This window comes from Phocoena sinus, chromosome 15, assembly GCF_008692025.1.
Source record: "Phocoena sinus isolate mPhoSin1 chromosome 15, mPhoSin1.pri, whole genome shotgun sequence".
NCBI classification, from domain to species: Eukaryota; Metazoa; Chordata; class Mammalia; order Artiodactyla; family Phocoenidae; genus Phocoena; species Phocoena sinus.
In genome coordinates, this window is record NC_045777.1 from 45,881,765 (window position 1) to 46,016,116 (window position 134,352).

At 41.1% G+C, this 134,352-nt stretch overlaps 2 protein-coding genes across 4 annotated transcripts; one reads left to right on the forward strand and one right to left on the reverse strand.

Annotated features, from left to right (window-relative positions):
- Positions 1-20,431: 20,431 nt before the first annotated feature.
- NKX2-4 (NK2 homeobox 4) lies at positions 20,432-21,830 on the forward strand. Its single transcript, XM_032604846.1, has 2 exons — positions 20,432-20,897; positions 21,214-21,830. The coding sequence occupies exons 1-2, from the start codon at positions 20,444-20,446 to the stop codon at positions 21,828-21,830; spliced, it is 1,071 nt and encodes a 356-aa protein (XP_032460737.1). The 5' UTR covers positions 20,432-20,443.
- A 6,333-nt stretch (positions 21,831-28,163) lies between these two features.
- XRN2 (5'-3' exoribonuclease 2) lies at positions 28,164-109,081 on the reverse strand. Of its 3 annotated transcripts, none has more exons than XM_032604844.1 (30): positions 108,894-109,081; positions 90,835-90,962; positions 90,641-90,752; positions 88,630-88,741; positions 87,053-87,111; positions 86,887-86,976; positions 85,837-85,909; positions 85,647-85,697; positions 85,007-85,164; positions 83,577-83,651; positions 83,357-83,490; positions 83,200-83,257; positions 83,009-83,116; positions 78,735-78,779; positions 76,604-76,735; positions 70,939-71,057; positions 67,634-67,769; positions 66,274-66,381; positions 66,081-66,170; positions 64,865-64,937; positions 60,728-60,811; positions 59,597-59,694; positions 58,887-58,966; positions 57,591-57,647; positions 49,563-49,631; positions 49,338-49,469; positions 47,372-47,499; positions 36,257-36,320; positions 31,060-31,198; positions 28,164-28,718 (listed from the first exon to the last, which is right to left on the reverse strand). In XM_032604844.1, exons 1-30 carry the CDS (start codon positions 108,966-108,968, stop codon positions 28,653-28,655), a joined length of 2,853 nt encoding a protein of 950 aa, XP_032460735.1. In that variant the 5' UTR covers positions 108,969-109,081; the 3' UTR covers positions 28,164-28,652. The 3 variants fall into 3 exon arrangements, 2 of the variants coding, with proteins under 2 accessions (XP_032460735.1, XP_032460736.1); XM_032604845.1 differs by lacking the exon at positions 108,894-109,081 and adding an exon at positions 104,756-104,872; XR_004345743.1 differs by having other exon boundaries at positions 28,195-28,718; positions 31,060-36,320; positions 49,331-49,469; positions 108,894-109,073.
- Between the last annotated feature and the right edge of the window lie 25,271 nt (positions 109,082-134,352).

Genomic DNA, 134,352 nt, shown 5'->3' on the forward strand with positions numbered 1-134,352 from the left:
TTGAACACTAAAAAGTGTGCATTTTAATGTACGTAAGTTATACCTTAATTTTAAAATTTTTAAAATTATGAGTGTTAAGAAAGGATCACTTTACATAAAACCTATCAACTCTGCCATTAACCATCAAAAATGACCAGCAAAACCCTAAACTTTCTGGGCTCAACTCTTTAGTAAGTATATTGAAGTCAACGTAAGTGGTTCCTGAAACATATAAATATGTTTATAAATATATCTGGGGTTGACTAGAGGAGAAAAGAACATGAATTGTACAGAATTTAGAGACTATGAACTATATAAAATTCAGAAACATCATTACTTCAAAATATTTCCCAGCCCTTGAAAACAACATTTAAAAGATTTGGTTTATTTTTTAACATTTGGGAACATGTTTGTTTCTTCAAAATAAAACAGTAAGATGTAAAACAACCAACCAAGGTCTTTCTTTCTTTTGTCACTAACAAAGCTTTTAGTCAAAAGCAATACAAAGTAGCTATATTGACCATAAGCTTTGTATTTTCAGCAAGGTTGCTACACACAGCAGTTACCCAGCAATGGAGATAAATTTTAAGACATCTGAGCCTGTCTCTTCCCTGCACATAACCTCCTGCAAAAGGAAAAATTCACTTCACAGGAGCTTGGGCACAATGCATATCCTCTGTCCTCTGCCTCACAGGCATATTGTAAGCAATGTCACCACAGCCCAGCACTACACACATATGCAAGCTTGCCCACTGGGGTCTCATTTAGATGCATGGCTCCAGGCTGGGCTGGTACTCATAACAATCTCCTGCTGCACAGAAGCTCCATGCCTAACCCTTAGCTCCAAAGCTGGAATGGGATTTAGGACACTGAACATCAGTTTCCTCTAGGCCATCCTATTAAAAGTGTATAAATGGATTTAAACTCTACTTAGAAAAATTTGGAAGAGAAGTGGACTTTTCCACTTCGGGAGGTTTAAAGGGCACAGTGTCAGAGCATCAAAGAATCTCTACGTTGGAAGTTATATAGTGCCCCCTCTCATCCAAGGTAGTTACTCTTTATTGTAAGTACCTGAAGAGTTGTCACTTAGCTTCTGCTTTTACATACTTACCTAGGGGAATAGGAAAAACTTAGTGGCATTCCCAAATCAATTCACAATTAGGAAAGGATTTTCAAATACATAAACTACCACCTACATGCTCAACATTGTTGAATAATTTTCCCAGAAGTTTCTTATGCTGAATTAAGATCTGCCTACATATACAAAATTTCCACCAATAGATTTTTCAAAAAAATTTTAACTGAAGTATAGTTGATTTACAATGTTGTGTTAACCAACAGATCTTTTGATGCTACTGATAACAAATCGAATCTCCCTTTTATAACTCTAAGTATTTTGAGACAGCTTTAATTTTGCATTAAAAATTTTTTAATGTAAGCTGGCAATTCCCAGAACAGCAAAAAAAAATAAAGTTCTTAAACAAATACATAAAATTCTACTGTCTAATAAACTGCTTATTTAGTGGCTACTAAGTGCTTATTAGCATATTTCACTTCCAAAAGTAAAGAGCTTAGAAGTCATCATTCTCTTCTTTACAGCGAGCAAAAAGCTGAACAAACTGAAATATCAGTGGCTTTTCTTGGACCCATTAGAGAACTGAGGATGCAAGGCTATCTGCCACCTTGAAATCTGGCAAGATGGGAGAACTCTCAGAGTCACAGCTGAGATCTGCTTAACTGGAGCAGAAGTGCTAGAGCCATAAACTGGTAGGGGCACATAAATGGTAAATGTGATGAATCACTGGAGGCTGAGGGTAAACTAACACAAGAGTGAGAATCTCTTGTGGGGTTCAGCCTTAGGGGAGTCCACACTTCTGTGGGTTTTACCTCCAAGAACCCCACCAGGTTCTTGTGATAAAAAGCCAAGAAAGATCCCCTCAGGGCTGTGGCAGGGGGAAGGGAAAAGTAATCACTGTGAAATATACCCAGAGCATTGCCCTACAAATGCCCATTCTTCAAGGGGAAGGACTTTGCTGAAAGGGGGAAGGGCATTTCTCCAACCCCAGCCCTCTCTAGCTTTTCTGCCTCACTGAAGGCTGGGGAGAGCTAAAATACACTTGTGAAGGCCACATCCAGGGACACAGGCCCACTAAAAGACTGAGATTTAATCATAAGATTATAGAGCATTTCCCCTCCCCTATGTTTTACCACTATATCATTAGTATTACAGTATAGTAACAGTGGGATTGCAGCTGAAAGAGCTTTGAGATACAGACTGTATTTAAGGAAGTCCTTAGTGCAGCCCTAAAACAACAAGAGAGACAAAAACAAGGACTTCACTAGAAAAATGTGAAGGCCTCTGGCACCTACAACTACAGAAAACATTAAACACAGCACAACTCCTAAGCAGATTAATATTAAAATGCAAATCCAAAAAAAAGCTGGGGTAGCAATACTTGTATCAGAAAAAATAGACTTTAAGACAAAGACCATTCAAGAGACAAAGACATTACCTAATGATCAAGGGATCAATCTAAGAAGAAGATATAACAATTGTCAATATATATGCACCCAACATAGGAGCACCTAAATACATAAAGCAAATATTAACAGACATAAAGGAAGAAACTGACAGTAGCACAATATTAGTACAGGGCTTTAACATCCCACTTACATCAATGGACAGATCAACCAAACAGAAAATCAATAAGGAAACACTGGCCTTAAATGACACATTAGACCACATGGACTTAATAGATATATACAGAAAATTCCATCCAAAAGCAGCAGAATACGAATTCTTTTCAAGTGCACATGGAACATTCTCTAGGATAGATCACATGCTAAACCACAAAACAAGCCTTGGTAAATTTAAGAAAACTGAAATCATATGAAGAATATCTTCTGAACCACAACACTATGAGACCAGAAATCAAATACAAGAAAAAAAATGTAAAAAACACAAACACGTGGAGGCTAAACAATAGGCTATTAAACAACCAATGGATCACCAAAAAAAATCAAAGAGGAAATTTAAAAAAATACCTGAGACAAATGAAAATGAAAACACAATGATCCAAAATCTATGGTACAGAGAACTTCCCTGGTGGTCCCGCAGTTAAAAATCGACCTTCCAATGCAGGGGACACAGGTTTGATCCCAGGTTGGGGAACTGAAATCCCATATGCCATGGGGCAACTAAGTCCACATGCCACAACTACTGAGCCCATGTGCCACAACTAGAGAGCTCACATGCCACAACTACAGAGCCCATACGCTCTGGAGCCCAGGTGCCACAACTACAGAGCCCATGTGCTCTGGAGCCACAAGCCACAACTAGAAAGCCCACACACCACAACTAGAGAGAAACCCACATGCCACAGCGAAGATCCTGTGCATCGCAATGAAGCCCCCCACAGGCCACAACTAAGACCCAACATAGCCAAATAAATAAAAAAGAAATAAGAATTTTTTAAAATTATAAATATTGGGCTTCCCTGGTGGCGCAGTGGTTGAGAGTCTACCTGCCGACGCAGGGGACACGGGTTTGTGCCTTGGTCCAGGAAGATCCCATGTGCCGCAGAGCGGCTGGGTCCGTGAGCCATGGCCACTGAGCCTGCGCGTCTGGAGCCTGTGCTCCGCAATGGGAGAGGCCACAACAGTGAGAGGCCCGCGTACCACAAAAAAAAAAAAAAAAAAAAAAATTATAAATATTTATTTATTTATTCTTGGCTGCACTGGATCTTAGTTGCAGCACATGGGATCTTTCATTGCAGCATGTGGGCTCTTCGTTGCAGCACATGGGCTTCTCTCTAATTGTGGCGCCTGGGTTCCAGAGCATATGGGCTCAGTAGTTGCGGAGCGCAGGCTCTCTAGTTGTGGTGCACAGGCTCCAGAGCGTGCGGGCTCAGTAGTTGCAGAGCGTGGGCTCTCTAGTTGTGGTGTGTGGGCTCTAGAGCACATGGGCTCAGTAGTTGCAGCATGTGGGCTTAGTTGCCCCATGGCATGTGGGACCTTAGTTCCTCGACCAGGGATCGAACCCACGTCCCCTGCACTGGAGGGCGGATTCTTAACCGCTGGACCACCAGGGAAGTCCCAATAAATATTTAAAAAGAAAAAAAAATCTATGGTACACACCAAAAGAGGTTCTAAGAAATAAGTTTATAGTGACATAAGCCTACCTCAGGAAATAAGAAAAATCTCAAATAAACAACCAAACTTTACACCTAAAGGAACTAGAAAAAGAAGAACAAACAAAATCCAAAGTTAGTAGAAGGAAAGAACTCATAAAGATCAAAGCAGGAATAAATGAAATAGAGACCAAAAAAATAGAAAAGATCAGTAAAACAAAGCTGGGTCTTTGAAAAGATAAACAAAATTGATAAATCTTTAGCCAGATGCATCAAGAAAAAAGACAGAGGGCTCAGATCAATAAAAAAAGAAATGAAAAAGAAGTTACAACCGACACCACAGAAATACAAAGGATCATCAGAGATTACTAAAAACAACATATGCCAATCAAATGGACAACCTAGAAGAAGTAGACAAATTCCTAGAAATGTACAATCTCCCAAGACTGAACCAGGAAGAAACAGAAAATAAGAACAGACTAATTACCAGTAATGAAACTGAATCAGTAATAAAAAAAAAAAGCAAAACAAAACAAAAACCTCCCAACAAACAAAAGTCCAGGATACAATGGCTTCACAGTTGAATTCTACCAAACATTTAGAGAAGAGTTAGCACCTATCCTTCTCAAACTATTCCCAAAAATTGCAGAGGAAAGAATGCTTCTGAACTAATCCTGTGAGGCCAGCATCACCCTGACACCAAAACCAGACAAAGATATCACAAAAAAAGAAATTTACAGGCCAATACCACTGATGAACACAGCTGCAGAAATCTTCAACAAAATTTAACAAACTGAATCCAACAATATATTAAAAAGATAATAAACGATGATTAAGTGGAATTTGTCCCAGGGATGCCAGGATGGTTCAATATATGCAATTCAATCAATGTGATACATCACCTGAACAATCTGAAGACTAAAAACCATATAATCCCCTCAACAGATGCTGAAAAAGCTTTTGACAAAATTCAACATTGGTTTATGATTAAAAGCTCTCCAGAAACTGGGTACAGAGGGAACATACGTAAACATAATAAAGGCGATATATAACAAGCCCACATCTAACATCATACTCAACAGTGAAAAGCTGAAAGCATTTCCTCTATGATCAGGAATGAGAAAGGATGCCCACTCTCATCTTTATTCAACATAGTATTGGAAGTCCCAGCCACAGCAATCAGACAAGAAAAAGAAGAGGAATCCATATTGGAAAGAAAGAAGTAAAACTGTCACTGTTTGTAGACAACATAATACTATACATAGAAAATCCTACCAAAAAAAAAAAAACACAACTACTAGAGCTCATCAATGAATTCAGTAAAGTTGCAGGATACAAAATTAATATACAGAGATCTGTTTCATTTCTATATACTAAAAATGAACTATCAGAAAAAGAAGTTAAGGAAACAATCCCATTTACAATCACATAAAAATAATATACCTAGGAATAAACTTACCTAAGGAGGTTAAAAAAAAAACCCTGTACTTGGAAAACTATAAGACACTGATGAAAGAAACTGAAGACAACACAAACAGAAAGATATATACCATGTCCATAGACTGGAAGAATTAATATTGTTAAAATGTCCTTACTACCTGAAGCAATCTACAGATTCAATGCAATCCCTATCAAAATACCAATGGTATTTTTCACAGAACTAGAACAAATAATTTAAGAATTTGTATGGAAACACAAAAGACACCAAGTAGGCAAAACCACCTTGAGAAAGAATAACAGAGCTGGAGGTATCACGCTCCCTGACTTCAGACTATGCTACAAAGCTACAGTAATCAAAACAGGATGGTACTGGCACAAAAATAGACACATAGATCAATGGAACAGAATAGAGAGCCCATAAGTAAACCCACACACTTATGGTCAATTCATCTATGACAGAGGAGGCAAGAAAATACAATGGAGAAAAGAAAGTCTCTTCAATAAGTGGTGCTGGGAAAATTGGACAGCTACATGTAAAAGAATGAAATTAGAACATTTTCTCACACCACACACAAAAATAAACTCAAAATGGATTAAAGACCTAAACATAAGACCAGATACTATACAACTTCTAGAGGAAAACATAGGCAGAACACTCTTTGACATAAACTGCAGCAATATCTTTATGGATCCATCTGCTAGAATAATGGAAATAAAACAAAAATAAACAAATGGGACCTAATTTAACTTAAAAGCTTTTGCACAGCAAAGGAAACCATAAACAAAACGAAAAGACAACATAGAGAACGGGAGAAAGTATTTGCAAATGATGCAACTGACAAAGGGTTAATCTCCAAAATATACAAACAGCTCATACAGCTCAATATCAATAAAACAAACCACCGAATCAAAAATGGGCAGAAGACCTTAACAGACATTTCTCCAAAGAAGACATACAGATGGCCAGTAGGCACATGAAAAGATGCTCAACATTGCTAATTATTAGAGAAATGCAAATCAAAACTACAATAAGGTATCACCTCACACTGGTCAGAATGGCCATCACCAAAAATTCTACAAATAATAAACGCGGAGTGGGTGTGGAGCAAAAGGAACCCTCCTACACTGCTGGTGGGAATGTAAATTGGTACAGCCACTATGGGTATGGGAAACAGTATGGAGGTTCCTTAGAAAACAGTATGGAGCTCTTAGAAAACAGAGCTGCCATATGATCCTGCAATCCCACTCCTGGGCATGTATCTGGAATAAACATAATTCAAATAGATATGTGCACCCCAATGTTCATTGCAGCAGTACTGACAAGAGCCAAGACATGGAAGCAACATAAATTTCCATTGACAGATGAATGGATAAATAAGATGTGGTATATTTATACAATTGAATATTACTCAGCCATAAAAATGAATGAAATAATACCATTAGCAGCAACATGGATAGACCCAGAGATTACCATGCTAAGTGAAGTAAGCCAGACAAAGACAAACATCATATGATATCACTTATATGCAGAATCTTTAAAAAAATGATACAAATGAATTTATATACAAAACAGAAATAGACCCACCAGCATAGAAAACAAATTTATGGTTACCAAAGGGGAAAGGTGGGGGAGTTTGGGATTAACATACACACTACTATATTTAACACAGATAACCAACAATGACCTGCTGTATAGCACAGGGAACTGTACTCAATATTCTGTAATAACCTATAAGGAAAAAGAATCTGAAAAAAAAAGATATTTATGTATGTATAACTGAATCACTTTGCTGTACTCCTAAAACTAACACGACATTATAAATCAAGTATACTTCAATACAAGAAAATATTATGGTACTTCCTTTATGCCTGAAGAGTCATGTTTTCCCCAAAGGGAGGATAATATTATTCAACATTTTGGCTGTAGAGGGGCCCACCTGGTGGCGCAGTGGTTAAGAATCCGCCTGCCAATGCAGGAGACAGGTTTGAGCCTAGTCCAGGAAGATCCCACGTGCTGCGGAGCAACTAAGCCCGCGCACCAAAACTACTGAGCCTGCGTGCCACAACTACTGAAGTCCATGCGCTTACAGCCCATGCTCCACAAGAGAAGCCACCTCAATGAGAAGCCCATGCACCACAACAAAGAGTAGCCACCCCTCGCAGCAACTAGAGAAAGCCCATGTGCAGTCATGAAGACCCAACGCAGCCAAAAATAAGTAAATAAAAAAATTTTTTTTTAAAGTGGAAGGAATCACTACTCAATATTGAGGTTTAAAAACAAACAAACAAACAAAAATTTTGGCTGTAGAATGTCATGGGACGAGAGAAGATGACCTGAAGGGGCGGTGTCAGGAGATGGTGAGAAGACTCAGTCCTCAAAGGAATAAATCTTTCTCTCCACAAGTCCATATCCATTACTATACTAACGTTACTTCTCAGCTATCTCCTTTGACGTATCATGGGCTGCCAACCTCTGCAATAAAACATGTATTTTAGGAAACGTGTCTTTTTGTTGTTCTCAGAAAGAAAGCAGTGAGAGAAAAAGAAAGGAAGCAATAAATAAAGCAAACACTTTATGCAACAGCTATGATCGGTGACTTCATCTATTATTTAAACCTATTTAATCTAACCTTCACATTTTTACAGATGGGAAAACTGAGTTCAGAAAGATAAAGTAAAATTTGCCACCAAATTTTACAGTTTGATAGAGTAGGAGTCAACTGAAGTCTAATTCTAAAGCATGATTGCTTTTTACTATGCCATATTCCTCTCAAAGAAAACTAATCAGGATGAAAATACAAATATATCAGAGTCCTAAGCTAAATCTTCTAGCTTGAATTCTTATTTAAGAGTGGTTATTTCTGAATGTTATTTCAGAGGACTTGCCCCTCGCACTTTATATATTTCTTGGTTAATTTTCTTTTCTTTTTTGATTTTTTTAAATGAGCAACAGTACTTTAGCAAATAGAAGACTATTAAGGAAATACTAAGTTATGTATGTAAAGCTAAACTAGACTGGTAAAAACAATTTTTTTTTAATGATTATCCACTGTTGGTGAGAGATGTAGGGAGAAAAGGTTACATCACACACCACTGACACGTAAACTGATGCTGGTTTTTTTTGGAGGCTAATTTGGCAACTCCTACCAAAATGTATAATAAACTTACCCTTTGATCCAATTTTACTTCTAGAAATCTATCCTGCAGAAATATTTGTACCAGTACATACAGATCTGCATGAATGTTCACTGCAGCACTGTTTGTAATAGAAAGAGAGAGGGAAAGGGAGAGAGAGAGAGAGAAAGACAGGAGGGGAAGAAAGGAGAGGAAAGAGCCTAAACTCATTAACATGGGACTGAAAAAATAACATATAGTAAACCTGAATCATGGGATATAAATAAGTAGATTCTAGAATGAGAACATCTACGTGCACTGCCATGAAAGCACATATTTGTACTAACAAGGAACATATGTATAAGTACTAATTTGGAGGGACTTCCCCGGCGGTCCAGTGGTTAAGATTCCATGCTCCCAATGCAGGGGGCCCAGGTTCGATCCCTGGTGGATGAACTCAGATCCCACATGCCACACAACGCGGCCAAAAAAAAAAAGTACTCATTTTGAAACTGATATAAAATATCATTAAGTGAAGAAATCAGAATATATATGAAATGATGCCATTATATTTTTTAAGTGTGAATATAAGTTCTAGATACATAAAGAAACAGAACTACAGAATATGTGTAGTCATACAGATCTAGAAAAACTCACACAGAAAACCCTTCATACCTTCATAGTGATTACTTCCGGAGATTGGCGTGGGATTGGGTATTTGTAAAGGTGACTTTCACTTTCACTTTTACCTTGGCTGAGTTTGACCAACATTTTCTGTAAAAGCACCAGCAAGCAAATATTTTAGGCTTGTGGGCCATATGGTCTCTGTTGCAACTACTCAACTCTGCCACTGATAAAGGTGTGTGGGTATATTCAATAAAATGTTATTTATGAGCACTGAACTTTAAATTGCATATAAGTTTTACATGTCACAAAATATTATCATTCATTTTTCAACCATTTCAATGTAGAAACCATTCTTAGCTCCTGGGCTGTAGAAGAACAGGTGCCTGGTTGAATTTGGCCTGGGGGCTATAGTTTTGGAGCTACAGATAAAATTTTAATATATTGGGTTAAATAAAATACATTTTTATTTAATCTCACCTGTTTCTTTTTACTTTGTTTAATGTAGCTACTAGAAATTTTTAAACTATGTGATTCACATTGTATTTGTATTGGACACAACTGTTCTACAATAATATACTTCAACAGTATTTTGAATTGTTTTTCAACAAGATTCTATTACTTCAGTAACTGTAATAATATTGAGCAGATATCAATAATGCCTATAATCTACAAATCAAATATTTACATAATTTTGAGAAATTATGTTGTAAATATTTTTAAGGAGATTGTTTTATTACTGCAGTAACTACAGAAAAAACTCTTTTTATCACTGCTCTATTAACTCTGCTTATAGTCACTAGAAACTTCCAAACTTTCTGCTGTCCTTATAAAGAAAATGTACAGAAAACAAATATCCAGTTGAATAGTAAGTTTTTTTTTGTTTGTTTGTTTGTTTTTTTTTTTTTTTTTAGCGGTACACGGGCCTCTCACTGTTGTGGCCGCTCCCGTTGCGGAGCACAGGCTCTGGACGCGCAAGCTCAGCAGCCATGGCTCACGGGCCCAGCCGCTCCGCGGCATGTGGGATCCTCGCGGACCGGGGCACGAACCCGTGTCCCCCGCATTGGCAGGCGGACTCTCAACCACTGTGCCACCAGGGAAGCTCCTGAATAGTAAGTTTTAAAATTTTATCTAGATAGCCATCAGAATAGTCTGACAATGTAAGAATAGTTTCATTAACAATAGCTACTCAAATATCACATAAATCCTAATCACCCTTGTAGAAATGCAGGAAAGAAGTATCTTTGAGATCTCTTTCCCACTCCTTTTCAGAATATTTTTTCATTAGAAAAGATATATACACCCCTAAGTTCACTGCAGCATTACTTACAATAGCCAAGATATGAAAGCAACCTAGATGTTCATCAATAGATGAATGGATAAAGAAGATGTGATGTATTTATACAGTGGAATATTACTCAGCCATAAAAAAGAATGAAATCTCGGCATTTGTGATAACATGGATGGACCTATTATGCTAAGTGAAACAAGTCATACAAAGAAAGACAAATGCTGTATGAGTTCATTTACATGTGGAATCTAAAAAAAATGAACCAACATAAACAGAATTATAGATACAGAGAACAAACAGGTATTTGCCAGGGTGAAGGGGAGTAATGGGACAAAAATAAATAGGTGAGGAAGATTAAGAGGTACAAACTTCCAGTTGCAAAATAAATGAGTCATGGGTATGAAATGTACAGTGTAGAGAATATAGTCAATAACTATGTAATGTCTTTGTATGGTAACATAACAAAACTAGACTTATCGTGGTGATCAGTTTGAAATGCACAGAAATATCAAATCACTATTTCGTGTAACAGGAACTAACATAGTGTTGTAGGTCAATTATACTTCAAAACCAACCAAACAAACAAACAAAGTCATAGAAAAAGAGATCAGATTTTTGGTTACCAGAGGTGGGGGGCGAGGGGAGGGAGAATTGGATGAAGGTGGTCAAAAGGTACAAACTTCCAGTTATAAAATAAATTAACACTAGGGATGTAATGTACAACATGATAAATACAATTAACACTGATATATGTTATATATGAAAGTTGTTAAGATAGTAAATCCTAAGAGTTCCCATCACAAGAAAAACAGTTATTTCTATTTCTTTATTTCTCATATTTTGTACCTATATGAGATAATGGAACTTCACTAAACTTATAATCACTTCACGATGTATGTAAATAAAATTATTATGCTGTATACCTCAAACTTATACAGTGCTGTATGCCAACTATATCTCAATACACCTGGAAGAAAAAAAAGAATATTTTTTCACTTGAATCACTGTCAATGTCAGTCACACTTTAAGTTGTTCTCTTCTATTGTGACTATCAAATGAGATAAACACCTAAAGTTCACGAACGTACCTAGCACATTAGTAAAGATTACTGTTAGTGGGTTTCAGGATTTTAGCCTTATCTCCACCTTACAAATGGGATATGTTCTAAAAAGTTCATTAGTAAGTCAATTGCTTAGAACCTGGCATTGTGTGTGTGTGTGTGTGTGTGTATATACACACACACATATACACACACACATATATATGTACACACAAGCATACATTCATATGTACATATAATTTAAAATAATGAAGTAATACACACATACGTATATACAATTTAAAAGTACCATTTCAAGAACAGAATATGGATGCCAAGAATATGTTTCCTCTTTCTGGTACCAGAAGGGCTCCCTTCCCAATTTTCTAAAGCACTCAGGACACTCCTGATAATCACCTGATAAATAGTAATCACGTGATAAATTCTTGGTTAATACTTGTGTATGTTCACTACAGACTTTTTTTTGTTTTGGGGCACTTTTTGTATGAAAAGGAGAAAACATAATATGATTAATATAGTATCTTCTTATATTTAGAGGGCTTTATGGGAGACCAGACTTATAATTGGGCATCAAAAGGTTGAATTGGGACTGATATCTGCAAATGAGAGGGACATAGTTAGCCTCAGTATAAGAACTTTCTAATAACCAAAGCGTAACAATGTTGTGGTTCTTATGACGTCTTGTTTGAAAAGTGTGGAGTTCAGTCCTGGAACATCAGAAGGCTACCCATCTGGACCATATCACTTACTTTGCTCCCACCCCTCAGTTACCTTAATTGAGCTGATTTAGTGTTGAGGTCTCAAATTTTTGAGGAATGGCCACTAAAACAAGCTAACTTTATGAAATAACTCTGCTAGAAAACTATTAAGAATGTTACAGTATTCAGTGTTTCCTATATGAAGCCTCCTGTGAGGAATTTCTTTTAGAGCGCTTCTTTTCCTGAAGAATCGAGGCGGGGGTGGGGGTGGTGTTTGTTTTTGGTTTTGTTTTGTTTTTTCCCCTAAAAATAAGGAAAGTGTAATTGGCTTTTCCAGATGACCACCAGGACGCTTACAGCCAAGGTTGAGGTTCAACTACAGGAACTTGGTAGGCTTTATGGCCCATAGATTTGATTTTTTTTCAGCCATATCTTAACTTCTTACTATTTATTACAAGATCCTTATCTACGAGGTCATGATTCTTACTAAATGTTTGAAGTACACAAACATACTTATTTAAAAGCTGCCTCATATCCTTTATGAATCAAGATAGAAGAAGTATATAATTAAGCTTTTCTTTTTTGCATCATATAACTAATTCTCCGAGTCTATGTCAAAACATTTACATGAGAGATACAACTTTCTGCTTGAATATATGGAAACGTGGCAATCTATATATATAGATAGCTAAGGACAATTGTGGTTAGCCTTTCTGGGGTATGAAAAGTGTTTGATTTTCATGAGTATTTACCTATATTCATTTATTGCCTACGTAGTTAAATGCAGGCACATATGGAATACTGAATAGACAGAACATTCTGCATTTCTCCTTTTGAAACGGGTATAGAATAGACACTCTGATTTGATCATTTAAGATCCATGACCAAATCATCTCTTTATGCCACATAATTTTTTTTTTCAAGAGCAGAGCACTTAAACAACACTTGTACCTACTAAACCTGGGTTTTATGTGAAAATGATTTCAGAGGGCACTGGAAACCCCAGGTTTCTTTTCGATCCTCTCGTGTCTTTAGAAAGCAATTCCTAAACCACCATTTCCATCACCCTTTTAATCTCTGCAAATTGTTCATAAGAGCTGCAGCAAGGCAGTCTGTCATCAATTATGTTCATAATGACAGTTCAATCATATATGCACTACCACTGATTATTCTAAAGAAACATTGCATTTAAAAGAATTAACTCTAGAAGAAATCATCACACATACCAGACTATTTATAGAAAACTAAAACTTCGTACGTGAAATAGTTTTCTTTCAGATCTTTCAGAGTATTTTATATGTTTATAACAGTAAGCATACAAAACACAAATCAAAATAATGACTTTGTATTCCATCATCTAACTCCTAGAACAACTTATGCATAACATCCAACCGTAATATACCCTTCACAGTTCAAGATTTATTTATCCTATTAAAAAGTGAACTTTAAACAATTATAAATTCTATTTTAAATTTCTTTTATACTGTGTAATTTTTAAAAAATTTCTCACCCACTTAAGTTTGCCATTTATTCTTACAGTTAAGTTAGTTTTGTTAGCTTTTTAAACTATTTTGCATATACATATATGCTTTTTATTTTAGAATATATGACCTATTCCAAATTTACCTATTTCTTCTGTGAGATAATATTTATTTCTAAAGACATGCTGTATACCAATGATAAACTGCTTTCATTCAAGCTGGTACTGATTTTCTCAAGTAATTCTTACTTGGCATTTTTGGCCAAATTCCAATAGCTAGTAGCTTGTGACACTTGTGAAATTTCCACTAATTCTAAAAGCAAAAAACCGTTTGAGGGCTTCCTTGGTGGCGCAGTGGTTGAGAGTCCGCCTGCCGATGCAGGGGACACAGGTTCGTGCCCCGGTCCGGGAAGATCCCACATGCCACGGAGCAGCTGGGCCCGTGAGCTATGGCCACTGAGCCTGCGTGTCCGGAGCCTGTGCTCCGCAACGGAAGAGGCCACGACAGTGAGAGGCCCACATACCGCAAAAAAAAAAAAAAAAAAGTTTGAATCATCTTTTCAGTATTACCTCATGTAATTCCCTACACAGTTACAAGATCAAATTTAGTACCTAATTTTCAAATACTTAATAAACACTAGGTTTACTGAAGAGTCTTCTCATTATTAGTTCACTTAACTGGGTATTTTGAGGCAATATTCAGTAACCTTCAAGTCCATCTGACAGATATGTTGTGATTTAAGACTCATTTTACTAGGTTTTTATTTTTTGTTTTTTTAAAGGAAACCTTATGAGGAAACTTTCATCAATCAGTTCTCCTCACTGCACTCAGTGTCTGTATAAAGTAAATTAATAAAATTATTTCATATCAAGCTTTGTAAAGCGAATTATTGAACCAAAAATTAAATTGTTTAAAATCTACCAAAACTGACATTGATTTATGAGGTGAACACTAGCCTACTGCATCAAGCACAATTCTCAACGAAGAATGCAGACAGAGACATAACAAATAGCTCCACAACATTCACAGTACACAGAACAAAAAGGGAAACATTGAGCAACATTCTCTAATTATGTTAATTTCATAGTTCTTTCTTCTAAAATGTGTATAGTAAAACTTTATTAATAAATGCAACAAATAATTTATCAAAAATGCCCCAAACTGAAGTTTCTCCTTCAAGTAAATAGCAGGTGTAAAGACTGATACGTTCCTTGATAATCACAAATTAATTTGTAAACGTAAGGTGATACATCTTTAATGTGACGTGTAGGAGAGAAAGAGACTTTAAATTCAATGAAACTTAGATTTGGAAAAATTGAGTGCACTTGAGAAAAAAAGTTATAAAAGTATATATTTTAAAAAGCTACACGCAGGTATGTGTAGAGATATGGTACAACCTTTAGAATGACAAGCTCCTCACACAAAATAATAAATAGAAATACCATTTTGCTTAAAATTCAAAGCATTCTTTTTTTCCTATAAAAGAACCATTTAATTACATTCCAAGACATGTAAAAAATGTCAGATATTGTTCAATGGAAATGCTATTATATTCTAAAAAGTTTAAACTTTCTGTGTAAGCAAGATATACAAGTAAACTTGTTATCACAATAAAGAATATATTTCAATATTGCCCTTGTTTCCCATATCATGTATTTATTTTAATATTTACTCTAAAAATAATTTTTATGGACTTCCCTGGTGGCACAGTGGTTAAGAATCTGCCTGCCAATGCAGGGGACACGGGTTCGAGCCCTGGTCTGGGAAGATCCCACATGCCACGAAGCAACTAAGCCCATGTGCCACAACTACTGCGCCTGCACTCTAGAGCCTGCGAGCCACAACTACTGAGCCTGTGAACCACAACTACTGAAGCCCGCACACCTAGAGCTCGGGCTCCGCAACAAGAGAAGCCACCGCAATGAGAAACCGGCGCACCGCAACAAAGAGTAGCCCCTGCTTGCTGCAACCAGAGAAAGCCTGCCAGCAGCAATGAAGACCCAACACAACCAAAAAATAAATAATTAATTAATTTAAAAAATAAATACATAAAAATAAAAATAATTTTTAAAACATAGAAAAATTTAAATTTCTAGCTTAAGCTCATAATCCTAGGGTGAGAGAGTTGTGCCATACTGGTCAATTTTCATATTTTTACCCCTTTGGTGTAGCTTAACGTTATTATCCCCTAGAAGGGGAGGTTTCTAGTTTTTCTTTTTGTTTTTTAAGAACCATTTAATTGGCCCTCATTATTATGATGATTCCAACAACAATCACTGTCTTAACACCCTCTACTCATTCTCACATTGTACTAAAAATCATTTAAATTTAAAATGTATTCATTGGTCAGAAAACTATTTTCAATCTAAAAATCTGAGTATCAGGAAAGAGTGACTCAAGATTTTTTTAATAGGAGTTAAACTGTAAGGAATTTGCATTTGTGAAGAAATTATGAAAGGATGAGGTGGGGGTTGTCCAGTTCTCTAGTCTCTTCCTCCTGTCCTCCCAAGGAGAGAGAGTCCCACTCCCCTCGGCCCTAGCTGCATTTCAGCACACCAGGGAAAGAGCTGAGGGTTAAGAGACGGAGGCTTGGCGGGGAGGCATGTGGGTATTGTGGAAACCCTCCTCTCTGCCATCCCCCATTGCAGGAGGAGGAGGGAGAAATAACAAAGTCATATAAATACAAGTGTAAAATTATCATAAGAGACTCATAATAATTGAAATGAACATTCAAAACACAGAGTCTTTTAGAAGGACTAAAAAGAAACCAAATTTCAGAAATTGGTAAACATTTTAAAAATAGTTTTTTTAAAACTTTGTGTTTCATCTCTGTAACAGTTTTGTTTCCTCTTTATAATCATAAATTTTGCTACAAAATACTAGTATCCTGACCTGCTTCATTTTATTCCTTCCCAACTGCAAAGACAATATTTTAAAGCTACTTCCCAAAAGTGAGAATTTTACTAATCAAATTATTTCACAACTATTTTAAACTAATCACAAATGTAACAAGTGTCTCATTTCTAAAAGGCACTTATCTTCTTGAGTGTCAAGCAGAAAGTTATATTTTCAAACACAGTTTTCCTTTATAAGGAAATTTAGGATACATTAGAAATCTACTTGCCACCTTAGAAAAAGAACATTTCCCTTTAAGTAACTGACTGGTTTCTCAAAGTCTCTCAGGCCCCTTTCTCTGAGCTCCTGTCTGACAACAGCAAATCCTCTATCTATCTGGGGAAGGCTCCTACTTCAGAGTTGTTTTTGCCAAAGAATTTTGGCCCTAAGGTTAACAAACACATGAGAAATTTTCATTAACTACCACATTTTTGTCAGAAAGCTGAGATTCTACTGAATCTTTTTATCTAGGAAATGTTTCTATATGTCTGCCACAGCCCATTTATTAAGTTTTCAGTGGTGTGATATATAAAATTACATAAACCTAAACTGTGAAAAGAGCAAGGTATCAAACTATATGCTACCCCTCTGTGTGTAAAATGGTAGTATGCTTCAAGATGTACAGACTATGCCAGAAGAAACAGGTAACAGTGCCTCTGAGGAGGGAAAATGGGAGGCTTGAGGGAAAGTGGGAGGATGGGAAGGGGAGGAACATCTCTTTTCACTTTGTTTTCTTTGGTAGTAGTTGGTTTTTGGTTTTTTTTCTGAGTGCCGGCATTGTTTTTAAGGAAAGAAAAAAACCAACAAGAAAACATTTCTCAGAAACGTATTTCCTATGAAATCCAATTTCACAAGTCAATAGTATTTAAGAATCTACTGAGTATAAATTTCCATACATAATTTAAGCAGACAACAATATGATGAAATGAATTTGATAAAGAGCTTTAATGAAGCATCAATTGGATTATTCTAATTTGTATCTGTATATAAATGTAGATACACATCCTCCAGACTACACCTATTTCCAGAATCATCTGCACACATATAAACAGTGTTTCCAGCATGAAGTTATGTAATTTCTGGAATGAAACACAAACAAATGATAGGGAAAAATGTTGAAGATTGTGGATTTTTTTCCCAGAACTGTTCACCTCCAGTAAAGGAGAACTAATTAGGGTATCAAGTTCCCAAGCAGACAGAAAGTGAGTATCTGCAGAGAGCCCCCAGATATGATAAAGTGCTTTTTTATTTAAAGGTGGGAACTTTCCAGATGTAAATGAACTTGTAGCAGGACCCACTACAGCTGAAAAGCAAAATAAGCAACAAATTGTAGTTTAACCACTCAATGTGAACTGCTATCCTAAAGTTCTATAAAAATATTACACAAGATGAAATGTATAGCCTGAAAACAGAATAAATAATAATTGTCTAAAAAAAACTATAACTGTAAACACTCTTGCACTTTGGGTAACTCAACATGAATGAAGACTGTGATAATAGGTTTCACTTCTAAAACATGTTTCGACTTGAAAACTAAAATATAACGGTTCACAAATGACTTTTATATCCATAGATGTTATAAAAACTACTTTTACTTACTCTCTTGTCTCTGAGGAAAGTTTGAAAGGAAAGACTTCTTACTATTTTTAAGAGAATCAAGTAAACAATACAATTTGAATGAAACCAGAACTTAAAAACCAAACTGCACTTTTTAAGATTCTAGCAACTACTTAAATACATACGATACATGAATACTTCTTTGTATTAAATCACTAATTTAAAAAAATTAAGTAGGCAATTCCAGTGCAGGTGAGGATGAAGACCTAGCCCAAGTGTTTCAAGCTGAGGAAAGACCTGTAGAAGTAGTGTGGTGCAAAAACTGTAGCAATACTAATCTTACTAAGTCAGCAACTGACATCTGGAAAGAATCATGATACCTTGTCTTTTGGGTCTTTCAGTATTTTAAAATACTAATACTCTACACACTTGCCTGGTTGACACTTTCTTCCCATAGGTGAATACTGGTCCCTCCCCCCCAACACCCACCCCCAGATTCTTTGCAAAACTCACTGAAATGAACAAAACAATGATTAAAACAATAAGAGCAAAACCATGGAAGACATTTCAACCAAAGCACTGAAACCAAACAAGGAAATGTTAACTGTTCTTCCCTTCAGGACTGTGTACTATTAGGTTTTATGTTCTATCAGGTTAAACTGGAATTGTTTTCATACATCCTGTTCTTCTTTTTCTAAACAATAAAATCTTGCTTAAGAAAGCACTCTCCTTGTTTTTCTTTCTCCTGCCCCAGTCTTCAGGAAAACTTAAAAACTGCATCTTCATTTCCCTGGTTGTTTCATTTTTTTAACTGCAGGGCTGTTTTAAAAATTTAGTCAGTATGCTTCTCACACTTCTTTTGTCTTATTCTTTGTGGTGTTCAGCATTCAGAGGAAAGTTCACAATGTCTAAGTTCTTTGCTATGCAGGTAAATATGCAAATCAAAGGATGACAGAGTTTTTTTAAGAATCAGTTTATCTACAGTATTTTTCAAGAGAAACTACCATTTTCACTTGATCTGTGCATCCATTTCATAATCCTTGAGCAGGTTATATTTTTCATAAAACAATAAAAAGACCCATTTCGAATAGTTAGAAATATTTGGGTTTTCGCGGTGTTTTCTTTCTCTTCTTTTTGATCATTGTAGTGATAGGCCAGTAATCCCTAAGTTGGATATTTGTACTCGGGCGGATGCGGGGGAAAAAAAAGTGGAGGGGGGGAAGAAACCTGTAAAGAACTTTGCAGGTGCAAGCTGAACAGGAAACATTCGAAAGATAAAAATGTACCCTCTTTCCCTTACCCGACCTCCATCCCCACAGAGAAGAAACAGAATACTTACAAGTTAGCATCTGTGTGTTTGTATCTCTATGTGTTTTCTCTCTTCTTTGGATTTGGATACTTTGAGCTAATTTGGAAGTGCCCGTTTGGTTGTCCACAAAATGATGCTTGAGAATCTAAGGATGCATAAATTAGAAGCCCTACAAAGGCACAGAACGGTCATTGTACCTCACTCTCTATGCGCTCTTATGGTGGGACCCAAGAGCCTTTCCTTTTCTCTTTCTTTCTCTCTCTTTTTTTTTTTTTTTTTTTTTAACACTTTAGATGATGGAACGAGTGAGAGGCTGGTAGCTAGAGACGAATAGGCGAGCCCTGCACCATCCCCCCCTCAACTTAGCACCACATCCCCCCTCCCCAGTTACACTGGACTTTGCTACGAAGTCAGTAGTTTTAGGAAAACTGGGGTCTGGATCGGAAGAGGCGCGGAATCCTTCACTTCAAGCCTCGACGCCGGCCTCGGAGTTTCTGTTTCTGGTGCTCCAGGGTTGGGATAACGGCCGGGATGGAGGCGGGAAGCATGGAGAAAGGAAAGGGGAGTGATCTTTTCAAAAAACACCCAACTGCCCCCTTTACCTTTTTTGTCTCCACTATGGGGAGGTGGGGGGCCGAGAGAAAAAGATGTCAATGACCATTGTTTGCTCGTGTGCGATGTTGCTCCGCCCCCCGAGTCTGTCGTAAACCTGGCGCGGGACTAAAATAAACCCCAGATCCCGCAGCTCTGGGGGCTCGCCGCGCCGCCGACTCCTGGTCACAGGCGCTGCCGCCCCGGCCCAGGTGGGTCGCCGCGTCCCGCCCGCGCCCGCCCCGGGCCCCCCTACCTGGCCGTCCGCCGAGCCATGTCGTTGAGCCCCAAACACACGACGCCCTTCTCCGTGTCCGACATCCTGAGCCCCATCGAGGAGACCTACAAGAAGTTCGGCGGTGCCATGGACGGTGCGCCGCCCGGCCTGGGGGCGCCTTTGGGGGCCGCGGCCGCCGCCTACCGCGCGCCGCCGACCGGGCCCTCCTCGCAAGCGGCGGCCGTGGCGGGCATGCAGCCACCGCACGCCATGGCGGGCCACAACGCGGCGGCGGCGGCAGCGGCGGCGGCGGCGGCGGCGGCGGCGGCCGCCACCTACCACATGCCGCCCGGCGTCCCGCAGTTCCCGCACGGCGCTATGGGCGGCTACTGCAACGGCGGCCTGGGCAACATGGGCGAACTGCCCGCCTACACGGACGGCATGCGGAGCGGCGCGGCCGCCGCGGCCACCGGCTGGTACGGCGCCAACCCGGACCCGCGCTTCTCGTCAAGTGAGCGGGGCCGGGAACGCGGGACGGAGGGCAGCGGACCGCGCGACCTTTTCCCGCCACAGTCCGAGGCGCGGGGGGCGCTGGGACCGGGCTCGGAGCGCGCGCGGTGTCCTGGGACCCTGAGCGCGCGGGGGGCGCTGGGACCCGGCCGGGGTCGCGCGGGGCGTCCTGGGACCCTGCGCGCGCGGGGGGTGCTGGGCCCCTGGGCGCGCGGGGCGTCCTGGGACCCGCCGGGGCCACGCCGGCGTCGCGGCCGCAGCGGTGTGAAGAGAGCTGGGCGGCGGCTGACTGGCATTCCCTTTGGGCCCCTCCCCAGTCTCCAGGTTCATGGGGCCGTCAGCGGGAGTGAACGTGGCCAGCATGGGGTCGCTACCGGGCATCGCGGACGCCGCCAAGTCGCTGGCGCCACTGCATACGGTGGCGGCGGCGGCGGCGGCGCCGCGGAGGAAGCGCCGCGTGCTGTTCTCGCAGGCGCAGGTCTACGAGCTGGAGCGGCGCTTCAAGCAGCAGAAGTACTTATCGGCGCCCGAGCGCGAGCACCTGGCCAGCATGATCCACTTGACGCCTACGCAGGTCAAGATCTGGTTCCAGAACCACCGGTACAAGATGAAGCGGCAGGCCAAGGACAAGGCGGCGCAGCAGCTGCAGCAGGAGGTCGGCCTGGGCCCGCCGCCGCCGTCCCCGCGACGCGTGGCCGTGCCCGTGCTGGTCAAGGACGGCAAGCCCTGCCAGAACGGCGCGGCCACGCCGACGCCCGGCCAGGCCGGCCCGCAACCGCCCGCGCCGACGCCCGCGCCCGAGCTGGAGGAGCTGTCGCCCAGCCCGCCCGCGCTGCACGGCCCGGGGGGAGGCCTGGCGGCCCTGGACGCGGCGGCTGGGGACTACGGCGGCGGCGCGCTGGGCGCCAGCCTGCTCTATGGCAGGACGTGGTGACGGCGTGGGCCGGGCGGGGTCCCTCGTGACGCCTGAGGGTCGGCTTGCACCGACGGCGGACGCGGAGCTCGCAAACTGACGGACGGGTCGTGGAGGCGGGCGGGCGCGGAACCTTACTACTGGGTGTGGGGACGCGACAGCCCCAGGATCGAATCGCGAGCATCGCGCCAGGGGGCTTTGAGGTGGTCATTTCCTCCTTCCAGAGGTTCCTAAATTGTGTGAAAAGCCGGCCGAATCCATATCCACCACGTTCCTAACCAAAGCTCTCAGAGTTTTAAACGTTGGAGACTTCGTTGGTGTTTGTTGCTCTAAAAACCAACCCAGCTTTAGCAATGAATTCTTGGAGTGGAACTTACCTTGGGAGATTAATTTTCGAATCCCCCTCCCCTTAAGTGCAATTTCATTAATGTTTGATGGAAAGTAAATTTAATTGTAGCTCAAGGTGGATCATGCACATAGCAACATTATTGCAGAGGAGTTATTGCCATTTACAGAAATGGAATAAACTTAATCAAAATATTGCTTATACGAATTGAGATAGCTTTTTAAATTTAATGCTGTTTTTTAAATGTTTTGATCATTATTTGGCAATGAGTGTTTGTATATTACCCTAAAAGAGGATTTTCCCCCTAATATGCAGTTCATCAAAAGAAAGAAGGGTTGTAAGCTACTTTTTATATGGAAACTGGTCTCCCCAATGAATGGATAAAATAAATGACACCCTGTCTTTCTGTAGACATGTTATTTACTATTTCTAAGGTATTTGCTTATCTTAATTTGAATACCGTGATAAAACATTAGAACAAGTAAGCAAAATTGCTAAGATAGACATCAATTAATTAACCTGTTTGAAAGCATGTCAAGAAGAGAATAAGGTGATTTACTGAATTGTAATCAGTATATAAAGAATAAGTAACTAAAATATTTATAATTTTCTCTTATTTAGAACTTAATAGGGGTTACACACCGATTTTGTTGGTGTTTTCTTGTACAAATAATGTATTTACTCTTTAATATGATGATTTATATTTCCTGTGTTTCAAAAGGATATTTAAATATAACTTAAAAGAACCTTAAGTACTTTTTTTTTGGTAAGAGTCAAATGGTCATTTATTTTTCACTAAGTTGTATAGGGTTTTTTTTTGTTTTTTTTTTTAACACTACTTGGCATGATGTGACAACACAGCTCAGTTGACTCATGATTTAAAGAACTGGTAGCGGAGTAAAAATACTAAAAAGCTGAAGGACGTGAGCTTATGAAATGAAGAAAAATTAAAGACGTTAACATGGATAAAACGTGATTTATAAATGACCAAAACATCTACCAGAGACCTTAACGCTCTTCTACATTTGAAGTTTTAGAATTATAGTTTGAAGCGAAACATTTTATTTAACTTCACTGTTTGGGTGTTTTTCTGAATGTGCAAAGTGCATTCTTTAAGAAAGTGTTTTAAAAGTTGCACTTTCTCTGAATGTATTTTATATAAATAATAATAATAGTAATTAAAAACTCCAGTTCCTTCCACAAAGAGAAAAAAAAACCCCAAAACACTAAAGAAGCAAGTGGATCAGCCTTTATCAAGGGGCTGTGAATGCATTTTTGTAAAATGATAACTGATTTTTAAAACATTTTACATAAAAAAATAAGCAAAAAAATAGTATGACAATGGTGCAATACACCTGAAGGAAATTTTCCCAGTTTGGGTTTTTGCATACTAATAAAATTGACTGTCAAAATATTAGCCAAGCTAGCATAACTATTACTGATGTGCCACATTTCAAAATGCTTGTTTATATCGATCGGATTCCTTCAAATTCTGAAATTTTACTTCTAGAAAACATGTTCTAAAAGTTCACATGGTTTGTAATTTTTTTTTTTTTTTTTTTACAGCCCAATACTTAACAAAAGCAAGAATAGCTTATGGACTAAGGGGTCCAAGTAACATATTTAAAGAAAATAAATCTTCATGGACAGTTTTTTCCTTGCTAATTTCTGGAACAAAAAATCCCTTAGACTAAGTGAACTGTCTATCAAAAAGACCATTAAGAAGAAACAGCCTTCTTTATACAATATTTTCTGAAAGTGTATTTGGTACAGGCATATCTTTTTCCTTTCAATGTTCCTTTAAACAGTAAAGGACCCAAGCCAGAAGTAATTGCTGCAGAGGGCTTAACATTCTATACCCAGAAACTTACTGAGTTTATGTGTGCACATCCTGAAATTAGGACAAGGTTTGATTTTGAAACATTAAAATAGAAAATGTTTTTATTATAGAATTCCACATTCTGATTAATGCAAAACAAGAGCTTTTTTCTTCTTTTGCAATTAATGCTTTGCAGACCTTTTATAAAAACACAAACGGCCAGACTAGGTGAAACTCATTAACTGAAGAGGAGGATAAGTGTCTTCACGACCAAGAGGGAGGGCTGGCGCAGGGTCTAAGTGGAACAAAGCCCCTCCAAAGTTTAGCAGAGGCCACAGTAAAACTCGGGTTTCAGAAATGCTAACTGCAGATGTGACACTTTCCTAAATGTTTTGGAGTTTTACAGCATTCTAACGTATCTTTTCCAATTGAGGCACAGAAACCAAGATCCAGAATCAAAGTTGCAGAGAGGAACGGCAGGGATTGCAGGTACTTTTCTGAAATCTGTGTTGGGATGTAAATTGAAGCGGGGTGTGTGTGTGTATGTGTGTGTGAGCGCAGTGTTGAAGGATACAGGAAGGGTGTTTGGTATATGGAAGGGGGGATGGTGTGTGTAACCCAGTTGTCTTCTATTTAAGGCTTTGCTTAGAACTAAAACCTAATGGTCGGAACAAGTAAGTCAATCAGATTTTTATCAACACAGATGTTGTGTTCAAACTCCATTCTGCTATCGACTGTTTACTTTCAATTTAAAGCAAATCAGAGACTCAATCCTGTTCACTAAATGCAAGCAACTTCCAAAGACTTGCTTTGTTAGCTGCATTGAATACTGATGATTTATAAACTTTTAGAATAAATTGGTGAACCATAGTCACATAAAGACCCATCGATTGGATTTTTAGCTATGAATTTGTGCATCAGATGGTGCACTGTGTAGTGGCAGTATAAATTTCAGATGTAGTTCAAAGCATGCATGATACTGCCCAACTGTTTAATATAACACTAACGTGTGGATAAAACCCTGTATGTTAATTACTAGTCCAGTTTTTAAAAATAACTGCTACTTGCCATGCCCAAATACAATGAGACAGGGCAGTAGGATACATTTTATTAAAACTGAACTAAATAAATAGACTTTTGCTAGTGAGAATTGGTGAGCATCTGGACAAGATTCAAAGAAGACTTGAAGTCAGGAATTCGCTCTCTCCAGTAAGTATTAAGATAACTTTGTGATTTTAAGATCACTTTTATGTCATTACTTTTAAGCCTGGAGGTAAGCTTAAATGGAAGCTTCTGAAAGGCGTGTTTTGGTTTCATTTGTCTTTGCTTTAGAATGTTTACCTGCAGTTGAATGAAATGCCTTTTATTTCAGTTTCTAAATTCCATGTAACCTCTTATTTCAGTAGTTGCTTAAATGATTTCTAATAAAAGTTTAACCACGAATTTGCCCAAGTCTAAGTTGTGCAAGCTATTTTGGAGTAGTGAATAGCTCCATTCCCATTTCACACACACAAATTAAAGCATGTTCCCCTTTGGCCCTCGTGCATGTATACGGTGTCAGACAACAAGCAACGCAGGCATTCACTTCACCCCGAGTGGGGCGTTTGCTACTTCATTAGTTTTACTTTTTTCCCGGTTAGAAGTAGCAGAGCCGTCGCTCGCGGGCACGCGTCCGGTGGGTCGGCTCCAGGCCGCCCTGGGGGCGGGAAGCGGCGCCGACGAGCGGGATGCAGCCGGGGCCGCAAGCCGCCTGTGAACCGGGCGTCCAGGTGACTTCGGAGAATGTCTACATTCTAATTTGGAAGCAAAGCGAAATTCGCTTACGTTCAAGCTTGGAACTTAAATCAGCAGCCTCGGGAGAGGACCCTTTCCGCTCTTTCCTTCCAGGTCCCAGTATTCGAACGCGTGCGGAGCTGAGACGACGCTGGGCTGGCGGGGAAGCTGCGGCGCGGGGTCCGGCCGGGGATCCGGGCCAGGATGCCGGGTCCCCCGAGCCTCGGGGCCGCGGGCGTCCCCGCCCCCGCCGAGCGCCCCCCGAGCCCGCCCGGCCGGCCCTGGCTCGGGCTCTGCCTGCCGGTCATCTCCCCGCCTGCCTCCCCGACGCTGCACGGCGGCCGGACAGCGCTTCCGATGGATGGCCGTGGGCTCTAAGGCTTTGCCTCACTGGACCCTACAGGGAAGACAGCTGCTCACCATGGGCTCTTAGCGCCGCGATGAAGTCGGGCTGTTTCCAGGTTCTAAGATTCTTACAAATCTTTAATGAAACCCTGAAAAAACTTGGCCCTACGTAAACATACTACAGTGGAGTTAATTACATAAAATTGACCCGTTGACTTTACACCCGAATATGGAGGGGATAGTTATAGCTTTAAACATGCCATTTAAAGTTCTAAAAAGCGTGTACTTGTTGAAATAACAGGGCATTTTTCTGGGAGATTCAAACGTGGGGACAAGTTAGAAAGAGATGCAGAGTAAGGAGAGGGAAGGAAGCGAGGTCTCACCACCCGCTAGTGGGACTCTAGCCGGCTTAATTTTTCCATCAGGCATTTTGCTTAGGTGTCTTCAGAACACTTTAAACATTAATTTTCAAACTTGTTTTGATCCCTTACATGTAATGGTGAAAGAGCCAAATCAGAAAGTTATTTTAGACACGCTCATGATAGCTTAAAACGAAAACTAGACCAAAATTAAAGATCTGAGAAAATATAGGTTCTGCAGAAGTGTGGGTATGGTGTACTTACGAAGCTCTGTACACTAAGTAAGACATGTATGTGGACTCCTTTGGAGTATGCAATACTGATTTAGGCGCTATACATTTTCAGTATTTGGAAGATAGAGAAATCAACAGAAGGTATTATTCCCACTTTAATGTATTGTGAAGTAATATATAATGGTTGTGTTAATTCCCAGCAGAGAGACTCTTTACCTCAACAATAAAGGACCCTGCTCTATTCACCCATCATCAGCAATGAACTCAATAGCTTCAAAATACCTTCCTATCCAAGGTTTAAGGTGGGACTTTTTCTGAATAGCTTTAAGATTAACAAGTGTGCCTTTGTAGAATACTAAAGCAAAAATGTCCGAGGTCAGAAAGTCAGACAGAAACCTTACTTTACAATCTGAGGCTACAATGGAAAGGTGGAAACAAGGCAGCAAGTCTTCATACGTGTGTCTGGGTTGGTTGTGGCAAGGAAAATGCATATGGAAGTGCTGCACGTGAACTGCAAGCGTAAATGTAAGGGATTATAGTGTGCTTAGGAGCAAGAAAAAGTTAAGTACAAATTGGAATCTATTGTGAAATAATGCAAAAACCTGCCAAGGAACACAGGCAATTTAGCTAGGAATTAAGCTTTTTAAGTTTTCTTTCTTCTTTCTTTCTTTCTGCCCTCCCATTGGGTTCTGTGTAGTGTTTTTTTCAACCCAAGTACAACTGACCTACACCACTGTGTTACTTCCAGGTGCATATAATGATTCGATATTTCTATACATTACGAAATGATCACCACAATAAGTCATTACCATCTGTCACCACACAAAAATAATATTATTGATTATATTCCCCATGTTGTACATTCCATCCCATGACTCATTTATTTTGTAACTGGAAGTTTGTACCTCAATCCCTCTCACCTATTTCACTCATCACCACTCCCCGGAATTTTTCAACTTTTCTTAGAGATTTAAAACCAGTCCTTAAAACTGCAGTATAAATCTAAATGAAATTTGTAAAATGTAAATAACTTATTCTCATGAAGATTTTATAATTTGCCAAATCAGTAGCAGACACATACATGGGTCGGTTGGGTTGTCTTGCTGACCATATCCTCTTAAAATCTACTTCTTCACTGATTTTCTTTTGATATCTAATTGTAGAAATAAATTGTTTTCTGATATACCGATTAAAAAACAACAAAAAGGGCTTCCCTGGTGGCGCAGTGCCGATGCAGGGGACACGGGTTCGTGCCCCGGTCCGGGAAGATCCCACATGCCACGGAGCGGCTGGGCCCATGAGCCATGGCCGCTGAGCCTGCGCGTCCGGAGCCTGTGCTCCACAACGGGAGAGGCCACAACAGTGAGAGGCCCGTGTACCGCAAAAAAAAAATAAAAAATTAAAAACAACAAAAAAAAACACATGCTTGGCCAAGATTTTCAAAGTTTAAATACTGTAAAAGAAAAACAAGAGACCAGGGTTTTAATTTTTTTTGTTTTTTTTTTTTTTTACTAAAGTCCAGAAATTTCCATATGACAAGTACATTAATGAAATGTTCCCAAAGAAATACTGAACAATATACACTCTAGTTAGCTGAGAGTTCCAGCTCAAGAGTTCATACCTAATTGTGCATTAAAAATCAGCATGGATCTTAGATGATCTAGAATACCACTGTGTTTTGAAATCCACAGCTGGTTTCATTTTTGAACATAATGAAAAACCAGTATTCCTGTTCCATCAAATGTGTTTTACAAGCAATAATAAATTCAGATCCACTGTATTATGCAACACACATCTTTGGAAAGCAACATAAAACAGTGAGATCGGATCAGTAGAAATATACACAGTTAAAAGAAATACACAAAGTACTGTAGTTTTATTAAAAACTACTACTTGAGAAAGAAATCTTTCCACAAATAGCATAAAACTGTAGAATGATGAAAGGATTTGGGAAAGCTTTACAAAAGCCTAATTCCAACTGTATCTTCCTGAAGGTGGTGGCAAAGGGTATTTCCTTCCTTCTCTGGGATATCCCTGAAAAAAGAGCAAAAGAGAGAGTTTATCTTCTGGATTAACACTCCTGCAAAGAAACTAATCTTACTTCTCTGTGGAAAAACACACTATAAAGAAGGTGAATATGTCTTACAGGTATATCACATGGAAGGTCTCCTTAAACGGGTGCTTTTGGTCTGCAGCTTCATAGAAAGCTGCATGCAAAGTGGGACATCAGCATAAATGCTATCACTGATAACTAACCAAACAAGCCTTAACAAGCGCTTGAGAAATTCCTTAAAATGCACACAAACGAAGGATAGTTAAGTGTCCTGTGTAAAACACTTGTCATTCTCAATTCTCCCTACCACCCCCTCCCCAGCTCGTAATTCAAGCCACACTGTGGTAAGGTGCCCACATCATCTTCACACACACATACTATATACTAGGAAAGTCGTTTTGCTTAACAAAGGCAGGCGCTTGCTGCATCAGTTGAGGCCTAATGAACTATTAATTTTAGGGTTTTTTGTTTGTTTAGCTATAAATAATAGTGTACCACATTAGGTTATTACATAATCAATTACTGGCAATATTCATAACAGTTCCTAATATGCTTGCAAATAACATTTCTGTACAACCTGAAGGTAAATGTGACGTGTCTCCCATCACAATTCCCTTTCTACGGAGGATTCTGAAATGGACCCCCTTCCCCATGTTGCCACTCAGAGCGCTTCACTAGTTTAAATTATAACATGAATATGTGTAGTCCTTCAAGGTCATGATGTAGGCTAAGGACTTGTTTAGTCATATGAACTCCACTAAAAGTATAATGAAGTCATAATTTTACTGCTTTTAACAATAAACTTCTACAATTTAATAGCGCTTCAAAATTCTGATTTAATTTAAAAAAAATCTCCACAGAAAAAAGACTTAAGAAAGAAATGTATTTCCAAAAGGTCCTAAAAGAATTATAATGTACAACCAGTTTGCATCTCCTAAGTGAATAAGAATTTTACCTCGTGTAACAGCAGAAAGCTCCTTTAAAGGGACGGGCTCCCCTAAAGGAGGCAGGGGAGGCGCTGAACTGGGGTCTGAAGTCACAGGCGTCCCCAGCTCTGCTGCCCAACCCAGAGGCAGGAGGATTAAGCTTTCGACTCCTGACTTGGAAAAATGAGGTGACTGGACTAAACTTCCTCCAGAACTTCTTCTAGTTGCAAGTGTGCCTTCCTTTCAAAAATATTCATCATTTAGGTGGCCCAGTGTCCCCTCGACACTAGCAGCATGAACAGTCTCAATCTACGGAACCTACCAATAGCATCTGTAGAGATCTCGGGCTGAGAGTATGCAAAGTCATATTCTACAAATTGATTCTAAAGAACTGTAACAAAATTCTCTCAAAAGACAAGATGATTACTTTCTTGTAAAGTGAACTGAGACTTGTAAGAATACACCAAAAAAGCGTGGAAAAAAAAGATTTTTCTTAGCTGGCAGAAGATTTTTCTCAGCTGGCAGAACAAAGGGACACATGGCAAGAACCTGAGTTAGAAAATTAATATTCGAAGCACTGCAAAAGGCTGTAGGCGACACCAGGTAAGCAATTTAAAAACCACTTCACATCACCACAGGTGCCAACTCCAGGAATAGCACACACTCTGAATCACGGCATTCAGATCCTGTTCTCTGGCAAGCGTTTGATTAAAGAGCATGTAAATACTGGCCAGGGTGTCAAATGGCTGGGGGACAAACAGACTGAGGCAAACAGACCTCAGGCTTAAATGTTGCTGAAAGTGGATGCTATAAAGAGAAGGAAATAAAGCTTACATTTACTGAATTTGTCTAGGAATTACTATACTCACTCAATGTATAGCTCTTTAAATTTAGTTTAAAAAAAAAAGTGGGAAATTAGATAGGAAAGATTTCTTTCCATGAAGATAGAGAACAGATGAATCAAGACAGAAAACTCCCAAGAGGAATAAAGATAACAGCTGAAAAGGTGAAATATTACTTTCAGCTTCTAGAACATTACCATTTATTTTGAGAGATCTCGTTTCTATGAAACTAAAAAGCAATACCCTAAGGATAAACATGTTTTGGTGACAGACCATATTTGTGCTAAATATCAGATTGCTGTGATTAAAGGGGCTTTTGGTCTGAAAATTCTTCAGCATCATCAAAGGATAACCTATTTAGTGAGGCAGATACTCGCCCCGTATACATTTTTAATGAGGGATCCAAGTTCGACTGAGCTACTCTATCAGTAACTTATCCACAGATGTTTAAGGAAACCAAAACCAAAACCAAACCAAACCATGGAGTCCCAAGAGGCATGGTTCCATTCAAAGTGAGCAGTAAGCTTTCCATGCCACAGTCCCCGCTGCATCACCTGTCTCCCGCCGCGATCATCACGTCTGGGTGCATACCCGCCCGGCCCGGCAAGCATCTGGTACTGGTTTGGCTGGAAGGCTACGTTTGGGGTTTGGAGCATCCGGTTCCATGGCAGCAGAGGTTCGGCCCCAACGCCTCTGTGGAAAAGCATCATGTTTGCATTAAAAGTCAGAAGCCTAAAATCTGGCAAGTATCATCATCTCCAAATCTGAGGAGAATCCAATCTGCCTGGATTTGTCGTAGGGGATATGTCGTATCAGAGTGGCCTTTATGTCTCTCACAGTGAGTGTTGTTTAACATGTTTCAGGAAGTATCAGCATTTATTTAAAAGGATGTTTAAACTCAATTGAATCAGAAAGGTCTGACTTAAAAAAAATTTTGTTCACCTTCAATTGTCAAGTTTCCTTTTTAGTCACTTAAAAGTTTTGGGCCCAAGATCACCAAGTTGGCTACATTTTAAGATGCTATCCAGGGCTTCCCTGGTGGCGCTGTGGTTGAGAGTCCGCCGGCCAATGCAGGGGACACGGGTTCATGCCCTGGTCCGGGAAGATCCCACATGCCGCCGAGCGGCTGGGCCCATGAGCCATGGCTGCTGAGCCTGCGCGTCCGGAGCCTGTGCTCCGCAACGGGAGAGGCCACAACAGTGGGAGGCCCGTGTACCGCAAAAAAAAAAATAATAATAATAAGATGCTATCCAAAGAGTAAACATGTACAAGCCAGGAGAATGAGGCTTTATTTTAAAAATGTCCAGGCTGGGTCTTGGAGTCCATTCTTTCTAGTTAATTGCACACTGCAAATGAATTCTTACTGCTGAGTATTTTGAATCTAGGTTAGGGGACTTGGCTGTTTTTTCCCATCCATTATTCTGCTCAATATGTCAGAAGGTCTGATCAGGAGGAAACCTTTTCAAGTTCCATTGATGCAGCTTTCAATTGACCACGGTGACCTAGCAACGTGAGCACTAATTGGCATGGGCTGACGGGCATTTGGTGTACAGTTTACATGGGAACACATATTCAACAGCTATTATAACCCAGTTTGCTGGCCCAGATTATGGTCAAAAGAAATGTTTTGTCTTCAAGTGCCTATTTTAACTTTGCAGATACAAAGCAACAGGTATGATGCATTAAATCATAACAATTTAAAACTGTCACATCAACAATGTAGCAAAGATTACCCTCTAAAAGCAATCACCATGTATGACATAACTTTCTTGAGGCATTTTCCTCAACTTCCAGTTTATAGAACAGTCACTACAAAGAATAAACAGTAGCAAAATTCTCCAGTATATTTTAGCATTCGAAGCTTTGGGGCCATTACAGATGTTGGGAGGAATTATAAGCAAACTTTAAATCTGCTAAAGCACTGACTAGCTGGTATTAGCTATAACTGATCAGCTTATGAATTTCACTTCCTAGGTCTTAGGGGGAAAAGCTCAAAGCTGGGCTCACTGGGTAATGCATTCTTCTCACAGCTATTCAAGCTTGAATCCATCCTCTCTACCCCCCACTCTCCTCCCTTCACTTGGAGCTTGCCTGTTTTGTTTTGTTTTGTTTTTCAAACACCAAAGATAATTATTTTTGTGTGATGGCTCTAAGAACAGCTCTTTTAAGAGCTCTAGAAAGGCCAATGCTATTCTTCACAGTTCGTGGTGAAATCAGGGCTCTAGTAATATAATTTTCTGTGAGTCAAAATAAAATGAAAAATCTGTACCTCAGAAAGAATATGCATATATTCAGGGCTTTTAATTATTTTTTGGATTCATTAATACAACTATATTTTAGTGAGAAGGCCTCATCTATTTAGCAAGAACAGCTCCATATGTAGAGAACATATGGTCTCTTCCACTCTCTGCAGGACTGAGGGGTTGAGGTTTGTGCTGTGACCAAGGAGGCTCATCAAAACTGAGCATGCAAAACCCACTTGCGTTAAGTACAACTCACACATTGTATTAACTGTGATCATTTTTTCTTTACAGTTTTATAATGCTAAAACTCACTCAACTGAGTTTCAGGAAAATCTGCTGGTATGGATAAAATACATTATGAATGCAATTTTACATTATTTTATGATTTAAAAATAGGTTAGGAACAAAGCCACAATTGAAAAGCACAAAGTTCTCCTTTTTGTTTGAAATGATTACTTGAACTGTTTTTGACAAAAATAATATTTATAAAAATAATTTAATTAAAATTAAATGGAAAGAGCAAGTAAGAGGGACATGTACTACTCTCTTTTTTGCTTGTAAGTGGCAGAAAGGCCTTTATTTTACACAAGTTTATCATTTTTCTACACTGTGCTAATTATATTAGTTTGCAAATACTTACAAACTGAAATTTACCCTGGAAAATACATTTTAAATCTGGGATGGAAGCGCTGAGGCTGACACATTTTAACTTTTAAAAATCAGTAGCCATCGATTGAGGCAACTTAACTGAGGCATTTGGCATCGTGAATGGCAACAATATTCTTAAGTTTCTAAATTACTGCTCTGCAAAGTAGCTGGTAATGTGACATAACTACATACTACCACTGGGGTATCTTTATGTGTATGTGTATGTGTGTGCCTGTGTGTGTGTGTGTCTGTGTGTTTGTGTGTCTGTGTGTGTGTCTGTGTGTAATGTGGCAAATCAGCTTTGAGCTTAGCACCCATTTAAGTTAAAAACTAAATGGATAAAAAAACCTTGCATACGGCCAGAAAAGAGAATGCTCCGCCGGCAAAGACACAGACAACGGGGCAGAAACTCAGGTGAGGAGGAGGCACATGCTGGACCTCACTCACCATCAACACAACGATCGCTAGGTTGTCTCTGTGTGGGGAGAAGAAGGTGGGGGCAGGGATGCGCCCAGTGTATTTTTAAGTGAAATGAATATATGAATTATATATACTATTTCAAAGTAGGAATTAATTCAAGAAACAGTGTAGTTTATTAAGAAAAAAAAGTACACTCAAAATTTTCTTCTCTAATAGGGTTTTCAACCAAACACTCAAAACTGTGCAGTGGAAAAGTACTGAACTAATGATCAGTAAAACCTGGTTCTAGGAAGAATTCTACTTACCAGTTGTGACATCTCAGCAAAGTCAAAGTGACTATGAGTTTGTATTTTCTCCTCTATGTCTTGTAAGGTCAGAAAGGTTAGACTGACACGTGCTATAGAAACGAGTGATGTACTGTATTTGCTAAGAGGCTGGCTAATAGAGAAGTTTAGGAGGCTGAATTCAAACTTTGTTTTCTTTATGAATAAATGGTGTGTGTCTTAAACGACCATGATTTAAGACATAAGAAAGAATTATATTACGCTCACACGTAACTTCCGCTCTACAGCATGATTTTAGTTTCTGACTAAAACTAAACCAAAAACACCCACAAAATATGTCCCAGATCTGTTGGGTTCACAGAGTCAGTCCAGAAGATACCAACTTGGCTAGGGCAGAACAAAAAAAAATGATGGATGTCAGGACACAAGGTGATAATCTTAGGGAAACAATGTGTAGAGGGAAGGAAAGCTTTAGGACTGAAGAAAGGGTGCCTTGGAAGTGGAAGGGGCTCCTTTTCTTCTATGAAGTCCCTGCGGCATTATGGAATATGATGCTTAGAGTCAGTTTTCTGATGAGTTTCGCTTGAGTGAAAAGTTTCTTAGTAAAGGATGGTGAGGAAGAGAGACCTCAGATAAGCTACTGAATTGTGTGCCTCAGTTTCCTCATCTGTAAAAATAACAACATCCACTTCAAAGGGTCGCTAAGAGGAATAAGTGAATTCACGTTTCTAAAAGCATGTTAGCACAGTGCTGGCACTTCCTAAGCACATGATAATACTGGCGATTATTAATAATACGGGAGAAAGGCAAGCAACAAAGTGGAGAAACCAAATCTTAAGATCAAACTTGACAAACGTAATGGAGAAAGACAGTTATTAAAATGAGATCAGTGTGAATGTGATAATATGTAATTTAGAAAAAATTTACCCCTCACTCATTTAATCTGTTTGACAATGGTGCTACTCTGAGGATGCTGAAGTGGTACATACCATGTGCCTTGAGCACTTATACTGAAAACAAAACATAAACACAGGCGTAGCAGTTATTTTAAATTAAAATGCAGCTTGCACTAAGTAGCTGATACTATTAATAAACAATTGAATAACATAATTTCTTTTATCTTCTTGAAGAAAATAATGAAATGAGGTTTTGGAGTCTCTAAAGAAAGACCTTTCTTAAAGGGGGTAGAGGTTATAACCCTGTTCAAATAACAACACTTCATTCATTTCAGATGTGAACAGCTCAGACTACTAAAACGGCAGAAGAGAGGCAAACAAAACAGATCAGAACTGGGGAAGGCAAAGAAGGAAGCCGTACTACGTGGGGGCTTAAACTCGTCTTAGCATTTACTGGTGCTGGCAAGACCAGCATGAGACGACAGACTTTAAAGCTGCCCTTAAAAAATTATTCTTCAGATGTTAATATAATTATTCATAACACGCCCGGCTGCCTTGTCGTGCAGAGACCACCTGACTTCGGAGAGCACAACTTATCAATGAAAGAACACATGTCAAACATCCCTTGTTATTAAACCATGTCACATTCCTCCTCGTCCGTGGTACTTATTAGACTGCAGATCCCATAATCCTCTTCTGAGTCCCTTCTGCATTTAATTCAGTTCAGTCTTAAGTAGTTAAAGAAACTGTTTTCAGTGGCAACTAATAACAACTGACCTACAGTGACACTGCACTACAATAGGCCTGTCAGCCCTGAAAAAGTTGTACCAAAGAAGCTGATTAGGACTTCAAGAGGTTTGCAGCAAGAATCAATGGTTGGCCTGTGCTGACGCTGCGCCGCCGGCACAGAAATGATGAAAGTGGAACTCCATTAGTTATGCCTCATTAAGCTGCACAACACTTCTCAAAAGAAATTTGTTTAGCCCGACCGAAACCTAATACAGCTTTAAGCTCTCTGTGCTGCATTTTTCAGGGCACCTCAAAAGCATCAATAAAATAAAGGCCAAGAACCAAGAAAAGCAGGAAAGTATACAGGCATGAATCTTTTACCTCAACATGTTAACCATCTATTTTCCTAAAGAAAGGGCACAAGAGAAACTATTTAGAGGGAAGAAAGTATATTTCATACCACAGAGAAAGCCCAAACTTCAAATGCTGATGTGAAAAGTTACTGAAAAGTCATATTTGCTTTAACATTACCTGTCAAATCTTTGCTGCTGGAAAAGGGGAGGAGGACCTCGCCAGGAATCCTGGGGCCTCATATCTGGAAGATAAACAGGAAAGGGTTGAACAGGAGATTTTTTTTTTTTTTTGAAAAGTAATCACTATTCAGCTACCCACATATATTATAATTAAAAATTCTTGAAAAAAGTTGAGACTGAATATAAATTAAATAACTGGCATAATTACACACCCTGGAAATGTAAAAAGATATGAAACCAACAGGGTCAGTAAATCTGTTAAATTATTTCTCCTTTGGTAACAAAACATAGTTTTAGAAGCCTTGGTCATTAAACTCACGTTTCTCTCTCCCTCACTATCTGTGTATATAAAGCTATACATGTGTTTTACATTTATATTTTAAACGCTGTGCAAAACGATGGTATTTTGGTTTTATCCGTAAATACAAACTGAACGAATAGTAACTTTAATAGAAATCCTAAAATTTGCCCCCGAAATGTGTAAACTGGAAAGAACGCTGACTTGCCTAGCTGTGCTAACATGAAGCAGACAGTACACAATCTCTCGAACACAGGTCAGAAGACATGTTCATAAAGGGACTGCCCACTTCCCTATTGTTTTCTGAGAGTCAAACCTCTTCCCCTAACAGAAGCTAAGCTGGGAACATCGAACGAATTACAAGGAATAGTTAAGTGGCTGCTGGTCCTCTGTGTAAATGGGATGAAGGGCACCCCCAGCACAGTCAGCAGGTTGGTGTCAACCAACCACCATTCCAGTCCCCAGTCTCAGTCATCTCAGCCACCTTCCGGCAGGGTCTGAGTGTGACCTAATTAAAACAGCTGTTCCAGGAGTTGTCTAATGAGGTCTCCACGTGAGGACAGTAACCTCCTCCAGACTCCCAAGGCCCAAGGACAACAAGGCTTACCATAATGTATTCAGGCTCACATTTTAATGGAAACACAAACTAGAAACATGCTTTTCGAAATTACTTTCTTAAAGGAAAGAAGAAATGAAAGCTTATCTCTGGTTACCAACCAAAAAAATGCAATCTGGGTTTACTTGGGGGCGGGGGGGGGGGCGGAGAAAAGAAGAAAGAAAAGTAGAATTGTGCTTTAAAACCCCCTGCAAAGGAGAATCTGGAACAAGTAAAGCACCTGGCTGCTCACAAAGGTTCCAGCATGAAACACCCAGCTGTTGCTGCTCTGGAAGCAACACAGTCGAGGTACTGGCCCAAAGAAAGCCTCCTAGATGGACAAACCACCCCAGGGGAGCCACCCCAGCCCCTGGCCAGTGCACGCGCGAGGCCTACACCACCATCACTTCCAAGCAGAATTCCATTCTGAACTGAAAGAAAGGTGGCATCCCTAGTCAATCTGCATTAAGTCTCCCTTTTATCTCTTAAAAACCAAATTAGTAGCGGTCAAACTGAGAACAATGCTGAGGAGGTTTCCCGTTGGTCATTAGATATTCAGAACCTGAATGGAAACTCAGGAAGCTCATTGCCACACAATCCACAGGAAACAGGGCCAGGATCCCTAGTCTAGGCCCAGAACAACTTCTGAATCACTATGCAGACTGTACACCACCAGAAAATCTAAATCGGAGGAGGGAAAACCAGAAATTCTTACAAGACAGCAAACCACCGGTGCAGTTTACTTCTACAGAGAAACTTAAAATACACTATACGATTTTCAATGAGTTACGAGAAAGCAATCTACCGAAAGGAAAACCAACATTTTGGCCACTTTTCCTGATGATTACTTTGTTAAACTTGTAGTCCATAACTATTCAGATACTGCACAAAACTTAGGTCAGTGAAAATTGGTTAAAATGTTCCCAGAAGTATTATATTTTAGTGTCTTATTATACAAAACTAGCTAATATAGCAAAGGTCAAAATAAATACAGTAAATTTCATTTGGACACCTGTCTAGCTCTGTACTTCACATGTCCCAGAATCACTGTGGTCACCCTGGAAACATGCCTCTTTTTAACATAAAAACTTAATTCCATGATTCTGGTTGCATGGTGTCTCTTTATATATGATGTCATCACAGAACACACTCTCCATGGTACTAATAAAAGCTTCCACACAGGATCCCTAATAAATATAAAATTGAATGAAGATAATAAAAAAACACATTTACATTAAGAAAAGCTTTCAGAAATGTTTATCTTAATGTTTTATGAAAAATAAAGTCAGGGAAAAAGCTGGTATATTTCCTCCCAGGAACAGTATTAAGTGGAGGGAAAGTCCTCACCATCAGGAAATACATGTTCACTAGATCCAAATACGCTGCGTGTTAGATTAAGCACACCAGTATTTCTAAGTAGAATTGGAATGTAATGTTCACTAAGTGTAAATGCTTTTGGAGAGGGGGAGCCCTTCTCAGTAGTCTAATTGTATACCTGTAAATGTCTAGAAAAACAGCCAGAGCTCCTACCCCACCAATTCTGGTATGCCAGGTGCTGCCCACTCTGTTTTGCTTTCACTGTTTCTCACCTCCAGGACAACTTTTTTTTTTCCATACAACAAACTCAGCACATGCAAAAACTATAGTTTTTTGTTAAAAACCTAAGCAAATTGTGTTAAGACTTTAAAATATCTCTTGCTTTCAACCCAAGAAGGAAAGGACTGAAGACAAATTTCAAGGCTACCTTTAAACAAATCTCTTCATGTGGCTCTGAGCAATATATATGGCCCTTAAGTGTTCATAAAGCAGAAATATTTCCTGGCTGAGAAGTAGAATGTAAAACAAACTTATTATCATTCATTTGTATGGCTCTAAAAGAAGATCCATTTGAGAGGGAGAAAAAAAAATCTGAGATAGTGAATTGCACTTCACAAAGGTACAAGCAAGAGAGAGAGAAAAAAAATGACAGCTAATTTTTTCCTGTGGTCTTTAAAAACATATCCCTTTTCTAGAGCTCTACAGCCACAGAAACCAAGGCTTCACCCATAGCTCCTCAAGTGACAATTTACCTAATCAGCGTAGCAATCATGGAAAAGATTCCATGTTTACTGATTGCACTAATCAAAAATCACTTTTCAAATGCAGCTAATTGACAAGTTTACCGACTGAAATGAAGAGAAGTGACATGTCATGTTCTCCAGGTTGCAGAAGCGAACGCTTTATCCATGCTGAGCACTTGGGGCTGCACTTGACTCTGACAAGTTCCCAGTACCTGGACAATCACCCGTCAGCCAAAAACTGACACATCAAAGACTGACAGTGAGAAATGCCTGCAGCAGACACTCAACAGAGCTGGAAGTATGACCAATGGCTCTCCTTGATGTAACTCTGCCCCACATGAAAAACCAGCTATGATATTGATACTACAAATATTTTAAAAGACTGACTAAACAGTTTAGATCTCAATTTTACTAAAATTATTTCCAAACAAATTTTTTTTTTTTTTTTTTTTGCGGTACGCGGGCCTCTCACTGTTGTGGCCCTCTCCCGTTGCGGAGCACAGGCTCCGGATGCGCAGGCTCAGCGGCCATGGCTCACGGGCCCAGCCGCTCTGTGGCATGTGGGATCTTCCCGGAACGGGGCACGAACCCGTGTGCCCTGCATCGGCAGGCGGACTCTCAACCACTGCACCACTAGGGAAGCCCTCTAAACAAATTTTGAAGTTCAAAAGTCTATAAAGAGGAATGCTGATCTTTTATCACTGAATACTTTCACAGTATCTACTATGTGCCAGGCACTGTTTCAAGTACTTAATAACTTAAACTCACTTACTGTGAATATTTTGTGAGATGGGTGTTCTCTGTACCATTTTAGACATGAGGAAAGGGAGTACTGACAAAAGCCTGCCTGAGGTCACAAGGCTAATAAGGGTGGAGGGAAAGCCAGGACTACCCCCCCCAACACACTATGCTGCTCCATGGTTCACGTGCACTTGTGCTGTCAGCTGAGGTGACTCTTCATGTTATTTTATGTCAGAAGGACCAGGAGAGCTGCCTCCTCAACCAGGAGGCTCAGAAGCTCAGGGTCTCAAGAAGGCAAGACCGGGGATCTCTGCAAACTACTTTCAATATTTCCAAAGTTTAGAATTCACATGACTACACCCACCCAATTAAGACAGGAACGAAAAATAAACATACTTTATTAACACATGCACTTCAGGAGTAAGCATCTTGACATACAGATTCATGGGGAGAAAATAAAAGATCTTGGGTAAAACATCTGGAATCACTGCTTTTTTTTTAATACAATTTTTCCATTCACTTTATTAGTAATTTAATGTGGAAACAGTTAAACATTATAAAATAATTCTTTTTGACATCTGACATTTTTTTTGAAAATCCATAATTACGTTTTTCTGTTTTGTTAGTTCATTTGTATCCATTTTAATTTTTTAAATTTTTTTGAATTTCATTTTATTTTTTTTAATACAACAGGTTCTTATTAGTTATCTATTTTATACATATTAGTGTATATATGTCAATCCCAATCTCCCAATTCATCCCACCACAACCCCCCGCCCCGGAATCACTGCTCTTCTTAAAAGGGTAATACTACCTTAAAACACTTTGTATTCAAAAAAGATATGTAAATATAAATGTAAACGTAAGGAATCAAATACAAATTAGAAGAGAAAATACACAGAGAGAGATGAATGGATAGACAGATGGCTCAACGGATGGATGGATGGACTGGTTGGCATATACATAAGGGTTAGGTCTGTCTGCATAAATATGAAATCTAGAGGTCACAAGAGACCATGAAATAAATATGCCAGAAAAATATTAATGACAGTAAACTAAAAAAAAAGAAAAGAAAAACCAAATCTTCTGTTGAGCCACATGTAAAGTGTATTGGGGAAAACATCCCAGAACATGGAATTTCCTTTCTTGACAGTTGGCAGCATTTGTCTGTGCTTATCATACAACTGTGACCAGTTTACTACCATGAAACAACTATTCTAGATTAGGCCGATTATTTCTCCAACACATCTCTTACAAAGGTATCAGGGAATACTGTGTCAAATGACATGGTTGCCTTCTAGGAAGTCCAATCTCACAACCCCAGGTTTTTCTAGGTTCTCGTATAACCAAGGGCAATTAGAAATCTTTAACCTATCGCAATCCTGCTTAAACTTTTACACTTCTGGCTTATACGGATATGATTCCCAATTTCCTCTCTCCCGAGCAGGTATCAGATCCTTATCGCCACCTCCAGGCAGATGGCATCAATGTCTTCAGGCATTTCAACTTCCACACAAATCAGAACTATCATGTTCTTCCATCTTCCTCCATCCTCCTGTGCTGCCAAACTCTCTAGTCCCCCAGGTGCCCTCAGTGCACAAGGAGCCTCATCTGGAATCTTCTCTCTCCTGCACTTCGCACGTTCAACTACGCAGCCCTTTAGCGCCTCCATTCCCACCTTCTCCACTTGGAATCCACTTTGCCACAGATCAGTCCAGACTTTCACTGTCTCTCCCTAAACAGAACCACCACCAAGTCTTTCCACAAGCAAGTTGTGGTTCTAGAAATGAGATGTAGCCGCACGTTTTTTTTGCTTTAAAAAGTTTTTAAAAACTCTTGCCAAAAAAGAGATAGAAGAATTCAGTGGTTTGTGTGAGTCTAAGGATTAAGACATGACAACAAGCTCACAGTAACCCTTATTAGAGAACAAAAATGTAGGAAACACTTTCTAACTTGTTTTATGAGGCCAGACATGTGAAGAAAGCTATAAACTAATCTTTCATAACACAGAGATGAAAAAATAACCCACACTATACTGACACACGCACACAAAATTGATATATCACAAACAATTAGGCTTATTCCAGTAATGCCAGGTTAGCTTAACAGTCAAAAATCAATCTGTGTACATTCACCATGTAACAGAAGGAAACAAACAAACAAACATTACCATCTCAAGAAATGGAGGAAAAGCATTTGATAAAATTCAATACCCACTAGAAACAAGGAATAGAAGGAAACTCCTTCTATAAATGAAAAAACTATAGCAAATATCATATTTAATGGTGAAATATTACAAGTTTTCCCCTTAAGACTGGGAATGAAACAAGGATGCCCACCATCACCACTTACACTGACTCACACTGGAGGTCCCAGGCAGTGCAATAAAACAAAAAGACCAAAAGACATCGAGATTAGAAAATGAATATATAGAACTGTCACAACTCACAGAGGACATGACTGAGTAGGGAAAAAATCCAAAAGAACATACAAACTTTCGGAATACACGAATTTTAGTGAAGTTGTCGGATAAAGTCAATATTTAAAAATCAACTCTTTATATATACAAGCAACAGGAAAATGACATTTAGAAGATATTACTTACAAAAACATCAAAATACATGAAATATCTACAAATTTTTTTTGTCCTCGGTTTTTTATTGTGATGATTCAAGACCCAGAGAAAAGCTACAAGAGCACAAGGAGTTCCCACATGCGCCTTACCCACTTTCCCCAAATGCTGGCTCATCAGATGACACTAAAAGGAAAAGGCAAGTTTTCAAGTGGAAAAAGATACTTCCAATACAAAAAACCCCCAAACAAACTCATAACCAGACTATAAAAGAACTCCTACAAAGTAAAAAGAAAAAGGTAGACAACCCTGTAGAAAAATGGACAAAAGACCCAAACAAGCACATCACCAAAAAAGATAATCCAAGCAGTCAATAAACATGAAAAATTGCTCCAAGTCACCAAGAAGAGGCTAATTCAACGTGAGTGAGCTTCCACTACCCGTCCCACAGAGTGGCTAAAAGCGAACAGGCTGACAACACCAGGGGCTGGTTAGAGCAGGGAGCAGCTGGACCTCCCCCACACTGCTGCGGGGATGTAAACCGGGCCGTGTCTGGCACTTCTCACGAAAGGTGACCCTGACCCTGCAGTTCTGGGAACGGACCCACCAGAAGCGTTTACAACACGCACCAGGACGTGAGAGCTTCACAGCGGTCCATTCCAGGCACCCCCAAGCTGGGGACCAACTCCACACTATCCCAACTGGACAGATAAATGACGGTCAGTCACAAAATGGGACACAGGAAGCAATGAGAACAAATGAACTCGCGCTACAGCGACAGGCGGATAAATCTCAGAAGCAAAACATCCAACTAAAAGGGGCAAATTTAAAAAGGGTAACGGTGTTAAGAGACTGTTAGATACTACGTTAAAAAAAATAAAAAGACAAAACTAATCTATGGAAGTCAGGTTGCCTTTAATGGGCAGGGGCAGTGCCTGGGGGAGGACACAATGGGGGGCTTCTTGGGCACCAGTAACTTTTTAATTAATTAATTTATTTGGTTGCATTGGGTCTTAGTCGCGGCAGGCAGGCTCCCTAGTTGAGACAAAGCGGGCTCCTTAGTTGCGGCTCGCCCGCTCCCCGGTTGTGGCATGCAAACTCTTAGTTGAGACACGCATGCGGGATCTAGTTCCCGGGCCACGGATCGAACCCAGGCCCCCTGCATTGGGAGCGTGGAGTCTTAAGCATAGCACCACCAGGGAAGTCCCAACTTTCTGTTTCTTGATCTGAGTGGTGGTTACATGACTGTGATCATTTCATAAAAATTAAACCGTAGGGCTTCCCTGGTGGCGCAGTGGTTGAGAGTCCACCTGCCGATGAGGGGGACACGGGTTCGTGCCCCGGTCCGGGAAGATCCCACATGCTGCGGAGCGGCTGGGCCTGTGAGCCATGGCCGCTGAGCCTGCGCGTCTGGAGCCTGTGCTCCGCAACGGGAGAGGCCACAACAGTGAGAGGCCCGCGTACCGCAAAAAAATAAAAATAAAAAAAATTTAAACTGTACGTTTATGATTTGGCACTTTATGTATGTTACATTTTAATAAAAAGTATATGTGAAAACATGTATAATAACCTAATTTTCAAAAATTGCATATATGAAGAATTAACAGAAGAAACACTGCTTACTTCACGATCATGGATTTATTTGTTTTTAAAATGTTTTACTATTATACACCATATTTTATTTAACTAACATGTATTACAGTTAACATACATTTAAAACATCAGTTAGAAAAAAATCAGCCTCCCTACCTTCATAATTAGTTCCAATGCATACTCTGTGACTAATTTTATATTCTAAGCTTAATACCACCTGACTACTTGCGGTGTACTTCAAGCTCATTATTTTCTCTCAGCCTGGAGTATTCCAAATTCCCCCTTGTTGGCTCAATTTAAATATCGCATCCTGGTTGATTTTTTTCCATAAACTTTTTCACTCCTCCCATCCCCACCCCCTTTGAAAAGATATGTTAAATACAATGAGAGTCCCAGCACTGATCCTCAGGTGACTCAATGTTTACAAGTCACCAGGCAGAGAGGGCCACTTGTTTCTTGCTCAAAGTGAATCCCTACTTCACAAAGCATATTTCCTATTTTTTAATGATGTAATTAAAGAGATTCTAAGTGGAACAGATTCTAATCAAAGTTTCTAATCAAAGCTTCTTTGTAAGTATAAACAAATTTTATCTAATTAAGTGCTATAAAACAGCAAATGACGAGTTAGTCAAAGTAATAAAAGGGAAGAGGGGACCTCACTATTTTAAATAAAATGCCCAGATGCTGACAAGAGTTATCTGTTTCCACAAAAGGCAAACTAAGGACTCTAGAATTGCAGGCCCTGAAGGGTATGAAATTCTTTACCTCTGGTATGACCTTGATAAATAAAAGAACTTTCTGACTTCTTTCTCTTACTGTTGGGGCAGGATCCTGCAGGGTGGAAGGGGACCTCGGATGCAGTACTTGGATTTATATGAATCCCACACTGAGTGATTTTCTGGGAAGGGACTCCATGACTTTTACAGATTCTCATATGGCCTATGATTCCCTGATTAAGCACCACTGATCTAGGCAATATTTCCCCAAGTGTGGTACATGTCACAGGTGGTACAGAAGATGATTTTCTGGGGGTCCATGAACAAGCTTGTTCTCTTCGTGGTTGTATTCATTTTGATGTATATTTGAAAAAATACAGCAAGCACATCAAAACCATAATGTATTGATACACTTTACAAATTAAAAATAAGTCAATTTAAGTTAGTGGGAAAAAAAGACTTCAAAGTTTTAAGTAAGATGTCCAGGTGCCATCTGGATAAACTATGGTGGCAGCAGGCCAGCAACTGGGCCTTAGGAAACAGGAGGTGGAAGGAAGCCACTTAACACAGAGCACGTGTGCTTTCACCTCTGCTACTCAAACCTCTTGCCACACCTCGGAAAGTCTACTCAATGCAACAACCTCAGAAATTCCCCACAACCATGGTCTTGAGAAGTACTGGCTAAACTAATCCACAGAGATTATACCTGGTTCTAGCACTTGCATCTCATTTTGTCCCCGTATTTGGAAGCTGTGATACCAGTAGAGATAGAAATAAATGGCAAAGAGCCACAAGGAAAAAGGAACTGATAAAGAACGTCCGAGTAAACAGCTGGCTTTAACAATTAGCTGGAGATGCTCTCACCGCTCACTGGTGAGATCTCAGGGCACAGATAACTCCTACAAAGTGATTAGACTTTTCTGTTGTATGTGGTACATGTTGATACATATTCCGCATGCATTACAAATGGAAATACTCAGAAATGCTATTTGCTAAATTTTCGGGGGAAAGCAGCTGAGGAACTACTGTAACCAAGCAGATCTCCAAGAAGCCCATTAAACCCTGTGCTCCTTCTGTGCTTCCTTCACTAAATAGAATAAAACCGCTGAAGTCCACAGATTTCATGGTGGAGTCTAACAATGTGCCATTCAGTGTCATTAAGCCACACAGAGAGACACGCAGACAGACAGACAGACAGAACACAGTGAAAACAGGACCCTGAGAGGAGACCATCAGAACTCCTTTCTTACAGGGCTTCAGGTTAAAAATGGTTTTGTAACTAAATCAGCATGAAAACAATACTAAGTACAAAGCATAAATATTTCCCAACAATCCTCACTTTAATCTGGTTCTTTCTTTGACAGGTGTAACCGGTTTAAAAGGAGTTCTAAGGGTTCTCTGCAATAGAGTAGCCCTTCCTGTTTTTTCTAAATTTAATTTTTATCAACTATTTGAAACATTCAGAAAAAAACTTAAATGCTACGACATTTGGATTTAACAAATGTTAGCATCTTGCCGCATTGTCTCCCTCCTCCCCACGCAGGGGCTGACTGGTGGGGCAGCAACCAGACAACCCGGAATGCAGAAGCACAGGCTTCACAAAGGAAGGGCTCTGAGGACTTGGCAAGTGACCTACACTTCCCTGAAAATGAGCCCGGCCACAGAGCTCAGACACAACAGTTAATGGGGATACAGTTTAAAATTAATACAAAGTCCGAAGCCCAACACTCAACTATTTTCTCCGATTTCCACTGCAATCCAAATGCCATATAATCACTTTCACAGTTAACATTTCTGATTCACTTCTGCCCACAAAACAAGTTATAAGGGGTCAAGGAAAGGCCACAGTCTTCACAGAACCACAAGGTTAAAGGCATATTTCTACCTAAAGCAATGCCTGTCTTTATGTTAGGCAGTTACTAAGATACGATTTGAATTAAGAAACAGATACTGTTGTCTTTCAAGTAATTCCAATTCCATGTCTACTGCACCTGATTTTTTTTTTTTTTTGCGGTACGCGGGCCTCTCACTGTTGTGGCCTCTCGCGTTGCGGAGCACAGGCTCCGGACGTGCAGGTTCAGCGGCCATGGCTCACGGGCCCAGCCGCTCCGCGGCATGTGGGATCTTCCCGGACCGGGGCACAAACCCGCGTCCCCTGCATCGGCAGGCGGACTCTCAACCACTGCGCCACCAGGGAAGCCCCTACTGCACCTGATTTAATTGCCCCATTACCTGTATTAATGGAATAAACAGGAGCTTGTTTCGCATACCTTTTCCTGCATATGTTCACCCAGAAGCAGATTTAGAAATGAAAATAAGAAATCCAATTCATATTATTCAATTAACTATATACAGATAAGATAAAAATATCTGAAAGTCTGTATGAAGTATTCTCTTGTAATTCTTCTAAACATTATGTTTTTAAGTCCACTATGTCTGCACTGACATAATAAATCTTTTTAGTAATGAAGATCAGAAGCCACCCTTTGTTGCAGTACTTAATTTAGCAGGTAAAATAATCCATTACTGAAAACTTACTTGACATAAGCTTTGGAATCTGGGCTTGTCCTCTCAACAGTGGCCGGTACAAGTTTCCCTGGTAAGTCGCAGGTGGTGGTGCAGCATTGCTGTAAACGCCAGTTCCAGAGCCTCTGGGCATAACATGGCTATAAAAGGACCCCCCACCCAGCAAAACAATTATATAGACATATATCCAACACATAATAAATAAACGTTAGCAGCCGTCTTTGTACTACTAGATCTGATTAAGACAATGCAAATTTAAAAGATTTATAATGGACAAAGTTCAAAACAATACCCGATAATGGTGACAGCAAATATTCACTTATCACACCAAAGATTTTTAATACTCATGTAAATATTTATTACCTTATGCAAAAAATAATCTGAGTCTATTTCTCTTTTTTTGCATTGTATTTTGTTTTGTCCTCAAAAACCCATGCTGTTGCTATCACTATGCAGTTGACCCTTGAACAACGTGCGTTTGAACTGCGCAGGTCGACTTATAGGTGGATTGTTTGCAATAGTAAATACTAGAGTCCTATACAATCCATGGTTGAGGATTTTCGAATGCTCAGAGGGTCAGTGCCCCTAACCCCAGAGATGTTCAAGGGTCAACTGTATATACTACTACTCTATATCTTACTATTTTCAGTTTACTACTGATATATCAAACATTTCCCTATATCTTTCATAGTCTTCCTAGGTGTTAACATCTATACCTATAGAATATTTACATGTTGATATCTCATATTACTAAACTAGTCCACCATTTAGTACCAGTAGTATAGACAACAATGCCTAGAGAGATCTGGGCATATAACTAGGCTCCTCTAAAATATCTTCTCAGGATAAATTCCAATAAGCAGGAATCTGGGTCAAAAGTTCAGAGTACCTTCAGAACTTAAAACTCTATTTAGAGGTATTTCTATGTTGCTTTCCAAAATGGCTGAAATAATGCAAAAAAGAAATCTTTTAAGAATATTTTAGATTTGCATTTCTTTTACTATTAAGAATGAAGACGACCAAACAACCACAATAGAAACTATGCTAAGCAGTTAACCCCACAACAACTTCATGAGTTAAGTAGGTGTGATTGTGATTCCCATTTTACACACAGGAAATGGAGGCACAGGGCGGTGCAGTAACGTGAACAAACATATCAAGTGGTAGACAAGGCATCTGATCCAGACGTTTAGGATCCAAAGCCCATGACCCCACTGTCCCTTACTAGCCACTGTATAAAGTACACGCTGCTGATGGTAACCTACTGCCTAAATCCCATTTTGAATCTTAAGGTTTTCCTATGAATTGGAAATATCTATTTATGAGTTATCATCATTAATTCATAGATGATAACTCATTAATATTTACCCCAGCACATTGCTCTTTTTATCCCAGCTTTATGTGTTACCGTTTCAAAGCTCCCTCTTTTATATACGGTTGTCTCCCTAACTAGGAAAAAGGCAATTTGATAGCTAATAAGGGCAAAGGATAAAAATCAGAAATTCACAGCAGAGGAGATACAAATGGCCAGCAGACATCTTAAAAGAGACTCAACCTGACTAACAGGCCAGGAAACACATTAAGGCAGCACGGAGACATCAGTGCTTGGGTACAAGCCCCGGAGGTGATGGCTCTGCTCAGAGGTACTGGGGACACCCGGACATGAACTCGGCCAGAACTTTCTTGAGGATAAAGAGCGCGTTTTATTCTTTTGAAATAACGGTCTTCTAGACAGCAAAATCTCTTAAGAGAAAATAACGGAATTCTCAAGCAACACATAAAGCAATATACAGACCAAAGAAACAGAAGTGAATTTTAAAAAATGAAGAAAAGCAGAAAAGTATCAAAGTCATTAAAATATCTGCAAAATTGTTGTATTTAATTAAATATTAAATATTTGTGGCATAAATGCTGACTTAATGCTTTGTGGAAGACCCAGAAAAAGCGAAATACACACACAGAGAAACCTACCACTCACCCCAAAGCCCTGAAGGCCGCTGGATCCAGGTGGACGGGCCGCCGGTCCCGGTTAAAGCCGAGCTGGGGCTTCCACTGCCGCCCATTGCTGGATTTCTCCCAGTCGCCAGGTTTCAGTACCGGTGCAGGTTTTCTAACCATTTGAAAATACAAAATTTAGTTATAGGGATGAACTTCGTTTATACAAAATAAACCTGGAGAGTTTTATAAATGCATTGTTGTTTACCTTGCTCCCGGAAGCATTATGGCTTTAAAAATGTAATCTTCAGCAAACTGTGGGTCTTTAAAATTAATACTAGAAGAGAACAATACACAATTTAGTGACTATACTGGATTAGCCTCGCTTAACTATCATGTAAACTCAGGTACTTTTCACCGTTATTTTATTTAAGTTTTTTTTTTGGCCTCACTGCGTGGCTTGCACGATCTCAGTTCCCCCACCAGGGACTGAACCTGGGCCCCGGCAGTGGAAGCCTGGAGTCATAACCACTAGGCCACCAAGGAACTGGGCACTTTTTTTTTTTTTTTTTTTTTTTTGCGGTACGCGGGCCTCTCACTGTTGTGGCCTCTCCCGTTGCGGAGCACAGGCTCCGGACGCGCAGGCTCAGCAGCCATGGCTCACGGGCCCAGCCGCTCCGCGGCATGTGGGATCTTCCCGGACCGGGGCACGAACCCGTGTCCCCTGCATTGGCAGGCGGACTCTCAACCACTGAACTAGGCACTTTTGACCTTTAAACAGAATAACTAAAATCCAAATGTTCTCCAAAAATGATCTTAGTCACTGGATTTTGCCGAATTGCCAAATGGCTAAACATCTTCCTCACCAAACTGCCACTAATTTCCAGGATGGCCCTTGTGTAACTTTCTGTGCAAGAGTCATGTTCAAGCTAATTGTGAGTGATCACAGAGAAATAACAGACACTGCCTGCCCAACTCTTGAGAAATTCCAGTATAATATCAGAGACAGGTCCAAGAGGTTTCCAACAACAAAAAATAGAAAACACCTTTCACTTTGTTCAGGCCATGGCAAAGACCCTCCCTCTGGCATCTTCGAGAAGATCAGCTCTTGTTACAAGAAAGATGCAAACAACAACAGAAACATTTGCAAAATCAAAAAAGAACACAAACAATCCATAGGGGAAAAAACACAAAACCTCCCAGTTGGAAGCCTATATCCTGCTCTACTAATGCGTGTTTCTGTGATAATGTAACAGCCACCATTTGAACACTACACAAAGGCTGTACATTCAGACTAACAAGCCTGGCCAAACTCCTTTCTGGTGGGGGGGGTGTGTGTGTGTGCAGGCGCCTCCCAAAGCACACAAGTCTTCCTTCTGACACAGCAAGGTCTCTTCTAGGACTCTGGATACACGCCTGGTTTATACTTAAGGATGCTCATAACATCAGTATTCATAATGCTGAAAAACTGTAAAACCTAAGTGTATGGACAATAGTGGACTGGTTAAAGAAACTACGGTTCTTTCTAAAAACGGTATCCTCAATTGATACTTTTTAAAATGTAGTAACAAAATACTTAATGACATGGGAAAATTACACATGCAACAGGCTAGACACACATTCACCAAAAGGTTACTTGTACATTCAACCATTTCCTTTCCTTCTTTTTGCTTTTTTATATTCTCCAAAGATCCTCCAAAGATTACAGATTACAGTTGCAATCAGTGAAAAAAGGTTTTATTGAACTGGTTGACATTTTAGATAGCTAACTTTTTTTCCTCTTCAAATACTGCCACTTAAAATAATTAAGGCCCATCTGTTATAGAGAAATTTTCGTTGCAGTAGGATTTAACTGTATATTTTAAGTACACAAAAATAGTTTCATTTATAATAAAGATGCTATAAGCTCAAGAACAGCTGAACAACACGTCATTTATTCAATCTGTTCCTCTTACAAACTCACTCTTCACCGCAACTGTCTTTATCTCAGATGTTCTCTATTCCAGATGGCTTAGGGCAGGGCCAGGCACAACAGGCAGTATGAAAGGTTTAAGAGCGTGAAAGAGAAAGAGATAGGTATCTGTTAGGGCTTTGCAGATACATAGTAAAGAGAGAAAACTGGGGACTTCACTGGCGGTCCAGTGGTTAGGACTCCAAGCTTCTACTGCAGGGGGGCACAGGTTCGATCCCTGGTCGGGGAACTAAGATCTCACAAGCCACGTGGAGTGGCCAAAAAAAAAAAAAAGAGAGAGAGAGAGAGAGAAATCTGGTGATAAAGCAAGACTTGCAACTAAAGTATCTCAAAATACTTCTCTTAGTGTCAGCAGGCCTTTTCGGCAGTTTACCAAACAGATTTTCAGAGTGCCCACTGCATACACGGTCTCACGGTGGGATCAGGGGCACAAACACTGACCAAGCACGGAGCCTGCCTCCCCTTCTAATAGGGGAAATAGACAGAAAAGGTTTAATAACAGTTTAATAAGGAAGAAAGTGGAAAAGGCAACAACAGGCACAGGAAAGACGCTGAATCAAAGCATGTGAGTGCACATGCCTTCCACACACACGCCCTTGTGAGTGTGGGCTAAATGCATGTATGTATGGTGGAGGGGGGCCTTTCACCTGGGACCAAGGAAGACAGCACCCAACAGGCTATGGTTGAAGGTGGGACAGGACTGGCTGCAGGCTGGAACAGACATGGAAAGGGGTAGCTCCGTTTAATTGGCGCAGCCTTCTCAATGGGGATCTGGGAGAGAAGTAACAAGCCCTACAAAAAATGATTTGAGTGACTACATACATTCTCAGTTCTCCCAAGGAAGATACATAACCAGTGCCATTCTAAAGGCACAGGATACAAACTGGTTCATTACATGCAGTAAATGCTTTAAGTTCTCAAGACTTAATTCTCAGGTGGGATCCCGGTTGAGAAGGGCTGAACTGGAATGAAAAAGTATGTGAACAGAAGTGGGCAGTAAGACGGCCTGGTTGAACTGGAATGTTGTCATGAAGGGCTTGTTCTGACCACAACGTAAGGCCACTTCAAGTTGTCAGAGAGTAAAAGCAATCCAAGATGCAATTCAGAAAGAACCACCCGGCCACACTGCATTAGAAAGATGGGGTGAGAACCAAAAGGAGGTCACAGTCCTAGCCTAGGGAATGCTGGGCGAGCTAAAGAAATGGCAGGGCTGGAGCTGGAAGGAAGATCATGCTTAGGTGAGGGCTCTAGGGGAACACCTGCAAGGCGCACACAGAAAGAGCTGAAACTAAGAAGTGAAAGAAACAGCCAAGTAACAAGCTCCCAGGGAGAAGAGAGAATCCCAGGTCATAGGGATAAATTCTCTCGAAAGACAACGGTTACAAGAGGTTTAATAAGAGAGCTGAAGGTAATGTTTGAGAAAACAAATCCATTTATTCATCAAATATGTGCAGTTTATTATATGTCAATTATTCCTCAATAAAACTGTTTTTAAAATTCCATTATTCATGTTCATGCTCTGAAAGGGAAAACACTTCCAAGCTAATAAGAAAACAATCTCCTGTATCTCTCCCACTTCCCCTCAGAACTACACTCAACAGAGTGATCTTATACTTAATATGGTTCAAGCCACTGGGAGACAGAAAAGGAGTATTTAAAAATAAGTTTGGAGGTCCCCCACTGAAGGGACAAGGGACACAACTTATGATCTGAAAGATTAAAGCATTCATTCCCCTTGGATCTTTGAGAACAATTTGAAGACTTATTGTCTCCTAGAAAGAGTTAAGCTTTTACTGGTTGTGAGCTTTTTTTGTATTTTAATTTGTTCCCCAAAATATATACTAAGAACTATTATGTTTCTAGAAACTAAAGTAACAACAGAAGCTAAAGCACAACTCTACTGCACTTTTTTCCAATGTGATAACATCAGCCACAACTTAAACTTCCTAAAAGTAAAACAGACTTAGGCAGGAACCCATTAGGCAAAGGTCCAAAGGGTAACTTTTTATTTGGATCCAAACTTTCAAAGTGCCTTTGGTTTTTTTCAGGTTAACGTAATTCAAATTTTTATAGGTAGAGCATTAAAAATAATGGAAATAATTCCATTATACTAAAATATATAAATAAAAATAACGGGGGAAAAATATAGATTACTCTGAGAAATTCCCACCATTAGAAACAAGAGGCATTAATTGTGGAGAGTTTACTGGGGAGGGAAAGCAGTAATATGGAGATAAAGTCAGAAGCACCCTCAGGGAGGAGACGAGTTAACAGAACAACCTCTGGACCCAACAGGCTGCCCGGCTAAGGTCAGAGAACGGTGCGTAGATTCATATTGTTTCATCTAACTGGTGAACAGGGGAGGGGGTTTAACCACTCTCTCGAGGTGGAACAGCGCCGACTCAGCCAGCATAAGCTTCTACCCTCCAGACCAGCTCCGACGAGGGCTTGTACAGTAGATCCCCTCCTTGGTAGGTAACCTCCCTATTATTTTAATCAATTGTCTTCATAAACACACTGAGGACAATATAAATTAAAAATTTTAAACCTAAGCATAGTTGTAAAGTAAGGAAACTGAACAGTGCTTTTATTTTTATCACAAGTAGCACTTTAGACACTTTGCAGCAAAGTCTCAATAGAAAAAAACCAGAATGCACAACACCTTTTCCAATTCCATTCACTTTAAGAATTATCCTTAGAAACGCTATTTAAGTACTACTGTTGTTTGAGAGTGCTAGGACACATTACAAAGAAAGCAGAAAACTCCAGAAATCTTTTCATTTTTACCTTTCCCTGATACATTCCATAATTAATGCTCAATCAGCAAACCACTGCAAACTGTTCACGATTCATATACTTGACATTTTAAAGCACTTAAAGAGTTTATAGGACTTAACAATGTCTTTTCTGACATCCTATCAGAAGAGGTTAACCAGTTGTGTCCTATGAAGTATTACAGGAAGTGAAAGTTAAACCCTCCCAAGTGTTCCCAACCATCAACTCTGTTACTGATTCCGTGTGTCCTCCACTTCTTCAGGTTTTGGATCTCAAGTTACCTGCTTGCCAACCGTGAGTCTTACAAACACGGCAGTAATGGTCATTACATTAAAAATCTATCTTCACGGGCTTCCCTGGTGGCGCAGTGGTTGGGAGTCCGCCTGCCGATGCAGGGGACACGGGTTCGTGCCCCGGTCCGGGAGGATCCCACGTGCCGCGGAGCGGCTAGGCCCGTGAGCCATGGCCGCTGAGCCTACGCATCCAGAGCCTGTGCTCTGAAACGGGAGAGGCCACAACAGTGAGAGGCCCGCATACCACAAAAAAAAAAAAAAAAAAATCTATCTTCACGTACATCCACATTTTAAAAACATCTCCTTGAAGACAGAAAACATTCTACCCCTTGCCTGATCCATCCAAAAGTGAACACAGAACGTTTGAGAAGCAGTCCTCTGAAGAAGTAAGTCTGGGCTCTTAGAAGAATCTGGCAAACACAGGTTCCAACACTATGAAAGCCAAGCTTTTACATGGGTTTAGAAGGATGCCAGGTGCCATGAGAGAAAAAGAGAAATCTGACAATGCTACTAATGAAAACATCTCTAAAGATTACATAAACCCAGATTACCTTTGAGAAGAGAAGAAAAGCAATGAAGGGTAGGCAAAGGGAAGAGCATTCCAAGCACTGGGAGGAAGGCACAGAGATGAGTGGGACACGGAAGGGACCAGCCTGGAGAGCAAGGAGGAGGTGTCCCTGAGGAGCTGTGGGCACTCAGGCGCAGAGCACGGCTCCACCAAGTTAGGGCAGGAACCAAAGATCGCCGAGGGGTGGCAGTGTTTAAGAAAGACGAGACAACAGATTCAGTGGGAAGGAAGGTGGCATAAAAAAAAAATCAGCTGGGAGAGCACTACGGTAATCCAGGAGGAGCGAGTACAGAACAGGCTCACTGGGAAAAGCCAGATAGGAAACATAATTGGGAAGAAAAAAATATTCCAGAGCAGTGGTGTAGGTACATGGAGTCCTGTAAAGTGAGAAGCCAAAGCTCCTAAATCTGGGCATCTGGGGGAACAGGAGGTCGAGGGACAGAACGGAGAGATGGGCAAGGAGGCGTGTGAGGGGCGCAGAACAAAGGAGCCAGTGAGGACACAGAGTCCGAGGTGAGACCAAGGGGGTGTGCACGCATCTACTCCCCCAGATGGATAGAAAATTGTGCTGCTACACCAGGAAGATAACTTTTTTGTGATTTAAAAATCATATACAGGTTTTATATGTTTAAATTTGACAAAGAATTATTCTAAAATACTATGCTAAGCAAATTACAATGGTGGAGGAAGAGCAGACTGAGGAAAATTCAGGGAGATAGCTCAGCTCTGTTCAAAGTTAAACTACTACTATGTTGAACGATTTATGGAATCAGAATTGGAAAAAAAAATCCTAGGTAACTGCTGATTGTATTCTTTAAGAATCCTTCTATGAATTTAAGATACTTCAATAACTTCTAAAATACACTTTCTCAATACTACAGATAAGACCTAACACGATGGGAAGAATCTACCTAAAGTCAATGTGAGGAAGCAACTTCTCAAACATGGAATGCAATACCAGATGCAAGCAAACAGAGAAGGGGGAAGATATCAAGAGTCAAAACAGAACTGGCAGCTGACTATGGAAGCTACCTTTTCAGATTTTTTGTTTATAAAGCAAAAATAACACTGGGCTACACAAGAAACCCTGAAACAAACACACGCAAAACTACAGTAAACTGCATCTCAGCCTCAACATGACCCCTCAGAGAAAACACTGAAAATCACCTCATACGGTAAGAGTTAACACTTTGGTCTTTCACGAAATCTCTAGGAAATCAACTCAATTAAGTCAATTTTATTATGAAGTTATATTCAATATATACCTGAATATACAGCTGAATCTCAGGTTTCTTTTATAAATTAATAAATCTTGTAAAAACAGTGGATACCAAACAACACCAAAGGCCATTTCAGGCTCAGAAATCACCACCACCATATCATCATACAAACAAAAACTCCAGGATGTCAAGTTTGTAACTCTTCCCTTGTGCAAGTCTCTATCCTAATTAGATAGTTAAGAAGAATTAACTATTTCTAGAGGGCTGTGAAGGAAGACCCTTGAGAACATGCTGAGAAATTGAGGAGCACAGCAAACAGAGAGGACAGGTGGGAGTTAACTGGCCTGAAGCTCGGCTGGGAGCCAAAGACCCCAGGGGTTAATACACAGAGTCCACACTGGCTCTGCCGCAGCCAGACTGTTTGTGGTGGGCACAGCAGCTTGGCTTACGGTTCTGAATCCCACCCTTAACAAAAGAGCCCACAGACAAAGAGCCAGGACAAATTATGTGCAAAGATAAACAAAAATTGTGGGTAGAGATAAATAAAGGCAACTAGTTTAGGAAGATTTTCCAAATTCACAATGGTTTTCTTTAAGTAAAAGCCTTTCTAGAATGGCAGTTGCTATCTAAATCCATGAAAGACAAGAAAATAAACATGCTTATACGTCACATTGAGAAATTTAAGTAAAATCCAAAATATTCCCTGAGAATGAGAGAAATAATAACGTGTGGGAAAGGAGTATTCAGGAACAGCTTTTACAAAATCCTTGAATTACTAGAATATTTGCCCTACTCTCATCTAAAGACTGAAAACAAAAACATAAACCCTGCCATCAAGATTAGTAACTACATACAACAGTTACATAAATGAGTAGTAAGTTTGATTTTTATCTAAATAGCTATATTTTACATACTCAGTAGAAAATGCTGTCACCATTGAAGAAATGAAGTATACGTTTTCCAGATAGCAGAAATTAGCCCCTTAAGTTTTAAATTGTTGATTAAAAAATTCCACAAATTCGTCTATCTCATCTTAACCAAAATAAAGTATATTAACAGTTTTGTTTTTAAACTCAGCAGGGCCACGACCATAAATGTAATAAACAGTCTTACAATACGGTGAATCTGTGTGGGCCTCTGGGGTGAAGAGGTCTGTTTGCACATACACAGCAAACTACTCCTGGAAACTCCTACTTTCTACCTCCCACTTTTCTAATCCAGGAAGAATCAGAGGTTGTTAGGGGAAACCAGAAAGCAGAGAAGCAAGCTTGTTAAATCAGTAACCTTAACAATATACATAATTTAAAGTCAAGAGGCTCTACTAGGAGGTCTGCAACACAGGGACTCTCCAATCTCAAAGCACTGCTGGAATAACAGCTACCATTTCCTGGTGAACCAGTCTTCTTAAACTTATCTGCAAGTTCAGAGCTGCATTCTGGGCAAATGTCAGCAGTTTGGAGAAACTTACCTGATCGCAGCGTTCTGTGTCAGATCCCTTAACATGGGAACAGGAGAACATACTATTCTAAAAAGAAACAAGAGAAGAACCATCTATTTGTGAATCGTAACCTTTTAGATAAGTGGAAGCAAGATGTTGCTATGTTTCTGAGGAATCGTTAAAATGCACCAGCAAAACAATATAATCGTATATATCTTTAAAAAAGGGCCTTGTCTTCTTTGCTTGTAATCTCACTAACGGAAAACAATGGGCAAAGGGCTTTTATCAGAATTTGTAAAGAATACCTACAAACCAAAAAGGGGGAGGTGGGGGGACAGATAACAGAAAAACACAACAGGTACTTCATAAATGAGGAAAACCAAATAGTTAAGAGATATACCATATGGCATTCAATTTCATTAGTAATCAGAGAAATACAACTGTCAACCACAAGATCCCAACAAGCATCCACCAAATTGACAAAAAGTAAGGTCGTGACAATCCCAAGAGTTTACAAGAACAGAGCAATAGGATCTCTCACAAACTGACAGAGATTATAAAATAGTGTAATCACTTTGGAAAACCCCCTGATATTATCTAGCAAAGATGAAGATACACATATTTTATGACCCGCAATTCTATTCCTGGATCTATACACCCTTGAGCAGCAGTTCTCAAACTCTGATCTCAGAGCCCCTTTACACTCTTATCAATTGAGGACCCCAAAGAACTTCTGTTCGTGTTGGTTATATCTGTCAATATTTACCTATTAAAAATTAAAACTAAGAAATTTTTTAAACACTAATTTAAAGATAATACTAATAAACCTATTATTGAAAACCTAATAAGACAATTTAGTAATAAACCTACCATTAATTTATATAACATTTTGATGAAAAAACACTATATTTTACAAAGCAAAACAAAAACAAATGAGAAGAATGTTACTGTTTTAACTTTCTTTAATACATGTCTTAGTATCTATCTTAATAGCTGGATTCTGTTATCCGCTTCTGATTCAATCTCTTGAGGTATCACACTACATTTAGCCTCTGGAAAACTCCACCATACACTCAAGGGAGGAAAAGAGAAAGGCAAACAGCATCATAACACCTTAGTATTATTATGAAAATAGGTTTGACCTTGTGGATTGCCCCAAGAGCTGGGCTTTGACCCCAAGTCTTTTTTTAGTCCAGGGGTATTCTGTTGTTTTGTTTTCTCACTACTTTCTCATTATTACTAGAAAATAAAACATTTAGGCAACAAAGTAAAAATGCTAACTATACATCCTCCCAATCGCTTCAATTATATACAATGAATACTTACTGATCTGGAAGAATGGCTTCTTCATCCAAAGAAAACTTTCCTTGAATCCCATGGCATAGTTCAGGTGGTACATCCACTGACTGTGGAAAAACACAGCCCTGATTATACACCCAAAAGATTGGAAAGCAGGGACTAAAACATATGCTTGTTCGTCAACGTTCACAGGAGTAACATTCCTAACAGCTAAAAGGTGGAAACCACTGAAGTCCCCATCAACAGATGAGTGGATAAACAAAATGTAGCGTATACACACAATGGAATACTATTCAACCATAAAAGGAAGGAAATTCTGACACAAGATGGCTGAACCTTGAAAAACTATGCTAAGCCAAGTGAGCCAGACACAAGAGGACAAATACTACTATATGATGCGACTTACGTGAGGTATCAAGATTAGACAAATTCATAGAGTCAGAAAGAAGAAGAGAGGTTACCAGAGGCTGGGAGGAGGGGAGGATGGAGAGGCAGTGTTTAATGTTGTTTAATGGGTACAGAGTTTCTGATGGGGAAGATGAAGTTCTGGAAACGGACAGTTGGCGGCAGTTGCACAACTTTGTACATGGTCTTAATGACACAGAATTACACACTTAAAAATGCTTAAAATGGTAAATCATGTTTATATTTTACCAAATTTAAAAAGGGTATTCCTGATTAATTAACCAAATAAATATACTGTTTAAAAACACTTCATGTTGGAAGGGGGACCGTACCTCTGTGGAACCTGTCTTGTACAGCTCTAAAAGGAAGTCGTGCAGTGGGTGATGTTTCCCCACAAATAAGACATCGCCTCCAAGACTGTTTCTTCTAGCTGGGGGGAAAGTAGGAAAAGAATAAGGATCAAACAATTATATCTGCAAGAGCAATTTTTATGACAACAAAATTAAAAGATGCATCTAAATTTTAAAAACTTCAAGTCTGTGAAAAATAATTTAACAATAGGTCTAAATAGGTGGTATGTCTCTGCAGAAGAAAAAAAACTTTGATGATAAGGTTTCAAAAATCAATGACTATCAAAAAAAATTACTAAAATATACCTGAATTATTATGGGATTGCAAGATAAGGGTCAGAGTTTTCTTATTTATACAGAACTCAATTTCTTATTATAAGAAACAAACATTCCCTGAGGAAACACTAATTTTATCATCTGAGAACAAAAATTATCCTAAGGATGGTTGATGGAGATATTATTTCTATAGGTTTGTTACACTGGTATTAAATAAATTTTCCAATTGAGCCCAGCCTTGCAATTTCCCAATATTTTAACTGTCAGTATTAATGACAAAATCCCACTTTTTGTGAAAAATAACATTTCAAGTTAACACTCTGAGAGCAAATGCTTTTGACTCAACTTAACCTTCAAGCAAAGTTATTGTTATTTGGGGGGTAGGGGAGGAGGAAGGGAAGAAGGGAGATGGAGGAAATCTAATACTTATAACTTAAAAGTTTCATTTACTATTCAATTTACAGATAATAAATTTTAAGAAACAAATTTAACTTTTGTTACAAAGAAGTAAAATCAGTGATTTTGCCCCCTTTGTGAAAAATTCACAAATGAAAAAATAAGGTCTAATTTTTTTTTTTTTTTGCGGTACGCGGGCCTCTCCCGCTGCGGAGCACAGGCTCCAGACGCGCAGGCTCAGCGGCCATGGCTCACGGGCCCAGCCGCTCTGCGGCATGTGGGATCTTCCCAGACCGGGGCACGAACCCGTGTCCCCTGCATCGGCAGGCGGACTCTCAACAACTGCGCCACCAGGGAAGCCCAAAAGGTCTAATTTTATAAGGAAACGTGAAGTCTGTGTCCCACAGACTCACTGCTGCCTGAGTGGGGCGTTGGCCTTACTCTCTTCAGGGGTGAGGTCCGGGTACACCTCTTCCAGGGCAGCTCGCAGTCTTCGCTCATCCACGAACGGCAACAGAGCTACACCTGGGGACATAAACGCACACCAACCGCCCAGCTATTAGGGTCACCTAAATTCCAACTGGTCCAAATGAACATTTCTAGTAGAATATCCCTGCTAATATAAAAACATTTGGGAACTGAACTCTAATCTTTAGCCAAAATTCAAACGTAGAAGAAAAAATTCCAAATTTCCCACCCTTAAAATGGCTCATATGGAAAACCATGTTTGATCTTAACTCTGTGATAATAAAAATTTTAAATTAAATGAACAAGTGGCCACCTATACACCAGCCTCTCTCTGTTCTCGCCCTCCTTACTAGATGCCCTCGGGCAAACCAGTCAATCTCCCAAAGGCTTGGGTTCATCCTTTCATCTTTTTAGGACCTTGGTTTCTTCTTTTGTACAGAGATCATTCAACAAAAATACTCAGAAGTTCTGTTTAACTAGAATACTTGAAATGACTCTTGCAGCTCTAAAATTGCATAATATTCTGTTATATTTTAAGACCTAATAATTAACTTATACACACAAAAATTTTAGACACTTGTTTGCTTAAATTTTAGGGGCGGGTAGAACAGATTATTTTCAGGTTGAAAATTGTCCCCTGGAGTGTGCTAGAATTGAGATTTGTGCTTTATCTGGACCCATGTGCATAATCTTCAAAGAAACACACCAGTAATACGATATCTATTACTAGAAAAATATACGAAGTTACTGAAGCATAATAAGTGCTGCTGTATACAGTAAAAATAGTATTTTGGCCAAATAAGAATTTTAAGATAAATAGCAAAGAGAAATGTTAAATAAAGCTAAATAATTTTGAAACTACTGCCACTCAAAACTGCTGTATTTGTGATTTTTTCCCTTTAAAATGATGAGAAATGAAAGGTTTCCAAAGTTGTCATTAATTATTTAGCTACCATATTTTCAAAGTTAGGAAACGTCTTCAATTGTACTACAAGTAAGGAGAATACCTAGACCTAGTTAAGGAGAATACTAACTTCTAGTGTGAATTTTATGGGGCCTAAAAAGCTGGTAAACACTTAGATGGAAAAAACTTACAAAGTTGTTCAAGTGGTAATTAGTCATTCACTTAACAAAAGTTATAACATGAAAAACTACAACACTATCTAGCTTTCGTTTTCTACCTACTAGATTTAGGATCTAAACAAATTATCAGAAAGACTTTCCTACAATATCAACTCCAGAAGCTAATTCCAAACAGTAAGCAACTTGCAGTGCTAATGACAGCCATATGGTTAACAAGTAACGAACGAGCCCTACTGGCCAAGGGAGGAAGGAACGCCTTACACCCAGGTGTGACAGTGGTAGTGCTTGAGAATGAGCTGATAGTAAAAATGACAGCAGCAGCAGCTACTTTTTTCTGAGCACCTATTTCCTATGTTACATGCTTTGGTTCATTTAAACCTCTCAACAGTCCAGAGGCAGCCCAAATGGTGGTAATATTTAGTTAAACACAGTGGTCAGACTCTCTGGGTTCAGATCTTAGTTCTGACACTGTGTGACTCTGATCAAATTACTTAAATTCTCTGTTCATATATAAAATACACAGCATTCGAAATATCTATGCTATATATATTTTTTTTAAAGAAGATGTTGGAGGTAGGAGTTTATTAATTAATCTATTTATTTTTGCTGTGTTGGGTCTTCGTTTCTGTGCGAGGGCTTTCTCTAGTTGTGGCAAGCAGGGGCCACTCTTCATCGCGGTGCGCGGGCCTCTCACTATCGCGGCCTCTCTTGCTGCGGAGCACAGGCTCCAGACACACAGGCTCAGTAGTTGTGGCTCACGGGCCTAGTTGCTCCGCGGCATGTGGGATCCTCCCAGACCAGGGCTCAAACCCATGTCCCCTGCATTAGCAGGCAGATTCTCAACCGCTGAGGAATCAGGAAAGCCCTACGCTATATTATTATATATAATTGTAAGTACGCATGGTCAATAAATATTGGAAAAATACCCAGATACATTTTATCATCTATCACTTTAAGATGTACTCAACTTAGGCAAGAACTTAACTAAGTATCATCATTACTTTCCATACGATTTAAAGATATGTATGGAGAAAAAACTACATCTCCTAACAGTAGTAAATTTTACCTCAAGAAAGGTATGTTCTTGCTACAGAGTCTAATAAATGAAAATATTTATATAAAATATAAAAATATTAAAGGTCTGAGTTTAAACCCATGCTAAAATTCATCTGGAATCTTAAGGGACCCCAGACAGCCAAAAGAATCTTTAAAAAGAAAAATAAAGTTGGAGGACTCACATCTCCTGATTTCAAAACTGACTACAAAGCTACAGTAATTAAAACAGTATGGTGCTGGCATAAGACGGACATTCTGACCAATGGAATAAACAGCCCAGAAATAAACCATCATACGCACTCAAATGATTTTCAACAAGGGTGCCAAGACCACTCAGTGGGGAAAGGGCAGTCTCTCCAACAACCGGTGGTGGGAAAACGGATATCCACATGCAAAAGAATGAAGTTGGACCCTTACATTACACCACATACAAAAATTAACTCAAAATGGCTGAATGTCCTAAATGTAAGAGCCAGAACTATAAAACTCTTAGAAGAAAATGTAGGGAGCAAGCTTCGTGACACTGGATTTGGCAGTGATTTCTTAGACACCAAAAGCAAAGGCAACAACAACAAAATAGTCCAACAAAAATTGGACTTCATCAAAATCAATAATACATAAAGTACACCTATAATAAAACAACAAAAACCCAATTCAAAAACGGGCAAAGGACTGAAAAGACAATTTTCCAAAACAAGATACACAAACAGCTAATAAGCACATGAAAAAAGAAATGACCAACATAATTAATCATTAGGGAAATGAAAAATCAAAACCACAGTGAGATACCACTTCACACCCATCCAGATGGCTACTATCAAAAAACCAAATAAATATTGGCAAGGGTGTGGAGAAACTAACTGATGTGCACTGCCTTACTTTTCCTCTAGACAATTTATACTACAATGATAGGCAGCAAGTCACCTGCATGTTTATATACTTACTTATTCATTTAACGAACACTTACATAAATAACTTTACTTATTTTTACTTTACTACTTCCTGTTCTCCTATGCCTCCTCTCCCTCTATGTGACTCTTCTACAAAGCATCTTCAAAAACAACCTAAGTCCCCAATCTTTTTACCTATAACACAATATGCCCACAGAGTACAACACTTGCACAGCCCCAATCAACGGGTTGCACTTCCCACTATCATTCTGTTAAAGTAATATGAAATTCCTGTTACTACATAAATCAAAAGTCAACCCTAAAATCTCATAATTATTTCAATTGGTAAATTATTATTTATTCCCCTTTTCCTCCACAGTTCTCTTTGAGTTATTTTACTGGTCTCTGTACCCCAGAGAATAATCAGGGAAAAAGAATGAAAGCATGGTATTACCAAACATGCTTATCATTCTAGAAAAATATATGGTGGAAGAAGAGGTTAAAATGATTTGCTGAAAGGGACTTTGGTGTGAAGCAACAATTGGCTTACTGTGTGAGAGGCATTCTTGTGTTTTACTGTCATCACACATTTTTTGAGTGGGAAATATCACCTTACATTTAGTACTAATTTTTACTGCCATTCTTTCTACAAAGTCTGTGAAAAGAATGGAATGAGAAAATAATATACACATAAATAAGAAATAAACTTTAAGTATGATTAATGTTAAGTATGTAAACTAAATTTCTAATACATTTTTCAAAAGTTTCCACTGAATGTAAGTAAATCTCTACATGGATACTCTCATGTTTCTACATTGCTCAGCAATCTCACAAGGCGTCAGTGACTGAAAGGAGCAAGTCCCAAGTCCCGTTAATTAATCACAAAGGAGATAAAAAATATGATTAATGTATTTCAACCCATTTATTGTTTACCACAGTGTGACTATTAAAATATCAATCATTGCTAATCCCAGTTTGGATGGCAAAATATAGAAATTCTTTCGTCCCATAAATCACGTTTGTGCACAGTTTTACCAAGAGAAAATTATTTTAACGAAAAGGAATAATGTCTAAATTTTACCTTGCCATGCATACTTCTTCCCATTCAAATCAACAGCAAAATCTTCTGGGTAGAAGTCAATTATACTAGAATCCTATACCAGGAAGACAAGTAAAGATTCAAAAAGTGAAGTCACATATTTCTGTTACAAAGAATTGGACATAACATTTGATCACGTTATCATGCCTGATAAGAAAATGAGCGTCCTTTCCTTTTAAAAATGGCATTCCTTGGGCTTTCCTGGTGGCGCTGTGGTTGAGAGTCCGCCTGCCGATGCAGGCGACACGGGTTCGTGCCCTGGTCCGGGAAGATCCCACATGCTGTGGAGCGGCTGTGCCCGTGAGCCATGGCTGCTGAGCCTGCGCGTCCGGAGCCTGTGCTCCGCAACGGGAGAGGCCACAACAGTGAGAGGCCCGCGTACCACACACACAAAAAAGTATTCTTTAAATTGCAGGTCTAGTGAAACAAAATTAACTAATACATTTATTTATTTTTGGCTGTGTTGGGTCTTCGTTGCTGCACACGGGCTTTCTCTAGTTGCGGCAAACAGGTACTCTTCTTTGCGGTGCACGGGCTTCTCATTGCGGTGGCTCCTCTTGTTGCAGAGCACGGGCTCTAGAGCACAGGCTCGGTAGTTGTGGCACACGGGCTTCGTTGCTCCACGGCATGTGGGATCTTCCTGGACCAGGGCTCGAACCAATGTACCCTGCATTGGCAGGCAGATTCTTAACCACTGCGCCACCAGGGAAGCCCCAACAATTATATTTTAAAAGAGGGGAAAAAAGGCATAATTATAGAGGAATTTTAAAGCAGACAGCTGTGGACCCGGTGTAGAGTGAAGAGCTTACTTACCCCACCTCCCAGCTGGGTCTCACTCCTCGCCCACAAAACCAGCTGGGAGGGGATTTCAAGCGGGCCAGCCTTAGCTCTAGCAGCCACCACACAGGCTGGCAACAACCAAAAATAATAGCTTACAGGTAGGCTGAGAATAAAAAAACTGTTCTAAGAATTTCTCCCAAACACAAATGATTTTCTTTTTACTAAGTTGGGTCCTGATGGCCAAGGAAAGCAGGAAAAGAATAAAGTGGTGAAAAATATACAGAACTCAAATACTTTTACTTTTTTTCCTGCACTTCACTCTCTTAACTATGAGATGCAAGACGAATTGTGGCTAATGTTGGTAAAATGTACGACAAAAATCCAGTTACCAACACACTCAAAATACTAAAAGACTCACGGGATCACTCATGAGCTTCCGCCATGATGGAGGTAGAAAGTTACCACTTGCAGCTGGAAAAACCCCCATAAGTTGTTCCAGTGGTTTAAACTGTAAAAAAGAAAAAAAAAAAAAAAAACTTTAGCATACAACACACAATTTTTATCTAAGCCAAAATTCTATAAATTTTATGGCTCTAAATAGTTAAGCTTACCGGTTTGGTACCCTTCTCAAAATCAGAAGCCATATCTGCAATACCTTCAAAGTCTGAAGCGAATGGTGCATAATGGAATGGATAATACCACTTCCAGGACGCACAACCCTGCAATCATTAAAAACAGCAAACCCAAAAATCTATGTTAATGATATACACAGAAAAAAACAAATAAAAATTAGACTGTTAACCTATATATTCTATTTATAAAACACAACTTCTAGTATATATTCCATGCATTAAGTTTTTCCATGAGTCGTAAGTTATTTTGATTAAATCTGAACTTTTTACTTCATATCAATGGCCCCTTGATTTAAAAAATACAGCAAAACACCTTTAATAATCAGTAGTTAATACCAAACTTTATATTCACAAACACAATTTGGTGAAGATTTTTATCCTTATAATGTGTTTGGTGGCATTTCTTTCAACTCTAGAGCTGCCATCATCAAATAAAATGAAGAGCAGCTGCAGCTGACACTTACTGAGCCTACAGGTGAGGAAGGGACTTCACTGTGATTGACAGTAAAACAGGCAAAAGCTTCATCTTACTATTCCCTATATTTTCAGGGAAAACTTTATCTTCATTATAAAAATATTTAAGTAAGCCCATCAAAACGGAAACAAGTTATACTCATAGAAAAAAGAAGTCTTCCTGATATATGTTTTCACTCTGTGCCTGGTGAATTAAAATCTTGGTAGGAGTAAAACATGAAATTAAAATATTTTATAGTTGATACTCAGCACATTAAATTACTTTCTACTTACTAATTTCAGATCACACCAAACTGAACTTGCTTCACTCTCCGAGCACAAAACCAGATATTAACTATCTGTGTTACAATCCCCATGTCTACCTAACCTCTCATCAATCTGGCATCCCAATTATCAAAGGCTTTAAGTCAGATACAGATGATTCCAATTAGAAAGCACTTCAAGTAACATCACTACCTTATACGGAGGAAATGGTATCATTCAAATTCCTTTCTAATTCTTAATAGTATTTTCCAGGCTTTGTCCTTTGTTCAGTCATTTAGTGACTATCTATTAGTTCCTCACTTATTTTTTTATTCCAATTAAAAAAACACTACACTTTAGTCATTTGAAAGACAAAGTATACTCAACCATACTCCCTGGTGTTGAAATCTTTTGACACAGCAAAAAAATAGCTTTGTTTATATATTAACACCTAAGGAGCTTTAGAAACAAATATTATTCAAAGTAATGAATTTCTAAATAGGAAGCTTAAAAAGAAGTCTAGGTTTAATCTCAGAATACAGCTCAGTAATACACATTATTATAGAAATTATGTTCCTAAAATGACTAACTAGAGGTTTAGAGGAAAATATTCTCTTTGTACCTGGTAATAATATCGAAGAACCCAGCAGAGTCCTTCAACGTAAGACTGCACAACTTTACGTCGGAATTTCTCATCAGCTGCATCAACATCAAATTTGTTCTTGTAGTACCGCTGTTTCCAACCAGCTTCCCATAACCTACAAACCAGGCAAAGCCAGTGTATGCTGAATTAATATGGTAACTGTCTACCTGTTTATCACCAAGTCAATTTATATTTAATGTCCAGGTGAAATGTAAATGAATTAAACAGTAATGCTAACAAACACGGTTTCATTTAACTATTTCTAAAAAGTCCACTTTCACAGGATTTATTACCAACTTAAAGAGAGTTAAACATCAAAAACTCAAACACGGATTCCAGTAAGAGCATTATAAAACTACATTTAAAAGAAGAATAATTACTTATGCTAAAGTAGATACAGAACACTTGTTTGCTCGAATTTTCATACTGTTTTACATGCTTTTTGATTGCGGAATAATTCTAAAACTACTTTTTTTTTTTTTAAATTAACTTTTTGGCTGCATTGGGTCTTCGGTGCTGCACGCGAACTTTCTCTAGTTGCGACGTGAGCTTCTCATTGCGGTGGCTTCTCTTGTTGCGGAGCACAGGCTCTAGAGCTCGCAGGCTTCAGTAGTTGCGGCACGTGGGCTCAGTAGTTGTGGCTCTTGGGCTCTAGAGCGCAGGCTCAGTAGTTGTGGTGCACAGACTTAGCTGCTCCGCGGCATATGGGATCTTCCCAAGCCAGGGATCGAACCCATGTCCCCTGCATTGGCAGGCGGATTCTTAACCACTGCGCCACCAGGGAAGTCCCTAAAGCTACACTTTAAAATTTGCTGAAGATATTTTTATATAGTTCAAGTTCCTCAGTTTGTTAAAATATATTTAAACTATACAGAGAAAGTCAATTAAATTACTTAAAAGAAAAAAGACTTGCATGGGTAATTCTTTTAAAAGTAAAAAGTGATTTATAAAAGAATAATCTAGAAACCAAGCAGAAATTATATGTATAACTAACCTACTCTCCCTGTGCTTGGGCCTCTTTGAGCTAAGAGTTGAAGGGAAGGACACGCATGCACATGTACACACGTATGTATGTATGTATGTATGTATGTATATTCTGGTAAAACTTAGAAGCAGGTCAATTAATTCACTAAGTTATCATTAATCACTGAAAATACAATGTGAAGAACCACAAAGTACTCATTTCTCATTCTCCAAGAGATGAAAACATCTTCTTAAAGGAACATAAAGAAGCTAAAAAAAAATTTTTTTAATCAGCACAGATCAAGAACACCAAGATGATTCTACAGTAAGGCCATTTTCTACCACGTGCCAGAGCTTACAAATTAACTGCAGTCATGTTTCAGAATACAGGTATGCCCTGCTTTTCAAAAGTTCACTTTATACCACTTTGCTTTTACAAAAGACCCCCATTAATACCTGTTTTCTCTAATAGAAAGAAATGCAGAGATTTCGCTTAAAAAAAAAAAAAGGCAGAAAGTGGGAATCTCGTTTAGCACGTTTGTTTTCAGCGTGCACCCCAGAAGCAGGAGTGGCCCCGCCAGCCCCTTCCCCAAGAATCACACTCAGCGTCTTAGCATCTGCCGCCAGAGCTGTGGGCTGTGTCTGTGAGCATCTGGGCTTTATCTCCATTTATTTTGTGCAGCAAGACGTGACCTAAGGTAACTCCTTCTTTACGCGGTTTCGGCTCTGAAAGGTTTCACAGGCCCCATCCACTTTCGGATACTGGGGGAAACCCGCACACATTACACATTTTAATTTCCCGCATACACAAAGGATTCACAGAACATCAATCAGGAGAACTATCCTCTATCCATGATGTGGATTGTGACCATTTTACAGAAAATATGAACAAAATAAATGCTAAGAATCCCAAGCATTTCTTGAGAAGCATTTCTACCTTGATTATCCCCAGCACCTGAATTAAATAATAAAGTACTAAATAAATCAAGTTTACTATTAAGCTAGTATTGATCATGATGACCTCAGAGTAAAACAAAAAAGATACTCTAAGAGGAAATCCATTGTTATAGAAGCAGAGGATAAAAACTCAGGTCAGGTAAATATTCAATGACCAGTCATCACAGATATTAGAATCTAACATCAAAGAACATTTCTAATTATAAACACACCACCCACATCCTATATAAGAAGCACGAGATATGGACCACCATTGTTTGCTTAACTCTGAACTATATCATGTTTGCTAAATTCTTAATGAGTTACATTTATTAAGACTGTTGGCCTTTAGCACTTGGAGCCCAGGATTCAAACCTAGATTTAATTACAGGAGAGGCTGTTAATCTTATTATATGATGATCTCCAACTTCTGGACAAATTAAAGAATCAAAGTTTCCCATTATAAATATTAAGTATGGGACTTCCCTGGTGGCATAGTGGTTAAGAATCCACCTGCCAATGCAGGGGACTCGGGTTCGAGCCCTGGTCCGGGAAGATCCCACATGCCATGGAGCAACTAAGCCCATGTGCCCCAACTGCTGAGCCTGAGCTCTAGAGCCCACGAGCCACAACTACTGAAGCCTGTGTGCCACAACTACTGAAGCCCATGGGCCTAGAGCCTGTGCTCTGCAACAAAGAGAAGCCACCTCAGTGAGAAGCCTGCACACCACAACGAAGAGTAGCCCCCGCTCACCGCAACTAGAGAAAGCCCACGTGTAGCAACGAAGACCCAACGCAGCCATAAATAAATAAATAAATAAATATACTTTTTAAAAAATAAAATAAATGTTAAGTATACAGCTACAGGGAAACCTCTGTCATGAAATATAACTATGCATATACAAGTCTGTGTTTTTTTAAAAATATACATATTTATTTCTTAACCAAATAAGTTCTACATATTTCATCTTGAGGAAGAAACTTTTCAACTAAGAAGATTAAAGCAAATCATATCAAGTATCCAAGTGTAACTGAACTTTCTGGGTTAAGCAGCTTGAAAATGTAATCTCCACGCAGTGACCTTCAGATCACACAGTCAGAGCTAAACACCTCATGCCTAGCCCATCTAGCGCCTGCTCTCACAGGGAAAAGTGGCTTGGCGGACGAAAACCTGCATACTAATCTAGATACTTAGGTTTAACAGCTATAGCTTACACATCTCACTGGAATTTACTGACTATTCTAACCCTCCACATTAATTACTTGTGGATAAAAAGATCACAGGCAAGCATGTGAAGGCACTGCTGCTCTGAGCTAATAGCATTAATTAGACCGCCTCTATTTCAGCAATTTGCTAACAAAGTGCTACCAAAAAATGGCTTCACCTGACGTTATCCTCTGGCTCAGGTTCACTGTCACTGTCTTCCGCTTTTCGCTTACTTCCTCCTCTCGGAGACGGGGAGCCATCAGAAGTGAAACTCGCGTTAGGAGACACTGAAGGACTCTGCAGACAATTATGACATTAGAGAGGAAGGACTTAATTATTCATTTCACATAAGAAGTTACATCCAACTGCTACTACCACCATGCTTCACGGTAATACATTTTTTAAGGCTGTTAAATAGATATTGGTAAACGTATTTAGAAAGCACAAAGACTGATCTTGGCCTACTGCACTTCCCCAAAAAAGAGTAATACGGTACCAAGCTTCCTATGCTTAAACTCAAAAGAATCTGAACATTCTTAGGGTAAAAACTGCTTCAGAAGAAAAAAGAAAAATTTAATTTTATAAATTTAAAAAATTAATACTTAAATATTTATTTTCTTTGGTGATTCGCTGATCTTATGAATTCACGATCACTGTCCACCAATCAAACAGCAAAACGGTAAAGGGGGAGAAAGATAAATAAATAAATTAGTAATACATAAAATAGTCAAGCTGGCGAAAATGAAGTTAAATGGTATGTGTTCAACCTAGTATAACCACTCTGGAAAGCAACAGTTTAGTAATAAGGCTCTGCCAGATAACTGTTAAATTATTTTACATACACTGTTTTAAAATTCAATGTACAAATAAAAATCTATTGGTCATCTTAGAAAAATGCACATCTTATTAGTATTTCAAAGACTTGGATACCACTTTAAATTCAGTATTATCTCTTCCCTTTGTACTTAACTCAATGAAGATAGGCACACCCTACAGTATTTTAATTTTAACTAAAAAATTAAAGTCTTCTGCAACTTTAGTTTTACGTTAAATGACCAAAAACGTAAGTGGCAAGAAAGGTTTTCATAGTAAAGGTTTTGTTCTATTATTCACAATATATTAGATATTTTGAGTAAATAGAATTTTTTAAATTGAGAGCTCAGGAGGCTATTTTGTTGATACTATAATTAGCATAAAGGCAGTTCACACCACAGGCTAAGAAAGTTTGTTACAACAAAGCAAAATTATATTTCACACAGAGCTTATAACACTTTCCTTTTAAAAACGTATAGTATCAATTTTACTCATGATACCGTATGGCCAATACTGTCCGAAACCCCTCACAAAACCCAGTAAAAAAATAAATCCAGGAAGGCACTGTTGCACTGGGAAAATGAGATGGGTATTTTCAGCCAGACAGACCTGAGTTTGAAATACCAAACCAGCCTTTCTCGGTGTATGGCCTTGGGCAATTTATTTAACCTGTCAGCCTCAACTTGAAATGGGGATGCTACCGTTCTCTATCTTCACAGATCACTGCAGGGATTAAACGAAACACCACATGTGAAAGATCAATAGTACACCTGACTCACTAAGTCATCACTTTTATTTTTAAACCCCACACTAATCCATTTGGATTAAATTATGAAGGGAAGTTGGGTAAAAAGCAAACTTTCCCAAATTGACAAAATATAAATCCCATCTTTAGATAACAAAAATAATATACCTTCAAGGAAAACATGAAAGGCGGGTGTCTGCTCTTTAATGCTAACCCCCTCACTGCTCTTTTCTCCTCTCCCTCTACCAACAAAAGGATTCCTTCTTAAACTTACCAGATTCATAACAAGTCATAAAAATTTTTTTAAATGCTGTTTTGTAATCATATTCTGTTAATTGAGAATGGCTGCAGATATAATGAAATCATACTTCAGAATGCAAAAATTAAAAACACATATTTATGAAGAAACAGAAGCCGTCTGATAAAACACTGACAATGTTCACCGTCAGCAGACATTGGTCAAGTACTGCAGACTAACACGCCCAAACAGCTCAAAAAAATCAATAAACAAATATAAACAAAAACACACCAAAAGAGCAAAGCTCAATAACTTTAAAGGCCATCTTTAACTGAACTGGTAATATGGCTTCATGATTACTTTAAATTCAGAACATTCTAGATGAAAATCCCTCTTTGCAAAGACTCCAAAAGAAATAAATGTGTCGAGGAATTAATACAGGATCAAATAAGCAACATAAACACCAACCTCCCCACTCTCACTCCCATGGGAGACGTTACTAATCAACAGTGGATCTGGTTCTGTGGAGCCTGACTGTAATACTGCAATCCTTCTCAGGGCAATCACAGGTGACAAAGTTTAAACCTACTGCCTCCCTGACATTAAGAAAAAAGCATTCTATCATATCATCAATATGGTGTTTGAGAATGCCAGTCACTTTCAGTTCCACTCTGTGGGGACTGTAGTCACTATGATCTTAAATGATGGACAGCAGCTTTTTCTGTTCTACTCAAGTGTCTCACTGCAATCCCTTTCACTGACCCTCCACATCTCACTCTGTATAAGAAAAAAAAAAATCAAAAATAGATACATGTACATGTATACGTCTGGCCAAAACGTTTGTTGGTCTTTTTCCATTAAGATGGCTCTAGTAGCGCTCAGTTGTCTTTAACTTCATTTGAAACAATTTTCTTTTCTTTTTTATGGCTACGTTGGGTCTTTGTTGCTGCTGCACACAGCTTTCTCTAGTTCCGGTGAGCGGGGGGGGGGGGCTACTCTTCTTTGCGGTGCGTGGGCTTCTCACTGCAGTGGCTTCTCCTGTTGCGGAGCACAGGCTCCAGGCGCGCAGGCTTCAGTAGTTGCAGCACGCGGGCCCCAGAGCATGTGGTCTTCAACGGTTGTGGCACATGAGCTCAGTAGTTGCACCTTGTGGGCTCTAGAGCGTGGGATCAGTAGTTGTGGCGCACAGGCTTAGCTGCCCCGCAGCATGTGGGATCTTCCTGGACCAGGGATCGAACCCGTGTCCCCTGCACTGGCAAGCAGATTCTTAACCACTGGACCACCAGGGAAATCCGAAACAATTTTCTTAGATTGTATTGAGACAGCTGTCACATCAGTGTGCATTTTAAAAAAAACATCAAGATTGGTGAATTTTTGTGTAGCCATTTTAATATTGAAGATGGAAGAAAAAAAGCAACATTTTTGGCATATTACGCTTTATTATTTCAAGAAAGGTAAAAACACAACTGAAACGCAAAAAAAAGATTTGTGCAGCGTATGGAGAAGGTGCCGTGACTGATCGAATGTGTCAAAAGTGGTTTGCGAAGTTTCATGCTGGAGATTTCTCGCTGGACGATGCTCCACAGTCGGGTAGACCAGTTGAAGTTGACAGAGATCAAATCGAGACATTAACTGAGAACAGTCAATGTTATACCATACGGGAGATAGCTGACATACTCAAAATATCCAAATCAAGCGTTGAAAATCATTTGCACCAGCTTGGTTATGTGAATCGCTTTGATGTTTGGGTTCCACATAAATTAAGTGAAAAAAACCTTCTTGACTGTATTTCCACATGTGATTCTCTACTGAAACGTGAGGAAAACGTTCCGTTTTTAAAACAAATCGTGATGGGTGATGAAAAGTGGACACTGTACAATAATGTGGAACAGAAGAGATTGTGGCGCAAGTGAAATGAACCACCACCAACCACACCAAAGGCCAGTCTTCATCCAAAGAAGGTGATGTTGTGTATGTGGTGGGATTGGAAGGGAGTCCTCCATTATGAGCTCCTTCCGGAAAATCAAACGATTAATTCCAACATATACTGCTCCCAATTAGATCAAATGAAAGCAGCACTTGACGAAAAGCATCCGGAAAACAGACAGAAAATGCATAATCTTCCATCAGGATAACGCAAGACCGCATGTTTCTTTGATGACCAGGCAAAAACTATTACAACTTGGCTGGGAAGTTCTGAGTCATCCGCTCTCTTCAGGCATTGCACCTGTGGATTTCCATTTATTTTGGTCTTTACAAAATTCTCTTAATGGAAAAAATTTCAATTCCCTGGAAGGCTGTAAAAGGCACCTGGAACAGTTCTTTGCTCAAAAAGACAAAAAGTTTTGGGAAGATGGAATTATAAAGTTGCCTGAAAAATGGCAGAAGGTAGTGGAACAAAACGGTGAATAACGTTGCTCAATAAAGTTCTTGGTGAAAATTAAAAACGTGCTTTTATTTTTACTTAAAAACCAAAGGAACTTTTTGGCCAACTATATATAAGTGAATCATTTTGCTGTACACCTGAAACTAACAGAACATTGTTTTTTTTGTTTTGTTTTGTTTTTTAACTAATTTATTTTGGCTGCATTGGGTATTCATTGCTGCATGCGGGTTTTCTCTGGTTGCGTCGAGTGGGGGCCACTCTTTGTTGCAGTGAGCAGGCTTCTCATTGCGGTGGCTTCTCTTGTTGTGGAGCACGGGCTCTAGGTGCATGGGCTTCAGTAGTTGCAGCACGTGGGCTCCGTAGTTGTGGCTCAGGGACTCTAGAGCACAGGCTCAGCCATTGTGGCGCACGGGCTTAGTTGCTCCGCGGCATGTGGGATCTTCCCGGACCAGGGCTCGAACCCGTGTCCCCTGCATTGGTAGGTGGATTCTTAACCACTGCGCCACCAGGGAAGTCCCAGAACACTGTTAATCAACTATACTCCAGTATAAAATAAAAATTAAAAAAAGAAAACAAAACTCAAACAGAACAAAAAAAACACAATAGAAAGGCAGGCTTCTTCTCTTGGGAGATGCAAAACCTCATTTCTCAAATTCCAAATCTAAGGTCCTAAAACTTCTAATTGTGAATTTATGGGAATATAAATTCAATCAGTCTCTTGATATGGCAAAAATTCCACATACAGGATTGCCCTATAAAAAGGGATTTTATCATCAATAGGATAACTAATAGAAAAATAAAACTTAAATATCCAAACTTATGCAATTTCCTTGCATCTATCATAGTAAAAGTTTACATAGTACCTTTCCTCCCTTTACAAAACTCTCTCTCTCTCATGCCTACTAGCCTGAAATAAGCAATAGCTTTATCTGCTGTATGTGTGTGTTAGTTCATGGTCTATTCCCTCACCCCTGCTTGCTGTCTTGCCATGTGCTAAGCTCTTGGTCTTCTGTCAATACAACAGGAAGCTAATGGACAGAGTAAAGCCTTGCTGGCTGAAATGATCTGCTCATGCAGCTTGGATTACAAAGTTCAAATAAGGAGGGATACCATGAGGCAAATCCATTCTGAGTTCGGTAGTGAGAACTACCTTAAAACACATGCTCGGATCTATTCTATGACTGAGTTGGAGAGTGAAGCTCAGGCAGTAAGGAGTACCTGTATTTAACAGACTAAGGAATACCATTCTGCAAAATGCCCATAACTGATCCCTGGAAGGAAAGGGGAAATTAGGCAGCAAAACCCTCCCTTGTCTCTCACGCCAGAGACGTGAGACATTTGGATGTCCCCTCATGCTTCTAGCACCATCACCACTGTACCTTTGGGGGAAGAGGGAAGCACTGTGGCCCATGTGCATTACAGAGACACTGCAGCCACTTAGCCAACTGTATTTACATGCATTTTCTTTCTTTCCACATCATTTAGATATTTTCATATTGATAAAGAATTTAATAGAATTAAAAATATCTCTCAAGGCAAAAGAAATTGAGAAAAACTATCAAACAAAACAACCCCAGGCTAAATGATCAAATTCACACACAACTACAGGGGCATCTGATAAGTCACCACCCTTCAAAGCTACATAAAAGTGAGTCACTTACAGAGTTATTCTGCATCCTCATTTCATAGGCTGCTTGTCTCGGATTATGGGCTACTTGAGATCCTGGTGAGTTTCTTGAACCAAGGGCATGAGGGGTTAATATTCCACCAGGAGAGAAAGATGGTTGATCTCTCTAACATACATGGAAATAAATGAATGTAGAAATTAAAATTAAATCACAACACAGTTAGATGACAGGAAGAAAAGAGGGCAATAGAAAGAGTCCCCACCGTAAGCACTTAAAAGACGAAATGGATTTCTGTTAACATGACAGGGTTGTCTACACTTTGATGTAATGGTAACTTACCCTGTAAACAACCGTTTGTAATAGTAACTCTGCTCTAAAAGTACATATAATTCACTGTTCTGGTATATACACGTGGAGTTTGAGAATGCCCGTCACTTGCAGTTCCACTCTGTGGAACTGTTCAAGTCTCATTAGGCTGTTCTACTACATTTACTTACAATTTCTGAACACATTCAAGACGTAATTATAGGCAAATAAAAATAACAAATAATAAATAACTATAACATTTACCTTAACGGTAAAAAAAATAAGTCAAGAGTTTGACTTCTACTCAGGAAATACAGCTTTTATTTACCCTTCACCTTGCTAGAATTTAACTCTTTATTGCCAATTAATTACAGCTATACTATAGCTATAGCTATACTAGGTGACGGTTGTGGCTGACTGATAAACAGATGTTTTAAAAACAGACATTGACTGAAAGGAAATAATAATATATGGTACAAACTATTATATATAAAATAAATAAGCTACAAGGATATAATGTACAACACAGGGAATATGGCCAATATTTTATAATAACTGTAAATAGAATATAACCTTTAAAAAGTGTGAATCACTATTATATATACTATACTGTACATAATATACTCTAATCACCTGATTATATAATATTATACATCAAATATACCTCGATTTTTTTAATTAATTAAAAAAAGGAAAAAAAATAAAGTAGAAACCAAATATGCTCCTCCCAATCTAAGTGGTTTGCAACTACCTGCAACAATAAATTACTCTACTCCCTTCTGGGTTCCTGAAATTGCTCAAATCCAATAAAATATGATAATAAGAGGCAGTCCCGGGGCTTCCCTGGTGGCGCAGTGGTTGAGAATCTGCCTGCCAATGCAGGGGACATGGGTTCGAGCCCTGGTCTGGGAAGATCCCACATGCCGCGGAGCAGCTGGCCCCATGAGCCACAATTACTGAGCCTGCGTGTCTGGAGCCTGTGCTCCGCAACAAGAGAGGCCGCGATAGTGAGAGGCCCACGCACCGCGATGAGGAGTGGCCCCCACTTGCCGCAACTAGAGAAAGCCTTCACACAGAAACGAAGACCCAACACAGTCAAAAATAAATTAAAAAAAATAAATAGAATTTAAAAAAAAAAAAAAAAAAGAGGCAGTCCCTCAACTCCATGAATTTAAAATCCAGGAAGGAAGACAACATTCACCAGAGATAAAGGAAAGGACTGCTCAACCTGGACCACAAGCAGAGGCAGCAAGGGAGGCCGTGGAGAAGGCAAGGTGTGCGGGGCTTGGAGTAGGAATCTTCTGGAGCAGCCAAAGGGGGCCAAGGCTCTGGGTCAGGAGCAACATGGTGTATTTAGAGGACAGCAGGGGAAGGGCTGGCGGCCAGAATTCAACCAGGCCACGGTGCACTCTGCAAGGCAGACTGAGAGAGAACTGGATTCTGAGGGGACTAAGGAGTATGGTGACTTCCGAGCAGAGAAACAACAAAGCTATGGGTATCTTGTTCTAGGAAGATTAACCTGACAAAGATATAGACAGAGTATAGTGACTTGTAAGGGGAAACAAAGGGTTGACTGCTTTTATTACAAAAACAATATCTGATTATTGTAAAAAAAAACCTCTTAAACAGCTAAATGCAACCTGCCCCCTCCTGCCCATCAAGTGTTTCCCTTCAGACTCCAGAGAGCTTAGAAAGGACTTCTTTAAAATCAATACCAGGCAGGAAGGCAGCTGGGTGGGCGCCACGTCCCTAACCAACTCCCAGCCCGTAAGGAATAAAGAGCTATTGTAATGAACATCTTCCTCCCAAATCGTAAACTGATACCATTGCCAGTCTTATGATATTAGCTAAAACTCACCTTCATTCTCTTTCTTTTTTCTTTCTGTCGTCTTCTAAAACTGTCCTAAAAGTATAAAATCCACATATTCTGTCAAATAATTACACAAAAATGTAAGAGTTAAACATTACCAGGAATGATTCGGGAGACAATTAAAGTTTTAAAGGAAGACCCCAGAAACCTAGGTACATAATTAAACCAGGCAATGGACTGTGTGTTCAAAGTGCTGCTTATCAGAACTGCAGATGGATAGAGAGCATTCTAAATTGAGTTTAGATACAATTTAAAATGTTCCTCAAATTTTTTTTCAGGTAGTTTTTAACATCATTTCAGGAAAGAATGCAAGAGTCATGACAAGGACCCTTGGTTTTTCCCTGGAGTGAACAGGCTGCCAATAATGGAGAAGATACACATAAGTAAGAAAACAATTTTTTAAGCTGTAGCTGAAGATAGTTAATAATGAAGATGACAATTTTTAAAAATCAACACGACAATTTAATAATGGGCCTCTATTGCCTAAAAAGGGCTGGACAGTTTCTAGCGCTGTCACATGTGTGGCACAAGTGGGTAAAGAGAGCAGTGGGGCTCTATGCAAACACTACCCACCAAGATTGCAATAAGTCGACCTAATGAAAGAAGGAAGAAAATTCAGATGTCTATACTGTTTATTCTGGGCCAGTTAAATTCACAGGAAAGTGTCCAGTCTGCCTTGATTCTTCCCTCCACTCATTTTCAAAATGTAGCCATAGTTTCAACTAGTGGCTCCCCCAAGTGAGCCACTCAAAGGCCCCCTTTCCCCAGAAAGCACTCCTCCCACGCCTGCATTTCTGTTGAGTGTCCAGGCACTGAAACGACAGCTAAGGTGACCACGGCAGGTACTATACTGTCACCCTACTCGCAGCACTTCCACCCACAACAGGACACCTAACGAGATGTGAGCTTTGTGCTTTCTGCAGGAGGGGCTGAATGCTGGATACATGGGGACCTACTCCTGCAAACCTCCTAAGACGTGAACACCACCCACTTCTCTGATGAAGCTTTGCCCCTGTTGTTAAGGAAACGTCTCTTATCTGACCACGACTCCTCCTTCTGGAATGGTGCCCTCTGCACTGGGCTGCCAGGACACCACACTCACCTGGTTCTTTCACTCCTGCTGCTGCCTTCACTCAACAGCCTCCCAGCCCCCACGCTGTCCCTGTAACGCTGGTGCCCCTCCGGGCCCGATACTTGGACCTCCCCACTTCCCTGCGCTCACAGAAGGAATCCTCTCGTCTCATGACTCTCCAGCCAGAGCCTCTCCCAACTCAACACCCCCACCCTCACGTCTCAAGCTTGACGTGTCCAAAACAGAACCCCACCCCCAGCCCTGCACCTCCCAGTCTTCTCATCACAGCTGCTCAGACCAGACCGTCTTTCATCTGCTCAGAAAAAATGCCTTAGAGTCATTCTTGACACCTTTCCTTCTCTCACACCTAGGATTTCATCCCCCATTGGTTCCTGCTTCAACATACGTTCAGAATCCAGCCACCTATTCTCACCTTCACTGCCACCATGCTGGCTCCCCTGGATTACTGCAAAGGAGCCTCTTAACTGGGCTCACTGCTTCTGCCTTTACCTCCATACAGCAGCCACAGTGACGGCTTTACAGTATGTGTCAGATCTTTGTCACTTTTATGCTTAAATGATGCAGACTGAAAGCTGAAGTCCTGTCAGTGACCTAGAGGGCTCTACCAGATCCATCGTCTTTCTGACCTCTTCTACTCGCTTCCCTTTGCTTCCTCTGCTCCCACCACAGTGGCTCCTGGCTCCTCGCTGTTCTAAACATCCTGCGTATGCTCCTGCCCTAGAGCCTTCGCACGGACTGTTCCCTGTCTGAAATGTTCTTTCCGCACACATCTGCCTGGCTCGCTCCCTCACATCCTTCAGGTCTTTCCTCAAAGCCATCCGTCAGTGAGGCCTTCTCCAGCCACCTTTTCTAGGGTTGCAACCTCCCCAGGCACTTCCTGCCCTGCTTTAGTTTCCTTCATGGCACTTAGCACTCTCTAACACCCTGCACACTACACTTTGTTTTTGTGTTGATCGTCCATTTCCACCGGAAGAATGTTAGCTCCATGAGGTCAGAAATTTCGTCTGCTTTTTTGCTTCATTTTTTGTTGTATCAGTAACGCTCAGAATACTACCTGACACACGGTAAACAAGAAATATTTGCTGAATAAATGAACATTTGCAAGATGAAAGGCAAACATCAAAACTCATTAAATAAAAACTATACATTTCTGACCTAACTGTTCAATTTTAATAACAAATATTGATGTATTCCTATTCTACTATCTATTTTGCTATTTTTAAGGGACGTGGCTGCGTAAGCAGAACAAGTCCACCTGGACGGACCTTACTGATCTTTAATCTTTTTGTGTGCTATGAATTCCTCTGGAAATCTGGCAAAAGCCGTGGACACACTTCCCTAGATACTTTTATATTGAATTCCCCAGATACTTCCCCACCAAGTGAGCCAGACACTTTTATATTGAATTTCCGAGGGTTCATTAATTTCCCCAATGCCCAACCATGCTAACAGACATCATATGATGTCAAGGACACCAAAAAAGATCCAAAGCTGTAAAACGCCCTCTCTGCCAGGCCAGCTGGAAACCACATGACATACTTAAATCTGAAGCACTTTGGAGTCTATCAAATCCTATACATCCAATTCTAATGCCAAATACCATCAATATTTAATAGTACAGAATCTGCTAAAGCCACCTCAAGGGACTTGTCTAACATGAGATTTTTACACCAAGTCGTACACAGTATATATAGTTTATTCCTTAAGCAAAATGGCAGCAGTTCAAGTGGAGCCACTGTAATTGTTGAAGACTTAGTTAAAAACGGCTGTTCTGGTAGACATTTGATATCCCAAAGTTAGTTATCTGAATTTTACATGTGAAGATTATCAAATACCAAAGGCTTTGAAAGAATGCCTACAGTCCACTCACTGTTACACAAAATGGTACCCAAAGTTCTAAAGAAGAGGCCCCTAACTACAGTACACAAAATTGAAGAGAACATAATATCTTGTCAGAGACAATGACATGTTTTAACCTGTTAGGAAATCGTGAAGCAAGGTAGTGATATGTTGCTATTTGCTCACAAGAGCCATGTGACTTGTAGAAAACCAGTTTCTAAGCGTTCTCCTCCACTTGCTCTCTGCTCATTTTACCCACTGCTGGTCTCCCTGGCAACTCCCCACGGTCATCCTCCAGCCCACTCTGCCTCCAGGCTGCTGCCCCTCCAGCCCTCAGCTCCCGAGGGCATCTCAAGCCCTGGCTGAAGACTAGGGGCCTGTCCGTCCCGCTCTGACACCTCAGGCAGCAGGAAGGCTTCTCCTCTCTCTAGGGACCTCCTCCCCCGGCCCCGCCTTCTCCTTAAACGTCCACGCTCCTCAAGGTTCCTGATGGAGGCACTTTCACTCTATATGAGCTTCCAGGGACATCAAGTTCACACTCATGATGGGAGGTATCTCCCACATGCCAATAGTTCTCAAATCTCCTTTCAAAAGACTTATGACCTGCGCTCTACATATATCCATCTAATTGGTTCATGGACTTTTCTCCTCTCAGGTGTCCTGTGGCCCCTCAAACTCAGTACCTCCAAAACGAAATTCACTTCTACCTTATCCCCACCCCATCCTGCTCTACCCCTGGGGCTTGCTACCTTGGTGAATGGCACCAGCAAATTCCCAACTACCCCAGCCAGAAACCTGGACTTCTCACCTAAGCACTCACCCTATCACAGGTAACTAATTCCCGGGTGCTTTGTGACTTTATTTCCTTCTTTTATGTCTACGTTTCTTACACAGAGCTGCAACCACCTGCCTTGACTGATGTAATCCCACCCAGACCCCCGATACTCTGCCACCACAGTACAGAGTTCCTAGGTCCAGAGCATAAACAGTGCCTATAAAACACACTAGTTCAATTCCAGCATTCTTCTAGCTTTGGAACCCTCATTTCATGTCCTATTGATTGGACAGGTGTTTGGATTTATACCTTAATTAAGATTAAGAGAGAAGAAATTGCAATGCAACTCACACAGGGTGCAGTACATAGTTCCACACAGCAAGCATCACAGCCTTTATAAAATCATCAAAGCACTGACCACTCGTGATTACATTGGTGTTTGATACACTACAGTGATTTAACAGCGCACTCAAAGAGGTTAAAAGGACAATCACAGGATCATCACAGCCTATTAGAGACAGGAGCAATTTAGCTACTGCAATAGAAACACTTTACCTCATCATCCTTTCTCTTTTTAAAAATGCTATCCTCAACTTCACCAACTGCTAACATGATCATCTGTACTCTCTGCAGATTGACATAACCACTTTCTGTAAGGTAACCCTGTAAGTGATAAAATACATGTAAAATGATCTTCTTATAAAAGCAAATACTTCTGTTTTGAAATTATTCAAGAGTGAACTTACCCCAGTTTTGTGTACCACATTTTTGTATATGTTAACCAAACGGTCAATTGCACCTTCCCTGCCACCAGGAAACAAACATTATGTATTAGGACCAGCGTGCACTGTAAAGGCAAGAAGGCTAAAACAACAGTTTGAAGACCGACACAAACACACATACCTAATCTCTAAGGACGGCAGGTGAGGAAGGAAGTCATTTCCCACAAAGAAGCACATGAAGACCCAGTCATCAATGCTCCTCTCAACATCAAATGTGAATGGCAGGCTGGCCATGGTGAGCTCTCTTTCCAAATACTGCAACCAAGAAGGAACGTTGCCATTAAAGCCATGAAAAGGCACCCTGGTTTAGTGGCCCGATGCCAAGAGTCACTGCTACATACCTCACGAAGAACACTGAGGCGAAGGAAGATAAACTCTCCTTCTGCACAAGGAAGACTGTCCGCCAGTTCATCGTGCTGCAAGAAAGGGGATGAAGACTCAACACATCTACTCTGAACCCTGGAATTTTCTCCACCCACACAAACATTATGGCTTTTTCTAAAGCAAGACTCACTTTAATATTACAAGTATTAAATAAAAAAGAACTCACCAAACCATTTTAAAAATAAAAATTACCCCTAACCTCAATCAGACCTAGACCAGGGATTGGCCAACGTTTTTTGCGAAGGGCCAGACACTAAATATTTTAGCCTGGGGAGCGGGACGTATATGGTCTCTGCTGCATATTCTTTCATGTTTTGTTTTGTTTTTACAAGTCTTGAAAAAACGAAAAAAAACCCTCTTAGCTAATACGTCAAATCTGGAGAGCTGCAGTTTGCCAAACCCTGACCTTCACCCAACCAATATTAACATTTTAATGTATATGCCTCATCCTTCTCTGTGAATACGTATACTTCTTACCTGCTTTTTTCACTCAACATGTCTTTTAAAGAGGTACCATATTCTTAAAACAGAAACCCCTTTAAAGGAGAATGGATATAATCAAGGGAACCCAGAATATGTAGAAACTAGGAGTAACTTAAAAGTACCAAGGGGACTTCCCTGGTGGTCCAGTGGTAAAGAATCTGCCTCCCAATGCGGGGGACGCGGGTTCAATCCCTGGGCGGGAAACTAAGATCCCACATGCCGCAGAGAAACTGAGCCTGCGCGCCTCAACTAGAGAGCCTGCATGCTGCAAACCACAGAGCCCACATGCCACAACTACAGAGAAGCCCAAGTGCTGCAACGAAGAGCCCGCGCCGCAACAGAAAAATCCCGTGTGCCGCAACTAAGACCCGACACAGCCAAAAAATAAATAAATAAAATAATTTTTTTAACTAAATAAATAAAATAAAATACATATGCCGTTAAAAAAATACCAAGAAGTTTAACATACCTGATTTATAGTTCCTTTTAAGAAGAATAACCATTTGAGACAAATAACTTCTACAAACAAATCAAGTGCAATGGGCATTATTACCTATATGACCTCAGCCTCATGTAGATTATAAGCTGTGTTAGGAAAGTGGGGAGTAGAAAGGATGAGTTCATGCGTGGTTGTTAATTTGTGTTTACTTTAAAGAGCTTTGAAAGATACACCTCTATGAGGGGTAACGGAGCAGGTAGGTAAAAATCTAATCAACCACTGTCTTCTCTTTATCCATTTTTAAAATGAGGCAACCTAGATATACTTAATGCCATCGCACTGTACATTTAAACGTGGTTAAAAAGGTGTATTTTCTGTTGTGTTGATATATATCAATATTTTATCACAATAAAAAATAAAATTAAGAAATTTTAAATGAGGCTACTACCACCTCGAAGTTCTTACCTTTCCCTTCTTTTCTCTCGGCAAACCTTCACAGTCTTTGACCTCATGTCCGAACTGATTACAAAGACCACAGGGTTTGGGTTTGTTTGGTTTGAATTCTTCTCTGATAATGGTAAAGTTGGGCTCATGTGTAGCAAGGCCGAGCATAATGAGATCAGCTATCAATCAACAACAACGAAACAGCAAACAGTGAGCACCCTAGAAGACCCTTACCCCATAACCAAAGGCAAGACATTATCATAACACAAGACACCAACGCAAAGAAAAGCCCAAATGAGCACATAGAGGCAGCAAAGCCAAAAAGCCTAAAACTTCCTAGAGGCCAACAAGATCTCCTACAGAAATGTGGGCCTAGAATCTAACTACCACTCAGGAGTCGACACTTGGAAACATTCCATTTTAAAGATATGTGCGGCCATATTAAAAAGTTGAAAAAATGTAACAACAACAACAAAAATTCTAGATAGGTGAATGTTAATCACAGATTGAACAACAACTCTATACTAGTTCCCCCTCACACATAAAATAAGCAAGGCATTTTAGAATTTCCAGGCAACCACAAATAATCCATTACTACACACCAACCCATCAACTTGCTATGTTTAATCCAAGAGACTCAGATCCCAAAGAAGAAACTTACCATCTGCTCCACATAAGCAATGATGAGTGTTTGGGTCGTGGTTAGGCTGGGCTAGAGAGAAGGGAAATATATATTGAAGTAAATATATTTTATACTATAGGAATATCACATTTTACCAAATATTTTCTATACAATGGCTTGTCTTTTTTAAAATGGAACATATAATCAAATATTTAGAAGTGAATTTTACCTCTTTGTCTTCTAATGTAATCCATGATTTTATGTTCCCCTTCACCAGGAGCACTAGCATCAGATAAAATAACCTATAAAAAACAGTTTTTAACATTTGTAGCTCACCCCCAGTTTTCTAGCACAAAAATCAACAGAATTGAATGTCTTAAAATAAACTGGGATAATTCTATTAAGACAGTGTTATTAATTAGAAATTTTTCTTAATTAGGTGTGCATGTGTTAAACATCAAAATTATTTCATTGGTTAACTTACTACTTGGAATAGAAAAAAAATGAAATGTTTGTGTCAAACTTAGCCATTAGAAAAACAGATTCAGTTCACAAGTTTCTACTCTTCTCACTGCTACTCAAGTATACAGCATCGAACGATATAAGCCCTGAGAGTAATCAGTAAGAGATATCCATTAAATATAATGTACCAAATCTAATTAATAGGGAAACAAGCTTATTATAATTTCTATTATATAAAAGTTTTGCTTAAATTCTCAGGAGAATTTTCTTTAGAGGCAGTCCCATGACTTTAATCTTGCTGTATTTTGATTTCTAATAACAGAAATGACTTTCATATATATGTATTTTAAATCATGAGTCCCATCTTATGGCTTCGCAGTGATGGTAAGAGTACAAAATTGGCACTGAGAGAAAATCAGCTGTCTCTAACTAGACCATGCAAGGCACCCCATTTCTAATAACCCTGGAAGCTTCTCCTTCCTCTAACAGCCAACCAGTATTTTATGGGGGGAAAAGGACAAATAGTATCAGTCGTATCAAAGGACAGCCTCAAATCGTCACCCTAATCTTTATTTTTTTTTTTTTTGCGGTACACGGGCCTCTCACTGTCGTGGCCTCTCCCGTTGCGGAGCACAGGCTCCGGACGCGCAGGCTCAGCAGCCATGGCTCACGGGCCCAGCCACTCTGCGCATGTGGGATCTTCCCGGACCGGGGCACGAACCCATGTCCCCTGCATCGGCAGGTGGACTCTCAACCACTGCGCCACCAGGGAAGGCCCCACCCTAATCTTTTTAAAGTACGAAAATATGAAACTTACTGTCAAATTTTTCCACCCTGGGTCATTATTTAAACGATCAGCTATGTAATAGCGAAGGCATTTAGCAAGATTGTCCATGAACTCAGTTCCCTAAAATGATAGAAGGAAATAAATTAACCTATCATTTAAGAGTTAGCAATAACTAGCAAAGTATGAGACTACTTACTGGTGTAATGCAGTTGCTGTCAAATCTTTCCTTTATTTCTTCTGGAGGAAGAAAGCCACCTAGAGAAAAAGGGGCAATGCTTTGTTCTCCCCATAAACAGTGAGGTAACTATTCGATATTAGGCCAGAACAACAAAAACAATAAGTTGAAATACAAAGAAGGAGAAGTATTGTCACCTGAGGAACAATGATCCCCCTTTCCGAAGAAAATAAGATTCCTCCCCTCAATTTAAAGTAAGCTTTAACATGACTGTCAAACAATACATGGTACACAGAAGATACTATTATTGTTACATAAAAATACAAAAATTATGACATTCTTCCTAATGCCCCTGGCAAAAGAACACACACACACACACACACACACACACACACACACACACAGAGGTTAGGGGCTCTGATCCTACTAACAGTTCTGAAGATGAAGGGGCCTTAGAAAAACAAAGTTAAAATGCTGAATTTATCACAGCTTTGTATCACCTAGAGGGATTTAGAAATCCTATTTTTTCCTCTATATCACTGATTAGCTTTTTCTCAAGACACAAATATATTTTATAACATCTTCAAGAAAGAAGACATCTCTAAAAGCAAAGACAGCCTGTTATAAATATAAACAGGTTTTAGAGTATTAATTCCAAGCTGCAGCTAAAATACTCACATACTTGCACACTTCCAGCAAATTAAAATAACATTAAAGGCAGTGTAATTATAAGCCTCGGCCAACTACACTATGTCTCTTTTTCCACTTGCCAAATGCAACATCCTGAACCAATAACCGTGGCTTTCCTGGTCTATCATTTTGCCTCATGGAACAAAACACCAAACAAGCCACCCTGCCAGCACCGCCCTGCACTGCAGCACACCCACAGGCATCTTGGAAGAAGCGGTCCCGGGGCGTCAGGGCCCTGGTCGTCCTCCTCTATGACCCTCAGCCAACTCTCACCTCTGGACCCATCAGGGCTTTGAGGAACTGCCAAGATGACCACATTCCACCCCACAACCCCCTCCCTGAACTGAGGGAGGCCTGGGCACCTCACTACCTCGGTGCCTGCTGCCTCAACCCAAAGTGAGAGTGTTCATGACTCAGGGGAAGCCTGGAAACATGGTCCCATCATCCCAGGCCTCCTCATCCAGACCTGAGTTCTAGGGAGAAGCAGCAAGCATGCCACCAAGACTGACTTGAGGAAAATGCTTACACAACTGTAGCTTCCTAACAGCCCCCAGAGGAAAAGGAAGTAAGAAGCACTCTTCATGTGTTTCTAGTTTACAGATCTATAAAGTGAGCTGAAGGGCTGCACTCGCCCTGACAGAAGTTGACAATTTGCTCTCCCTACCAGAATTCCCTCCTTTTATTCCCAAGTTTCCCGTTTACTATAGAGTTTGGAAATGAACAAGCTTATTAATGGAATAAATGATTCTATTAACTACTTTTCCTCAACGGTGAACGTCAATTTCCCTTGGCTATCCTGGGGTCCTGATTAAATTAAAACCGTACCTATTTGTACGGAGAAGTCTCCACCCCTACACCCCCGTCTGCATACATCTGATAAGTCCAACCTCAAGATGCATGTTCTTTACCTTTTGCCAGTATTTCTTCCTTGACTCGCTGCTTCTCTACTGCTGCTTCCATTCCTTCTTTGGATGCTCGGAACCTCCTTGAACGCTGCTGGTTCATTTTAGCGCGTGGTGCCTGAAAACAGGTATTTCATAGTGACATAATACTGTTCCAAACATTCGTAAGTAAATCTGTACATTATTTTGAATCAGTTAGTCTTACAAAAATAGTACGCTAAAATGGAAAAGTTAAGCAATATGTCCAAACAATCTTTTCATGACAGACAGTAGATCCTGGGAGCTTATATTTGGACCAAGAACCTTGAACGCTGAACTTAGGTGAGTGAGTGACATGTCAAAAAGACAAACATCCTATGAGGCCACAGCACTTAATACTGCAGGGTCCATGCCCCAAGGCCAGTTCCACTGGGTTACGACGCTTTCAGGCACCCCAGACACGGAAAACTCACTTTACTCAAAAGACTCAGCACACAGCAAGTGAGTGGTTTCTACAGAACTAGGATCAGGAAGACCTTCCCTTTGTCCACGACTAAAAGGAAGGATGGTCTCCAAATGGGACTCACAAGACCTTAAAAGCCTTTTTGTATTTCCCACAATAAGGTTCATAATTATCACTCTGTGTCTATAATAAGGCACAGCAGGTAGAAAAGGAGCAAGGTTTTAATCAAAAGTACTCTTAAATCACTCGAACCAAATGTAACTTACAATCACTGGGTAAGCCTGAATGAAGTGAAGTGAACTGCAAGGTTTTGCAGTTACTGAACTGGGTTTGGGGCTGGAAGGGACTCTCAAGTATCCTGCCTACATGAAATAAGTTATTTCATATTCTCTTTAAACAGTTCCCTTTCCTGTAAAATGAGACCACCTAATCTAACTCTTTTAGGTTCTATGATCTACATTTATATTTTAACAAAACATGAGTTATAGACAAGAGCGTGTACATACACATACGCGTGTGCATATAACTTAGACCTGATTCAGCAGAAGCGCACAACGGAGTACAGTGAAAGAGCTTCTTCAAGAAACTTAGCTAATGTGAACTGCAATCTGCTCCAAATAGGACATATTCCTGTTCCCTTTATTCCTCACTACACTTTAACTGCAACTTAAGTTTTCAGGTAGCTTAAGATTTTTCTTTGAGTAAACAGTATCTCACAGAAAAGTTAAGCTTCTTGGACCCAAGTTTTCCAGATTTTCAAAATTATTTCATTAGCCACCAAAATTATTAAATCTAGAAGAAAGGGAATCAATGTGTATATGGCTAAATAAATTTAGGGTTATGATTTACCCTAACTTTCCTTGAACCCTGATATACAGTTTGCTGGTCATTTATAACTGAAACCACTTGGTATTATTATAAGCTAGTCCCCACCGAAGTTATCGTGATGACTACTCACTGCATATAGGATAAAAGCCAAACTGAGTGTGACAAGAAAGGCCTTCTCAAGCCCCTCTCTCTACTTCTCTTTCCAATCTAAACACCTGCAGTTGCCCCAGCATGTCAGTGTGGCCAGAGACACAGAAAGTGTGTGACCTGGCACATTTGAGACATCTGGAAGGTCCTCCTTCCCCACATCTGTCACATCCACCTCCCTCCTCTGCCCCTGCCCTCCCAATCTCCAATTATTCTTAACTCTTCAAAAAATGGGACAAACGCCCCCTCCTCTCTATTTCCTCACTCCCTTGTAGCACTGACTCCCCCTCCTTCAAGGCCCCTGCAAGTGCCGTCTAAGGCCCGAGGAAGGCCCTGGGTAACTAACCTTGCACGTCTACCTCTGCCTCTGTCCCTTAAGTGGCGAGCCCTTCAAAGCAAGGGCAGTCACTGACATCCCCAGCCCCTCACGGGATGCGGCACAAAACAGGCACATACACAAAATACATTTGAATGAATAAACTGAAAGATGAGGCTTTCTTTCTCAAATTCACTATAGCCAACATTTTTCACGATTTAGCTTACTTTCATTCTAGACACTGGGAACACAGCAAAAACAAAAATGGGGGATTTAGCACTTACCACTCCGTCTATTGCCATGTACAGAAGCCGTCTTGGTCTTACAATATTGAAAAGCCTGTCAATGTACTCAAAGATTGCAACCATCATTTCATCCTCGTTTTTCGGTGCTGGTCTACAATGACAAGCAAACGATGTAATATCAAATAGTACTCCTCTGTAATCTGTGACATCAGTAACAAAAATGGGTTACGTACTTGTCTTCAGGATGAGTACAGGGATGGATGATTCCATTCATATCCAAATACAGATTATCAAACTCCACATCATTTGGATTAGGTTTACTGGCATCGACAGGGATCTTTACACCACTGCATTCTTTTGGCTATAAGGAAGTGATAATTAATAGTAGTTTGAACTTTCAAGTCTGAAACTGACACATCATAGGCTCAGTATGAACCTGCTTCATTTCTGAATTGTAAATAAAATACTTTTAGTAATCTTTAAATTATAAGATAGGCTATTTTAGTCCTTAAAGATTCCATCGCAACAAGTTACTCTTGACTACGTGGCGGTTAGTTACCAAATTCCCAAATCACTCAGTTGTCCAAGACAGAGACCATGGGAGTCATCTTAGAATTCTCTCCCTTATCGCCCGTTACCAGTAAGTCCTGTCAATTTAACCTGAAAAATGCCTCTCCACACCATCTCCTCTCATTCCCACTACCAACATCAGGCATCACCTCTCACCAAAAGATTGGAAGAGCCTTCATATGGGCTGCCCCACCGCCAGACTCTACTGTCTCCAGCCCACACTCTATGCTGTCAGTTTTCTTTCTTAAATACAAATGTGGCTGTGCCTTCATCTTCCCTAATTTTTCCAATGATACCACAGCAGGTGCAGACCAATGAGTCCAGCCCTTACCCACACTGTCCTGCCAAACACTGCTCAGGCCGCCAGATCTCCCCAGTTCCTGGAAGACGCCCTTCCATCTCTCAACACCTCTGCTCCTCCTTCTTCCGCCCAACCAACACCCACTTCCGGAAACCTTATTAATTTTCCAAGGTCTAGACTCACATCAAATGCCATTCACTTTATAACACTTTGTACACATCCCTCAAAAAATTAACTTCTCCGCCTGCATTTCCTCCCAATTTTGCTTATTCACTTGTAGCACTTTTATGGTCTTATAATTTGTTTGTCATTCTAACCCCCAGCTACACTGTGAGTTCTTCCAAAGGCAAGGACCACGCCATACTCACTCCTGGAGGCACTCAGCTGTATTTCTGTGGTAAGCATTATCTTTCTCTTTTTCTACCAGAGCTTCAACAAATGATAACAATAAGACTGGTTTTTACTCTTACTAATAGTAAAGTCACTTTAAAAATAACATAAAAAGTATCATTTGTAATAATAAAAAATTGTGAACAACTTAAAAGCCCATCAGGCACATGCTACGTCATGGATGAACCTCAAAAACATTCTGCTAGGGCTTCCCTGGTGGGGCAGTGGTTGAGAGTCCGCCTGCCGATGCAGGAGACACAGGTTTGTGCCCCGGTCCGGGAGGATCCCACATGCCACGGAGCGGCTGGGCCCGTGAGCCATGGCCGCTGGGCCTGCGCGTCCGAAGCCTGTGCTCCACAACGGGAGAGGCCTGCATACCACCAAAAAAAAAAAAAAAAAAAAAAATTCTGCTAAGTAAAAGCCAGTTACAAAAGACCACAAAAGATCCCATTTACAAGCTCCAGAGCAGACAAATCTTTAGACAGAAATAGATTACCTTCAATCTGCAGTGGGGGAAAGGGTGAGGGAAATAGGAAGTGAACTAAAAACGGCTACAAACATTTCCTTCGGGGAATGACGAAAATTTCTAATTAGATAACAGTGATTGCTGTGCCACTGCATATATACTAAAAACCACTGAACTGTATAGTTTTAACAGGTGATTTTTATGGTATATAAATTATATCTCAATGAAGCTATTTAAAAAAGAAATAAAAACAAAAGGTCAACTTAACTAGGAAAAAAAAGAGCCTGTAGAAAGGACTGATGAACTGTAGTACATCCATACACCGGAACGCCAGACAAAAGTAAGATTCAAAGAAATAGGGCTGGAAAGTCATAAATATCTGTCAAAAAGCAAGGTGGGGCTTTCCCTGGTGGCGCAGTGGTTGAGAGTCCGCCTGCCGATGCAGGGGACACGGGGTTCGTGCCCCGGTCTGGGAAGATCCCACATGCCGCGGAGCAGCTGGGCCCGTGAGCCATGGCCACTGAGCCTGCGCGTCCGGAGCCTGTGCTCCGCAAACGGGAGAGGCCACAACAGTGAGAGGCCCACATTACCGCCAAAAAAAACAAAAACAAAAACAAAACAAAACAAAAAAAAGCAAGGTGAAGAAGAAAAAACACAGTATACCACTTATAGGAAGTTATAAAATTACACAAAACAGTATTAGGCATTGTTCAGGGATGAATATGGATGCAGTGAAAGCACAGGAAAAGAGCAGGGGAATGATGGAACACCAATTTCAGGACAAGTGGTGATCTTCGAGAGAGGGAAGGAATGAGGACTGGGCTTCAGTTTGTATATACAATGGGGAGAAACGGATATCAAAACAGGGAAGAAGCTATCAGTGATCTGTGCAGACACCCTGTAAATCAGGAAAGAGGGGGCTTGATCAGAAGCAGTGAAATGGGATAAGTGGGGAGAAAGCAGGAGGTCAATTTAGGAGGTCTATCAAACAAGATAATCTGATGAGTCCAAAACAAAAACAAGCTCAATGAAGGCAGGAGCTCTGTGCCTCTCCACCTCACCTCTACATTCAAAGTCCACATTTTCCTTCTCCTGAGCCAAGCAGACACCACACTCAGGAGACTCCAAAACCCACTTTCTTTATGCTCTCCAAGAAGCCAGACGCTAAGTATTTTTAGACTTGTTGACTGATGATCTCAGTTGCAATGACTCATATCTGCCTTTATAAAGTAAAAGCAGCCCTAAACAAGATGGACGTGAATGAGTATGGTTGCATTCCAATAAAACTTTACAAAACAGGAAACCACTGGTTTGCTATATTGCAGCTCTTCAATGAATGCTGAATGCAGCTGCATGAGAATTCCACTTCCACTACCTAGAAAGTATAGCTTGGGGAAGGAGGTATAGGTGGGTCCTAATTGTTGAGAAAAGAGCTGCAAGCATTGCCAATAAGAAAATGGAACATATTTTTTCTCTCCAGAGTTCTGAGGATATCTTCAACACAATTATATAAATTTAGAGCTTCTTTCTTCAAGGGAGAAGATTCTGATACTCAACAAAGGTACTCACTCTTCAAGAGCCTTGCCATTAAAATACAATGCCAGTTATCTCCTGCTAGGTTCAAGGAGAGATTCTTAATCAATCAAAGAGTAGCTAAAAGGAGAGCTACTCTGAACCCTAAAACCAATTCATTTCAAATAGCTTTTCATTATCTTTCAGGTTTTCCAGATGATAAACTGAGCACATATTGCAGTCTTTCCCTTTCTATCCCCAGACCACATAAAAGACTAAAAACAGGGACTTCCCCTGGTGGTCCAGTCATTAAGACCTCCATGCTCCCAATGCAGGGGACCTGGGTTCGATCCCTGGTCAGGTGAACTAACTGCATCCTGCCAACCAAGAGCCCGTTTGCCGCAACTAAAGATCCCGCACGGCGGCAACGAAGATCCCACGTGCTGCAAACTGAGACCCAGCACAACCAAATACATAAATAATTTTTTTAAAAAAAGACTAAAAACAAACAAATAACCACAATCGCAAAACTGTGCTGAAAAACCAAAAGGAGATCCGTCTCGTGACTGATAAATCACAGGGGATGCCCAAAATGTGGAAAACTAGTAGATCTGATCAGATGGAACACACAGCCCTCAAACATGCAGAAGTGGGAGCACACAAGAGGGCTCTGGGCCAGAGGGGGCTCACAGGACAGCATCTGGATGATCCCGCAGCAGCAGCAGGAACAAGCCCAGTGGGTCAAGCCCTGCACCCTCCTCTCCCCTGGCCCTCTCAGGCCCCATGTGGACCAGTCAACTTGAGACAGTTGTTCCCATAAAACACGAGTGCTTGCGGAGGAAGGGCAGTCAGTACCCTGGCTGAGCAGCAGTTCCCCGCAGGGGCAGGGAGCACACCCACCCAAAGGCTGGCCAGTCAAGGCAGTTCTGCCTGCAGGAAGCCCACTGCATGGAAAAGAGGAAGGGATATATGTATCCCCAAACAAGCAGTTGAGAAAATTACCCTGGTTGTGCACAAACATGCCAAGGAATCAAAATAAAGAAGGTATTTGAAGATGGTACACATACACAAACAGTGAATCTGTATAAAATACACTCCACAGGTTTTGAAGTAAACCCCCAGAATGAGCTTCACATCAACCTACTGTTCCAGTCATACGTTATACGGCTTTCTGCCTCCTCAAATGTAAGGCGGAAACCACTACTATCAGTAATACCTAACTAAATGCATTTCTGTGTAAGTCTGTACAATATTTAACGGCAGCACTAGGAATATCAGGACTCATGCCTGAGGTTCCACTGTAACGAGAGCGCCCACTGTTGGACAGTAGATAACACACTGTAGAACTTGGTTTTAGACTTCCCTTAAAGCAGCTCAGAACTCCAAAAAAGAACTGCAAAAACACAGGTGACATTTTGGGGAGAAAGGTCAAAAGGCTACTGAAAAATTTAGATTACCGTATTTGCATTAAAATTCGGGCTATAAATTTTGATGTAGCTGTCAAACAAAAAAACAGTATTTTTAGTGATTAGTGTTTTTTTCAAGTTGCATGTATATCGGCTCTCCATTTTTATGCAGTGTCAGTCAACAAGGACTACTAATGATCACTAACGTTTACAGAACACTTAAAATGGGATACTGTTCTAAGTGCTTTTACTCATGGATTATTTCCCTCTCTCCTCACAACAACCCTGTGAGATACAGAGTATCCCACTTACAGATGAGAACACAAATGCTTAGAGGGGGGGTAAGTGGCTTTCCAAAGTCACACTTCTGCCAAGTTCACAGACCAGGATTGAACCCAGTCATCTGAATTCAGAGCTGGTATCTTAAGCGGTATGTCAGACTGATTAATTGCAATTTCACTAGATTCAGCATAAACTTATTGAACACCTATAATGTGTGTCAAGGACTACAGCCAGAACTATGGGGGACACAAAATATGCAAGATGTGTGAATCTGATCTTCACTCTCCAAGACAGAGATCATATTGGAGAGCTCGGCTACCAGCATGACTGCATGAGGACTTCTGCCTACCTGCTCCCCAGCTGAACTAGAGAAAATCTTTTAAAAAACCAAAACATTTAAAGCCTTTGGAAACAGTCCAAGAGCAAACAGCAATCTAGTCAAGAAAAGCTTTGAAAATTCAGAAATGACTTCATTTGCAACAGAGCATGGAGAAGTTTACACCCAAGGGCATTCATTCTCAAGAACGGCATAAGGTGTGGTGAAAAGAACTGAGTAGAGAATCAGGGATCTAATGAAGATACAGCCTAGACCACAGACCAGCTGGTCTGCAGGAGAGAACTGGGGAATAAGACAGCTGGGAGGAACCCTCCTGGGGTTAGAACAGATACCAAACATTAATCTCAGAAGCTAATCCTTGGAAGGTGCCACCAATTTCACTGCATTAGGTCTGTAGAGGAATTTATTCCCTGAGCGCTGTTGAAAACAATGGCGCAATGGACAAAAATCCACGGAATTTAACTGCTGGGTGATCACACGCAGCAGTTAAGTGGGTGAGAGTAGGAGACAGCCCTATGTGTGCCACTGTCATCGCAGGGTGACTGTGGGCACATCAAAACCGCACCTCCCTGAGGATACTGAGGCATAACAACACGTTGAGAAAGAAACTCACCTCCTTAAAATAATCCAGCCAGTAGCAACATAAATAACAGTAACGTATCTGGGAAGGGCTTGGGGGGACCAGCACCTAAAATATCCTGTTCGCAGGAAAAAAAAAAAATTCCAGGCATGCAGAAAAACAGAGAAGTATGACCCACATGCTGGAAAAAAGTCAGGCAAAAGAAACTACCTGTGATAGTGTCCAGATGTCAGATTTAACAGAATAGAGTTTAAAGCAGCTATTATAAATATGTTCACAGAATTCAAGAGACATATGGTTAAAGAATTAAAGAAAGGTATGATGACAACTTTTATCAAATAGAAATAGTAACAAAAACAAGAATTATAAAAAACAAACAAATGGATACTCTGGAGTTGAAAAATACAATAACTGAGATCAAAAATTCACTACAGGGGCTCAACAATAGATTTGAACTGGCAAGAAAAAGAAGTCTTGGGACTTCCCAGGTGGCGCAGTGCTTAAGATCTGCCTGCCAATGCAGGAGACACGGGTTCGAGCCCTGGTCCCAGAAGATCCCACATACTGTGGAGCAACTAAGCCCGTGCACCACAACTACTGAAGCCTACACTCTAGAGCCCGCGAGCCACAACTACTGAGCCCATGTGCCACAACTACTGAAGCCCACGAACCTAGAGCCCGTGCTCCACAACATGAGAAGACACCTCAGTGACAAGCCTGCACACAGCAGAGAAGAGTAGCCCCCGCTCGCCACAACTAGATAAAGCTCACATGCAGCAACAAAGACTCAACACAGCCAAAAATAAAAACACCAAAAAATTAAAAAAGAATCCTTGAAACTTCTCTGATGGCTGAATGGTTAAGAATCCGCCTGCCAATGCAGGGGACACGGGTTTGATCCCTGGTCTGGGAAGATTCCACATGCTGCAGAGCAACTAAGTCCACGTGCCACAACCACTGAGCCTGCGTGCTGCCACTACTGAAGCCCTTGCGCCTAGAGCCCGTGCTCCGCAGCAAGAGAAGCCACCACAACGAAAAGCCTGTGCAGCGGAACGGAGAGTAGCCCCCACTCACCACAACTAGAGAAAGCCTGCGTGCAGCAAAAAAAAAAAAAAAAAAAAAAAAAGAATTCTTAAACTTAGATTAATAGAGATTATGCCAAGCTGAGAAGTAGAGAGAAAAAAGGATGAAGAAAAACGAACAGAGCCTGAGAGAAATATGAGACAGAAATAAATACATGAACATACAACTGGAGTACTGGAAGGAAAGGGGAGCAAGGAGCAGAAAAAATATTCAAGGCAACAATAACAAAAAAGTTCCCAAATGTATTGAAAAACAATAACCTACACGTGCAGGCAGCTCTAACAACTCCAAGTAAGATAAGCACAATGAGACCCACAGACAGATACATCAGAGTTAAAATGATGAAGGTATAAGACAAGGAGAAAACCTTCAAAGAACCAATAGGAAAAATGACAAGTCACTTACAAGGGAACCCCAATAAATTTAACAGCTGGCTTCTAGCAGAAATAATGGAGGCCAGGGACTTCCCTGGTGGTGCAGCAGTTAAGAATCCGCCTGCCAGGGCTTCCCTGGTGGCACAGTGGTTGAGAGTCCGCCTGCCGATGCCGGGGACGTGGGTTCATGCCCCGGTCAGGGAGGATCCCACATGCCGCGGAGCGGCTGGGCCTGTGAGCCACGGCCACTGAGTCTGCGTGAACGGAGCGTGTGCTCTGCAACGGGAGAGGCCACAGCAGTGAGAGGGGCCCGTGTACCACAAAAAAAAAAAAAAAAAATCCGCCTTCCAATGCAGGGGACACGTGTTCAAGCCTTGGTCCGGGAAGATCCCACATGCTACAGAGCAACTAAGCCCATGTGCCACATCTACTGAGCCTGCGCTCTAGAGCCTGTGCACCGCAACTACTGAGCCCACGCACTGCAACTACTGAAGCCCACGCACCTAGAGCCCATGCTCTGCAACAAGAGAAGCCACCACAATAAGAAGCCCGTGCACCACAACAAAGAGTAGCCCCTTAAACTGTATTGCAAAATTGTCAGCCTTCCCTCAAGTAATCTATAAATCTGATATTTCAATAAAATCTCCACAGGAAATTTAAAAAAAAAAAAGAAATAATGGAGGCCAGAAAGCAGTGGGATTACATATATAAAGTGTCAAAACAGAAAAAAAAAAAATGTTAACCAAGAATCATATATCCGGGAAGGCCACTGTTCAAAAATGAAGGTGATGGCTTCCCTGGTGGTGCAGTGGTTGAGAGTCCGCCTGCCGATGCAGGGGAAACAGGTTCGTGCCCCAGTCTGGGAAGATCCCACATGCCGCAGAGCGGCTGGGCCCGTGAGCCATGGCCGCTGAGCCTGCGCGTCCGGAGCCTGTGCTCCGCAATGGGAGAGGCCACAACAGTGAGAGGCCCACGTACCGCAAAAAAATAAAAAGAAGGTGAAATAAAGACTTGGCCAGATAAACAAAAATTGCATTTGTTGCTAGCTGACTGGACTTACAAGAAATACTAAAGGAAGTTCTTCAGGCTGAAAGTTAAGTGACCCCACTAAAGATAATAATACATTTTTTTAATCCTTTCTTTTCTTAACTGCTATTGCAAAAAAACAGTTGGATGAAATGATATTTTGTAAAATACTATGGCTTACAACACACACTTTAATATAAATGTAATATATTTCCTAGTAACAGCCCAAAAAGAGGTGGGTAGAAGCAAAATAGCAATATGCTATGGAAGTAACCACAGATGGTAAAGTAATAATTACAGCAATGCACTGTTGGGTTTGTAACATTAACAGATATGATACATATAATGACAATACCATATAAAAAAAGGAAAATGGGGGGACTTCCCTGGTGGTCCAGTGGTAAAGAATCCATCCTGCAATGCAGGGGATGTGGGTTCAAAACCCTGGTTGGGGACCTAAGATCCCACATGCTGCAGGGCAACTAAGCCCGCATGCCACGACTACTGAGCCCTCGTGCCTCAACTAGAGAGCCCCGTGTGCCGCAAACTACAGAGCCCATGTGCCACAACTAGAGAGAAGCCCACACGCCGCAACAAAAGATCCTGCATGCTGTAACTAAAGACCCAATGCAGCCAAAAATAAAATTAAAAACAAAAGGAAAATGGTAATCAAGCCATACAGCAGTAAAGGTTCTATATATTACTGGAATTCAGCTAGTATAAATCTAAAGCTAACTCTGGGCTTCCTCTGCCAGGGGCCTGGGTTCAATCCCTGGTCAGGGAACTAAGATCTGTAAGAGTGGTGCGGCCAAAAGACAAAAAAAAAAAATCTAAAGCTGATTAAGATGTGTATAGTAAGCCCTTAAGATATATTTTTTAAAAAGATCACTAATGAAATCTAAACGCTACATTAAAAATACATATAGAAAACAGAAAGTAAAAGGGCAAATGTAAATTCAGTGATATCAATAACATTAAATGTGAATGGATTAAACAATCCAATCAAAAGACAAAAGTTGTCAGACTGGATTTAAAAAAATATCCAATTATATGCTGTCTACAGGAGACACACTTGAGATTCAAAGATACAGAGTGAAAGTAAATGGATGGGGAAAGAGACTCAAACAACAACCACAAGAAAACTGGAGTGGCTGTACTAGTATCAGACAAAATACCTAGACTTTAAAAAAGACTTACTGGAAATAATGACGTTTGATAATGATAAAAAAGGTCAATCCATCAAGAAGACATAACAACTAGAAACACATGCACCTAGTAACAGCATCAAAATACATGCAACTTTTAATAAATGACAAAAATGAAAGAAACAGACAATTGAACAATAATAGTTGGAGACTTCAATACTCCACTTTCAATAATGGACAGAATTGAACAGAAGATCAACAAGGAAACAGATAACTGCAACAACACTATAAACCAACCAGACCTAAGAGACTTTTACAGAACACTCCACTCAACAGAATATACATTCTCAACTGCATATGGAACATTCTCTGGGAAAGACCAATCGCTGGGCCATAAAACAAACCTCAATAAAAGCATAAAAGTGATGCCAAGTATGTTCTTCAAACACAACAAAGTAATGAGCTCAATAATGGGAGAAAAGTTGGCAAATTCATAAACATGTGGAAATTTAACAACACACTAATGAATAACCAATAAATTGAAGAAGATATCAAAAGTGAATCAGAAAATAATTTGAGTGGAATAAAAATGAAGACACAACATATGAAAACTTACAGTGTAGAGCCCAAAAGCAGTGTTCACAGGGAAATTTATAGCTGTAAGTGTCTATAATACGAAAGATCTCAAATCAACAACCTAACCTTCATTGGAATCATGCTGATTATAACTGATTTGAAGAAGGCCAAGTGAACTGAATAAGATCACTTGAACAGCATGTTTCTTGTAACTATCCTTATATTCTTCTCACAAAACGTCTATAAAATATTTGTTTAAAATTTTTTTGTATCAAAATATTTGGAAAATTAGAAGCTTCTTTTTAACATGTATTGATATGACTTGAATTATTATTTTATGAAATTAAGAGCCCTATATACCCGTAAATATTTTCACATATCGTTTAAGATTTAAAAAAAAAGAAAAAAAAACCTAACCTTCCACTTTAAGACACTAGAAGAGCAAACTTAACCCAAAGCAAGCAGAAAGAAGAAAACAACAAGTATTAGAGAAAAATTTAAAAAGAACAATTTTTAAAAATCCATGAAACCAAAGATCAACAAAATTGACAAACCTCTGGCAAGTCTGACCAAGAAAGAAAAAAAGCAAGGTGGGAAACCTAGATTTCACTACATGCAAACAGCACAATTCTGTATTACGCAACGTTACCAAGAGTTAGACATGAAAATATCCCCACTTTTACTTGGACATATAAACTACCAAAAATTAACTTACCAAATAAAATTCTGAAATATCAGTGCAAGGCACTGTTTCATGCACTTAACTTGGATTAACTGACTTAATCCACACAACCACCTTATGTGGCACATATACAGCTGATCTTCTTTATTCACAAATTCCATATTTGCTAATTCACCCGCTCACTAAAATTTTTTGTAACCTCCCAAATCAATTTTTGCACTCTCAAGATCATTCACAGACACAAGAAGGGTGAAAAATTTGAGTCCACTGACACACACATTCCCAACTGATGTTAAACAAGGCAACATTCTGCCCTATTTCAGCTCTCATACAGAGATGACCAGAGCATAGAGACTGTAGGAACAGGGTGGTGAAATGCAAGAAGCTCCAGTTCTTCACCGTTTAGGAGAGTTTAAGTCATTTTCCCAAGACCAGAAAGCTAATGAGTGGAGGACTGTATAAGCCAAGGACACAAAGTAAAGAAACTGATGGTTGAATGAATTAAGAGTAGTTAAAAAGCCAAGAAGAAATAAAATGGAATCATAAAAAAGGAGAACAATTGTAAAATGGAAACAAAGCACAGATGAGACAGACAGCAAACAGACAGTAAGATTACAAATTTAAATCTAACCATATCAATAATCATATTAAATGTAATTGTTCTAAATGCCCGATTTACAAGGCAGAGATTGGGAAAACAGTTTGGCAATTCCTCAAAAAGGTAAACATGGAATTAACCATAAGACCCAGCAATTCCACTCATAGGTATATATACCCAAAAGAATCAGAAGCAGGGACCACTCATAGGTATATACCCAAAGTACTGATCTATTGTACAAATACCTGTGCACCAATGTTCACAGCAGCATTATTCACAATAGTCAAAAGGTAAAAATAACTCGTGTCGGGATATCATTATACAGACTTAAAAATTAACAGTTATAGAATATATGTATCTTCAGGTTTTACAGATGCTCCCAAACTGTTTTCCAATAAAATTAATTGCATTTTCATACAATGGGCTCCACAGTGAAATACTACATAGTAACGAAACAAATTTAGATAAATCAAAGAAACATGAAATCTCATAAACAGAGATACAAGAGAAAGTAGAGGTTACGGTACCATTTTTAACAAGATAAGCATTACTAAAACTACTCTTTGCTATCAGAAGACAGGATTGTGGGGTGGCCACTGTCTAGAAGGGAGCAAAGGGGAACTTCTGGGGTATGAATACTACGATAATATTCTGTTTCATAATCTGGATACAAGTCATACATTTTTATTTTGTGAAAATTAACAAGCTATACACAGTTATATAACTTCAATATATGAAGAGTTTAAACATTTAAGTGACTATACATGCATATATGTATTTGTGTATATATACTTCAATTACAAGGTTTCCAAAATCCGAAAAAAAAGAGAAAGAAAGAAATTGATACATGCTAAACATGGATGAATCTTGAAAACACTATGCAAAATGAAAAAGTGAAATAAACCAGACAAAAAATGACAAATATTATATAATTCCACTTATATTAGCTCCTAGAATAGACAAATTCATAAGGTAGAAAGTAGGGGAAGAGACCATGTTAACACTAGTCAAAAGATCTGGTTATATTAATACTGGACAAAACAGATTTCAGAGCAAAGAATATTACCAAGGATAAAGGTCATTTTATAATGGTAAAGGAGCACATTCAGTTATTTCCCTGGTGGCGCAATGGTTAGGAATCCACCTGCCAATGCAGGGGACACAGGTTCGACCACTCGTCTGGGAGGATTCCACATGCTGCAGAGCAACTAAGCCCACGAGCCACAACTACTGAGCCTGCATGCCACAGCTGTTCAGCCCGCATGCCACAACTACTGAAGCCCACGCGCCTAGAGCCCATGCTCCACAACAAGAGAAGCCACCACGATGAGAAGCCTGCACACTGCAATGAAGAGTAGCCCCCGCTCACCGCAACTGAAGAAAGCCCGCGCACAGCAACGAAGACCCAATGCAGCCAAAAATAAATAAATTTTTTAAAAAAGAAAAGTATCAAATCTTCAAAAAATAAGAAACACATTCATCAAGACGACCTAACAATCTTAAGCATTTACGCACTAACAAGAGTTTTAAAATGCAAGGAGCAAAAACCAACAAAGCTGAAAGAAGAAACAGACCAATCCAAAAAAATTATAGAAGATTTCCATATATATTGATAGAACAGGAGACAGAAAATCAATGTGCTGTTCAAGTCTTCCATATCCTATCAACCAGCATGATAATATTTACAGAACACTCTACCCAACAATAGCAGAACTTGTGTCTTTTTCAAGTCAAAATGAAACATTTACCAAGACCATATTCTGGGTCATAAAACAAATCAGTTAAGCTTTAAAATACGTAATTCAAATTATGGAAAGTTATGTTCTCTGACAAGGGAACTAAATTAGAAGTCAATAACAGAAAAAGAATGCCTGGAAAATCCCCCAAATATTTGAAAACTAAGGAACACTCTTCTGAATAACCAATGGGCCACAGAAGTCAAGGGGATATGAGAAAGTATTTTTTACTGAATGAAAATGAAAAGACAACATGTCAATGTTTGTGATGTGCCACTGGAACAGCACCTAGCAGGCAGCTTATGGCACTCAACAGAAGCAACTCAAAGAAGCAGCATCAATACAACGACCTCAGCTTCTACCTTAAAAGGACAAAAAAACACAAGATAAACTCAAAATGAGCATAAGAAATAATAAAAATAAGAACAGAAGTCGATGAAGTAGAAAACAGAAAAAATAATATAGAAAAATCAATGAAACCAAAAGCTAGTTCTCTGAGATAAGTCTAGCCAGACTGATAATGGAATAAAAGAGAAAGGACAAAATTAGTAGCAGGAATGAGAGAAGTGACATCACTACATTTTCTATTGATATTAAAAAGATAATAAGGAATACTATGAACAACCTTATAGCAACAAATTGGACAACTTAGAAAAACAAAATCTGTGTAAGATACAAACTACAAAAGCTCATTAAAAAAACAGACAGGGCTTCCCTGGTGGCGGAGTGGTTGAGAATCCGCCTGCTGATGCAGGGGACACGGGTTCGTGCCATGGTCCGGGAAGATCCCACATGCCGCGGAGCAGCTAGGCCCGTGAGCCATGGCCGCTGAGCCTGCGCGTCCGGAGCCTGTACTCTGCAACAGGAGAGGCCACAACAGTGAGAGGCCTGTGTACCCAAAAAAAAAAAAAAAAAAAAAAAGATAATCTTAATACCCCTATGTCTACTAAAAAAATTATATTTTTAGCTTAAACCTTCCCAAAAAACTTCAGGTCCGGATGGCTTCAATGATGAATTCTACCAAATACTGAAGGAAGAAATAATACCAATTCTACACAGACGCTTCCACAAAACTAAAGAGGGTATGTACCTCGCAACTCAATATGAGGCCAAGATTACTCTGATACCAAAACTGGACAAAAACATTATAGGGGCTTCCCTGGTGGCGCAGTGGTTGAGAGTCCGCCTGCCGATGCAGGGGACACGGGTTCGTGCCTCGGTCCGGGAAGATCCCACATGCCGCGGAGCGGCTGGGCCCGCGAGCCATGGCCGCTAAGCCTGCGCGTCCGGAGCCTGTGCTCCGCAACGGGAGAGGCCACAACAGTGAGAGGCCTGCGTAATGCAAAAAAAAAAAAAATTATAAAAACACTATAGACAAACATCGTTTTTGAACATAAATGTAAAAATTCTCAAGAAAATGTTAGCAGACTGACTCCAACAGTATATAAAAATAATACACCATGACCAGGTGGGATTTATCCACCTGAAATGCAAGGTGTGTTTAACATTTAAAAATCAATGTAATTCACCATGAAAAAAACCCCTAAAAAACAGAAAGCACAGTATGAACTAAAAGCATAATAAGACATCTCTAAGAAAACACAAGAAAAAATCTTGGTGACCTTGGCAAAGATTTCTTAAATATAACACAAAAAGCAGGAATACTGAGGAAAAAGAAAGAAAGCAGACTACTAAAATTAAAAACTTTCGCTCTTCTTTGCACTAAGACGACAAGCCACAGATTAAGGGAAAATATTTGCAAAAAAAAAATCAATATGTAAGAAACTCTACAATTCAGTAAGACAAACAACCTAACTTAAAAATGGGCAAAAGATATGAATAGACACCTCACTCAAGAAGACATATGGAAAGCAAATAAGCACCCGAAGATGCTCAACATCATTTCTCATCAGGGAAATGCAAATTAAAACCACACTGAGATAACACTACACTAGAATGGCTAAAACTAGGAAAACTAACCATACTAAGTGTTGACAAGGAAGCGGAACAACCAGACCTCTCATACACCACTGGTGGCAATGAAAAGGTACAACCTCTTTGAAAAAAAGTCTGGCAAGTTTTTCTTTTTAAATAATCAAACACCTACCATACAATGCAACCAACTCACTCCTAGGTATTTTCTCTAAAGAAATGAAAGCATACATTCACACAAAGATTTGTACCCCAATGTTCATAGACTTTTTTTAATAGTCGAATGCTGGAAACAATCCAAACGTTCACCAATCAGGTGAATGAATAAAGGTGATATATGCACAACACTGAATACTATTCAAAAATAATAAGAAATAAACTACTGATATAAGTACCAACATGGATGACTTTCAAAATAATTGTTCTGAATGAAAGTAACCAAGTCAGGTTAAAAAAAAAAGAGTACATATTGTATAATTCTATTTATATAAAATTGTAGGATATGAAAACTTATCTATAGAGTCAGAAATAAGTCAGTGGTTGACTAAAGATGGGCAGTGGGGAGGGGTCATGGGGAGGAACAACAAAGGGGCAGAAGGAATGTTTCAGAGATGATGTTCATTATCTTGATTGTGGTGATGGGTTCATGAACATACACATATGTCAAAATGTATTAAATTGTACACTTTAAATGCGTGCAGTTTGTTCTAGGTCAATTATACCTCGGTGGAGGAGGGAGGAGAGAACAGAGAAAAGAAAAATAAATCAATCTAGGAGGACCAGTATTCAGAGTTCAGAGAAGGCAGAGTAAAAGGAAAACAAGAAAAAAATCAAAGAGCATTCCCTAGAACTAAAGAACACAAGCCTCCAGACTCAGAGTCAGCCAAGCACTGATCAAAATGAATTGAAATTTTTAAAAAAATCTGTACCTAAGTACATAATTACAAAAGCTTATACCACCAAGGATAAGTATCTTTTAAAAATTCAGAAAGAAAAACATCAACTACAAAAGAATGAAAGCAAAAGAACACAGAAACCAAGAGCATGGGCTTCCTGGTTTTGACACTGGCTCTGACATGTATTAGCCACAAGACCTTGAGTACCTTACTTAACCCCTGTGTGCTTCATTTTCTCATCTGTAATAAGAAGGAGAAGGGGGGGAGGAGAAGGAGAAATAGTTATGTAGTTGTTATGAGGATTTAATAAATTCATCTGTGAAGTGCCTAGTACATGTTAAACACTACATAAGTGTTAGCTAAATAAATAAATCACATTAACATTCAACTTCTCATCAACAATTCTGGATGACAGAAGTCAAAAGAACAATGCCTTCAAAGTTTTGAGGGAAAGTAATTTTCAAACTCTGCCTAGCTAATGATTATTCACGTATACAAGGGTAGAATGGACTTAGAAAACTCACATACCACACACCACTTCTTAAGAACTCAAGTAAGAACAAAAACCAAGGAAGGGTTTAAGCCAAGAGAGATAATGATTAGAAAACAGTACCTCCAACTGAAGAAATTTTTTAAAATCTCAGGAAGCGGCTTTCTAGCAAGTCTAAATAACCAGGTGCGACAGCAACAGAAATAAAGACTTCAAGCAGTCTCCAACTAGAAAGAGGACTCGACAGAATAACTGATGAAGGAGAGTCTAGATGGGGAATGATGTATAATGGAAAACAGGCAACACACAGAAAAAGACAAAAGTAGCACAAGAGAAGAAACAGTCACAGTACATAATCTGAATCTACACAGTGACAATCATCACCAACACTATCTGATTTTTCATGTTTTGAAACAAACCTGCATAGCCAAAGCCCTGACAATTTAATTCTGGATGCCAACGAAGCAAGAGCACAGCTGAGAAGCTTGGGATGAAGAGTAAGGAAACAGCAGTAGAAAAGCTAATACCTAACCTCAGAATGTGAAGAATCACGGGATACTTTGTAAAGGAGATGGAATAAAACAATAAAGGAATATTACTTAAATTTATCAAGTTTACCAATAGAAGAAATAAAAATAATGATTAGGAGGATGGGGGGGCATGTGGGGAAGGGCACTGTGTAAGTGACTACATCCTCTTCTATCATAGCTAGAATTCAACAGATACACTCAAAATCAACAAATCAGATGTCAGCAGGACATTTAGAGATAGAACCAAAAATAGTTTAAAGCAGTTATCAGTGGAGAGTAGAAATGGGATAAGATGTAAGTAAACTTTAAATAAAGTTTGATAAAAGTTTTAAAAGCAAAGGACATGAGCATTCAGTTTAACAGTTTCTCTTTGAGAAAAGCACAGAGAGTACTGGAAATTCATCAGAACAAGAGTTTCGGTTCCTCCTAGGATAGAAACTAAGCAAAATCAAGATCTCACATCGAATGAACCCTGGAGATCCATCTACCTGTCCAAAAAACAAACAAACGAACAAACAAATCTCACTAGCCTAAGCAAAAAGTTCCCAGGGTCGACTGGGCACTTCCTTCAAAAACGAAGGGGTGGGGAGCATAATGTGCCCCTGAACTTCCCAATCCGGAAATTCTCATTAAGAGTACAAAATCGAACTGGGACGGAAACAAGGAAACGACAAATACAAAACTCAAGAACGGCCAACAGTCTACGTAACACTAACAAACCAACAGCAAAAAATGTATTGTCCAAGTGCATCCAGGAATTCTGAAAATGTCAAAGGCACGCCCAGCAGTCGGGCACCTAGACAAGGGGGCACTTAAGGGACTTCTGTCCTAACCTAGACATTTCCGAGGTGCTGCTCTCTCCATAGGACCTGACAACAGCAACAAATGGCCTCTCCCCTAGCAGAAAACCTTTCAGGCTAGTACAGGAAACGACAAAAAGCTGCCTCCCCTCCCCCCCCCCCCAACATTACTTCACAAAGTGGTTAGAGGCTGGCAGGAGCACCCGCGCATCCCTAACCAGCTAACTCAGCTGACCAGCCGCGCGCTGCCCTACGGCCGGGGAGCCGCTTTCGAAACCCAAACCGGGCGAGCAAGGAAGAAACAAAGCCGTGGGCGGGGCCTTCCGCCGGGGAATCTGCGGACCGGGGAGGAGCATCCCTCCGCGAGCTCCGCCGCTCGGCCCTCGCCCCGCCCATGCCACCCCCGGAGCCCGAGTCCGAGCGCCCGCCCCCGGCGCCCGGCGGGCCGCGGCTGCCGGGGGCGAACGCAGCGCGGGCCCCCGCACGACGCCCGCCGGGCGGGCGGCGGGCCCCAAGGACCGCGGCCTGGACGCGCCGGGGCTCCTGGCGCTGGCGTGGCGGCCTCCGGGCGCCTCCTCACCTTCTCTTCCACGCAGTTGACAATGATGGACGGGTACTTGCGGCTGAGCCAGCGAAAGAAAGCCGGGACTCCCATAGCGGCGGCGTAGCTGTAGGCGGCTGCCCGGCCCGCGGACGGACGTAACCAGAGAGACAGGCAGCAGCGGGCCACGGCCACTGGCACTTCCTCCCACGTGCACCCGGCGACAGGAAGTGAGGTGATGGCGCCGCCGCCTGGGAAGCCGGGAAGGAAGCTCCGGCCCGGCTGGGCGGAGCGGGCCTGGTCGGGGGCGGGGCTGGCCAATGGAGCGGGTGGCGAGGACAGCAGCCGGCGCGGCTCGGCGTGCGTCCTCGGCGGTACGTGTCCCGGAGCCTCTTCTGCGGATCCCTCGGGCGGGATCCCTGCGCCCCGCAGGCCGCCAGGGAGCCTTGGCCGGTCTGGTCTCCTCCTCTTTCCCACCTATCTTGATTCACGTAGAATCTAAGCATCTACACGCACTCGTTATTTCTGCTTCCTGCTTTCTCCCGGTTTTATGCCACAGTACGTATCTGGACTAGCAACCGTATTTTTAAAAAGTATTTTGCACTAATGATGGCTGGTTTGCATAAGTAACTCACTTTAAATAGTTGTAAAATGGAGTGTACCGTTCAGCATCTAATTCAAGCATCCAGCTACATTTATGGGTATAAAATAATTACTGGTATCACTCTCCAGCATTTAATTGAGCATTTACAATGTGCCAAAGCATTGGCTAAGGGATTCTCAGATTAGATCGTCACTTGGGCGTTCTGAGGGTGCTTTTATCATCTTCACGTAACAGATGAGAAGGCCAGGTTGTAGAGGGGTTAAGTCATTTGCTTATTCACACAGCTTGTGTTTCAGTCCAGGTAAAGATCATTTAATCCTCTGTCCTTGCACTAACAGAATACTTTTGTCCTTTGTTTTCTGATGGCTTCAAATACATTTTTTTTTCAACATATAAAAAGGAAGGTGTGGAAGGGGAGTTATTTATGTCCATTTGCTCAAGCCTGGAAGTCTGTCTCCCTGGAATCCCCTCTTGGCTTGATAAATCACACTCAATCCTAAAGGCTCACCTCAGGAGGCCTCTGTGAAAGCATTTCCCCCTACAACCTGGCATGCAGTATTCATGCCCCCTCCTCTGTGGTCTGATGGCACTTTGTTTAAACTAATGGTGTGGAAATTAGAGAAATGGTGAGGCCATGTTTCACCTAAGGACAGCCAAAACTATTACCGGGAATTCTATCTGTGGTGAAGTCCTTCATTTCTCCTAGAAACAGCCCCTCCTCAATATCTGGCTTCCCTGCGGAAGTATCTTATAGGAACACACGCCGCAAGCATTTTGGTACGGGGATGGGTAGCTGGGCAAGCTTGGCCATTGAGAGCCCTTGCCCAGCATTTTTGAACTTCAAGCCATAAGGATGGTAAGGCAATCCCTCCCAGATGGTTGAAAGCCAAAAGATAAGAATGGGACTTACTGCCAGTCTGCAATGAGAGGAGCAGATTTAGTCCCTGGTTTCAGTGGGTTTTGAGTACAGCTAAATCCCTCTTCCTACAGTTTGGTTGGTAAACCTGTCCTTTAATTCCATGAGCCAACAAATGATCCTTTTGCCCTAAGATGTTTTGGGCTAAGTTCCTATCCTTCGCAAAGGAAAGAGTCTTCTGCCGATTCATATTCTATGTATTCCCTCTTCCCCCTCTTCTCCAGAAATCTCTCCCATCACATGAGCCCAGACTGGCTCCTGCCTGCCCTCACCTTCCATAGCACTCCTTGACTTATAACACATGGTGTTGTGTCTTACATTGTTTCCTATCTCATCTGTGAACATCCTCTTTCCTCTAACATATAAGGATAAGCTAGGCTTTGCTGTGGTAATAAGTAATGCCTGAAATCTCATCAGCTGACCATATGTGCGGTTGAGCTACCCTACAGGGCTGTCCTCCACAGGGTGACTCAGGGATCCAGCTGCTTTCATCCTGTGGTTCTGCCAGCTCAACACATGACCACCACAGCCACTACCAAAGGAAGACAGGGCAGGAGGGCTGCCCTGGATGTTCTGAAGGGCCAGGCTTGATGGTGGCTTACATAATTTCTACTTGCATCCGTTTGACCAAATCCCAGTCACATGGTCCCGACCCAACTGAAGACAAGATTGGGAAATACAGTCTTTTGGAGTGCTCAAGAATAGGAACAGGAAACAGGATTGGTGAACATGCCTTATCTCTGCCACACTTTTTAATTAAGCTGCAAATCAAATTATTAAATATGTATTTAAGGTCCACAGTCCCTGCTGCCTGCCTGTGTTGGGCACCATTAGCAAATAAATCATTGCTTTCAAAGAGCCTACCATCAGTAGCAAGGACAAGATACAACCACAGCATAATAAAGTCGCATTTTGACCTACGGTAAACAAGTCTCATACCACAGTGTATGATTAAAAATCCCAGATGAATTGCACAGACAATAACTGCTACAGACATTTTAAAAAGATAGAGATCTAGTCATCTGATGGGGAAATCAGAGATGATAAGGAGGAAGTAGAATGACAATGAGTCTTGAAATCTCAGTGAGATTGGATTGGGAATAAAGGAGGTGTGTGTGGAAGGAGACACTGTGAGTTCCCTGGAAGCAGGGACATGTCTTTATTAATCTTGTTGTGGGCATCCAGTAGATTGTCAATATTTTTATTGAATTGAATTCTTAGAGCAGTAGTTCTCAAAATGTGATCCAGGGACCCCCTAAGATCCCAGAGACCTGTTCAGGGGGTCCATGAGGTTAAAACTATTTTCATAGTAATATTAAGATGTGATTTTGGGGACTTCCCTGTGGTCCAGTGGTTAGGACTCCGTGCTTCCACTGCAGGGGGCATGGGTTCGATCCCTGGTCCGGGAACTAAGATCCCGCATGCCGAGCGGCGAGGCCAAAAAAAAGATGTGATTTTTCCCCCTTCACTCTTATTCTCCGAGTGTATTGTTCAGAGGCTATGTGATGTGATAGCGCAACAGATGAATATCAGAAGCAGCTGTGGCAACGCAGTTGTCTTCTATTAAGCCAGACACTGAAGAATTTCAAAAAATATAAAAATGCCAATCTTCTCACTAATTTTGGGGCGTTTGGGAAAAATAGTTGTTTTATTAAAATATGTTACTTATGTTAGCATGTTATGGGTTTTTTGTTAAAGTGAATTAATAATTTTCTTTCTTTTTTGGCTGCGTCGGGTCTTAGTTGCGGCATATGGGATCTTTCGTTGCAGCGCCCGGGCTTCTTTCTAGTTGTGGCGTGTGTGTTTTCTCTTTCTCATTGTGGCACGTGGACTCTGTAGTTTGTGGCACGTGGGCTCTCTCCTTGAGGCTGCAAGCTCAGTAGCTGCGGCGCCTGGGCTTAGTTGCCCTGCAGCATATGGGATCTTAGTTCCCTGACCAGGGATCGAACCAGCGTCCTCTGCATTGGAAGGCGGACTCTACCACTGACCACCAGGGAAGTCCCAATTAATAATTATTTATTTTAGTATTCTAAGCATTTTTAAATTTTCTCAGGTTTGATTTCTAACATGGTAAATATTGACAGATATTATTACCTGAACAAAAGCACTTTGGGGTGCTCAATAAGTTTGAAGAGTATAAAGGAGTCCCAAGACCAAAAACTTTGAGAACCTCTGTCTTAGGACACAGAAACAGAAATGGAATCGACAAGTTTCTGCTCTTAGAACCCATCCAAAGCTACTTTTTCAAATTTCTAGGATTTTGATATATTCAGATCTTGTCTTAAATGCTCCTTGCAGCACGAAACAATGTGCAATCATTATCACCGGGTGTAATTCACAGGTACAAATGAACATGACGTTGGTGAAAACATGTTTGTTCCTGTGCAGTCCTGTCCTCACTGAACTTAAGAATGCAGCTCAGAAATGTAGGTACAGAAAGGTAATGCAGAAATGGAGATAACTGAAAGATGCCTTTGTTAAGGCCTCAATCTGTAAGCACTGCTAAATGTATTCAGAAAGGTTATTTCCCTGTAAACTTTCTCAGTCTGTGCTCACACCTTAAATTGACCAAAGACATAAAACAATGAGCATCGCACCCCCAAAGCATGTGAGAAAGGGGATCTGTAGTCACATGACTTTAGGAGCTCTGGGTTAAACTGAGTTAAGCAGACTACATTTCTGTGGCCACGTTAGAGCCTTTTGGCATGCCCCATCTCGCAATTTCTCTAACCACAAAAATCCTTTTTTTTTTTTTGCAAGGCCTTGTATCCCTCAGATACTTTTGGAGTGTATACAGTGTATACAGGCTGCGACTGACGTTTTTGCAAACTTTGGCTGTATGTAGTTCGGTTTCAAAGAACAGGATTTGACCAAAGCCACAAATCTAAATCCATACTTGTTATTACATGGATTTCAATGACAAATCCCGTGCTCTGAGATGTAACCCCAAACAGTCAAAGCCCGCCAGAATGTGATTCGCTTGTAAAGCAGGTATAAGACGTCCTAGGTCAGCACTATGAAAGGGTCCTGCTCCATTTCATTCCATAATATAACATTTGAGAAGATTCTGGCAGATTTCTGTTTAAGGCCACAGGTTGTATTGTCTCCTAAAGCAAAAGACAGGAAGTTGACAGAAGGCATATGTTTCAAGGAGTTGAACAGTAATAATTCCCTTTGGGGGTATAAATGGAGAAACTGGATGGAAAAGGCCTCCTTTAAAGGATAATAAAGTGTGAAGCACTAAGAAGTGTTGAAGGTATGACCTCAACCCTACAAGCTGATAAGCAGGCCCAGACTTTTATTTATAGTGACACGAGTGACATTTATCTGCCTTTCACTAGAACATCTAATCCGCTTGTCAAGGTGTGTCTTATGCGGACACCTGATTTCTGGTCAGAGTTGGCAGGCTTGGAATACAAATGTGACTGCCCTGGCTGAAATTCATGACTGAAAAAGAATCACGGAGATATGAAATCATCAGGGAAATATATCAACTAGATTTCAGTTTGCCACAGAGAGGACATCACCTGAAGAGGGTATTGGCTTTGTGGTAGAAATTATGGTCTGTCAGTTAAAGTAGAAATGGGTCCAAAAGGGAGGGGATATCTGTATGTGTATGGCTGATTCATTTTGTTGTACAGTGGAGGCTAACACAACATTGTAAAGTAACCATACTCCAATAAAAATTAATAAAAATAAATTAATAAAGTAGAAATGGAGATGAATTACTGAGGGGTTCACAAACCTCATTATCTCCCTACATAGTCCTTAAGTTCAGTTATGATAGAGTTGTAGCTGTCTCTTCCTTATGCCAAATTGTTAACGGAGTCCAGTTTTAGGAACTGAAAATCAACATGAATCAAGAACATCCACAAAAACTGCCCAACTTCTCTGTAGGAACTAAGGGGGATCCAGGCTGTGGTTCTCTCTTCAGGGACTTGCAGTAGCAGATGATATAAGGTGTAATCACATTTAAAATTAAGTAGCAATAAGCAATTTCAATAGCAGTACAAGAAAAGAAAAAAAAAAAAGGCCATGGTTACTTCCAAACAAGTTAAACAGAACTTACTCTAAGAGTTGAGAGGAGAGAAAGAAGAAAAGGCTGTTATGGGCACGGAGTCAAGCAAGACTTCATGGAGAAAGTGGGACTGGGAACAAGTCTTGAAGGAAGAGCCAGATAGGTAAGATTTTCACTAGAATGACGTGCATTAATTAACTCCAGGCCACAGGGATCCCATCCCCCCCGCACGCACACACACGCACTCTCCTCTCCGTTCTGTCCACATGCTTCCTGGGCCATGGCACCCACGCTGCTGTCCATGGTGCTGCAGTGCGGGGCCTCTATGTCACAGGCTGCAACTCACCTTCAGTCAAGAGGACAAGCACCTTAGGAAGGTCTGTCTTGTTTCCTCTGCCTTGTATGGCATTTTGCCCAAATACAGTTCTTTTTTTTTAAACCAGCTTCGTGTAGGTATAATTTACATACATTAAAATACTTCCATTTAAGTTCAATGAATTTTGACAAATGGACGTACTTGGGAAACCAACACTACAACAAGGCTATAGAACAATTCCATCACCCCCAAAAGTTCCCTGTGCTCCTGTGCGTGCGGTGGCAACTCCCTCCTCACCCCTGGCTTCAGACAACTCTTAATCTGCATTTTGCCCCTACAGATTAGATTAGTTTTTTTGAGAGTTTCCTATAAATGAAATCTACTGTTTATAGTCTTGTCTGACTTCTTTTCTTCAGTATAATGTTTTTGAAATTCATCCATGTTGTGTGAATCAGTCCTTTGTTTATCACTATGTAGATGTACCACAATTTGTTGGTCCATTCCCCTGTTGATGGATATTTGGGTTGTCTCCAGTGTTTCGGAATAAAGCTTCTGTGAACATCCATGTACAAGTTTTTTTGTGTGTGTTTGCAAATACACTTTCATTTCTTTGGAGCAAGCAAATACTGGGGATAAGGGCTGCTGGTAGGTATATGTTTAATGTTGTAAGAAACTGCCGAACTGTTTTACAAATAGTTGTACCATCTTTACCTAAACAGACATTTGATGATTATGAGGATGGCCTCCATGAGCATTCTTGTCATTGTCAGAAACCTTGGGAGGGGGCTTCCCTGGTGGCGCAGTGGTTGAGAGTCCGCCTGCCGATGCAGGGGACACGAGTGCGTGCCCTGGTCCGGGAGGATCCCACATGCCGCGGAGCGGCTGGGCCCGTGAGCCATGGCCACTGAGCCTGCCCGTCCAGAGCCTATGCTCCGCAATGGGAGCGGCCACAACAGTGAGAGGCCCGCGTAATACAAAAAAAAAAAAAAACCTTGGGAGGATCTCTGATTGCTATAGAATGGAATTGATACTCCTTAGACTAGCATCTTTGGCCCTCTGCCATCTGCCCTTATTTTGCTTCTCTACCACCGTAGTATATGCTTACTTCACTCACTCACACACCATTGAACTACCTGCTCATCCACAACTGAGCCAAACATAAGTGACAGTACTTCCAGCACATGGATTTGCACTAGTCCAGCTCCCCTTTTTACCTCGTTGTCTATGTGACCACATACCTACCAGCCAAATGGTCAGGGTAAGGCACCAACTTATATGTGTGACATCACATTCCTAAGGCAAATTTCACAGACATCATTAATCTCGAAATTTTGTCTGTCTCTAAACCTTCCGAACATGTTTCTAGGAGTTCAGAAATCCTCTTTTTGAAGGGAAGGGAGTACAGAGAGCATTCTCTTGACAGATTCAGTCTGCAAACATTTAGTGAGCATCTACTAGGAACAAAGCATAGTGGGAGATACCATTTGTAGAGTCTCTATAGGATGGATGTGAGTCACTGCAGCAGTCTAAAAGGGGGAAGTAGCAGACGGCTCTAAGGGAGCCTGAAGTAACCACATGGGCTGATGCAATTTTACCTGAAGCACAAATGGGAAAACGAATATACAGTTCATGACAATTACGAAGAGGAAGAAAAAATGAGCAGCCCACCCTGTCTCATTATTCATTCATTGTTTAAGCAAATAAACCTCAAGTGTCCATTTGGTGCTGCTGAATTGCAATGATGTCTATCGCTATTAGAAACATCCTCATGAGGACTTCCCTGGTGGCGCAGTGGTTAAGAATCCGCCTGCCAATGCAGCAGACGTGGGTTCGATCCCTGGTCTGGGAAGATCCCACATGCTGCGGAGCAACTAAGCCCGGGCGCCACAACTGCTGAGCCTGTGCTCTAGAGCCTGCATCCGCAACTGCTGAAGCCCACGCACCTAGAACCCGTGCTCCACAACAAGAGAAGCCACCACAGTGAGCAGCCCGCGCACCACAACGAAGAGTAGCCCCCGCTCGCTGAAACTAGAGAAAGCCTGCGTGCAGCAACAAAGACCCAACACAGCCAAAAATTAATTAATTAATTAATTTTTTTAAAAAAGAAGCATCATCATGAAAAGGATTTGTAATGTCTTCTGGGCTCAGATGCAGTCTCTTCCAGGTAAAGCCAGGTAAACGGGATGGAGGGGAGAAGAATCGTGCATTTACAAAATCTCCAGCGGCCCTTTGTGCTTGTTAAGACAATGTCAATTTGAAGGAGAAAATACATTGGTATAGCAAGTGTACACGTGCCGTTTTTCCTTCTATTTTTTTAAACCTGATTCCCACTGTTCTGCAAATCCTCATGTTCTTTTCTGAAATGAATCTTCCACCTGGACTAGTGCGTTTCTTTGTCCTAACACGTTACTCAAATAGAATCACTCACGAAACTTGAATAAGAACTAAGACATAGAATTGGATGCTTGCGTGGTGCAGAGATGAGGCATGATATGACTTCTGGCTGCACGATGTGGGAGTTAGTCCAGCACCACGGGAGAGCACCTTAAATTAGTGCTCTCAGAAAGTTAACAGAGGGAAGAATCCAAAAGCTTTTCTGTGCGTGAACGGCAGTCACGTGTTTCTATCTTTCTATCATGGGATCATTTGCTTAAGAAGAACTGGCTTAGAAACTTCTGTCTTTTACAGAGAGCACTTTAGCCAATGGCCGGGAAAAACAGAGGCTTTTACGATACGAAAGACCAGTAGTATTTTTCATGCAGCTGATCCCACGACCCAAGGTAAATGAAATAAAACTCCAAAGAATGCATTTCCCTCGGTCTAGTACCCAGAGATCCCGCAGCATGTGAGCCTGACTTTTACTGTCCAATTCATAATCTCTTTCTCAAATCTCATTCATTTCTGCCCAGCCAGCCAGCACTGTCAGGCTAGGGATGCTACGATCCTAAAAGATGCTGCATTGGAGAGAGGGATAGACACCTGGAGCTTTAACTTTACCTAGTGACCCAAGTCACAGACCTGGCTCTAGACCTACTGTTGTGTGGCCTTGAACGATCCTCTCGCCTCTTGGGACCTCACTGCCCTCACCTGTAAAGCGAGCTGCTAAACCAGTCACCTCTGAGGATTCTAACGGCTCTATCCGTCAGCATTAGACGCCACTTTCCTTGTCTGAATGCCTGTGTCATCTGTGGTCAGTATTTAATACGTTGACATACACAGCTTGTTGCCACTTGTTTTCAGCTGTGTGGGGCTTCCCTCCCTGGAGTCACTTGAATGCTTTCAGTAAGTTTGACAAATCTTGACTGTGCATCTGTGTGCCAGCCTCTGTTGCAGGTGCTAGGTGTTCATCAAAAACTGCCCGTCCTCCTAGATTCTACAGTCTTGCTTAGCATGGGGAGTGGGGTGGGAGAGAGATGGCAAATAAGTGAAGAAACAACGTATAATACTGTGTTGGGTTGTGATAAGTGCTCTGGAGTAAAATAAAACAGGGCACAGGGGTGGGGAGTGACAGTGGGGTGGGGCCTCTATTTTAGGGTCAAGGAAAGCCAAGTTTCCATTTTTAAAATTGGAGTATAATTGACGTATATGCTTCTGACACCAATTTCAAAGTGTAATTGCAATTCTCCATCAAGCAATGTTCTGACACCAGCTGGGTGTCCCACAATTCAACTCAATTCTGACACTGTCTACCTGGAGATGGTGTCAGATCCCACAGGCTGAGGGCTCAGTCCCCCAAGACTGCCCCTCCCCCCACTTCAGATGCCCCTCGCAAGTCTGATCGTCACCTGTGCTTCTGACCCACTGGCTGGAGGTCAGGGGTTCCCATGACCTCCTCCTCAGGTTAGACTAATTTGCTAGGGTGGCTCATAGAACACAGAGAAGCATTTTACTTCCTAGCTTACCGGTTTGTTGTAAAAGAACACAACTCAGGAAACGGCCAGATGGAAGTGATGCACAGGGTGGGGAAAGGGCGTGGAGCTCTGGGTGCTACCACCCTCCCCAATTTCAACATATTCATCAACTCGGACGTTCTCTGAACTTGTACTTTTGGGTCTTCTGCAGGCTTCATCTAGTGGGCATGACGGATCATTGACTGCATTTCCAGACCTTATCTCCTCCCCTGAAATCAGAGGGTGGGACTGAAAGTTCCAATCATCTAATCAAGGTTGGTTCTCCATCCTCATTAACATCACAAAAGATACCTCTATCAGCTCTGGGAAATTCCCGGGGTTTCAGGAGCTCTGTGCCAGGAACTGGGACGAAGACCAAATATATGTTTCTTATAGTAAGTCATAATACCACAACCTACCATAAGATGAATGGTTCTCAAATGTTCAGCCAATGAGTTTCGGCAATTGTGCAGATGTGTGGTAAAGTTAAAACGTGTCTGAACATTCCAGAGCACTCTTCTCATCACTTCCTCCCTTTGACTTTGGACCGGCCTCAGTGACTTGATTCCAAGGCACAGAATGTGGCAGAAGGGACAGGATGTGACTTCTGAGGCAATACAGCTTCAACCTGGAGCCCTGTCTCCCCTTCTCTCTCTCTCAACCCATCCACCAGGCTGTGAGGAAGCCAAGCAGCCACATGGAGAGGCCAGGCGTAGCCGTTCTGGCCGACGGCCCCAGCTGAGGTCCCCGCCAGGGGATACTGGTTTTCTCCTTATCACACCTGACGGGTGAGGAGGTGGGGAATCTGAGCACAGAGCTCAGGGAACCCGAGGCAGACAGCCTCATGAGGGAAGGGTCGGCAGAGACCAGGGGAAGAGAGCTGGTGGCTGGGGACAAAGGTACGGGGGCTTCTCCCCGACCTGTGGTCTGCCTCTCTCAGGCCAGGGAGCCTCCCCTCCCCCCACCCCCATGATGGGAACGTGGCCACCCCAGAGCCCCTGTCTGTAACTACCAGGGTGGGGAAAGATGGCCATGACCCCAAACTGCAGCTATTATAATACTTGACATGATTAAAAACCTCAGAATAAAGCTTTCTGCTGCCCTAAAAAAGGAGCCGGTTGTGTTCGGCAAATGGATGCAGTTAGGATGGAGGAGGGGTCAGGAAAGGTCACGGACCAGCTTTGCAACTAAGCCATGCGAATGGGGACCCAGTGTGCTATTCTGTACTCACGGGGGGCCAATGTCATGTCGTCATCTCCCGCTTTCCGACAAGAGAGGCTTGGAGTGACATGAACTTTAGGCTTCTGAAGGAAATGATAGAGCAAGGTGCTGTGATGAATGCTTTTCTGGCCAGGGCAGCAGGGGCAGCATAAAGATTAAAACGCTCCGCGGGCTTCCCTGGTGGTGCAGTGGTTAAGAATCTGCCTGCCACTGCAGGGGACACGGGTTCGAGTCCTGGTCCGGGAAGATCCCACGTGCCGCCCGCGTGCAGCAACGAAGACCCAACGCAGCCAAAAATAATAAAATAAATAAATTAAAAAAAAACAAACGCTCTGCATTTGATGATGAGCTCGGGCCAGGATGGGCCTCCAAGGGGAAAGCTGAGTCTCTTTCTGCTCAGTCTGAGCAGGGCTCGAGTGTCCGCTGGGCTGAGAGGCTCTTCAAAGATCTCAAGTTTGCCCAGCAGGGGTGATATTGACCTTCCGTTTTTCTTTTTTTTTTTTTTTTGCGGTACGCGGGCCTCTCACTGTCGTGGCCTCTCCCGTTGCGGAGCACAGGCTCCGGACGCGCAGGCTCAGCGGCCATGGCTCACGGGCCCAGCCGCTCCGCGGCACGCGGGATCCTCCCGGACCGGGGTACGAACCCGCGTCCCCTGCATCGGCAGGCGGACCCGCAACCACTGCGCCACCAGGGAAGCCCTGACCTTCCGTTTTTAATCAGTTGTTCTTCCCCTGAGGCCACGCAGAAGATGGGAAGCAATCTGTCCTTTCCCAGTTCTTGCAGAGCTGCCTCCGTAGGAAGAAACGGGAAGACATCTGACTTCCCAGGTCCTGGTGTAGCCTGTGGGGGTCCTGCAGCATTCTTTTTTCTGGAGGTTTCCTGGGGAAAGAGGGTCGCAGGCAGGAACTGGCTAAAACAGGGTCATGGTCCCTTTCCCTCTGGGCAGGAAGGGACTCCACCTTAAAGGACTGAGATCACAATAAACCTTTGAAAGTCCTTGTAAAACATTTTTTAAATGTTTAAACATTTATTAGAATAAAATATTGACTCCCCCACATGGTGTGAGGGCAGTGTAAGTGCCCCAGGAAACTTCAGAATCCTTCCTCACAATATCAAGAAGAAACTTGTGAATTTATTTGGCTTTGGGCAAGATAATGTGCAAACCGAGAATTATTACTAAGGATATACCTGTTTCTTCACACAAAAAATCTTGCTTAATGCCAGGACTAGGGTTGGTAGCTCCCCTATATCCTGGACTCCCCTCTGTTTCTGGAGATGTCCTACTAGTAGCCTTGTCCACCAACAGAGGCAGGAAAGCCCTGGGTTTGCTTACTTTCACCCTCTTAACACCATTGCTGCAAAAAAAATGTTACCTTCCTCTCTCTTCCCATGCCCAGGTCTCACTCTTTCTAAGCACCCCCTCCAGAATGATTCATCTCTACCCAAAAAAGACGCAGTGAAGACAGCATGATGGAGCCAGAGGTTCCCACAAGGGAAATGCACAGCTTAGAATTACTATCCAGAGAAATCAATGAGCCACCAAGAAATAAAATAAGAACTGAGAGAAGACCCACGAAGAAGCCAATATACCAAGTAGTGAGCACACTGGGTGTTTATGTGTGAGCATAAATGAAAATGCTATATGTGGAAGCTCTTACTAACCTGGACTAGTTTAGAATAGTGGTCACCACAAATTAGCAATGGCTCTCATTGAAACCTACAACCTGTGAAGGAGGTGGGCCAGGAGAGGAGCAAAGAGTGGTCCAGGTAATAACCACAGCAAGACATCTAGTCACCATCTTTTTCTCCAGTGAAATGCCTTTCGAGAATTCTTCATGTCTATCAAAACCAGGAGCCTTGGTGGCTCCTGGAGTTAAAAAAAACATTATAAGAGAAATTTGGGGGGCACAAATGGTGAAATTAGAATAGGGACTATATTGGAGGGCATTACAGAATTAATGCTAGTTGTCTTAAATATGATAATAGTACTGTGATCAGGTAGGATATGGCCTTATTGTTCAGAGATGCAGGCTGGAGGATTAGATCATCAGGGAAGAAGAGGGGACCACAGGGGAAGGGAGAATGAAGGTAATGAGAAGTCCCAGCTGGGCTGCTCACGACCTCACTCAGCCAGACAGGAAACATGCGGTTTGGAGTATCTATCGCTGCACAAATCCACCAGCCCCAAACATAGAGGCTTAAAACAATTGCTTATTTGCTCCCAACGTGGACTTCGGGCAGGCAACTCATCTTGGCTTCACGCAGACTCACCAGCTCTGGTGCTCACAAGGCTGGAGGCTGAACAGAACAACTTGCTGTTGGCTGGGTTCCTCAGTTCTCGTCCACGTGTCCTGCCCATAAGGCCAGCGTGGGCTCCCTCACGGCTCAGTGTGGACTCAGAGCAGCCAGACTTCTGACACGGGCCCTGGCTTCCCTCAAAGTGCCGAAGTGGAAGCTGCCAGACCTTCCTAGGCTTGAGGCCTGGAACTGGCACCGTGTGGATTCCGCCTCAGGTCACAGGGCCAGGCCAGATTCAAAAGACTTAACTACCAGGGGGAGAGGGTCACTGGGGGCCACTAGATGGACAGTTCACCACACACAGGGATGTGGGGCTGTGGCCAGCAGCAATTTCCTACAGGCCAGCCAGCAACCACAGGAACAGGGCACGTGAGAGATGGCTGTGTTTCAAACACCTTCGGCTCCTTGATTACATCAGGGCTGTTGAAGCGCAGAGATCAAACTGCTCCATGAGAAAAAGGGTAAACAAGGGTTTCCTCATGCAGCACCTCCCCAAGAATTTCAGAAGCTCACATGCGTGGGAGGTTTAACATAAAGTGTTTCCTGAACCTATCTGACCATGGTGCACACTTAAAAAAAAAAAAAAAAAAAAGGGGCTTCCCTGGTGGCGCAGTGGTTGAGAGTCCGCCTGCCGATGCAGGAGACACGGGTTCGTGCCCCGGTCCGGGAGGATCCCGCATGCCGTGGAGCGGCTGGGCCCGTGGGCCATGGCCGCTGGGCCTGCGCGTCCGGAGCCTGTGCTCCGTGACGGGAGGGGCCACCACGGTGAGAGGCCCGCGTACCGCAAAAAAAAAAAAAAGACTATCATTTGGTACATTAGGACTGTAATGACTCCAATTTAGTTGTTTTTTTCTTTTAATTTAATAACACTTTAAAAAATTGTGGTAAAATACACATAACAGAAAATGTACCATCTTCACCATATTTAGGGGTGTTAAGTACATTCATATTGCAATGTAACCATCACCGCTGTCCCATCTCCAGAACTCTTCATCTTGCAAAACTAAAACATTAAACACTAACTCCCCTTTTCCCTCTCCTCCCAACCTCCCAGGAGCCACCATTCTACTTTCCATCTCTATGAATTTGACTACGCTAGGGAACTCGTATGGGTGAAATCATACAGCATCTGTCTTTTTGTGACCAGCTTATTTATAGCCGCCCCTGCTCTCTTTTGATTGCTCTCTGCGTGGAGTATCTTTTTCCATCCTATCACTTTCAACCCATTTGTGTCTTTAAATCTAAATTGAGTCTCTTGTATGCAGCATATAGTTGGATCATGTTTTTTAAAATCCATCCTGCTGATCTCTGTCTTTTGATTGTAGAGTTAAATTTGTTTACATTTAAAATAATTACTGATAAGGAGAGACTTACTTGTATCATTTTAACTTTTTTTTTCTAGATGCCTTATAGCTTTTTTGGTGCCTCATTTCTTGCATTACTGGTTTCTTTTGTGTTGAGTTGATTTTTTGCAGCGAAATGTTTTAATTCCCTTCTCATTTCCTTTTGTGTATATTCTGTAGCTATTTTCTTTGTGGTTACCACAGGGATTACATTTAACATCCTAACATGATAGCACCAGTTGGAATTTATGCAAACTTAACTTCAATAACATAAAACAAAAAAACTCTGCTCCTAAACAATTCTGTCCCCACCCCTTTCAGTTATTGATGTTACAAAAATGTCTTTACACGTTGTGTGTCCAAAACATAAACTAGTAATAATTTTTTATGCATTAATTTCTTACATTGTGTATAAGACAAAATGTGGAATTACAAACAAAAGTTATAATAATAGCTTTTAAGCTAATATTTTTAAAAATGTATTAGTCTCTTCAATCATGTAGAATATAAAAAATTGAGTTATAAACCAAGGTTAAAACAATACTAGTGTTTACAATTGCCCACATCTTTATCTTTACTGAGATCTTGATTTCTTCATATGGCTTCAAGTTACTGTCTAATGTCCTTTCATTTCAATCTGCAGGATTCCTTTTAGCATTCCTTGCAGGAAAGGTCTAGCGGCAACCAACTTTCTCAGCTTTTGTTTATCTGGGAATGTCTTCATTTCTCCATCACTTTTGAGGGACAGTTTTGCTGGGTATAAGATCCTCTGTTGACAGTTTTTCTTTCAGTACTTTGAACATAACAGCCCCGCTGCCTTCTGGGCAAAAGTTTCTGGTGAGAAATCTGCTGATAATCTTACTGAGGATCCCTTGTATGTGATGCATTACTCTTCTCTTGCTGCTTTTAAGATTCTCCTTTTGTCTTGGCTGTTCTATAGCTTGATTATAATGTGTCTTGGTGTGGGCCTCTTTGAGTTCGTCCTATTGGAGTTTGCTGAGCTTCTTAAATGTTTATAGTCATGTCATTCATCAAATTTGGGAAAATTTCGGCCACTATTTCTTCAAATAATCTCTCTGTCCCTTTCTCTCTCTCTCTCTCTCTCCTCTTTCTGGGATGCCCACAATGTTGGTCCAGTTTATGGTGTCCCACAGGTCCCTTAGGCTCTGTTCACTTTCCTTCAATTTTTTTTTCTGTTCTTCAGTCTCAATAATTTCAGATTGTCCTCTTTTCGAGTTCACTGATTTTTTTTTTTCTTCTAGCTACTCAAATATGCCTTTGAATCCCTCTAGTGAATTTTTGATTTCAGTTATTGCACTTTTCAGCTCCAGAATTTTTTAGTTTCTTTTTTGATGTTTCCATTTTGCTCATACATTGTTTTCTTGACTTTCTCCATGTCTTCCATTAGTTCTTTGAGCATCTTTAAGACAGTTGTCTTTGTCATCTAGCAATTCTGCCATCTGGTCTTTCTCAGTGATGGTTTCCGTCGGGTTCTTTCTTCCTTTGAACAGGCTGTTCTTTCCTGTACACCTTGTGAATTTTTGTTGAAAACTGGACATTTGAATCTAGTAATGTAGTAACTCTGGAAATCAGATTCTCCCCCTTCCTCCGGATTTGCTGCATTTTGGTTTTGTTTTGTTGCTTGTTGTAAGCTGTGTCTCTGGTGGGGATAAGCCTGAGGTATAAACGTCCATCTTCTCAGGTCTTTTTTTAAACCTGCATATTTCCTTGGGCATGTACCTTTCTCTGGTCTTATGTGTTGACTTTATAAATTCCCCTGTATTTGTGGTTTCTTTTCAAAATCCTAGACTTTAAATGTCTGGCTCCCAAAAGGGAAAAGCAGAAAAATGAATGGAAGTGGAAAAAATCGGTGCTGGCCCTTTAATTCCCTTGGAAGTTGCTTCAGCTGGAGGGGGAGGAGCTTGCAACACCGAGGAGAGGTTCCACATGGGCCACCTGCCTATGTTTCTGCACCTCCAAGATCAGAAGCAGCAATCAGCAATCAGAACACAGAGCCCCAATTTTTGGAGGTCAAGATCCCTATTGCCCACGCTGGCTCCCCAAAGCTGCCCATAAGCTGCTCCAGGAACTCATGCATAGCTGCCTGCCATGTGGCTAAGGGTCGGGGGTGGGTATCAGCCACTATGCTGGGAGCTGAAATTGGCTGGAATTAACTGCAGTTTACCATCCAAACCCTCCCCTGAAGTTGCAAGCCTTTGGATAGGCTCCAGAATTCAAAGGCAGTTACAACAGCCACATCCTGCCAGTGCAGTTGTAGTCTGGGTGAGGAGACAGAGTCCTGGGGCTTCCTACCCCACCACCTTCCCAGCAACCTCTCTCCTCCTGTTTGGACTCTTGTCCTCCAGGCATGGAGGATGAGTTTCTCATTGGATCATAATCTTGGCTTTTCTGCTGCCTGTCCTCAGTGCCAACATGGCACCTGTCCCCTGATTCTTATGATGTACGTTAATAGTCTTCCTTTTCCCACATCCTTCCAAGGGGATTTGCTGAGGTTCAAGGTCACCTTGGCTCAAAATGTGAGACATGAGAGCCTAACATGAGCTCTCTTGTTATAAGAACATTCTAATTTCTCACAAGTAAAAATGATCACCTGGTCATGAACCTCCCTTGGCACACGCATGCCTGGAACTACTGAGCTCCCAGCGTCCACTTGCCAAACTCCTATTGGTTCTCTGAGACTCACCCCCAAAGGTAATGTCCTGACTGAATCCATGTACAGACAGTCTATCCAATCCTTTAGGTGTGTTTCCACAGAACAGCAAATAATACCATTAGATATTTTCTGTGTGCCTTTGTTAAGTGAGTGATTGAATAAATCGTTACTTCTTATATTATTGCCAAAACATCTATGAGAAATGTTTGAGCTGGAGACTGGATGCAGGCACCTCTGAAAAGGGAGAAAGAACTAGTCCTTGGCAAACATTGGGACAAGGATGCAAGACTGACAGCATTCCCGTGGCTCTGGAGGGAGTGATGTGGTCTGCTTTCAGTTGATTTCACACCGTTGGCCTAGGTACACTCACAAGTGCTAGGAAGGCCTGGCAACAGGACCCTGTGAACGCCACTTAGTAAACTACTACGGTGATTAAACTGCAGGATGCTGCAGAGTGCCTTCTTAGCTCTTTTCTCTAGCACGTCCCCTCAGCCGGGAAGCATCCGGCTTTTAATTTGGGAAAGCAGGAGATGGCAGGCGTCCTGTCCATCAGCGTCATCTGTCACCATCTTTGAGCTGCCAGCACGACAGCTGGGGAAGAGCGGGTTCAAGTTGACGGGCAGAACGTTTTACATCGAATGAGTTTGTGTGGAATAACGGTATAATAAATAAGGCTCTAGAGGAACCCGGTTATCACTTGCATTCCAAAAGTGAGATATGGCCTCACCAGGAGCTCACAGAGCCATCTGTCGTCAAACAGTCTTTGTGTCAAAGGCTGGACTGGCCTGAGGAAATGGAAACATCAGCAGAGGAGAGCAAATGACGACACTGTGTCTTTTCAAAAAGATTTACAGGGAGCCACCTCCAGGAGCCGGAGATTTCCAGACGATTTTGAAATAAATATATAAAACCACTACCCAAAGCGGTGAGACTTGAAATCCTGGCTGCCGAATGCTAATGAGTCTTCCTACTGGATAAGTTCAGTTTCTGTCACTCGGGGTACGTTCTTGAGTAATATAATCCTTATCTGCTTGGATTTGGGGCTGGGATTACTGTGATCTCCTTTAATGTGTTTTTGCCAGTTTGATATATCAAAATCCGATCGTCCCCGAAGCACTCTGCTGATGACACAACCGCTGGTGACAGGAACACTGAAAGTGGATGAAATCTTGAGAATTGGAGAAAAGCTGTAGGGATTTGTGGTTGTTTGGTTTCCTCGTTTTTTTGTTGAGGAAAAGGAGGAGGGAACTCACAAGCTGACACGATAGAGAATTGGGCGTAAACAACACCTCATGGGTCAATGGCACAACCACCAGCTGAGCGCCGCAGACCACGTGTTGACGGGAACGTCTGGGAGGGCAGAGAGGCGCTCTGGCCATTGGAAAAGGAAATGCATTAGAAGAGCAATTCATTGAGATGAAAAGTTCAAGGCTAGCCAAGTCCCAGGGGCAGCAAACGTGGGAGATTTGATGGGCCTTATCTGCATAAGGTCTTCAGCCTGGACTGGCCCTGGTAAGGTTTAGTCCTGGAGGATGTGCGAGGTCCCACTGTGATGGGAGACCCTGCAGTGGCTGCCCTTGGGAATTACAGGGATGAGTCCCTAGGGTCAGAGTTCAGTGAGGCCAAATTTGGTGGTTCAAACTCACAGAATTCACCTCTGATCAGGTTTCCCTGTTTGGAACAATCCTTCCCCAGTGTATCCCTGGACCAGGACCAGTGGACATTTACAGCACGGATGGCAGGGTGGTCCCCACCTCCATCTGCCCCCTTCAGGGCACCTCGCTGCGTGGCAGAGCCTGCAGAGCTCAAAACGGTACCCTCCAGCCTCGACTAGAGTTCGGCTGTGATTTAGGGAGTTCCTACCAATCAGACGGACCTGTGTGAGACTTGGAGACTGGTTTCGTTCTGGTGGCCAGGAACGGGAGTTATTGCATAATGGGGACAGAGTCCCAGCCGTACAAGACAAAAAGAGTTCCGGAGACGGACGGTGATGACGGCTGCACAGCAAGGTGAATGTCCTTAATGCCACTGAACCGTACACTTAAAAATGGGTAAGGTGGTAAATTTCATGTTATGTGTATTTTACCACGATTAAAAGTTTAAAAAAAATTTTTTTTTGGCCTCGAGGCTTATGGGATCTTAGTTCCCTGACTAGAGATTGAACCTGGGCCCCCGGCAGTGAAAGCGTGGAGTCCCAACCACTGGACCACCAGGGAACTTAAAAAACAATTTTTTTTAATAAAAAGAAAAATCATTCCACTCTTGTGCATATATAAAAAGGAAAATATAGGCCGAATCAATAAGTTAATGCTTTTCTAAAACTCATGCATGTGTAGAACTTACTCCTTCTAAATCACTTTTGTTTTTTTTTTTTGCGATACACAGGCCTCTCCCTGCCGTGGCCTCTCCCGCTGCGGCGCGCAGGCTCCAGACGCGCAGGCTCAGCGGCCATGGCTCACGGGCCCAGCCGCTCTGCGGCATGCGGGATCCTCCCGGACCGGGGCACGAACCCACGTCCCCTACAGCGGCAGGCGGACTCTCAACCACTGCGCCACCAGGGAAGCCCTAAATCACTTTTTGATTCAGAGTCACTGATGCCGAGGTTTACCAGCATCACCGGTCTCAGTACCACGAGCAGTGCAGCGAGGGTGAGGCAGCATTGAAGGCCTCTCCACCGTATCCAGGATGTTCATCCAGGTTCCTGACGCCCATTCTGCAAGTACTGATGCATCAGCGACACCCACGCCCTGACTGCTGACTGGCCAACACGGCATAGCCCAATCTCAGAGTTGTTAAAACATGGGGAAACAGTGTGTGCCAGAAGCAATGAAATACTCTTCTTCACTTTTATTAGCTGGCCTGGATGAGCCTAAAACGAGGCTGCCAAAACGCTCCCTCTAAATGGAAATCTCGTCCCCTGTTTAAAACCCTTCAATGGCTTCTGAACATTGACCAAAAGAACAAAGTCCAAACCCCTCTGCATGGGATACAAAACTCTTCACGACCTGTTTCTTTAAAAAATTATTAATTATTTTAAGCACACAAACATGTAGAGAACAACATCACATAAATAATGTGGCGCAAGCAACCAGATTGGACAAATATGACAAATGTTTGCACTTTGCCATATTTGCCTAGAATATTTGGTTTTTAATCTAAAGGAATAAGCTGTTCCCGGTGCATCGATGTTCTCTGTATGCACTGCTCGTCTTATTGTCCTCTTCCTCCCAGGGCCAATCGCTCTCTGGAAGATGTGACACATCCCTTCCATCCATGTTTTACACTTTCACTTTAGCTGAACCCTTTCCTCCCTCCCTGTAATAACACACTGGATTGTTTTGTGTTTTTCACTTTTACGTATATTTTATTAACTGTCTAAATCCTCCAGCAATGTGTGTTTCTCATCGTTTTCCTGTTGGTGGGCACTAATGTTTCCCCATTTTTACCATTTCAAACAATAGGGCAGTTAACATTTTGAGCATGTCTCTTTGTGTACGATAGTGAGAGTTTCTCCACAGCAGCTTTGTTAGTAGAAATATCATAAAGCCCCAAATGAGAGTTATATATGTAACATAAAATGTTCTAGTAGCCACATTAAAAAATATAAAAAGAAATTGATGAAATTAATTTTAATAACATATTTTAACCCAACATAGCCAATATATCCATTTCAACATATATCCAATATGTTAATGAAACACAGTATTTCTTTTTTTCTAAAAAAATAAATTTATTTATTTATTTTTGGCTGCGTTGGGTCTTCGTTGCTGTGCGCGGGCTTTTTCTAGTTGCGGCGAGCAGGGGCTATTCGTTGCAGTGCACGGGCTTATTGCGGTGGCTTCTCCTGTTGTGGAGCACAGGCTCTGGGCGCGCTGGCTTCAGTAGTTGCAGCACGCGGGCTCAGTAGTTGTAGCTCGTGGGCTGTAGAGCGCAGGCTCAGTAGTTGTGGTGCACAGGCTTAGTTGCGCCGCGGCATGTGGGATCTTCCCGGATCAGGGATTGAATCTGTGTACCCTGCATTGGCAGGCGGATTCTTAACCACTGTGCCACCAGGGAAGTCCAGTATTTCTTTCCTAAAGTCTTCAAATCCGAAACAAAGTTCTCAGTTTGGATGAGCCACATTTCAAGAGTCACAATATGCTGGTGATTACCGTATAGGACAGCGTGACTGTGAAGTATGTATTTAGAGATGGAAACATAGGGTCACAGGATATGACACGCCATCTGCAACCTTGCTTGATATTATAAACGTGCTCTTCAAAGTGTGCAAAAGTCACCCTTCCCTGATATCCTTCCTGACACTCAAGAGTGATCTGCCTGCCAATCTTGGCTCGTCTGCTGGGTATGAAAAGGCACCTAATTGTACTTTTCTTTGTTTGCCTTCCTGGTAAGTTTGAGTACTTTTTCATGTTTACTGATCACTTGGGTTACTTTTTCTATGAATTTCTCATTCTGATCCTTTGTTCATTTTTCTGAGTTACATTTTTCTTGTTGATACGTGGTTCTTTACATATTCTAGCTACAGAGCTTTGATGGACATGTATCTTAACAAACGTCACTTTCTAGCCCGTGATTTGTCTTTGCATTTTGTCATACAGAAAATTTTAATTTCAATGTAATATTTATCAATATTTTCCTTTATGGGTTTGTGCATTTTCCGTGTCGGTTAAGCAATTCTTCTTTGCTTGGAAGTCATAAAGACATTTGCCTATTATTTTTTTCTTTAAGAGTTTTAAAGTTTTCCTTTTCACATTTAGTTCTTTATTCTAGCTGGAATTTTCTTTGTGTTAAGCTTGATGTAGAAGTTTTACCACCTCACACCCCATAGGATGGCTGCTATCAAAAAACACCAGAAAATAACAAGTGTTGATGAGGATGTGGAGAAATTCGAACACTTGTGCACGGTTGGTGGGAGTGTAAAATGGTGCAGCCACTGTGGAAAACAGTATGGCAGTTCCTCAAAAATTTTTAAATAGAATTACCGTATGATCTAGCAATTCCACTTCTGGGTACATACCCAAAAGAATGGAAAGCAGGGTCTCCAAGAGATTTTTTTTTTTTTTTTTTTTGTGGTACGCGGGCCTCTCACTGTTGTGGCTTCTCCTGCTGCGGAGCACAGGCTCCGGACGTGCAGGCTCAGCGGCCGTGGTTCACGGGCCCAGCCGCTCCGCGGCATGTGGGATCTTCCCGGACCAGGGCATGAAACCGTGTCCCCTGCATCGGCAGGCGGACTCTCAACCACTGCGCCACCAGGGAAGCCCTCCAAGAGATATTTTTTATGCTCATGTTCACGGCAGCCTTATTCACAAAGTATGGCACATACATACAATGGAATATTATTCAGCCTTAAAAAAGAGGGAGTTCTGGCACACGCTACAGCGTGAATGAACCCCAAGGACATTATACTGAATGAACTAAGCCAGTCACAAAAAGGCATACTGCATGATTCCACTTATATGAGGTACTTAGACTAGTCAAAATCACAGAGACTGAGAGTAGAATGGTGGGTGCCAGGGCTGGGGGGAGGGGAGGATAGGGGGTCATTGTGTCATGGGAACAGAGTTTCAGTTTTATAAGATGAAATGAGTTATGGAGATAAATGGTGGTGACAGTTGCACACCATTATGAATGTATTAAATGCCAGTGAACTGTACGTTTAAAAAATGGTTAAGATGGGGCTTTCCTGGTGGCGCAGTGGTTGAGAATCCGCCTGCCGACGCAGGGGACGCGGGTTCGTGCCCCGGTCTGGGAAGATCCCACATGCCGCGGAGCGGCTGCACCCGTGAGCCATGGCCGCTGAGCCTGCGCGTCCGGAGCCTCTGCTCTGCAACGCGAGAGGCCACAGCAGTGAGAGGCCCGTGTACCTCAAAAAAAAAAAAAAAAAAGGTTAAGATGGTAAATCTTATGTATATTTCACCACAATAAAAAAATAGAAAAGGGAATTCCCTGGTGGTCCAGTGGTTAGGACTCAGTGCTCTCACTGCCGAGGGCCTAGGTTCGATCCCCAGTTGGGGCACTAAAATCCCACAAGTGCACACTGTGGGCAGATAAAAGAAAAAGAAAGGAAAAGAAAAATGTACTAGGGAAAGTGGGAGGGCTTCAAATGTACCATTAATGAATGAATGAATGAATGGTGGGAGAGAATAAGGCAGCGAGGGAAGGAGAAGGGACTTTAATCTATAGAGAAGATGCCAGATATTAAGAGATGACAATGGAAGGAGGACTGGGAGCTTCGACCTCAGTCTCAGCAGGGGCGAGGCCGCTCCCGACCAGGGGAGGGCGAGGCTCCAGGTGTGGGTGTGGGGCGTGCTCCCCTCGGGAACCGACAAAGAGTCACTACAGATGCCACTATCCACTGAGAGGTAAATCGAAGCAAAATAAATACTTTATGATTGCCATATAACACATTTAATTTTGTGTTTTGCCATGTGGATTGCCAACTGGTCCAGCATCATGCACTGAAAAGTCTGTTATCGCCTCATTGATTTCTCAACCATCTGTCTGTACCCAGCTCTCACGCCTGGGATTTTTTTGCGGCCTCTATCTATTCTGCTCCAAGTTTCTAGCTTTGATCCGGGACCACAGGCCTAAGTACGATTTTTATAATAAATCTTGACATTTGCTATGGGAAGACCTTCTCTTCTTTATTCTTCAGAACTGTCTTGGCCATTTTGGACCTTTAAATTCCTTCTGAGTTTAAGGAGCAGCTGGTCAACTTCCGGAAATGACCTGTCGGGATTTTGATTGAAATAGCATTGACTCTTTGGATGAATCTGGACAGAACTTGTGCTTTTAAGATGGAATCTTCCCATCCATGAACATGTAGTTCTCTGCTGTCAATGGATGTTTAAAATTTTGTCCTTCACTAATTTCTTAAAATTTTAAAAGATTTTCGACATGTAATTTTTATTACTGTAAATGGCATCTTTAAAAAAATTATTTTCAGGACTTCCTTGGTGGTTCAGTAGTTAGGACTCCGCGCTTCCATTGCAGGGGGCGCGGATTCGATCCCTGGTCGGGGAGCTAAGATCCCACATGCCGCGTGACATAGCCAAAAAAAAAATTTTTTTTTTCAAACTGTCTTTCCTGGTGTGTCACCATACTGCTGATTTTTGAAGTTGCTCATAAGTTGCTCTTATATCAAAACTCTCACTGGTTTGAACGCTCTGCTCCAGCGTCTGGATCTTCTTTGGGGACAACCGTATAGCCCATCAACCACACACACCTTGTAGCTTCCCCCACTCCCAATCTGCAGCCCCGCTTTCTCTCGGGCGCCCCTCCAGCCCTCATCCTTGCTGCACGTGTGTCTTGCATTAGCCTCCCGTGAGGACTGTTTCATTTGCACAAGTTCTGTTGTGCCTCTGGGCCTTGTGGGGGTCACTTCTCTGCCTGGAGTCTCCTTGTTCCCCTAGCTCCACCAGGTTTCGTGCAAATGTCACCTCCCACGTGAAAGGTCCCCAACTCAGCCGCAGGAGGAATGGTTTCTTCATTCCTCAGAACTTCGGGGACAAAGGCATCTCCCGTTAGGGACCATGCACGACGTGCTGTGCTTCAGGCTTTGTCACCGTTGTTGGAGTGAGGGCGCCCGAGTTCGGTGACTATGTCAGATCCAGCTCTGTACTCCCAATGACTGGCCCCCTAGAGCCTGGCACACAGGAAGCGTCAGGAAAGACTTGATCAAGCTGTATCTGAACTTCAGTTGGTAGAGCTGGGATGGTGGTTACCCCAGATCTAGAGTTGTATCCTTAACACTGTGGGTTCCAGGGATTGATTTCATCACATTAACCAACCTCACAGTTTGATTTATAAGTTGAAAGACTAGTGTGAGAAAAATGGATTGTGAAACATATTGATCTCTGCCCCCGGTTCCTGACACAAAGCTCCTAAAACCCTTGGAATTTCATGGGTAAATCAATCTTTTTTTTTTTTTTTTTAATGAGATGACTCGGGTGGCGGGTGGGAAGGGGGCAGTCTTGAAGAGCTTCAGGAGTGGGACTGGTCACTCGAAAAACCAAGCCATGATTAGAAGCTTGGGACTTTCAGCCCTCTGCTCCCCTTGTGTGGAGAGCAGAGAGGGGCTGGAGGTGGAGTTAATAATCCTACCTCATCATGCCTACCTGATGAAGCCACCATAAAAGCACCAAATATTCGCAGAGCTTCCGGGTTGCTCAACAAACACATGGCGGTGCCAGGAGTGGGGTGCACCGGTGGGGACAAG

What these genes read in the sequence shown, in the direction of transcription:
- XRN2 (XM_032604844.1), bottom strand. Translation starts at nt 108,968, where the DNA reads ATGGGAGTCCCGGCTTTCTTTCGCTGGCTCAGCCGCAAGTACCCGTCC. An exon ending in TTCTTCGATATTATTACCAG is followed by an intron (nt 66,382 to 67,633) that starts GTACAAAGAGAA and finishes TAATGATTGCAG; the next exon opens with GGTTGTGCGTCCTGGAAGTG. An exon ending in GGAAGCTCATGAGTGATCCC is followed by an intron (nt 64,938 to 66,080) that starts GTGAGTCTTTTA and finishes TTCCTGGTATAG; the next exon opens with GATTCTAGTATAATTGACTT.
- NKX2-4 (XM_032604846.1), top strand. Translation starts at nt 20,444, where the DNA reads ATGTCGTTGAGCCCCAAACACACGACGCCCTTCTCCGTGTCCGACATC. An exon ending in GGACCCGCGCTTCTCGTCAA is followed by an intron (nt 20,898 to 21,213) that starts GTGAGCGGGGCC and finishes GCCCCTCCCCAG; the next exon opens with TCTCCAGGTTCATGGGGCCG.